The following is a 115,934-nucleotide window of genomic DNA, read 5'->3' on the forward strand; positions in this document are numbered from 1 at the left end:
TACAGTATATTTTATTTAAAATAATTGTAATATTTTCTGTCTCTCGTTATTCATTTTGTACCTAAATCAAAATAATTTCTACTTAAATCTTAAACAAAATAGATATGATATGTGGCTGCTCACTAGAAATAGCACACAATTAATATTAAAACACAAATATTAACTATATGTTTCTAAATTTTTATCCCTTAGTATATATCAAACAACTATTCCATAAAAATATAGTGGTAGGCAAAAATATTATTTATAAAAATTTTATAAAATTATATTTAATTGTACATGGGTAACTTCAGTATTATTTATTTATTTTCTATAATTAAAGAAGTGTCTAAATTGATATTAAAACACAAATGTTAATTTTAATGTTTCTAAATTTTTGCTCCTTACTGTATATCAGGAAAAGGAGTATACACATAGGTACTGTAGTGGCCAAAAAAATGTCACACATTATTATTTATTGTTAATTAGGAAATTAAATACACTCATTCCATAAAAATATGATGGTAAGCAAATGTATTATTTATAAAAAAATTATAAAATTATATTTAATTTACATGCGTAACTTCAGTATATTTATTTATTTTTTATAATTAAAGGAATTTCTGAATTAATATTAAAACTCAAATATTAACTTTAATGTTTCTAAATTTTTGTCCCTTATTGTATATCAAGAAAAGGAGTATACGCATAGGTACAGTGGTGGCCAAAAAATAACACACATTACTATTTATTGTTAATTAGGAAATTAAATACAGTCATTCCATAAAAATATGGTGGTAAGCAAAAGTATTATTTATAAAAATTTTATAAAATTATATTCAATTACACACGTTTAACTTCAGTATATTTATTTATTTTATATAATTAAAGGAGTTTCTGAATTAGTATTAAATCACAAATATTAACTTTAACCTTTCTAAATTCTTGCCCCTTATTGTATGTATATCCACAAACGAGGATACACATGGGTATAGTCGTGGCCAAAAAAATAGCACACATTACTATTTATTGTTAATTAGGAAATTAAATGCAATCAAAATATTTTTTATTTTATTTAAAATAATTACATTTGTTGGGTTTTAATCGAGATTACATAACGTTCCACAAGTTTTCAATTGTATTTAGATCCGGACCTTACGCTGGCTAATCAAGAATCTCTATCTTTTAACCAACTTTGAACAACTTTAGGTGTATGCTTCGTATTATTATCATGTATAAAAATCCATATAATTGGTAAACTATCGTTGACAAATGGTTCCATTACATTCACTTCAAAGTACCCTTCGCCAAAATTCTGGAGAATAATTAATAGATTTATGTTCAAACTTTTAGTCTTGTTCGAATATTCATTTTTGATACCAATGGTTTCTTTACTGAAATATATCCTTGCAAGTTTTGTTCATTCAGTCGACGTCTGATTGTTCTACAAGTACCATTGATATTGTCATTAAAAGGAGTTGTTTCTTTGTTAGAACATTTTCTTTATGTATTTTCAATTGAGTGTGTTGTTTCATATTTGTTATTAAGCACTGTAAACCATTTTTCGAAAGCATCAACATTTTTTAACGATGTCAGCAATATTTAGACCTTTACGTTTCATATTAATTATGATTTTCCTCTTCTGTGGAGAGCCGTGTTCCCTTCTTCTCACTGAAACTGAATATATTTAATAAAATGGTATAAATCCTCTTAAGAATAAATTCTGACAATTAAGAGTATTGTTAAATACATACAAAAAACTTAAATACATTTAAAGGTGTTGTTTCTTTGACCAACTAAATCAGACAAATATATCTATATATAGTATATAAAATGTGTAAAAAATAGCAAAAAAATTATAGAATATTGAAATATATTTTTTATACCTACTGCACAAAATTTGAATCAAATCCTTTTTTGAAATATCTTACAAAATGTTTGATTTTAAATTTATAATAATGATAAATTAATTAAGAGACTTAATTAGAAAAAACAATTTTGTAGTTAAATGAATGTGCTTATGATATTAATGAATTAACACTGTAATAAATGTGAAATGCGACGTTATACTATCGTGGCTAATAAAATGATGATTAGTAATTAGTTGGATGATTGATGTAATTTGGCATGTGGCGAAATGCCTGACGATCACAGGATAATAAACCTGGCAATAGTGTTTATAGTGATATGTAAAAATGATATTTACTATAAAATGATTTGTTTGTGATACAAAGATGAGTGTTTGTTGAAACATTTTGGTTTCGTTTAGTAAACATAAAGATCCTAAATGACACTTTTCAAAATAAGCACTAAACATCTCTGCGTGTCTTGTTTGTTTTGAGACGCGAACAAGTTCTATTTAACTCTTAACTCATAATCCCATTCAATATTGGCGTATAAAAATATATATATTTCACTTTCGTTAATCACACAGAACATTAATGACATATTATGTTGACATGTTTATATAGTCTATTAAATTTTATTAGAACTTGAGCTGAGGCCAACGAATGCTCGTTGTTTATTTTTATATGTTACAAAGTGCTATTTCTTGTATTATTTCTATTTAAATTGGACCGATAGTTCACACTCTTCCTCTCTATCTATTGCAGGTGACATTTTTAAACAGTTGGAATCGATTTAAAAATAGGACACTATGTCCATTAAATTTTTGAGCCCACGTTCCAAATTGTCGATAATAACCATACTAAATTCACGAAATATTCACACTTTATTGGTGGACAGATGTGTGCAATTTCTGCTCACGTTAAAACTTAATCGCACGTCAAAAACGAAAAATCCACTAAAATACTAATATTTATTTTATTCATAACATTTTTCAATCGAGTCACCAACATTAAATACACGAATAATATTTATCCTTGTGACGAGGAATTTCGAAAAACTGCGCTTTTAAAAATATTTAGCGGTTATTTACGCGGCTTAATCCGAATAATCAGGCTTTGGCTGTGGGTGTATTTTTGAAACACGCCATTAAAAAAAATAAGCGAGGCGATTAGTTCGCGTAAGTTATGGACGGACGATTTTTTTTTATTCTTGAGTGCAACAACTCAGGACGTTCAGAAGCGTCGACAGAATTTTTGGGGGATAACGTGTTAATTTATTTTGTGATGTTAAAACAGGTAAAAGATGTACATTAATTATGGATTAATCTAAGAAATTTACTTTTATCAAGTCTCTTTGTTGGTCATAATTTTATATAAACTTTTTGTGATAAATATATATGTTTTTAAGCAAATTTTACTAAATTTAGACAAGTATAGTATAGTAACAGTATGTTTTTTTAATATTGACAACAATAAAATTATTATTTAGTTTATTTAGTTACTTTGTTAGTGTTATAACTTCTCAATTAACTAATTTTAATTTTGATGAAATGAATAAAGTCTCTGTGCATTTAAAAAAGCATTAAAATAATATTTTATTTATATTTTTTAAACATTTTTATACTAATCTAAGATTAGACATTTTTTATTCAATTAATTCTGTTTGTATCTCTATTTTATGTGGATTTAAAAAAGCTTTAAAGCAATATTTTACATCTTTTTTAAACACATTTTTTATACTGTATTATAAAAAATAAAATAAAGTAGAATATTTATATTTTTATCTAAGAATCTTCTTTTATCAAATTAATTCTGTTTGAACCATTCTTATAAAGGTGTATCATATTAAATAAATTTAATTTTGATGAAATGAAGCCTGTGTGGATTTAAAAAAGCATTCAAAAAATATTTTATTTATATTTTTTAAATTTGTTTTTTCTGTTTATCTAAGAATCCTTTTTTATCCAATTCATTCTGTTTGAATCATTCTTATAAAGATGTTTCATATTAACTAAATTTCGATGAAATGAAGCATGTGTGGATTTAAAAAGGCTTTAAAGCAATATTTTACATCTTTTTTGAATATATTTTTTATATTGTATTATAAAAAAGTGAATAAAGTAGAATATTTATATTTTTATCTAAGAATCTTCTTTTATCAAATTAATTCTGTTTGAACCATTCTTATAAAGATGTATCATATTATATAAAATTAATTTTGATGAAATGAAGCCTGTGTGGATTTAAAAAAGCATTCAAAAAATATTTTATTTATATTTTTTAAAGTTGTTTTTTTCTGTTTATCTAAAAATCCTTTTTTATCCAATTCATTCTGTTAGAATCATTTTTATAAAGATGATTCATATTAATTAAATTTTAATGAAATGAAGCATGAGTGGATTTGAAAAAAACTTTAAAGCAATATTTTACATCTTTTTTGAACATATTTTTTATATTGTATTATAAAAAAGTAAATAAAGTAGAATATTTATATTTTTATCTAAGAATCTTCTTTTATCAAATTAATTCTGTTTGAACCATTCTTATAAAGGTGTATCATATTAACTAAATTTAATTTTGATGAAATGAACCCTGTGTGGATTTAAAAAAGCATTCAAAAAATATTTTATTTATATTTCTTAAATTTGTTTTTTCTGTTTATCTAAGAATCCTTTTTTATCCAATTCATTCTGTTTGAATCATTCTTATAAACTAAATTTTGATGAAATAAAGCATGTGTGGATTTAAAAAGGCTTTAAAGCAATATTTTACATCTTTTTTGAATATATTTTTTATATTGTATTATAAAAAAGTAAATAAAGTAGAATATTTATATTTTTATCTAAGAATTTTTTTTATCCAATTAATTCAGTTTGACCCATTCTTATAAAGATGTATCATATTAACTAAATTTAATTTTGATGAAATGAAGCCTGTGTGGATTTAAAAAAGCATTCAAATAATATTTTATTTATATTTTTTAGAGGCGTTTTTTCAGCTGATCTAAGAATCCATTTTTATCCAATTAATTCTGTTTGAATCATTTTTATAAAGATGTTTGATATTAACTAAATTTTGATGAAATGAAGCATGTGTGGATTTAAAATGGCTTTAAAGCAATATTTTACATCTTTTTTGAATATATTTTTTATATTGTATTATAAAAAAGTAAATAAAGTAGAATATTTATATTTTTAACTAAGAATCTTCTTTTATTAAATTAATTCTGTTTGAACCATTCTTATAAAGATGTATCATATTATCTAAATTTCATTTTGATGAAATGAAGCCTGTGTGGATTTAAAAAAGCATTCAAAAAATATTTTATTTATATTTTTTAAATTTGTTTTTTCTGTTTATCTAAGAATCCTTTTTTATCCAATTCATTCTGTTTGAATCATTCTTATAAAGATATTTCATATTAACTAAATTTCGATGAAATGAAGCATGTGTGGATTTAAAAAGGCTTTAAAGCAATATTTTACATCTTTTTTGAATATATTTTTTATATTGTATTATAAAAAAGTGAATAAAGTAGAATATTTATATTTTTATCTAAGAATCTTCTTTTATCAAATTAATTCTGTTTGAACCATTCTTATAAAAATGTATCATATTATATAAAATTAATTTTGATGAAATGAAGCCTGTGTGGATTTAAAAAAGCATTAAAAAAATATTTTATTTATATTTTTAAAGTTGTTTTTTTCTGTTTATCTAAAAATCCTTTTTTATCCAATTCATTCTGTTAGAATCATTTTTATAAAGATGATTCATATTAATTAAATTTTAATGAAATGAAGCATGAGTGGATTTGAAAAAAACTTTAAAGCAATATTTTACATCTTTTTTGAACATATTTTTTATATTGTATTATAAAAAAGTAAATAAAGTAGAATATTTATATTTTTATCTAAGAATCTTCTTTTATCTAATTAATTCTGTTTTAACCATTCTTATAAAGATGTATCATATTAACTAAATTTAATTTTGATGAAATGAACCCTGTGTGGATTTAAACAAGCATTTAAATAATATTTTTTTCTAGAGTCCTTTTTTATCTAATTAATTCTGTTTGAATCATTCTTATAAAGATGTTTCATATTATCTAAATTTTAATTTTAAGAATTCTTTTTTATTCAATTAATTGTCTTATAAAGATGATTTATTTTATTGAACTTAATTTTATTGAAATGGATCATGCACAGATGGAAAAAAAAATAAAGCAATATTTTACTTATCTTTCCTAGTTATATTTTTTATATGTTATGATAAAATGAGTAAAGAAACTATTTGTATTTTAATCTGATTCGTTTTATAATAAATAAATTTAGTTTTTTAAGAAATCAGATTGGATTTTGAAAGGCATGAAATATATTTTCTGTAATTTTGATTATATAAATAAAACAGTAATACAGTTAAATCAAATATATTTTCGCTTTAAGTTACATACATAAATACATATAAACAAGGACCTTTTAAGGCCTAAATAAAAGGACGGAATAGAAACTAATATATTAAATTGTCAATCGTTCTATTAATCCGTGCTTTAAAAAATAAAAGTAGCCTTGTAAGTTTGTAACACAATAAAATAATCGCACCGTCAATAGAACAATCAATCAAAATCTGATCAAAGCTAGAACATGATTTGAACACATTTTGTATAGAACTAAAGAACAAGTTTCCGGACAGAGAAACAAACAATTGTTTATACAGATTTACTTTTTAATAAAATACTATGTGCTACTAAAAATTGACGAGAAAAGTACGAGAGAAACATCAAGGATTAACACGCCCTGAATCGATCGTCCGAGTCCTTACAACACTTTAAAAACAATCATCTCACAGCGACCACGGCAGCATCAGTTGCTGATCGGCGGGCGGCGAACTGTGCGAACTGGGCGGATACTCGGCGTCCGGATGCCAGTAGGGCGAGTACCGGGCGGTCGCCTCCTGTCTTATGTTGCAGGGACTGAACGCCGCCGGCGTCGAGTAGGCCTGCTGCTGGTACGGTGGCGCCGAATTGCAACTGGAGTAGGTGGTCAGCTGCGGCTGGCTGAGCCACGGGGCCGCCTCGTAGCGCGAGTAATGCGGTGGGTAAGACGGGGTGAATATGTTCCTGGGCAGGGAGAGACCGTGCTGTCCCAGGGCGTCGCCGAAGAACGGCTTCGGGTAGGGCTGGGGCGATCTGTAGGGGCGCTTCATTCGTCGTCGCCGTCTGTAGTTGCCGTTCTCGAACATGTCGTTGAACGCCGAGTCGAGCGTCCAGTAGTTGCCCTTGCGTTCGCCGCCACCCTCTCTCGCCACCTTCTGGAAGCACTCGTTGAGGCTCAGGTTGTGCCTGATGGAGTTCTGCCACCCTTTCTTGTTCCGCTCGAAGTACGGGAACTTGGAGGTGATGTACGAGTAGATTTCGGACAGGGTCGCCTTCTTCGCCGGCGAGGAGTTGATGGCCATGGCGATGAGGGCGACGTACGAGTACGGCGGTTTGCTTTGGCTGTTGCTGGTGCTGTTGGAGGTCGACGAGGCGGTCGAGGAGGTCGGCTGCGGTTGGGGCGATTGGCAGGAGCTGGTGCTGGCCGCCCTGTCCTGCTCCTCCGACTCGATCGACGTGTGCGACGCGTTGCTGCTGCCGTTTCCCAGCAGCGTGCTGGTGGAGCCGCCGCTCAGACTGTTGAAGCTCGACACCGGAGAAATCGCTGCAACAATAACAAAAAGCAATGAGTAACGCGCAAAAACGTGCGGAATATGTTCGCAATTAATGTGAGGGGGACAGTGTTGGTTCGTGCGGTTTTAGCATCGCTTTGTTTCCACACGGTTACGTCAAAAGATTTCGATATTAAATTACGCTTGGTAAGTGCGAGCTGGGCAACGTTCTAACGTGCATTTGTAAATTGCCAAAGTTCGGCTATAAATCTAGAAATATAGCTCGGGGTGGCCTCAGTTCTACTTGCTCGCGAGCACGTTCCGATACCAAGACGGCTGTCGTTATTTAAAAATTAACGACACCCGCCCAACCTACACTGCTCGAACAGGAAACAGAAACATTTATTTGCCAAGGCGTTGTTTGATATATTCTGCCGCACGTTTCGGAATTAATCGTTCATTGTTGGTGGTTTGTAAATTTTGCCTTTGCATGTTGGTAAACATAGTTTTCATCTGGTTTTTAATTGGTTTGCCAGTGTTTTTTTGATAGGAATTTCTTCTTACATCCATTCATTATTCATTCTCATTAAGCAGGAAAAAATTGAGATGTCATAGATGTTTTCTAAAGTCTTTCTTTTTGAGAATATTTTTGTTTTCTTAACAACTAAAAAGAAATGGAGATTTTTTCAAATATAGAGAACAATTGCAAAAGTATTCTATAACAGAAACAAGAAGTGTTTTATCATGTTTTTCCTATTTTTACGAATATTTTCTAATACATGTTTTTATATAACTAATATTCATTTTATCGTTATATAATAACTAAAAAAAATGAAGAAATGATAAAAATAAAAATTCAATTATTAATAAAGAGGAGATAAAAAGAAAAGGATGCCAAGTAAATGAGAGGACATAATTGTAATTTTTAATAAATCTTTTATATATATTTTTCTTTTTTTATAATAACCAAAAAAAGAAATGGGGAAATACATTTTTAAAATAAAAAGAACAATTTTAAAAGTATTCCAACTGAAAGAGAGGAGATACTAAGTATGTCTTCATCATTCTTCTTTTACTCGTAACAAAATGACCAGAAAGATATAGAGAAATGATAAACCCAAAATACAATTTAAAAATAGAGGAGATAAATTCAAAAGTATTCCCAAGTAAATGAAAGAAAACAAAAGAATATTATAATTTTCTTTTATATTTATATATATTTTCTAATGCATCCTTCCTTTTATATTTATTTTTCTTGTTTTCTTCATAATAACCAGAAAAAATAGAGAAGAGATAAATCCAAACTACATTTTTAGTATAAAAAGGACAATTTCAAAAGTATTGCAAACTGAATGAGGGAAGGCATAAAGTATTGTCTCCATCTATTCTTCTTTCTCTCGAATCAAAATGACCAGAAAGAAATGGAGAAATAATAAAGCCGAAATACATTTTAAAAATAAAGGAAATAAATTTAAAATTATTCCAAGTAAATGAGAGAAAATAAAAGAATATTATATTTTCCTTTAATATTTATATATTTTTTCAAATACATCTTTCCTTTTATATTTATTTTTCTTTTTTTCTTCATAATAACCAGAAAAAATAGAGAAGAATACATTTTTAGAATAAAAAGGACAATTTTAAAGTATTCCAAACTTAATGAGGAAAGACACAAAGTATTGTCTCCATTTATTTTTTTTTCTCGTATCAGAATAACCAGAAAAAATGGAGAAATAATAAAGCCGAAATACATTTTAAAAATAAAAGAGATAAATTCAAAATTATTCTAAGTAAATGAAAGAAAATAAAAGAATATTATATTTTCATTTAATATTAATATATTTTTTCAAATGTATTCTTCTTTTTATATTTATTTTTCTTATTTTCATCATAATAACCAGTAAAAATAGAGAAGAGGTAAATCCAAAATACATTTTCAGAATAATAAGGACAATTTCAGAGTATTCAAAACTGAATGAGGAAAGACACAAAGTATTGTCTCCATTTATTTTTCTTTTTCTCGTATCAGAATAACCAGAAAAAATGGAAAAATGATAAAGCCGAAATACATTTTAAAAATAATGGAGATAAATTCAAAATTATTCCAAGTAAATGAGAGAAAATAAAAGAATATTATATTTTCATTTAATATTAATATATTTTTTTCAAATGTATCCTTCCTTTTATATTTATTTTTCTTGTTTTCTTCATAATAACCAGAATAAATAGAGAGGAGGTAAATCCAAAATACATTTTTAGAATAAAAAAGACAATTTCAAAAGTATTCCAAACTGAATGAGGAAAGACACAAATTATTGTCTCCATTTATTTTTCTTTTTCTCGTATCAGAATGACAAAAAAAAATGGAAAAATAATACAACCGAAATACATTTTAAAAATAAAGGAGATAAATTCAAAATTATTTTAAGTAAATGAGAGAAAATAAAAAAATATTATATTTTCTTTTAATATTAATATATTTTTTTCAAATGCATTCTTCCTTTTATATTTATTTTTCTTGTTTTCTTCATAATAACCAGAGTAAATAGAGAGGAGGTAAATTCAAAATACATTTTTAGAATAAAAAAGACAATTTCAAAAGTATTCCAAACTGAATGAGGAAAGACACAAATTATTGTCTCCATTTATTTTTCTTTTTCTCGTATCAGAATGACAAAAAAAATGGAAAAATAATAAAACCGAAATACATTTTAAAAATAAAGGAGATAAATTTAAAATTATTTTAAGTAAATGAGAGAAAATAAAAAAATATTATATTTTCTTTTAATATTAATATATTTTTTTCAAATGCATTCTTCCTTTTATATTTATTTTTCTTGTTTTCTTCATAATAACCAGAAAAAATAGAGAAGAGGTAAATCCAAAATACATTTTCAGAATAATAAGGACAATTTCAAATGTATTCCAAACTGAATGAGGAAAGACACAAAGTATTGTCTTCATTTATTTTTCTTTTTCTCGTATCAGAATGACCAGAAAAAATGGAGAAATAATAAAGCCGAAATACATTTTAAAAATAAAGGAAATAAATTCAATATTATTCCAAGTAAATGAGAGAAAATAAAAGAATATTATATTTTCCTTTAATATTTATATATTTTTTTCAAATGCATTCTTCCTTTTATATTTATTTTTCTTGTTTTCTTCATAATAACCAGAAAAAATAGAGAAGAAGTAAATCCAAAATACATTTTCAGAATAATAAGGACAATTTCAAAGTATTCCAAACTGAATGGGGAATCACACAAATTATTGTCTCCATTTATTTTTCTTTTTCTCGTATCAGAATGACCAGAAAAAATGGAGAAATAATAAAGCCGAAATACATTTTAAATATAAAGGAGATAAATTCAAAATTATTCCAAGTAAATGAGAGAAAATAGAAGAATATTATATTTTCCTTTAATATTTATATATTTTTTTCAAATGCATTCTTCCTTTTATATTTATTTTTTTTTGTTTTCTTCATAATAACCAGTAAAAATAGAGAAGAGGTAAATCCAAAATACATTTTCAGAATAATAAGGACAATTTCAAAGTATTCCAAACTGAATGAGGAATCACACAAATTATTGTCTCCATTTCTTTTTCTTTTTCTCGTATCACAATGACCAGAAAAAATGGAGAAATAATAAAGCCGAAATACATTTTAAAAATAAAGGAGATAAATTCAAAATTATTCCAAGTAAATAAGAGAAAATAAAAGAATATTATATTTTCCTTTAATATTAATATATTTTTTTTCAAATGCATTCTTTCTTTTATATTTATTTTTCTTGTTTTCTTCATAATATCCAGAAAAAATAATGAAGAGGTAAATCCAAAACACATACATTTTTAGAATAATAAGGACAATTTCAAAGTATTCCAAACTAAATGAGGAAAGACACAAAGTATTGTCTCCATCCATTGTTCTTTTTATCATATCTAAATGACCAGAGACAAATGGAGAAATAATAAAGCCGAAATACGTTTTAAAAATAGGGAAGATAAATTCAAAAGTATTCCAAGGAAATGAAAGGGAACAAAAGAATATTATATTTTCCTTTAATATTTATATATTTTTCTTAATGAATCTTTCTTTTTATATCTATTTTTCTTTTTTTCATAATACCCATAAAAAATGGAGAGGAGGTAAATTCAAAATACATTTTTAGAATAAAAAAGGATAATTTCAAAAGTATTTCAAACTGGATGAGAGAAGACACGAAGTATTGTCTCCGTCTTTTGTTGTTTTTCTCGTATCAAAATGACCAGAAAGAAATGAAGAAATGATAAAGCCAATGTTAGACCAATATGTGATTGTATGTTCTCCAAATGGAATAATTATTATTCTTTTATTTTTTGGTTTATTTACTCATAATCTTACCATAATTATTAAGTTGCATAACAGTTAAAAATGTTTTCTTAAGCTAAACCAGAATAAATTCAAATGGAAAGTACTATTTTTACAAATCTGTTCACAAAAGTGGTACCACCCAAAAAGTACATTAACATTTTCTAAGTCCACAGAAAATTTTACTATGAAAAAGTTTAATTTTCACTTGATAATTTCATCCTTGTAAACTGTGTGATTAATTGAACCTGAGGGCAGTACAGAACTGCCGTTGCGTCTAATAATAGGTAACAATATGTCTTGTGACAGAGTACACCCAATAAACGAAATATGCGGAATGGCATGGTGTGTGCGTGCATAAATCAACCGACCGAACAAACAATTTGTCCGGTGAGTGAGATCATTCGCGGGGCAATTTGTCGCCGCCCGCCACGCTAATTATCCGAGAACGCGATGGAAGCGATCCCGCTCCGAAGGAGTGTAATGGCCCGACGCGCCGCAGCTGTGCGTGGGAGTCACGTTCTTTCGCCACTTAGCCGGGTACACTGCTCCAAAACGCCGCCGCCGCAATCTTTGTCCTGGAACGGACCCGAAGAACGAACGAACGAAATTCTTAAGGCGCACGATTAAAAATACGCACTGTTCGAAAATAGCCGGGCAAAAGACCAATCTAAAGGAAATTAAGGACGCTTGCGATAAATAAGGGGCAAATGAAATAAATGATGAAGTGGTAATACCGACGCGGACGGCTAAGTGCAGTTACGTCCGTGTAAATCATCCGCGTCGGGTCCGTTCTCCAAAGAGCGAGACGATGCGGTTTTATAAATACGTGCCGAACATCAAACGATCTGTGTCCACACTATTTGCAAATAATCCTTCAAAACCGTGAATTAATGCAGTCAAACACGGTGCCGTGCGCTCCGGATGGACTTTTTGTTCACGTTGATTTAATTGGATTGTTTCGGGATTAAGTGTTAACGTGTTTTTTCTTGGGTGATTCATTTCTTATTTTTGGAAGTGTGCATTCTCAAAATTCTTATGTATCATTATCAATTTTTTTTTCTTCAATTCCTCTTCACTCGTGCCATTTAATTCTTCTCTTTACTCAAAATAAGTATTATAAATTAATCATTAATCACAAGTTCTCTTTGTTTTGTTTCATTCATTAAACTCAAGTAGTTTTAAAACTTAATTTTGGCTTTATTTTGTAAAAAAAGAAAACATGAAATTCTTCGATTTTTTTCTTTAATTGGACAACAACGGTACTTCTTATGTGAATTTAAAATGGTTTGGAGTCAATTGTAGAGCAAACATTTTAAACTATTATGCGGCTCAATATCTACAGTTCCATAATTATGAGTAATTTAATGTAAGGAAAGTAATATTTATATCAGTTAGACAACATAGAGACACATATTGGTCTATAAAATCGGGACTTCTTACGGGAATTTAAAACGATTTTGTGTCAATTGTAGACCAATGACTGACAAACATTTTAAACTATTATGTGACTCAATATCTGTGGTAGTTCTCTAATTATGAGATAATGTAAAGAAAATCATATTTATTCCAGTTAGGGAACATAGAGACTCATATTGGTTTATGAAATTGGTACTTCTTATGGGAAATTAAAATGATTTTGTGTCAGTTGTAGAGCAATGATTGACAAACATTTTAAACTATTATGTGACTCAATATCTGTGGTAGTTCTCTAATTATGAGATAATGTAAAGAAAATCATATTTATTCCAGTTAGGGAACATAGAGACACATATTGGTCTATAAAATCGGTACTTCTTACGGGAATTTAAAATGATTTTGTGTAAATTGTAGAGCAATGATTGACAAACATTTTAAACTATTATGTGACTCAACATCTGTGGTAGTTCTCTAATTATGAGATAATATAAAGAAAATCATATTTATTCCAGTTAGGGAACATAGAGACACATATTGGTTTATAAAATCGGTACTTCTTATGGGAAATTAAAATGGTTTTGTGTCAATTGTAGAGCAAAGTTTGCCAAACATTTTAAGCTTATATACGTCTCAATATCTGTGCTAGTTCTGTAATTAAGAGTAATTTAATGTAAAAAAACTAATATTTATTCTAGTTAGAGAACACAGGGACACATATTGGTCTATAAAATCGGTACTTTTTCTGAGAATTTAAAATGGTTTGGAGTCAATTGTAGAGCAAAGATAGACAAACATTTTAAACTATTAAGCAGTTCAATATCTACGACAGTTCCATAATTATGAGTTATTCAATGTAAGGAAAGTAATATTTATTCCAGTTAGACAACATAGAGACACATATTGGTCTATAAAATCGGTACTTCTTACGGGAATTTAAAATGATTTGGTGTCAATTGTACAACAATGATTGAGAAACATTTTAAACTATTATGTGACTCAATATTTATGGTAGTTCTCTAATTATGAGATAATGTAAAGAAAATCATATTTATTCCAGTTAGGGAACATAGAGACACATATTGGTTTATAAAATCGGTACTTCTTATGGGAAACTAAAATGGTTTTGTGTCAATTGTAGAGCAAAGTTTGCCAAACATTTTAAGCTTATATACGTCTCAATATCAGTGCTAGTTCTGTAATTAAGAGTAATTTAAAGTAAAAAAACTAATATTTATTTCAGTTAGAGAACACAGAGACACATATTGGTCTATAAAATCGGTACTTTTTCTGAGAATTTAAAATGGTTTGGAGTCAATTGTAGAGCAAAGATAGACAAACATTTTAAACTATTAAGCAGCTCAATATCTACGACAGTTCCATAATTATGAGTTATTCACTGTAAGGAAAGTAATATTTATTCCAGTTAGACAACATAGAGACACATATTGGTCTACAAAATCGGTACTTCTTACGGGAATTTAAAATGATTTTGTGTCAATTGTAGAGCAATGATTGACAAACATTTTAAACTATTATGTGACTCAACATCTGTGGTAGTTCTCTAATTATGAGATAATATAAAGAAAATCATATTTATTCCAGTTAGGGAACATAGAGACACATATTGGTTTATAAAATCGGTACTTCTTATGGGAAATTAAAATGGTTTTGTGTCAATTGTAGAGCAAAGTTTGCCAAACATTTTAAGTTTATATACGTCTCACTATCTGTGCTAGTTCTGTAATTAAGAGTAATTTAATGTAAAAAAACTAATATTTATTCCAGTTAGAGAACACAGAGACATATATTGGTCTATAAAATCGGTACTTTTTCTGAGAATTTAAAATGGTTTGGAGTCAATTGTAGAGCAAAGATAGACAAACATTTTAAACTATTAAGCAGCTCAATATCTACGACAGTTCCATAATTATGAGTTATTCAATGTAAGGAAAGTAATATTTATTCCAGTTGCATAACATAGAGACACATATTAGTCTATAAAATCGGTACTTCTTATGAGAATGTAAAATGGTTTGGAGTCAATTGTATAGCAAAGATAAACGAACATTTTAAACTATTATGCGGCTCAATATCTATGACAGTTTCATAATTATGAGTAATTTAATGTAAGGAAAGTAATATTTATTCCAGTTAGACAACATGAAGACACATATTGGTCTATAAAATCGGTACTCCTTATGAGAATTTAAAATAGTTTAAAGTCAATTGTAGAGCAAAGATAAACAAACATTTTAAACTATTATGCGGCTCAATATCTACGAAGATTCCATAATTATGAGTTATTTAATGTAAGGAAAGTAATATTTATTCCAGTTGGATAACATAGAGACACATTTGGTGTATAAAATCGGTACTATGGTTTTGTGTCAATTGTAGAGCAAAGTTTGCCAAACATTTTAAGCTTATATACGTCTCAATATCTGTGCTAGTTCTGTAAGTAAGAGTAATTTAATGTAAAAATAATATTTATTCCAGTTAGAGAACACAGAGACACATATTGGTCTATAAAATAGGTACTTCTTATGGGAATTTTAAATGGTTTGGAGTCAATTGTAGAGCAAAGATAGACAAATATTTTAAACTATTAAGCGGCTCAATATCTACGACAGTTCCATAATTATGAGTAATTTAATGTAAGGAAAGTAATATTTATTCCAGTTAGACAACATAGAGACACATATTGGTCTATAAAATCTGTATTTCTTACGGGAATTTAAAATGATTTTGTTTCAATTGTAGTGCAAAGGTAGACAAACATTTTAAACTATTTTGCGGCTCAATATCTGTGACAGATCCATAAATATGAGATGAGATATATTCCAGTTAGATTGGTTTATAAAAACGATTCTTTTTATGTAAATTTAACTTATCTTTGATTAAATTGTAGACCACAAATGGAAAACATTTTAAAATATAATAAAATTATTTTAGAAATATTTAAACTAGTTTTATATATTTTCTGAACAACCTAATATTTAAAATTGGAAACGAAAATTTTTAAGCTATTATTTTACAAATACAATGATATTCAAATTGGATATGAAACACAAAAAATAATAGAGAATTTATTTAATCCGATTCAGCATTCAAACGATATCGAATGTACCGATGTAAACAGATGTAAACAGCACAGCAAATGTTCGAATAACGTTAAAATTAAATTTTAAAAAGCAAAACCTCCATTAGTCCATTGAATTTTGCATTTAAAATATTTGATTTCAGCTGCGTTAAATACAATAATAATCCAGGTAGCCGGTTATTTGGGGCGGTGGGGAAATTTCGTTAATGCATTTACCTAAAATGTGTCCGCGTAATGGATGTGCTGTTTACGAATTGGACCGTACATACCGGACTCATTGTCGGAATTGTTTCAGCGAAGGAGTTTTATTTTTAAGTGGATGCACGATTTAATGGAGCAGAATGGAAGGGAAAAAGCAAATCGACGCTGGAAATCAGCACGGAAATCACGTGGGAGAGTTTATAAACCTGTTTTTTAGGTTTACAACAAAATTCATTCATTTAAGAACGGAAATAATTTCATTTAGTTATTTTTGTTTATAAAGTTAGAAAAGAAAAATATTAAACCATTTGTAGGTAACCGAACTTGTTGAAATATTTATCTACAAATATTACCCAATTAGTTTTGGTTAATTATCAATTGATCGTTACTCAACTTTACGAACCCATTTATCAAATTATCAATACAAACTTCAAACAGTTATTTTTGTTTTGACGTTTATGAGCTATTAAAAATGATAAAAATTAAAAAACACCACGTATTTAAATTTTAAACAAAATAATCATGTAAAAAACCTGTTTTACCTATTTTATATTGATGTTCTTTGATAGATGGCAGTGTGAGCTCACATTAAGTCTATGCGATTCCAGCAGTGAGTGGTGTACACTGGGTTGCCTGCGCTCATAAAATAGTAAATTTTCTGTTTTACAGAGAAGAAACGATCCTGTTACAGCAACATTTCAGCTTCCCGATTAAATATTTACCCCTGCCAGTCACCGTCGCGCAAACGATCGAAGGTTTCGCACGCCCCCGCCTAAAACGAACCGAAGGATCACCAGGGTTATTTAGCCCAGAGGTGCGAGCGCTGTTTGTAAACACCCGTCTCGTGTTTTAGGCCGGGGGTACGAAATAACGAGCGAAGTCCCTCTCTCTCCCACAGGCGCCCGTAACTTTATACCGGTTCATCGGGGTTAATTCGCTAATTACGGGAGGGGGGCCAATTAACCGACCTTTTTATCGGGCGTGCTGCTGATGTTGGGGGTTGTTATAATTTTATTTCTGTTATTGAATGATTATGTTTGTAACGGATACGTAGTAGGTGGGTGAACTTTGTCGAGGCTCGTGTGGGGTTGTTAGCCCTGTGAGTAAAATAAAATAAACTAGTCACATAATACTTTTAATGTTCTTTATCTTTTTAATATCTGCAGAGAACTAAAATAATTGAGATTTATCATAAAATGCATCAGAATAGACTCATTTAATTCGGGAATAATATTGTTTATCTGTCGCCTTTAATGTGCTGTGTCATGAACAACGATGCTTTTGAAGACCTATTGTACAAAGAAGACATATCAATCGAGATGAAGTTGATAGGGCCTTTGCACTTCTGCAAGAAGGTCGATCGCAGAGGAACGTGGCAAACTTGTTCCAAACAAGTCAGCCGGTTATTCACAGATTGTGGAATCGGTGCGGAGAAATTGGTATCAGTCATAGGAGACCATATAGTGCTCGTCAGAGACTGACTCCTCCTCGAGAAGATCGACATTTGGTTCAGATGTCGCTTCAAGAGTGAACAAGAACAGTTTGCCAATTAGGAAACATTCACTTTATGGCCACAGGGACATATTTATCTACTCAAACCGTACGTAACAGACTTCATGAAGCCAATTTACATTCAAGACGTGCAGCTGTTGCTCCTGAATTAACTAGAGCACACAGGAGAATGAGAAGAAGCTTCGCTAATGAACACATTAACTTGAACATGAACCAATGGAGTCAGGTACTCTTTAGAGATGAATCCAGGTTTTGTTTAAGATCAAATGATGCTCAACAAAGAGTCTATAGATGCCAAGGAGAAGAATATTTGAATAAAACTGTGGCTGGGAGAAAAGCTTTTGGAAGAGGATCTGTAATGGTATGGGGAGGTATAACTTCAAACCGACGTACAGTCCTTCACTTCTTAGCTAATGGTTCCCTGTCGACCAGGCAATACATTGACGATATTCTAGAACCTATCGTGTTACCTTTCATGTTTCAGTATGGACCAGATTTCACTTTACAACAAGATAATGCCAAAACACACTGCCAAAGTTGTTCAAAATTTCTTTGAAGAGCATAATTTGGGGGTTATGGAGTGTCCAAAGTATAGTCCCGATATGAATCCGATAGAACATCCTTGGGACATTCTAGGGCGACGCAGAAGAAATCTGGAACCCGCAAGTAACCTTCAAGAATTAGCCCAACAGCTTCAGAGAGAATGGAACAGTGTACCCCAAGACTTGATCCGTCGGTTGCTGAACTGAACTGAAATATTCCTAACGGGGGGTTGATATTATTATTATTATTGACTGATCCTTGTTTGAAGCAGATAATATCTAGTAAACACTGTCGAAATTTGTTGTGTTGTGAATTCCTGCGTCCAAAATAAAATAAAATAAAATAAAAAACCAAAACTGTTTACGTTTTGGGATTGAGATGATTTTTTTCTAGGACACAGCGAAAATGTAAATACATGATTATAAATAACTGCATATCGTGGTGGACGAGGGGTCAATTTTGGGTCATCGATTTGTTACGTCACATCAATAATGTAATATTAATAAACGAGAGAAAAAAAACCGGGCTATCATCGCCGCTAATTGGTTATGTAAACTCGAAATTTTATATCTTCGTGACTTTGATCGCGTCGAAAAAAGTGCTCTTGTATTGTTTCGTAGAGTGTTATATTGTCACCAGTTGTGTCGAAAAATGGATTTCTAAATGAATGTGGATTATACGGTTGGATTATTGATGGGCTGGACCGGGTCCAAGAATGATTTTTCTTTCGTGCCGCAATTATTCGGAATGCGATCACTTTGTTTTGAACGCGTTGTAAATTGCGGCTTATTTCTGAATTACTTATTGTTCAAAATACGTATTCATCATCTTGGCGTATTGGGAAATTCGGAGAAAAATTACCTAAATTCAAACGGTTATATTGCTCTAGAAGTTTTTCAAAATAATTTATCAAAAATTCAGTTGGTTTATTATTAAAATTTTTCATTTTTAAATTACCAAATAGTCTTTTTAAGCGTTATGAAAACTGTGTTATACGACTATTAATTTCAAAAAATGTTCATAATATATTAATAATAAATTAAAGTACTTAACCTGAAATTCTTTTAATTTCCTTCATTTTAAAGTCTCCAATCTCTGACAAATGTTAAAAAATCTTATAGTATTAAAAAAAAACAAATTAATTAGTAAAACAATTATATAACTGATATAAAAATTGTCTAAAAATTCATAATTAAGACTTATGTGACTTGATGGAATTATTTCTTATTAAAAATAAATAACCTTAATCTTTAAATTTCCAAAATTATATTATGGTATATTATAAGAGTAAAAAAATAGTTCTTATGAAATTTCTTCTATTTTAAACTGTATTATTATATATACCATTTATAAAAAATATTCAAAAAATTCAATTAATTGATGAGAATTACATAAGTTATACAAAGAACTGTTAAAATAGTTTTTTTTTTAATTACAAATATAAAATATTTTTCGTTTTGTCTAAAATATTTTAAATTAAAAGTTAATTAAATAATTGTTGTATTCACAATTATCAGAAAAAATTTCATTTTTTCACAGAATTATTAAAAATTTTCTTCCTATTAAGTTTATTTAAAAAAAAAACTTCTAAAATATTCCTAATTAAAACTTCATTGAATGATTTTTAAATCGACCATTATCAAATAAATTCTTAGTTTTTAGAATTGTAAAACATTATTAAAAATTTTTTGCCTTAATAAGTTGACATATTTATTTAAGATATTTGACAAATGTTGAAAAATCCTGAACAATCTAAAAAAGCTTCTAAAAAACATAAATTGGAAAAAATTACATAAATTATACAAAGAACTGTTAAAATATTGTTTTTTAACAATGAATATGAAATATGTGGTTTTGTCTAAAATATTTTCAATTAAAACTTAATCGAATGAATTTTGAATCCAATATTATCACAAAAAATTCTTAATTTTTTGTAGAATTGTAAAACATTATTAAAAATGTTCTCCCTTTATAAATTGACTCATTTATTTAAGATATTTGACAAATGTTGATAGATCCTTTACCATTTAAAAAAAAAGCTTCCAAAAAACATATAAGTGGGAAAAATTTAAATAAATTATACAAAGAACTGTTAAAATATTGTTTTTTAACTATGAATATAAAATATTTGTAGTTTTGACTAAAATATTTTTAATTAAAACTTAATTGAATGAAGTTTGAATCCACCACATCAGATAAATTCTTAGTTTTTTGAAGAATTGTAAGACATTATTAAAAATTTTCTCCCTTATTAAGTTTAGTCATTTATTTAAGATATTTGGCAAATGTTGAAAAATCCTGTGTACCATCTAAAAAAAAGCTTCCAAAAAATATAAATTGGAAAAAATTACATAAATTATACAAAGAACTGTTAAAATATTGTTTTTTAACAATGAATATGAAATATTTGTAGTTTTGTCTAAAATATCTTTAATTAACACTTAATCGAATGAATTTTGAATCCACCACATCAGATAAATTCTTAGTTTTTTGAAGAATTGTAAGACATTATTAAAAATTTTCTCCCTTATTAAGTTTAGTCATTTATTTAAGATATTTGGCAAATGTTGAAAAATCCTGTGTACCATCTAAAATAAAGCTTCCAAAAAATATAAATTGGAAAAAATTACATAAATTATACAAAGAACTGTTAAAATATTGTTTTTTAACAATGAATATGAAATATTTGTAGTTTTGTCTAAACTGTTATCAGAAAAAATTCTTAATTTTCTGTAGAATTGTAAGACATTATTAAAAATTTTCTCCCTAATTAAGTTGACCCATTATTTGATTAATATATTTGACAAATGTTGATAAATCCTGTACAATTTAAAAAAAAGCATCCACATAACATATAAATTGGAAAAAATTAAATAAATCATACAAAGAACTGTTAAAATATTGTTTTTTAACTATAAATATGAAATATTTGTGGTTTTGTCTAAAATATTTTTAATTAAAACTTAATCGAATGAATTTTGAATCCACCCTTATCAGCTAAATTCTTAGTTTTTTATAGAATTGGAAGACATTATTAAACATTTTCTCCCTTATTAAGTTGACTCATTTATTTAAGATGTTTGATAAATGTTGAAAAATCCTGTACCATCTAAAACAACAACAACATAAATTGGAAAAAATTAAATAAATCATACAAAGAACTGTTAAAATATTGTTTTTTAATTATAAATATGAAATATTTGTGGTTTTGTCTAAAATATTTTTAATTAAAACTTAATCGAATGAATTTTGAATCCACCCTTATCAGCTAAATTCTTAGTTTTTTATAGAATTGGAAGACATTATTAAACATTTTCTCCCTTATTAAGTTGACTCATTTATTTAAGATGTTTGATAAATGTTGAAAAATCCTGTACCATCTAAAACAAGCTTCCAAAAAACAAATAAATTGGAAAAAAAATACATAAATCATACAAATATCTGTTAAAATAGTTTTTTTAACTATGAATATTTTCGGTTTTGTCTAAAATATTCCTAATTAAAACTTAATTGATGATTTTTGAATCCACCGTTATGAGATAAATTCTTAGTTTTTTGTAGAATTGTAAAACATTATTAAAAATTTTCTGTCTTATTAGGAATTAGTCAGAAAAGTGCTGTGTCATTAAGAAAAGCTTCCAAATAAAAATTAATTAGAATTAATTTATTTAAGATATTTTCATATGTAATTTTATTATTTTTATATAAAATTTGGAGAAACCTTTGAATCTGATTTAGATTAAAACATAATATTTAATATTGTTGTATAATTCTTCTTAATCTTCATGTTTTTATTTTAGATACTTAGTTGTTTTGAAAACTTGGACTTTAAAACATTTTTGGTTTTATCTAACAACAATTAAAATATATAATTAATTCCATTTAATAACATTATAGATTAAAATAATACTCGATTGATTTATAAGAATGGGTAATAAATTTATTCTTTTTTAAAATCTTTAACATTTTAGATACATTTTAATAGAACTATCTGTTATAAATGGAATTCAGAAATTGTTAAATTAAGGTAATTGTAATTATTTGAACTAGTTTGTCTATCTGATTTAAATATTAAAATTTATTGTAAATAAACTGCTTGAAATTGGATTAAAAATAGATTTAATGATGAAAAAAATGGGATAAATAAAATATAAATAATCTATTGAATAATCTACGAATTGACGCATTTAAATTCGGCTTTTGGAATCTTTTGCGTTTGACAGTGACTTTCACAAATGAGATTTTTGCAAAATCGGCTTCGAACCAAAACTCCCGGCGCTTGTTTACAAAATAAATCAAACAATTCAACCTCATTCGCTTCGATAACCTTTCGGCAAGGGTGCGTTATCGCCGAATGTACGATGCGAACGCATATTAAGGCCCCACATTCTCGGCGATAACACCCAAACGCGATTCGCTAATTAATTGTGACCAGATGATAAAAAATGGGAGATAATTACGTAAAAACCGCCGAAAATAAATTGAACCCTGATGAACTGGCGGAAAATGGAATTTTTAATGCAACACTTTCTTGTGCAATCGGTGTCAATAAATGGTGCTTTTGCCTATTGATTTATCAGTAAACAAACACGAATTCCTTTTTTTTCTTCTTCTCAAACGTCCAGACGTCAAAATAATATTATTTAGTTGTTGGTTGTTGACGCACCAACACGATGAGTCTAATTCCGAAGTTATTTATTAATAGCTCACATCTATTTACAAATAATAAAGTCGATGAAAAATCAATCGATTTTGACTAACGAACTCGTATGATTCGTGCGTTTTTTTTTTCTTCTAAATTCAACACACTGTGGCTTCGGTTGCCTCGTTTAACCCACTAAACTTTGACCTTTGGTACGATAAGGCTGAGCGTATCTATCTGTTACGGGAAAAATCTGATCGAATGTAAAGTCATGTCTTGTATTTGAACTGTTTAAACGGGTCACGTATGAAAAGTTTCTCAATTTTCTGCAAAATAAATGGAAACTTCTGCTCGGAAATTTTAAATTAATATTATAAAATTATAAAAAATATTTTATTTTGTGGAAAATGAATTTTTTTTAAACAAAATTACTTTTTTATATCACATTATTTATTAAAAACTTATTAATAAATTCATGACATCATGATATTAACAACAAAAATAAATGTAATTTGGTATTTATTTTTTGAAGGACAATATTCAAATCCTCAATTACTTTAAACAAATATTTTTTATTTTATAATATTATTAAATGATTATTTATATATTTAAATAAAAGAAAATAAAAATTAATCTGTTTTCATTCATTTTCATCATTATTATTATTAAATATTTAAAAAAATATTAATAAATTTTTATAAAGTAAAATACATTTATTTTATCATTATTAAGTTTTGAAAAACAATTTTCAGATAAAAAATTTCTAATATTTAAAATAATTATTATTCACAAATTATTATAAACTAACAAAAATGATATGATTAAGTTTTGAAAAACAAATTTTCACAGCAAAATTATTAATTATTATTAAGTTCCTTAAATAATTTAAAAAACATAAAAAATATTAATAAATGATTTTAAATTAAAACAAGTTATATTATATTAAAAAATAATTTTCGAATAGAAATTTTCTTAAATATTTGAAATCATTAATTATTATTAATTTAAATTATTTAAAAAACATTATATAATACATAAAAATTATTAATAAATTATTATAAAGTAGAATAAATGACATAAGTAGATTTTGAAACATAATTTTGAGATAAAAAAATACTAAAAATAACTTAAATTATTAATTATTATTAATACATTATTATTATTCAAAATATATTATATGTTAGAGTTTGAAATATAATTTTGAGATAAAAAATACCAAATATATTTATTTGACAATATCAATTATTATTAACAAAATATTATAAAGAAAAATAAATGATATAATTAGATTTTGAAAAATAATTTTTCAGATCCAATATTACTAAAAATATTTGAAATTATTAATTTTTCTTAACTTAGTTTATTAAATTATATAAAAAACATTATTAAATATATAAAACTTATAATTAAATTATTATAAAGTAGAATAAATGATAATATTAAGTTTTAAAATATAATTTTGATATTAAAAATTAGTAAAATTATCTGAAATTATTAATTATAATTAATAAATTATTATAAATCAAAATAAATAATATGATTATGTTTTGAAAAATTAATTTTCAGATACTATATTACTAAAAATATTTGAAATTATTAATTATTATTAACAAAAAATGTAAAAAACATTATTTAATATATAATTAATTTAATATTATTTAATATATAAAAATTATTATTAAATTATAATAAAGTAAAATAAATGATATGATTATGTTTTGAAATCTAATTTTGAGATAAAAAAAATTACTGAATATATTTGAAAATATCAGTTATTGTTAATAAATTATTATAAAGTGAAATAAATTAACTTTTGAAAAATAAATATAAAGATAAAAAATTACTAAAATATTTGAAATTATTAATTATTATTAACTTATTTCATTAAATTATTGAAAAAACTTTATTTAATATATAAAAAATATTATTAAATTATTATAAAGTAGAATAAATGATATGATTAGGTTTTGAAATATAATTTTGAGATAAAAAAATAGTAAAATTATCTGAAATTATTAATTATTATTAATAAATTATAATAAAGTAATAATTGATTAGGTTTTGAAAAATAATATCAAGATAAAAAATGGCTAAAATATTTTAAATTATTAATTATTAGTTTTTAAAAAAACATACTATTTAATACAAAATTGAAAAAAATATAAAGTAAAATAAATAAATTTAGGCTTTGGAAATTAATCTTCAGATCCAATATTTCTAAAATATTTGGAAATTATTACTAATTTAATTTAAAAAAAGATATATTTGATACGCAAAAAATTTTCAATACATTATTAGGAATTTTTTTTATATGACATTAAAAATTAAATTATCTAATTTATTTTTCGAAGGATCTTTCATTATTAAAAATATTCAAAATTATTAATTATTATTAACTGACTTCCTAAAAAATATATTATTTAATATATAAAAAAATATTAATAAATATTATGAATTAAAATAATTTTCAAACACAAATTGCTAAAAATATTTGAATTTGTAATTATTAACTGGATTTTCTGAATTCTTAAATTAATAATAAATTATTATTGTTAAAAATAAATATATTTCGTATATTATTATATCTTAAATATACAAAAAATTATTAAACATTAAATGAGTTCCAAAAAATATAATTTGACACATTTATTATTAATTGTCAAAAATGGTATCTTAGTATATAAATATTTAACACATTATAGTAAACTATTACAAATTTCAATAATATGATATGAACAAGAATAATAATTATAATTAGTTTTATTTCTTGTTGTGTAATTTAAAGAAACAAAATTACTAAAAAATTCAATTAATTAAGTGCTAATGATTTTCTAGAAAAAAACTCTATTAAAAACAAATAATTATTATCATAATTAAAATAAATATTAATTAATGACTTTCACTTTCAAATAACATAAATATTATTGGTTTGTTTTCCGTAAAAACAATTTGTTGTTATATTTTTGCGTTTATTTTAAATCTATGTAATTGTGTGTGTAAAATTATGAAAATATATAATTATTTCTATCAATATTTACAAATACTTAGATGCTTAATTTACAAACCGTATCAATGTTTATAAATAAATATGTAATACTGTAAATACATCACAATTACACCATTTTAATTATAAACGAGAAAACGTTAATCATTAGAACTCATTGTTTAAGCCATCCAGATAAAAAAAAATCAGTTTTACACTTTGGAATCGTGTTTAAAGCTGCATCGACACAAAACGCAATTGCACTTTTATCAGTTAATTAGTTAATATTCAGTTACAAAACGTTTCTGTGTAGAAGAAGATGATAAATTTATCAAATAAGGCGGCGAATTCACGTCAACACAATATCAAATTACCCCCAGGCCATTTGATAACCCGAATATGATACACGAACACTAATTACAGGTGGTAATTAGATAAAATACAATGCGAAACGAATCCAGTTACGCGTAACATAGATAAAAAATAAACAATGAACAATCAACAATTTGATACAAACAATCAAGGATTGTGTTGTTTTTAATGGCAAACCAAAAACCAATTTCTTTTTTAATTTAATATTAATTCGTCGAAGATAACGTGAGTCAAATTTGGTTGTTTAATAAGTTATAGCCATAACAGTCGACTCATTTGACACATTAGGGCTTTGTGTGACAGAATTTTCGATAATTTCTGTTAATATTTATTAACATCTGTATCTGAATCACCCAATTCGACAAGATCTGTCTTAATTCGCCATGAGCAACCAAGATAAAACTCAAAAAAAAAAAAAACATCGGGGACAGTCCCCGGCTTTTAATATTAATAACTGATAACTCCGGATTAACTCACCATGTCCGTGCAGAGACAAAGCAGACAAAGAAGGAAGGGAGTAAGCCAAGTCCGGTTCGATCTTGACTTTGTGGAGATCCGAAGACAACAAGTCCTGAAACAACACGAAAGGTTTTTTCTTTTAATAAAATAAAGTCATACGGTGTATGTGGGTCAGATTGGAAAAGTACTTGTGCAAGATCAGCAATTTCACCAGTCCGTGTCAGCGTTACGTCGGTTTCTTAATAAAACAAACAGTTCCAATCACGTATTCGAAAAAATGTCTCGTCCGATTTTAGGACACTTAATCCACGCCTAATCGATGGATGTTTTTTTTTATTATTTAGTTCGTTTGTTTGCCCTTTGACGTTTCGGCAACACTGACAAGAAACCGTCATCATCACTTTTATTATGTTTTTCTGAACGGAGATTATGTTCCCTTGTCCGTAACACGATAGATTTCCATCTTCGAGCGGATTTATTTCCCGGAATGCTAAATCCGAACGGCGGTGACATCGGATTGCAAAACTATCAGAATTTCTTGCATCTGGCCTGCTGACTATTTCATACAGATGCCGGAAAGAACAATGAACCTCCGTGTCCAGGAATAATTCGTTCGCGTTTAATGGAATTTTTGTTTAAACAATCGATCATTAAAATGCGTCATTGTGAATTACATTTTGGCGGTTTTCAAATTAAAGTTATGATTATCGAGGTTTGATATATTGGCAGCCATAATTTTGCTTATTTAAACAGATATTACTGTTTAAAGGAGGTATATTTAAATAATAATAATAATTCTTCGTTACTACTTATAATCAGGCTCATAAATTCACATAAAAAAAATAAATAATAAAGTAATAATTAATATATTATTTATATATTTAAAATGTATTGGAAATTTATTGATTAAAATACAAATTTTATTATTTTTAAACAGAAATTAATGAAATTTGATGTGCTGGACATTCTCAAGGATAAAAATTATTAGAAAATAAAATAATATCCTTGACAAATATTGAAATTTTGTAATAAATATAAATATTAAAATAAAAAATCATTAAATTTAAATTATTTCGTAAATTTTGTTTATTATAGACGTAAAATATATCAGATGATTGTGAATTAAATATTCTTTAAAGAATAAAATTTAAAAGATAAACTTAGGAACAGATTTTCTAATAAGAAATGAATTTTGAACGATGATAAAATATGCAGAATAATTGCAAAATGATTTTATCACATGATTGACATTTTATTTTATATATATTATCATATTAAAAATATACAAATTATTTTATAGGGATATTTATAGATTAATATGGAGATTTTACCAGTTTAAAGCAGAAATCATGAAATTTGATGTAATTTGACATTCTCAAGGATAAAAATCTTTAAAAAATAAATAAGTATTCTTTGACAAATATTAAAATTCTATAAAATACGTAAAAATTCAAATAAAAAAATCATTAAATTTAAATTATTTCAAAAATTTTGTAAAATTTATTAAGGACATAAAATACAGAATACATCAAATAATTATGAATGATATTTTTTTAAAAGGATAAAATTTAAAAGAATAGATTTTGTAATAAAATATGAATTTTGAAGGGTGCTAAATGAGCAGAATAATGGCAAAATAATTTTATCACATGATTGACTTTGTATATTATATGTAATATCATATTAAAAAATATTAAATTATTTATACATTTACTTTATATTATTATTTTTGAGATTTTAACATTTTAAAGCAGAAATTCATTAAATTTGATGTAATTTTCCATTCTTAAGTATCAAAATTATTAGAAAATAAATAAATATCCTTTGGCAAATATTGAAATTCTATAAAAAATAGAAAAATTAAAATAAAGATCATTAAATTTAAATTATTTTGAAAAATTTGAAGAATTTGTTAAGAATATAAAATACAGAATACATAAAATGATGAATGGGTAAAAAGATAAACTTAGGAACGAATTTTCCTATAAAAATGAATTTTAAATAGTGCCAAAATATGCAGAATAATGGGAAAATGTAAAAATCATTAGACATTTAAATATTATCCTTGACAAATTGTGAAATTCTACAAAAGATATAAAAATTCAAATAAAATTTAAATTGTATCGATTTTTTTTTTTAATAAAATAGGAAAGATAATTTTAAAATGTTTAGAAACAGATTTTCTAACAAGAAACAACTTTTGATTTTTGCTAAAATATAGAGAATAAATTTACTTTTAAATGAAATATTATTAAATTATATGAATCAATTTGAAAATATATAAAATTTGCGATTTGAAATAATCGAAATTTTAATATCCTGTAAAGATTAATTAAATTTAATACTTTTATTCGAAAAATAATTTATAGAGAATAATAACAAAGGATAAACTTAGGATATAAATGTTTGAATTTTATTAAAATATATTATCAACTTATCATGATTAGTATGAGTTACTTTTTTTTTGAAATTTGTAACTTATATAATCATACAATTTTGTGTTATTTTGTGAATTAATAAAATTTGAATATATTTTATATTTTTAATAATCAATAAAACACAAAAAAAAAATTCTAAAAATTTTTAAAATCTAAAAAAATAACAAAATTTATCACGAAAAATTGTTTAATGAGAATTTATTTTTATTTTATGTGGTTTAATTCAGAATCTATTATTTAACAAATGAGTTATGCCTTGAAATAATTTAATCTGGTTACTAAATATTCAAAATTAGCAAAATAAGTATAGATTTTTTTTAAATTTATGTTATTTTGTGATGTGGTAATTAATAAAATTTGAATATATTTAATATTTTTAAGAATAATAACCTATAAAATACAAAATTTTTAAAATCCAAAAAAATTAAATTGCAATTTAAAAATTTTGATCACCATTATGGATTAAAAATTACAAAATTTATAAAGAAAAATTGTTGAGTGAGATGAGAGTTTATTTTTATTTTATGTGATTTAATTTAATATCTTTTATTTAACAAATGAATTGTGCCTTGAAAGATGGATATTACGTATTTTATCATGGTTAATATAATCTCGTTACTAAATATTCAAAATTATGCAAAAATATTAGATTTTTTTTTTGAAATTATATAATTATTCAATTTTGTGTTATTTTATAAAGTAACAATTAATAAAATTTGAATATATTTTATATTTTTAAGAGTAATAATCAATAAAACAACAAAAATCTCAAAATTTTTAAAATCTAAAAAAATTAAATTACAATTTAAAAATTATTATTATTAACCATCATGGTTAAAAATTACAAAATTTATCAAGAAAAATTGTTTAATGAGAGTTTATTTTTATTTTATGTGATTTAATTTAGTATCTTTTATTTAACAAATGAGTTGTGCCTTAAAAGATGGATATTATATATGTTGTTATTTTATCGTGGTTGATATAATCTTGTTACTAAATATTCAAAATTATGCAAAATAAATTTAGATATTTGTTTGAAATTTGTAAATTACATAATTTTACAATTTTGTGTTATTTTGTGAAGTGGTAATTAATAAAACTTGAATATATTTTATATTTTTAAGTATAATAAACAATAAAACAGAAAAAAATTCTCAAAATTTTTAAAATCTAAAAAATTTAAATTACAATTTAAAAATTATGATCACCATCATGGTTAAAAATTTATCAAGAAAAATTGTTTAATGAGAGTTTATTTTTATTTTATGTTATTTAATTTAGTATCTTTTGTTTAACTAATGAATTGTGCCTTGAAAGATGGATATCATCTTTTGATACTCTTGGAAGAATGTTGTAACCAATTTTGTAAATATAAAAAACCATTAAAAACATACAAATAAACTTAAGAGTGTAAAAGAAACGTTTCCAAAAAGTAACTGTTGTTAAACACAAAAACCAAATATTGATAGAATTAAAGAACCAAACGATTCAACAATTTAAAATTCAATTCTTAATAATCCATAAAACGTTCGATAACACATATAACAAAAATAATCATTTTTCAAGCGTGATTTGACCTTAACATGTTCAAGTTCTATTTTGAAATAATGCTCCGTTAGGTTTCTATCACAAAAACAAAACAGATAACAGAAGTCACCATGTTAATTTTTATTAACTGAATTCGTTTTTATCTTTCGGCTCTTACGAAACAACAATAATATTTATTAGTGTAAATTGAATGAACGTTTTAAAATTTATGGACGCATAAATCAGTTTTAGTTTCTGATCACCTGAACGAGTCAACCAATAACAATCGGTGTGATAATTATTGGTTACTTCACCGTTGATTACCGTTCTTATTGGTTCGGAAACTATTAAACAGTAACAAGTTTTCATTGTCCTAGTTCGTGTGGATTAAACTGTCACAAATTTTATGTTAGAAATTAATCAAATGTTTAATATATTAAGAATGTTGATAGATTAATAATTTCTGCCATTTATTATCAGTATTTTATAGTAAACAGCTTTGACGTAAACCACGTTTCTAATAATAGATTCTTTATAATTTTATTGCATTTAATTAGATTACACAAACAATTTCGGTTTATCATGTGCAATAAATAAAAAATTAGACGTTTCAAAAATCGTTCCATCAACATAATCAACAGTTAATTAATTTGAATGTGTCTTGAGATGAGTTGAAAAATTAGTTACATACCCGGAGCAACTTTTGCTGATAAAGGTTCTGCACTTGTTCATAATATTGATCGTTTTGATCGGACATATCGATCGGCGACGAGCTGCGTGCATGCGAGTGCCACAATTGCTAACACGGGTCTAGGCAAAAAGCGAATTTTTTTCTTTGTTTCTGTTTCGTCGCACTGGCGACGCAGTTATCTGATACCCGAGCGCCGAACAGAAATCCCATTATTCGATTTGTTTGTTTTTATTGATTTCTGCATGTCTTAGCGTTAATGTTTCATGGCCGTTTCCAGCCGGGCTTTAATTTCAAGAGATGAGACAACAGAATATTTTTTGTGTGACTGCACAAATTATCCAATCCAAAAATTATATTCCAAGATTAAAATTGATTAAGAAAATTACAAAAACTTAAAATTCTGTACAAATTTAAATTTTAATTAATACTTTTAAATAATTTTTTAAGAATAACGACAAATATTATATTTCAAGAAAATTAAAAGCCCAAAAATTACTTAAATTTGAATTAGTTTGAATTTTTGTAAATTTTATACATTCTTGAGACTAAAATTTATAAAATTTAAAATCTGTAAGAAAAGTGGAGTCTTGTAAAAATTAAATGTGTTTAAAGCAAAATAATAAAAATTTGATATTTCTGAGAAAAATTTCAAGCAAATTAAGATTTTAAAACTCAATTATTCTAATTGAAAATCATCTACTGAAGTTTTAATTTCTGTAAGAAAATTTAAAATTTGAAAAATTTTATAATTTCTAACAAAAAATCTCTAAAAATTTGGTAAATATGTAATATGCTAAAAGAAAATTAATAAAAATTGAGAATTTTTTTTTATTATTATTTATTATTTTAAGAAAAAAAATTATTATCTAAAAGTTTGAATTAAATTCAAAATTTTATATTTTCTAGTCAAAAATCATTTAAATTTGAATTATTTTGAATTTTTGAGAATTTTATACATTTTTCAAGACTGATTTTATTAAAAAAATCTACTAAAATTTATAACTGTATAAGAAAAGTTGAGTTTTGTAAAAATTTAATACGTTTAAAGCAAAAAATAATATAAAATTGATGTTTTATAAAATTCATCATACTTTAAAGTTCGGAATTGTGTAAGAAAAGAGAGTGTAAGATTTCAAAATATTTATAATTTTCAGCCGAAAATCACTGAAAATTGAATTATTTTGAATATTTGAAAAATTTATACGTTTTTAACGAGTATTTAGAAAATAAATAAAAAGATAAAAAATGTCTTTAGGGATGAAAAATAATGATAACTTTTATATTTTTGAGAAAAATTACAGGAATATTAACATCATTATTGAAGTCTGAAATTCTGTAAGATTTATAATTTCAAAAATTTTATAATTTCCAATCAAAAATCTTTAAAAATTTTATATTTTTGAAAAAAATTACCAAAAAATTAATATTTTAAGGCAGAATTTTTAAAAATTATCATCTAAAAGATTAAAATAAATTTATTTAATATTTTATATTTTTTACACAAAAATTATTTAAATTTGAAATATTTTAAATTTTTGGGAATTATATACTGTATTATATATATATATATATAAAATATATATAAAATATAAAAAATATTAAAAATTGATAATTATGAGGAAAAAATTAACATTTTAAGTCAAAATTAATCAATAATATTCAAAATTAAGTTTGAAATTCTGTAAGAAAATTTAAAATTTCCAGTCAAAAATCTCTGAAATTTGAATTATATTGAATATTTAGAAAATTTATACATTTTTAAGATTGAAATTTATTATTAAAAAAAGTAATAAAAATTTGATTTCCGAGAAAATTGGCATATTAAGAAAAAATTCACTTAAAATGATTTAGTAAAGTTTGGAATTCTGTAACAAAATTTCGTTAAAATTTATCAAGTTCTGTAGCAAATTCAGAATTTAAAATGTTTTATAATTTGCAGACAAAAATCACTAAAATTTGAATAGAATAATAGAAAATTAATGAAATTTTAAAATTCTGTAAGAAAAATTGAATTCTTTAAAAATATTTAAAGCAAAGATAATAAAAGTTATACCATATATATTTTTTAGAAATAATTAATTAAAACTCGCCCATTGAAATTCTGTAAGCAAATTTATCAAACAGAAAGGAATCAAAGCAAAATTAAATTTCTTTAGAAAGATTGAGTTTTGTTAAAATGTTGTTCAAAACAAAAATAATAAAAAAATTATATTTCTGAGGAAAATTCTAAAATTTATAAAAATATCCATTTAAGTTTGAAATTATGTAAGAAAAAATCAAGAATATTACAATTTCCAGCTAAAATTCAATACAATTTGAATTATTTTAAATTTAACAAAAAAATACTATGAAAATTCAAAATTCTATAAGCTAATCACTAACTTGAAATTATTTTTGAAGAACTATGAAATTTTTAATTTTTGTAAGAAATTTTAATTTTATTAAAATTTAACCTGTTTGAAGCTAGAATAATGAATATTTAATATTTTATTAGAAAATAACCTTTTAAAACAAATTAAGAATTTCAATAATTTTACATCTTCAAGCTAAAAGTTACTAACAATAATAATAATATAAAAATTTGCATAAATATGCCAATCTGAAAGCATAAAGTAAAACAGAAATCATCCTTTAAAATTTGAGACATAAAAAACTGATTATTTGGAATAATGATAACATATTTGTTATTGTTTATTTACAATAACATTCAATACAGAAATTCTAAACAAAATAATTAATAAAATAAAAATGTAAAATGCAACGCCATTTTATTAATATCTAAAAGAAACCCATTGTTTATTTGAACCTGATCATTCGATGGTGATCATTTTTCGTTATCACGAAACCGACGATGGCGCCTAACCGGCCGGATCGCATAAATGGAATCACGCTTCGAAAACCGGTGGCCCCGGCTATCTTGACTTTGCGAAACGTGACTGCGACGTAAAAAAAAAATCGGATCGATTGGAAATTATCGCGGTTTCATTATTTATGGCGGTTCGGTTATTATTTTTATCGTGGATCCCGAGCCCGTCCAAAGCTAATCGCGTTTCTCGTGTTACTTTTCCACGTAAGGACTTTGCGGACAAGTGTTAACGAGTACTTAGTATGTCGTGTCAATGTTCTTGCGGTTTTGGATTACCAGATTGCGATTTGTGTTTTACTATTTCATTTAGATAACACCTGCTATTCAATTAATATGCCATAAATGATAGACGAAACATTTTTTGATGTGTCTTGCACATAATAGCATTGTATAAACTACTGCGAAACAAATTTTATAAGGTAAAATTTTCAGTAGAATAAGGAAATATACAAAGAAAGTAATAGTTAGAGAACATAGAGACACATATTGGCCTATAAATTGGGTACTTGTTATGAGAATTTAAAATGGTTTTGTGTCAATTGTAGAGCAAAGATAGGCAAACATTTTAAACTATTATGGGACTCAATATCTTTGGTAGTTCTGTAATTATCAGCAATTTAATATAAAGAAAGTCATATTTATTCCAGCTACAGAACGTCTCTATGTTGGTCTACAAAATCGGTACTTCTTATGGAAATTTAAAGTGGTTTTGTGTCAATTGTAGAGCAAAGATAGACAAACATTTTAAACTATTATGGGACTCAATATCTTTGGTAGTTCTGTAATTATCAGCAATTTAATATAAAGAGAGTCATATTTATTCCAACTAGAGAACAGAGAGACACATATTGGTCCATAAAATCGGTATTTCTTACGGAAATTTAAAATAGTTTTGTGTCAATTATAGAGCAAAGACAGACAAACATTTTAAACTATTATGCGACTCAATATCTTTGGTAGTTCTGTAATTATCAGCAATTTAATATAAAGAAAGCTATATTTATTCCAGCTAGAGAACATAGAGACACATATTGGTCTATAAAATCGGTACTTCTTATGGAAATTTAAAATGGTTTTGTGACAATTGTAGAGCAAAGGTAGACAATCATTTTAAACTATTATGCGACTCAATATCTTTGGTAGTTCTGTAATTATCAGCAATTTAATATAAAAAAAGTTATATTTATTTCAACTAGAAAATATAGAGACACATATTGGTCTACAAAATCGGTACTTCTTATGGAAATTCAAAATAGTTTTATGTCCATTGTAAAGCAAAGATAGACAAACATTTTAAACTATTATGCGACTTAATATCTTTGGTAGTTCTATAATTATCAGCAATTTAATATAAAGAAAGTCATATTTATTCCAACTAGAGAACAGAGACATATATTGGTCTATAAAATCGGTACTTCTTATGGAAATTTAAAATAGTTTGGTGTCAGTTATAGAGCAAAGATAGACAAACATTTTAAACTATTATGCGACTCAATATCTTTGGTAGTTCTGTAATTATCATCAATTTAATATAAAAAAAGTTATATTTATTTCAACTAGAAAACATAGAGACACATATTGGTCTACAAAATCGGTACTTCTTATGGAAATTCAAAATAGTTTTATGTCAATTGTAAAGCAAAGATAGACAAACATTTTAAACTATTATGCGACTCAATATCTTTGGTAGTTCTGTAATTATCAGCAGTTTAATATAAAAAAATTACATTTATTTCAACTAGAAAACATAGAGACACATATTGGTCTTCAAAATCGGTACTTCTTATGGAAATTCAAAATAGTTTTATGTCAATTGTAAAGCAAAGATAGACAAACATTTTAAACTATTATGCGACTTAATATCTTTGGTAGTTCTGTAATTATCAGCAATTTAATATAAAGAAAGCTATATTTATTCCAGCTAGAGAACATAGAGACACATATTGGTCTATAAAATCGGTACTTCTTATGGAAATTTAAAATGATTTTGTGACAATTGTAGAGCAAAGATAGGCAAACATTTTAAACTATTATGGGACTCAATATCTTTGGTAGTTCTGTAATTATCAGCAATTTAATATAAAAAAAGTTATATTTATTTCAACTAGAAAACATAGAGACACATATTGGTCTACAAAATCGGAAATGGAAATTCAAAATAGTTTTATGTCAATTGTAAAGCAACGATAGACAAACATTTTAAACTATTATGCGACTCAATATCTTTGGTAGTTCTGTAATTATCAGCAATTTAATATAAAGAAAGTCATATTTATTCTAGCTAGAGAACCTAGAGAACATATATTGGTCTACAAAATCGGAACTTTTATGGGAATTTAAAATGGTTTTGTGTCAATTGTAGAGCAAATATAGACAAACATTTTAAACTATTATGCGACTCAATATCTTTGTTAGTTCTGTAATTATCAGCAATTTAATATAAAGAGAGTCATATTTATTCCAGCTAGAGAACATAGAGACACATATAAGTCTATAAAATCGGTACCTCTTATGGAAATTTGAAATGGTTTTATGTCAATTGTAGAGCAAAGATAGATAAACATTTTAAACTATTATGCGACTCAATATCTTTGGTAGTTCTGTAATTATCAGCAGTTTAATATAAAAATATATTTATTCCATCTAGAGAACATAGAGACACATATTGGTCTATAAAATCGGTACTTCTTATGGAAATTCAAAATAGGTTTATGTCAATTGTAAAGCAAAGATAGACAAACATTTTAAACTATTATGCGACTTAATATCTTTGGTAGTTCTGTAATTATCAGCAATTTAATATAAAGAGAGTCATATTTATTCCAGCTAGAGAACATAGAGACACATATAAGTCTATAAAATCGGTACCTCTTATGGAAATTTGAAATGGTTTTATGTCAATTGTAGAGCAAAGATAGATAAACATTTTAAACTATTATGCGACTCAATATCTTTGGTAGTTCTGTAATTATCAGCAGTTTAATATAAAAATATATTTATTCCAGCTAGAGAACATAGAGACACATATTGGTCTATAAAATCGGTACTTCTTATGGAAATTCAAAATAGGTTTATGTCAATTGTAAAGCAAAGATAGACAAACATTTTAAACTATTATGCGACTCAATATCTTTGTTAGTTTTGTAATTATCAGCAATTTAATATAAAGAGAGTCATATTTATTCCAGCTAGAGAACATAGAGACACATATAAGTCTATAAAATCGGTACCTCTTATGGAAATTTGAAATGGTTTTATGTCAATTGTAGAGCAAAGATAGATAAACATTTTAAACTATTATGCGACTCAATATCTTTGGTAGTTCTGTAATTATCAGCAGTTTAATATAAAAATATATTTATTCCAGCTAGAGAACATAGAGACACATATTGGTCTATAAAATCAGTACTTCTTATGGAAATTCAAAATAGGTTTATGTCAATTGTAAAGCAAAGATAGACAAACATTTTAAACTATTATGCGACTCAATATCTTTGTTAGTTCTGTAATTAATAGTAATTTAATGCAAAGAAAGTCATATTTATTCCAACTAGAGAACAAAGAGACACATATTGGTCTATAAAATCGGTACTTGTTATGGAAATTTGGAAAAGGTTTAGTTTCAATTGCGAGATACAGATATACAGTGGTAGAAAAAAGTATGGAATATTTGGTAGGCATTACGGTTTGGGGATGCATTTCTCTATCCTAAGGTGGACCCTTGATTCAAGTAAAGGGTAAAATGGATCATTTTCAATACAGGGACAAAGTATAGAATATTTATTAAATATTCCATAGTTTTTTCCAGACCAAATTGATTTTTTATTAAAAAAAAAGTAAAAACCTGTGAACATAAAGATCAATGTAATTAATGAATTGATTTTGCAGTAAATTAGATTTGTTCAAAGTTGCAACAGATTAGGGAAAACATTAAGTAACATTTATAATAAGTAAATAAATAAATATGGGTTCAAAAAAAAACCCACAATACAATAAAGTACTGAAAATATTGACTGTTTTTCTGGTTTCAGCAATTGTTAATGCCTGAAAGTAAAACAATATTAAAAAAAAAAATGCCACAATGGAAAAGTGATGCATTTTTTGTGACAACAACAAGAAATCGTGGCGAAAAAAAGTCGGAGATGAATAACGACTTATAATTAGCGGGGCATCTATAAATAAAGCGTTCGTTTTACATGTGTGTAGCAAAAAACCGTTTATTTACACATTAAAAAGGCGAAACGTCAGCGGTAACGTAATCCGCGTAATAACACGAAACGAAGGACGGTGGACGGTGGACGGTGGACGGTGGACGGTGGCCGGTGGCCGGAGGACGAAGGATTTATTCGTACGTGCATTCAATTTTAATAACGCAATCGTAAATCCTGACGATCGGGCCGCCGATAATACAATGGGATCGTAAAACCACGGCGTTTACCACCTTAATCGGTTTTTTCCTCCACCCCGAATGAATATGTCGATTGTTTCGGGATCGATATGCGATACTTATTGACTCGTTCGATTCGTGACGCTCGTTGTGTCAGCACTTAAATACGAGATGTGTTTTAGTTGAAAATCCGACACCCGCAACTTTTGTTCTACTTGTTACTGATTTATTGGTCATTAGCGTCACACGAATTGCCCCACGTTTTTCCATGGTTTTATGTTCATAACTTCATCACAACTACACTTTACTTACGCTTTACTTTTTGTGCGACGGAAATATCTGCACTAAAATTTACTAACTAATCGATTTTAACTAATCTAGTTTATTTGTATAATTTAATATTCTTAATTTAATCATTCAAAAACACAACCTTGTTTGTCAATATAATTATATATTTATAAAAACAAACTTTAATTGTTTACTATAAATGTTTTATAATATTAAAAATACGCAATACGTTTAATTTATTTATTTATTTACCAAAAATATGTTTATAATAAAAAATTAAATGACCTTTTTCAGATAAAAATCAATATAAATTTCTATAGTTCATATTGTAAATATTTATTCATCTTTTTTACTTTTAATATGAATATATAAACAATTTTTTTATTAATTAATTAATTAATTTCGAAAATTTAAATTATTTATTAACTAATACGAATATTATAAAACGTAAAAACATAAGTTGCCTTATATTTTATATTTAATTTTAAAAATTTTTAAATATCGATTTATATTTTATTAAAAAAACATCTAAAAATTATTATAAATACTTTTAAATCTACATTATTATTTTAAATTATTAAATTACTTTTAACTAATGCAAATATTATAAAACATATAAATATAATAAAAGGATAAACAAGTATTTTATATTTTATTGATATAATTTGTATTAATTATTGATTTTTTTATTAAAATATTATCTAAAAATTATCTTAATTTTTTTCATATTAATAAAATATTATAAAACATTAGTATTCTTACAATTTTTTCTCTAATTGTTAAGACATTTAATAACAATAATCGTTTTGGTTGAATACTGATTATTGTTTGATTTTTTTATTTTCTCATTTAATCCATTAATTTTTTTATATTAATTCACCTTTACAATTTGACTCGAAAACTAAAAAACGATTTATTTCTATAAATTAATGTTTTAAAATGAATGAATCTATTTTTTTAAAATAATCAATAGTAATTGTTAAAAATTATAAATACTTTTAAATCTAAAAATATTAAATTACTTAATTACTTTTAACTAATACGAATATTATAAACGATATGAATGCAATAAAAGGATAAATTTATATTTTATTAATTTAAATTTTTTCCATTATTGATTTTTTTATTAAAAATGTATCTAAAAATTATTTCATTATTAAAATATATATAATACTCTATATACTATATAAATCTTTACATTTTTTTTCTCTAATTCTTAAGATATTTAATAACAATAATATTTTAGTTAGAATACTGATTATTTTTTGTTTTTTTTTATTATTTTATTTAATTATTATTTTTTTTTGTCTACTTTAAACATTTCTAAATTAATTCACCTTCAAATTTAACAATTTGATATGTAAATTGAAAATATATATTTTATTTCTATAAATTTTTGAATTTTATAATTATATTAAATTAATTTCATCATTTTTCAATTTAAATATAAAATGAATCTATTATAAATATTTATAAATCTTATTAATTTTTATTAATTTAAAATTTTTTTAATTATTGATTTTTTTATTAAAAAGTCATCTAAAAATTAACCTTTTAAAATTTATAAATATATTAAATTATTTTGAAATAATAATAAAAATATTTTCTTTTTTCAGTTTTAATATGAATGAATCTATAATTATTTATTTTTATTATAAATAATCAAAAGTTATTGTTAAAAATTATTATAAATACTTTTAGTCTTATTAATTTAAAATTTTTTAATGAATGATTTTTTTATTAAAAAGTTATTCCAAAAATTATTTTAATTTTTTTCATATTACCAAAATATTATAAAATATTGCGTTACAATTTTTTTCTCTAATTATTATTTAATTTAAAATTAATAACAATAATTTCTTTGTTTGAATACTGATTGTTGCTGGTTTTATATATTTTTTCATTTAATTATTATTTTTTTGTTCAACATTTTTGTATTATTTCAACTTAACAACAATTTGACATGAAAATTAAAAATATATATTTTATTTCTATAAATTAACGTTTTAATATTTTTTTATAATTATATTAAATTAATATGAAATAATAATAGTAAAATTATGTTTTTTCATTTTTAATGTGAATGAATTTACAATTATTTTTTTTTATTTCAAATATAAATCGAATTTATTAATTAATTAATTTATTATTATAAATATTTTTAAATCTCATTCATTTAAAATTTTTTTATTAAAAAGTGATCTAAAAATTATTTTAAATTTTTTCATATTATTAAAATATTATAAAACTTCAATTATTAAAAACTTTAATAACTGTAATTTCTTTGTTAGAATACTGATTATTGTTTGTTTTTTTTTTTTTTATTTTCTTATTTAATTATTATTTTTTGTTCACTTTAAACATTTTTATATTATTCATCTTCAAACAATTTGATACAATAATTAAAAAGATTTTAAAATGAATAGTTGAATTAAATTAATTTGAAACAATAATAGCAATATTTTCTTTTTTCAGTTTTTAATTAAGATAAATTTTATTAATTTAAAAGTTTTTTAATTATTGTGTATTGTATCTTAAACTTATTTAAATATTTGTATATAATAGTTATCATTAAAATGTTATATAAACATTGGTTTCTTTACAATTTTTTTTCTAATTAAAAAATTTAATAATAATTATCTTTTTTCTAGAATATTAATTATAGTTTGTTTGTTTTTTTAAATGTCATATTTGATAATTTTGTTATTTTTTGTTCACTTATAATGTTTCGCCTTCAAACAATTTGATATTAAAAGTTTAATTTAATTAATTTCTATAAATTAAAGTCTTAAAATTTATTTTATGAATTAGATTAATATGAAATAATAATATTAAAATTGTCTTTAATTATTGTCTACTGTTTCTTTGAAACAAATCAAATTTGAATATATATTACTATTTCTTTTTATTTTAAATATTTTTGTAGATTGGATTTATCAATTTTATACCAAAAATTCTATATTTTTAAAAGTTTTATAAAATATTTAAATAAGTGTTGTTTTAAAGAATAAACTAAAATTAAATTAATTAAGTAAAATAAATAAAATATTTCTTACATCCTGAAACTTGTTTTTAAACTTATAATTATAAAATTTATGAGCCTGATTTTGTTCATTTCAATATTTTAAGAATATGCTTTCTCATTTTAAATTTAAGTTTTGATATTTACATACATATTATTCTATTTTAACATTTTAATTTTATTAATTCCAGATATTTGTAGTTTAATCTGCCACATTTTAATAATGATTCTTGAGAAATACGTTTATATCTTTTTGCAATCTCAATAAAATTTTAAATTGTTTTTAAAACATGAGTTTTTTTTTCTACATTATTTTAAAATTTACAAATTTTCTATATACTTCTAATTGGACGGACATTCAGAGATCATTTTAATACAATTTTCATACAGATTTTTAATTTTATAATTAATTAATAAAAATAAAACACATTTTTGTTAATTTAATAGACAGACTGATACAAAATATTGGTAGACAAACTATTTGACTAATAAAACTGTAGTAAGCAAGTTAATATAAATAATAACCGATTGAAAAGTCCGGTTTTATCTAGTTTCAATTACTGCTGATAAGCTATTTCAGTTTTAGTGAAATCCGTTTTTTATTTTAACTGTCCAGTGGGATATCAAAATTCCTCCAATAACATTTAACAAAATCAAAATATTTTGGTTGGATTCGGGGTAAGATGAAAAATAGGCAAACTTACTTGAGACAAGACGTGTTCGTTGTGCATTGTCGGCCTTCCGGCGAAATTCAGTGCTTCCGGCAACTCGTTCATGTCTCCACTCAGTAATCCCATAAAAATCAACAACAATCCACCACCACTTAATTAATATAGTTTATACGTCCAATAGTCAAGTGAAAACCGAGAGCACAAAACACCCGCGACAATAAACCTAAGCAACCCCTAAACGCGAACCAACGGACGGTCACCAATGTCCATGACTCCTTCGCCAAATCGTATTGTTCGAATTGATCGTGTCGGTCGGCTTATCTCGATGGACCGACGGCATTGACGTGCGGCTGTGTGCGGAGACGATGCCGAGCGGGAAATAATCGTGTGCGCGATTCCCGCACGAGTGGTGGGAGTGGCGGGTGGATTCGGCCGTTCTCCCACCAAGCGGGACAGGCGCCGCCCCCGGAGCGTGTGCCTCTCCGCGATCGAGATTTGCGAGGGGAACGCGAAATTGTTCCGATAAATGGATAGATCGAATATTTACACATTTAATAAGAGGAAATTAATTAATATAAAAAATCCTGATGAATTAATTGGTTTTTATTGAAATTAATCAGCATTAAATTATTGTATATAAATTGATTAAATATGTTGTAAATTATTGATTTTTTTAGGATTATAATTAAATGTTTCAGTACAATGAATGATAATGAACAATAATAACAAAAAAATTAGATTACACTTACATAATGTGTTATATTATTTATATAAAAAAATACATTATTTATGTTTTTATTCTTTGAAATATAATATAACTTAATATTTAAACAAAAGTAGAAGATTAATATTTTGTAAAACAAGCAATAACAGTTTTATATTAAATTTCAGTGAATATTTTGTGCGCAAGATATCTAGAGGCACTTTTAAATGTGCCTCTTCGCGCCAATTCGTTTCGTAATTAAACTCAAAATTTTTTACTAAATTGAAGTTTCAAGTTTTATATTATAAAAAATCAAAAAATCAATATTTTTTCATATATTTGTTTAAATATTCGATGTTGGCGTGATGAAAAACTTCGTCAACGTCAATAGAAAAAAATCAAAATTTTATAGAAAAAAATTAATTTTAAATTTGAACAATACTGATTTTTCAGGTTTTTTCTTGAAATTTTTTATATTTTATGCTTATTTTTTCATAAAGTTCAAAATTAGAATATTTTCAAAAAAAAAGAAAGAAATAGAAGTCTAACCTAATAATTTTTTTTTTTCAGATAGTTAATCATAAATAAAGAATATTTTCAAAAATAAAAATTGTCAATAACGAAATCTTTCAATTTTATTTTGAATTTTTGAAAATTTTGTAATTTTTATTAAATTTAATAAAAAAATATTTATATTTTTTTCATGATTTCTAATTTTTTTTAATATTCCATTTTTAAAATAATTTGGTATTAAATTATAATCATTTACGAAAAATTTTGATTGAAAAAAAAACGTTTTTAGTATTCCTTTTTAAACAATTCCTATTTTACCATCAAAAGATAAAGTTTACAAGATATCCATTGGCCCTAGTTGTTTTTTCTTTTAAATCACATATTTTTGGATTTTTTTCTTCTTTAAAATATTCAATTTTTAATAAAAAATAGGTTAGGTTAGGTTAGATTAGGGTCAATTTCTTTTTTATTTAATATTCTATTTTTGATGAACTTTCTGAAAAAAAAATAGCCCCTAGATTGGGTTAGGTTAGGTTAGGTTAGTTTGGGTTAGGTTATGTTAGGTTAGGTTTCTATTTCTGTTGTTTCTTTTTAAATACTCTATTTTTGATGAACTTATATATGGAAAAATATCGTTTTTTTAATTTTTATAATGTAAAAATTGTCAAATTTTCAAAAACCGCAAAAATCAGCATTTCTTTAAATTTAAAATTAATTATATATAAAAAAATGTTTTTTTCGATTTTTTATAGCCAAAAATAGGTGGAATTCTAAACAATTACCAAATTAACTAAGTGACTTTATTTATTTATGTTTGTAAATGAAATTATTATTAGAATAATTTGTATACATTTTGTTTTATTGATAAATAATTTGTTCCATGTTTAGTAAATTGTTGAAAACACAGTAAACTAATATTTTTATTTAATATTTTGACAAAATAAAAAAAATGTAGTTTTTATTTATTTTATTTACTTCAAAATTATATTCAATTAGAATTAAATATATTATTTACAAAAATGTTATTTGAAAATAATTGATCATAAAATATTTATATTAACTAATTAATTGACTATATTTATTTATGCCTGTGAATGAAATTATTATTAGAATAATTGTATATATTTTGTTTTACTGATAAATAATTTGTTCCACGTTTAGCAAATTGTTAAAAACAAAATAAACTAATTATTTTTAGAATTATAATTACTTAATTATTATTATTATTGTATTAAACTATTTAATTTAATACAATAATAACAAAAATACATTACACTTACATAATGTGTGATTATTTATAGGTTAGGTTAATAAATTTATTAAATTAAACAATTAATAGCTCTTGAAAATCATGTGCATGAAGATAAAATAATAATAAATTAAAACCTTAACATTTATTTTGCAAAACTATATTTTTATTTAATATTTATATTGACAAATATAAAAAAATATAAAAACTAACCTTAAAAATTGCATCCAATTAAAATAAAATATTTTATCTATATAATGTTTTTATATCAACAAATTAACTAAGTGACTATTTACGTTTATGAATGAAATTATTATTAGAATAATTGTATATATTTTGTTTTATTGATAAATAAATTGTTCCACATTTAGTAAATTGTTGAAAACATTGTAAACTAATTTTTTTACAATTATAATTAAATGATTTTATACAATAATAAACAATAATAACAAAAAATACATTACATTTATCTAATTAATTAATTATTTATAGGTTAGGTTAATAAATTAATTTAATTAATTACCGAAAATAAATTAAAACCTTAACATTTACTTTGTAAAACTTGTTTATATTTAATATCTTATATTGACATATTAAAAAATATATAAAAACTAACCTCAAAAATTACTTTATCTATAAAATGTTATTAGAAAATATTTTATCATAAAATATTTATGTTAACAAATTAACTAAGTGAATTTATTTATTTATATTTGTGAATGAAATTATGATTAGAATAATTATTAATAAATAATTGTATACATTTTGGTTTATTGATAAATAATTTGTTCCGTGTTTAGTAAATTGTTGGAAAAATAGTAAACTAACTCATTCTAAATGCCAGTTTAAATAACAAATATAACAACAAACAACAAAATCATATTTATGTGTTATGTTTTATTATAATTCCATAAATAGCCAACAATAAATTGAGTCGTGACATTTTAAAATGAGTCTTGCTTCGAATTAAATTACAAATTGTACCTGTATTAATTTAAATTAAATTTAATTCAATTTTTTTTTTTAAATCAGTCAAGTTTTATCAGTTTGAAATAGTGAAATATGTCTGTATTATTTGAAAATAGGTTTTTTATGTTGTTTTTTTAGTGGGACAGTAAAATTATGACATAAAAAAATCGTACGTGAAAAAATATGAGTGAAATAATGCTTATTAAAGTGAGCGACAGTTGATTTCTGGCGAATCGCTGATTCAGCAACCTACTGGCCTACACATTTAATTGCGCTCAGCACAATTACCCAATCGACACACATTTGTTTTTATTATACACTTTAAATTTGATTTCCACTTGACACAACAACAACTGTTATTATTAATTCTAGTCACAAATCGCACGTTTTCTGTTATGGAAAAATTATTGGTTTATTTAACAAAAATTTACAATAATGTAAATGTATATCATAAGAAACTAATTATTAATTATTTATGAAATAATTAATAAACATTATTTAATGTAGTCAAATGTTTTGTATAATTGTTAATCATTTGAATTTTGAATTATCTATCCCATTTAGTTGTTCATTCCCGACCAATCAATCGGATCAAACGTTACGAAATCGTATCGAATCTGGTTGATAACGGAACTGGAAAGATCGTATCAGATTCGAATGAACACGGGATTGGTGGGCGAGTCCAGTGGGACATTAAACCACGCCCGCCGACACCATTGGACAATGCGGACGAGATCAAGTACGGTGCGTTTAAATCGTTGCCTGGCAACAGGTCGGGGTTGTTATGGGGGTGGGAAGGTAATAATTGGGGACTTATTTGCTCCGGAAAATAATTTCGGGGATATTTTTATGTCGTTTTATTTTTAATTTGATTTATCGGAGATAATTTTATGCTACCAATTTTAATTATATGTTTAATTAAAATTTTATCTTTGTGTTGAGTTTAGTAATAGATGTGTAAAATCTTTAAACAATGAAATGTATAATTATTTGACTATTTATAAAGTTTTATACTATTTTATAATGACCACATATTAATGTAACATAATAATTAAATTGATTTCAAGCAAAAATAAATTATATAAATTTCTTCAATATTACTTTCAATGCACAATTGTATATAATTAATATTAGATATAGAGTAATTTTAGCAAACTGAGTTCTCTAAAAGTTTAATATATCATAAGAACATTAAAAATGTTTAATTTAAATCTTGAGATAAAATTTAAAAATTTAAATTTAAAAAACAAGCATGCCAACTTATACTATTAACCACTTTTACCAACTGTTAACAATAAAACATTTATTTATTTATAACTGAATATTTTAATTTTCTAGTACTAAAATGTCCTTCATTTAATATTAATTAACTTAATAATAATGAATCTTGATTCAAATGTACAACATAATCCTCCCAGTAGTTCCAATGCACACCTAACCTCCAAATCAAAACACCCCATAAATTTAAAATGCTGGGGAACTGTCGCCTAAACGGCTTAATGAGGCATTTAAGCCGTGTAAAAAAACGTTACTACAGATCCCACTCAACAAATCAACGCGGCATTATACTGGGTATTGAAACTTCGTGCGACGACACCGGTTGCGCAATTGTGGACACCGACGGCCACATCTTGGGTGAATCTCTACGCTCCCAACATCTAGTACACCTCAAGTAAGTACTGTGAATATCTTGCACCATTAAGGGATATATTAAGTGTGTGGCAGCAATGGTGGAATCATCCCCCCGATAGCTCAGGACTTGCACAGGCAAAACATTGAAGATGTTGTCAATGAAGCTGTGACGCAGGCGGGAATCTCGTTTAAGGATATTGATGCAATTGCCACGACTGTTAAACCAGGTACTATTAATTTAGTAAATTGTGGCTTAGTGAAAACATTTAATTTAGGTTTACCATTGTCGCTCTTGATTGGCATGAAATATGGCAAACATTTGTGTAGAATTCACAAGAAACCGTTCATGCCTATCCACCACATGGAAGCACACGCTTTGACGGCACGAATGCACGACAAATCTGTACAATTTCCTTTCGTCGTTTTACTTATAAGTGGTGGACATTGTTTGGTGGCAATTGCTAGGAAAGTTGACGACTTTTTGTTGCTGGGCGAAAGCATTGATGATGCTCCAGGGGAAGCTTATGATAAGGTACCTATACCTCTGAAATAAAATGGTAAATTTTGTTCATTGGTTAGGTTTATAGATGGCAAGAAGAATGAAGCTGAAAAACGTGCCAGAATACTCAAAACTATCAGGTGGACAAGCTGTAGAATTAGCTGCTGCTAAGGCGGATGATCCGCTTCAATTTAAATTTACAACACCAATGTTGGCTTATAAAGATTGTAATTTTAGTTTGGCTGGCATTAAAAATCAAGTTTTCAGACACATTGTACAACAAGAGAAAGAACACAGTACTTAGTCCGTATCTCAATCAATAAATAACAAGTTAAAATTTTAAATTTTAGATGTTGCAGCAGATGGTTTGATACCAGACATCAACAACTTATGTGCTGGCTTCCAATTGGTGATAACAAGACATTTGTGTCACAGATTACAAAGAGGTATCGAATATGCGGAGAAAAACGGTTATATTTTACCCGAAAATAGAACTCTGGTAGTCTCTGGAGGCGCAGCTTGTAATAATTTTATTGCTGAAGGCGTAAAAATGGTTTGTGATGAGTTGGGGTACAAATTTGTTAGGCCACCTCCTAAATTATGCACTGACAATGGTGTCATGATTGCATGGAATGGTGTTGAAAGGTTGTAAATGTTTAATATTTTACGTTGTATGTTTGTAAAAAAGATTATTACTTTAGGTGGAAAGCAAATATTGGAATTTATGAGGATTTTGAACATATTGAGATAGAAAAATCTTGTCCTTTGGGTACAAGATTGATTGAAGACGTTGCTGAGCAAAACTTAAGTTGTAAATGGGTGAAATTAACAAGGCTAAACAAACCTCAACATAGTTGGAAAACAGAGACAGACTTAAATGTAGTTTGTAATTAAATAAAACTAGTCTAAATAACGTTATTTTTATTTATTTTATTCTTAATTATATCACACTAAAACCGGCGTTTTTTCTTTTAAAGCGTTCTTGATATCGGGATATGTATTATCCTCATTTTCATTCTCTAAATCCGCCATAACGTCAAGGAGATTTCTTAATCTCTGTTTGACTTTTAAAATATCAGAGCTGCTTTCTTTCGCAGAAATGGGCATTATATCGCAAAACTTTATGGGTATTTTTGGTTTCATATCTACATCTGAGTAATTTTTTATAAAATCTAAAAAGGAATAGATAAGAAAGTGTCATTTTATAATGTGGGTTTTACCTCTGAAATTAACTATGTTATCTTTTATTTCATTGTACTTTTCTTGTGCATTCTCTGAATCCATTTTGTTTATTAAAATCATTGATGGCTTCAGTAGTAAATCTTCATTGTACAATTCAAGTTCCTATTACAAAAATTACAAATAAAATCACATAAAAACAAGATTTAAAATTTAAATACATACTTTGTTGAGGAGCATTATTGTTTCCAAACAACTTCTGTGAGGATATTGTGGGCTGAGTTGGAAGCCATTTATGTCAACTACCAAAAGTAATAATTTTGTTCTTTCTACATGTTTTAGGAAACTGTGACCCATTCCTTTGTTGGCATATGCTCCTTCAATCAAACCAGGTAAGTCTGCCATTGAAATTTGTCTTAAATCTTTATATTCGATTATTCCTAAGTTAGGTTTAATTGTTGTGACTGAAAAAAAATATTAATGAATAGAGAATTATTTTAAAATATAATATAAACTTACATGGATAGCTGGCAATTCTGGGTTTAGCCTGAGAAATTGCTCTTAAAAGTGTACTTTTCCCAGCATTAGGAAATCCAACCAGACCAATGTCAGCAATTAATTTCAAGTCCAAGTGTACATTATGACTGACCCCTGGCAAACCTTTAAATCCATTTTTCTTGTGACCACCTATTCCACCTCTTGCCAACAATAATTCTTCCCCATCTTTATTCAACTCTCCTAAAGTATTATTATGTTTATCATTTAGTTATGGATGTATTATAATTTACCTAGTTTTTTGCCAGTTTCATCAATAATTGTAACACCAGTGGGGATCTCAAATTTGAGGTCTTCCCCTGCAATTCCCAAAATGAAATTGTGCGAGCTGTGCCGGCCGTTTTGTGCGACGTATCTCTTGGTTTTGTTCCTTTTAAAGACGTCTTCAAGCGTCAAGTTTTCGTTGGCAATTACGGAGACATCTCCGCCCTTTCCACCCACACCACCAAACCTTAAATAAATAATTTTATTTAACATTTTATTGATGGGGAATGATTAATCTTACTTTGGTAGGCCGTTTCCGCCACTTCCACCCGCCACAAATACCCTCAAGGAGTCTCGAAAGCCTGATTTTTGGTATTTTCTAGTGATTTTCCGCAATTTTGCGAATAATGACGGTGTTAATATAACCATTTTTGTAAAATTTAACACATGTTATTGTTTATACTGGTCTATTGAGGTTAGGTTTATTGATGGAAAATAAAGAGTGGAGGTAGAACTACTAGTTATTTGTGATTAGTGACCTACTAATAGTAGATCTAAACATAAAAATTAGGAAAGTATAAATAGTCTTTAAAAATTACAAATTTCAATTCAAAATATTTATGTAAATTATGTAGATTCAGATGTAAATTTTAAAATGATAATTTGGGCAATATTTAATTACAAATTAAAATACCCAAGTTCACAAGGAAATATCCGTAAATCTAATAAAATAACAAATTATGTTAATTAAATTTGAATATACTGTTTTATTTTATGTGGTTATTAATTTACAAAATGTAAATAATAATTACACCAGTTTTTAGTGTAAAAAAATATGTTATGATTTGGCAACACCACAGGGTAATGAGGTCAATTTTTACGTATTTTTAATTATCTCCCGTTGGTGAGTCGCCTTGGGTGTTCTATGCCTTGGGCTTTCTCGTATTCTGAGTCGGTGACCCAAATTCCATTCCAAAATCACTAAAATGTAAATAATGAAAGTATACACACATTACATAATCTTCTAGAATCTCTTTTATGTAAGTATGTTGCATTATGCTTGTAAGAAATTAGCATTCCATACCACATTAACCGCAACAAAACAAAGCTTGTTCAGTGACAGTTTTAGGATGTTTGTCTAACATTATTTTGTTTAGGTAAATAATGCATTATTTAAAACAAGTTTTACTAATTTAATTGGTTGTTTACATGTGAAAATGTACGTTTTAGAGCGACATGGTGTTTACGAACTTCCTAACCGATTTTAAATTGCCCAACGACTGGTTGTACAGAGGCGAAGGAAATGCCCACTTGGTCCTGGCGTTACCAAAGACCAAACAAATATTACGCATCCGCAAAACTCGACCAACACTCAGATTTTATTTGGCATGGCTTTTCAATTGGATCAGCGACTTAATTTACTGGTACTTTGGCTCAGGATATAGGAACGAGAAGACTGACATTAAGTTCTACATGAAAATTATGCGACCCTTGTTTGGGGTTAGTTACGTAAGTGAGGCACAACAGGTGGTTCTAGCACAAGACCAAATCCGTCAACTAGAAAAAAAATTAGATAAGTTTAGGCCAGAATTTAGGAAAGACAAGATTTTGGATTATTCTAGGGCCACTTTGTTTGATGATTTCACATGTTTTACAGACGATTTTTTACCCTTCCAATTGTCAAACGACTCTTTTTCATTTGAATTCAAGCCTAAGCAAGACTGGGAACCAGTTGTGACAAGACTGTCAGACTGTACTTTTTGCATGCATCAGTATTACAAGTTAGAAACAAAGAAAGTTAGACAACATAGCAAATATTGTCCTAGGGATTTATTTTGTGGTTTAAAACCAACAGTTTCGAAAGCTTTAAAAAACCTAATTGATACACCACAAAATAATTTTAGAGTATTTAAAAACGGCGAACTGATTTATGACGATAAACAAAACGTGGAGTTTACGAAAGTGCTCAATGATTTGTTTGACGCAACAGATAAAAATTTAGAAGGAAGTTTCTTTGATCTCATGCACAGTTGTCTAACAAAAAACCTGGTGGGTCCAAAAACTCCGACTCGGTGCGATAAAAAATGGCTGTGCGAATGGAATAGACAACTAAATGCTTCCACACAAAACTATCACTTGGAGAAAGATTCAGTTTTGGAACGGATATTATCAGTACAAATGTTAAACATGGATGGAACAAGTTATTACAACAAACTATTAAAGAACAAAGAAGTAAAAGACTGGAGATACGTTAAAAAAGGACTGAAGGAGATAAATAAGTACCCTGAAACTTGTTTAAAATGCGTTATGATGCTGTTGGCTGAGAAAGACAAGGATTTTTTGTTCATGCCATATTTAATGGCTGCTGTTGCGAATGACTGTTCATTTATGATCACTGTTAAAAAGGTGCTTGAGCCTGTTGATGATGACATGGGAATAAGAAATATAGTTCATACGGAATTAGGTAGTTTTGTTGTAAGAATAGGAATATTTGATCTTTATCCCAAACCAGTTTCAACAATTGTTAAGCACGAAAATCGAAATAAAAAAATTTTACAAGCGTATCGTCGGCATAATCCAAATAAAATAGATTAGTTTTAATTGTAATTGAATATATTGTGATACGGAGTTTAGTTTAATATTTTTAATAAATATCTGGACTTTTTATAATTTATGTCCTTTATCTTAAATTAATTATTAACACAACATTGATATAAAATTATTTTTAGATCTCTTGTGAAATCGATCTCTAAAAACTGTTTGTGTATTTTTTTAAAGTTTGGCTATACATAGTTTAATGAAATTATGATAAATTATTGTAAATATTGTTATCAGTGCAACGTAAATTAAAGTATTTTATAAATAAAATGCGTCATTTGTTCAGTACCTACTTTACCATTATTAATTTTATAAATAAATCTAATTTTCCTTTTAAATATTTAATAAATAAAATGGCCAAAAAATTACAAAGGATAGGAAATAAAAGTTAAAAAAATTAGTATGCAGATTCTGAATGATTTATTGTTGCATTCTACATTTACTGGAATAAATAAATATTTTATATACATTTTTAACCAGACCCAAGGTAAATTACATACCGTTTATACACTGTGATACCTATAAATCTATATTGGCTTGCCACAAAAAGGGCTTGCACCAAGGCTTCTAAATCGTTAGTCTAGAAACTTTGGACTTGCATTGTTTTATTTTACTTAGAAGCTAACTCTTGAAAATTGGAATAGAGTACAGTACAGCAAATCTAAATAAAAATGTAACACGACTACAAAACAAACATATAAATGGGTTTTGCGGAACTATTTAAGTACAATTGCTTGAAATCTATTGATCATATTGATGGCAAGACAATTTATGGCTCAACAAACAAACATAACAAAAAATAACTCATCAATAAAACATCTATAACAAATAAATAAATGAAAATCTGCACTGTTGAGAATAAAAAATTAAACCAGGTTCGTCGTCTAAAAAACTATCTACAATATGTACAATGATCAGTAGATTCCAATAGACAGTTTTTTTGGGTTTTTTGAGGCGTACAGAAAATACCAGTCTATTTCAGTCCATTATTGATATTTGGGCGAAGCCGATCAAAGCTTTTTCGTCCGGTGTTTCTTGTGTACTCACTCCGGAGTTCTGGAAACAAGTAAATAATTAGTCCACTAAACATTAATGAACCAAATAAGGCTTACCAAAGAAAAGGTGACTACTTTGTTACTATCCCTCGTGTCGATGAGTTTTTGTAGGTTCGCAGTGATCACGTTTATGTCCCTGCCGTCGACTAAACCGGCGCCGACCAGTTCTGAGGCAATGCCGTCTGCCGAATCTTTGCCCACGGCAAATTCGAATCTGATGTCGTTCAATTCTCGTTTCGCATTTCTAAACAACAAGGCACACAAATATATAATGACTTCTAATTCTCGGCTAGTTTTTAAAGTAACAAATTTAGTCACTGTTAAGCAGTTTTACAGTTCAATAATTAAATTATATGATTAACTTTACGGATATAAATGAAAAAAATATAATTTTTCATAGCTTGAAGTGTAAAATCAACATACAACTGAAGGTCAAATGATGGCAAGAAAAATTGCGTACTGTAAAACAGTCTTTAATAAATATTCAGAGCTAATAATAGAATGAAAAGCATTTTCAAGTCATCAACTAATATGTTTTAAGTTATGTTAAATAACAAAAATAATTTAAATTTATAATTATATCCGAGAATAGATAATTAAGTAGTTTTAGACATTCTAAAAATAAATTTTTAACGTTGTGTTAATTGAATTCCCATTTTTATTCTCACTGATCAGTGTCTATAATGTTTAATAAATGATTCACGTAAATTATTGTTTATTATTCATCACTATCTTATTATTTGTAAATTAGATTTTTAGAATTATATGAATTAAATTGTTTATAAATGGGTTTTTTCGAATTTAATAAGCGTAAATGCCACAAATAAAACTAAAAAACTAATTTTACTTTAAACTAACAGTTATACCATATTGTTACTTTAAAACACAAAAGGACAAAGAGGGATTGGGTCAAACCTGGTGGTGGGGAACTGAGGAACAAGCTCTCTATACAGGAAAAACAGGATTACGTAACGACAAAATCAAATCAGGAATTCCTTTACCTCATTCTCAAGACAAGATTGACGGGCGGTGCGTCACCTTCACTGCTCTCGTGGTCCGAACCGGATGAACCAGCCGAAATCAGCGTGTTCATCGGTTTCGAGTCGGTGTCGCTTTCGGAGGAGGCGCCGTCGTCGCCCTCGTCTTCGCTGGACCAGACCCATTCACCGGTTTCTTTCCTGTGCAAACGGCCCGACGCTCCCGGCTGCCTCTTTGATGCCTACACAACAAATAATTATATACACTCAACTCATTACTACTGCCGTTAGATGTGGATACCTTTTGCACTCTTGTTTCTAAGCTGGGCCCAATAGCCACCAAGGTTTGTTGCAGGTACTTCTTGTCCTTGGCTTTCCTGAAGAAGGGATGTTTCAACAGCTCCGATGCGGTCGGTCTTTTCGAAGCCTCTTTTTGCAAGCAGTCCGTGATCATTTTCCTGAACGTCTTTCCATACGCCTATAACATACAAATAAATAAACAATCCCGGGTTTAATCATCCACAACTTACTTTGTACTGGTCCTTTTCTTCGGCGCCCGTATCCAAGTTGGGAGGATCGTTTTGTAGGGTGAGCATAAGTACCTTCATGGGCGGGTATTTGTGATACGGGGCTGTACCGGTGGCCATTTCGATGGCGGTGATGCCGAACGACCAAATATCCGCCTTGAAATCATAGCCGTGATCCTGCAAGAATCAATCATTAACTTTCTAGTTAGGGGGTCAAGTAGTACAATTAATTCACGACCCGAAGCAATAAAATTGATCAATCCTAATCGGTTTGATTGATGCAAACTGATGCATCCGTAAACAGATGGTGATTACTTAAAACAACGCCCTAAATGCGGGTCGTTGAATCAAATATTGTACGTCTAATTTTTTTGAACATATGCATGATTTATTACTGAGCATGACGCAAATTCAACGTTAAATTTTTATTAATTGTAAACCGCATGTTGATAAAGCGGTTTCGAGTGACAATCACTAAAAGGCTTCGAGTTTTTTATCTAGCGTATAAAACGATTAAAAACAACATTGAAATCGATTGTTAATTGCGATAAGATTGCGCCATTATATTAAACGTAAAATAAATAAACGTTCAGCCAAGATAATCCTAATTAGCATTAATTCAATTAAGGACAAACACGTTTTTTTCGTTTGCACAAGCAATTGACACCATTACAAAACAAACGGACCTGCTCCATGACTTCAGGGGCCATCCAACAGGGCGTACCGACGAAAGTGTGCCTGACTTTCTGTCTGGAGAGGTCGCGACCTGTAGCCAGCCAGGCGGACACGCCGAAATCGGCTATCTGCACCGTACCGTCCTCGCCGAGCAGTATATTTCCCGCCTTGATGTCCCTGTGTATTTGGCCGTTGCTGTGGAAATACTCGAGCCCTTTGAGGACCTCACGTAACACTGTGGCGATCGTGGACTCGTCGAAGACGCCGTGCTTGCAGTTCGAGGCGCGCATTTTGTGTTTGATTATGTCCAGAAGACTTCCGCCTGGGAACAATAGTGAAAGTCTCTTTTAGAAACTGTTGTCTTATTAATCTTTATATTAGGTTGGGGAATAAGGAATCCGTTAGTTTTACATGAATTCAAGGCTTTAATTAACATGTTTCAGATTATCCAATTTGAGTCTAATATGCACCGTTTTGTTCTATCTATTATTTGTTGCCATTTTGAAGGTAGCTTCATAAATTGTCACTTCTCTCACCCAGTCAAGCTCCCAGAGTTCCTGATGAATCACTATAGACCTGTGGGGCTTCACTTTGTCCTGTTGGGACGTCAGTTGGACAATTTCCTCTGTTTTAAACGCTCCAGTTGTTAACAGGAGAGATCCGAATTTAGTGTTTAGCTATATGGAAACAACTTGTAGTAAATTATTCCATCCCAATTCCATTAAATGCACAGCAGAACCTTCCTGAGCGTTAGTCCTATTTTGACTACCATTTGAGCACGATTTTTTTCACAAAATGTTGTCATGAGACCCATTTCTTATCTGTTTGACTAAGGTTTCGTAGATGGAAATTCGATCCGTCTTATCTTTGGTGTAGCTCCCAAACATCAAGCTTCTTTTTGAATTCAGTTTTGCTATCATTTTATCGACATTTTCGACGACAGGTCTGTCTGTGCGAGGTGCATCTTTAACATTAAAAATACTTGAACAAAATCAATAAAACCAAAGGTGCATGTAATTAGCTGTAACAGTATTGGAATCACAACCACCACTGATGATTTCAGCCGCCTGGCTGAAAGAAAACTGTAAAATCTACCGAATTTCCTCTTCATGGACTGGACCATTTTTAACACTCCATAACTCGCAACTGACTGGACCAAGCAAAAAACAGTAGAAAAAGATTTTTTTAGTGTGAAATATCACCTCTATCAAAAAAATAATGGATATCTTTTTCCCCAACCTAATATTATTTTTTCAAAGAGAATTACTACAAAAGTCTGGCACCTTTTCACACTTATTTACACACTAAAACCATGATAATTAAATCACGAATAACAAACAAACAAATATTGAACAAAAATAATGTGTTATCAAGTGTGAAACAAGACTTTAGATACATAAAAATATGCAGTATGTATTAGTAAACCCTTTGTGAGCTTTTACTGAATTTTTCGACTGTATTTTACCTTCGAGGAGCCTGAGAACGAGCCACAGCTCCTCCCTGACGACGAAACTGGTGTAATACGTGACGACGTTCTCGTGGTTGCAGCTGGACATGGCCTGGATCTCCTTCAACAGTTCGTCCATCGAGGTGTTCCATTTTTCCAAGTTGATCTTTTTTATGGCGCACTTCTCGTTGCGCGGCTTGCAAAATGCACCGTGGACAACTGCGGTCGCTCCCACGCCTAGAAAAATTTATATAAAGTTATTTTTTCCAATGTGATAAATATTTATAAATAAACACTTCATATTGTAAATATTAATGAACTCATCATGAAAACGCCGTTGTTTTCTTTAAAAATAAAAGTTGCGGAGATGCAAAATTTGGAACCCGACACGAACAACAACAAACCGCCTCTTGTTTAAATAAATGACATTGATAGTTTTTAGATAAACTGTCAGTTTGTGCGAAGTCAATGAACTTGTGCGATCAGAATGCGATCTCCCAACAATTATTGACGATCAATTAAACCGATAAACCAGCGGGTCAATTCAATTTGTCACGCCGAGATTATTAATACGCAATGTAAACATTTAAATTAACATTAAATCCGATACGAGTCAGGAAAATCCGAATGCATGACTGAAACGCGCCGACGATTGGTACGTTTCGGGCGTCCGCGTGTCGTATTAATAGTAACGGAGCGTCGGGGACGCCGAAAACGGTATAAAACGTAAAAAAGTCGAACCGGAATAGAAACACCAAAAAAGCACATAACCTCCAAAACGAACCTATCGCACCGATTTACGCACACAAAACGCACTGTTGGCCGATTCCGGGGCCCGGTAACTAAAGCACTGGCGGCGGCACACGGTAAACGTTTGCGTGCTGGATGAAATTCGCTGTACTGGAATACTGACCGATAACTTTGCCCAGTTCGTAATCGTCTTTGGTGTTCGGCCATGGAATCGACGGTTGTGATGTTGACGCCGCCATCTTTCTGGACAGAATGTTGCCGATATTACCGAAGGAATGCTTGGCCGCGCGTGCGCACCCGCTCAGTGTCAAGTGGTGTTCGAATGGTGACGGCCGCTGCCGAAAGATGCCGGCCGAGCCTGGCGGCAAAAGTTCCTCCGATATTTTCCTGGAAATTTACTTAATCAACCACTGTAAATATCCGATAAGCCATGATTTGTTTTAATTTTCCTTGTTTATCGATTCCATCAAATTTTGATTGGTAACTATCAAGTAATATTAACGTCAATGCGGTTTACAGATGTCTGTTTTAATAAAATTATGAGCCGCATCTTGACTCCAGTTTATATTTTTATTTAATTGTCAGTAAAATGAGAAGAATATTTTAATTTTTACTACACTCAATTATATTATTATTGAATCTGTCATTATTATTTCTTGTTAACAATAAAATAATAATATATACAGTGTGGCCCATTTGAATATACAGTGTGGCCCATTTGAAAGTAGGGGACTCACCTAAAATTTGTATTTTTCTTCTGATTTTAAAAAACTTTTTTTCAATTATAAAGCATTAAAATGTGTATTTCACTTTTTTGGGGCAAAACTGAATTTTTTATGTCGAATCAAACAGTACTACTGTTTAAAATTCATATTCTTATGTATTTATCTTTCTAATCAAGTTAGGCTACGGAATAAACAATATCACAAATTGTCTTATTTTTCTTATATTGAAATATTGTACTAATTCTATACTTATATTAAAACTCGTATTACTAAAATATGATTTGTTTCCACCAATCCACTGTTTATTTGAATATATCATATATTTCCTTAAATTCGTGGTTACTTTTCTCAATGTTCTTATTCTTTGGTGGTAATTTTCTCTCATGATTCATTAATTCTACCACAAATTTATAAAAAATTTATATTAAATGCATTGAATTGAACGATGGATTAATAGAAGCAGATAAAATTAGTATAAGTTTAGTATAATTATTGTAATATTATTTTTATAATATTTCAATTTTGTTGAAAAGTAAGATATAAACCTATTTCAGGGGGTGTTTAATCCAGTGGTCTAGTTAGGTTTGTTATACAAATTTACTAGAATCATTTCTTCAATTTTCATGCCTAAAAAATCACTCAGTAGTTTTTGGTTATTTTCGAAAAAAATTAGAATAATATAAATATATATTTTCATGCTTTGCAATTGAAAACAGTTTGTTGAAATCAAATCCAAAATATAAAATATAATAATACATAACATTTCAAAAATAAAAAGATGACGTTAATTTAATAATCCATTATGTTGTTAAGATAAAATGTACAACGCAAAAAATAAATCTACTTTGTGTCAGTTATAATCAGATTAATGCTCACTTTTTAAAACGCAGAAGTTGTGCAAAATTGATAATTACTAATCATAATTAATCAAGCATATAATTACTTAATATCTCGATGTTGTTTATTTCCTTGTTCCATAACAGGATGTAAATCACAATTAGAAAGTCGAGGAAAATTAAAACTAAAAGCAAATTTCAAAAAATTATTAAATATTTAATATTAAATTATTAATTTCATTAATTAGAATTTATTAGAATCAAATTGTTTTATTTCATTGAACTCTTATTAATGAATATTCATCCAGTTGGACATTTTGAAAAATTTTACTTTTTATTTTTACAATTAATGATGCCTTTTTGTACAGTTTTCATATACAAGGAGTTTCTAAAATGAGTGTCTAAAATTTGAGAGTGAAACACGTCCAATAATTTACTTTATTACATTGAATTGTAGATATATATTTTAGGAAAATACCAAGTTTAAATAAGATTGAACCAAAGATTACTAATATATGTAAAGGAACAATTTTTGAAATTTAAATTTAAGAGGCTCTATTTTTTTCAGATGAAATTTTATAAAAAAAAATAATTTAGATTTCTGTCATTATTATACCTGTTAGAACCATTTTTGAAACACCTCGTATAATATATACAGTAGTGCTCATTATTATAGTAACTTTTTAAAATATTAAATATTTCAGCCATAACTCTTTTATTTAATGTGAACTGTTAAAATAATATTAATTTCTTATTGTTGTTTTATTCCGTATTATAAAAACTATTATATTTTTATTCTATAAAATATTACTTATATTTTTCTGAATTGAGCTGGATATAAATATAACAGCTTTAATTTGGAAAGGGACTTTTACTGTGTTATTTAATTTAATATTAACACTATATATAATATTATTTTTGTTTTATAATTTTGGCCCATTTGGTTTTGACTCGACCAATTTCCAAATATAAATCTATATTCCTTCAAGCTTCTTGAATACCTTTGATGAGTTCTTTTAAAGGTGTAACATTTTTATATAGCAGTTGGTTATAAAAGTGAACCCCCATGTTTTATAAAGGGTTGATATCTGGAACATAGGATGGCAAGTCGAAACATGTATACTTTGGTCTTTTAATCAAAGCATTACAATTTTGGATTTGTATTTGGGATTGTTTGAAACACATTTGTTAAGAGCATCACTTCTTCAACATTTGAAAGTAAATTGTTATTTAATATATCCCTGTACAAAAATAATATTAAGAGAGTCTATATCAGAAGAATTGAAGCTTCTCCACATCAAAAATGAACCATGTTTCACTGTGGTTATAACACAGATTTTGTGTAGTTTTGTCTCTGTAGAATGTTAATTTTAGACTCGTCACTAAAAACTGCTCAACCCCACTATTCTGTGGTCCAGTGAATGTGATCCTAAACAAGTCAAAACTGGATTTTCACATTTTTAGTAGATACCAATGTTATAAATCTGGGGTCAAATGAACCCTACTAACCATTTTCTCACAGTCCTTGAACTATTTTAGCAAGTCCCAGTTCCTCCAGGCTTGTTTTTTGACATTAGGATTATTCAGTTATTGGTTTCTTTTAAGTTTTTCAAACTCAAGTAAATTTTTTCGTAACTACCATTTTGCTCTAAATTTGATTGACTTATTTAACCTCAGACTCTTCGCCGACTCTTCTTGTTTCTCTCAGTCTTGGTAACACTGAATGCTGATTATTCTTACAGTTTCACTTCCAACCAATAATTAAATATTTACAATAAACAGGAGATCACTAGTAAATAATCGATTTAAATTCAAAGACCATAAAGTAAAAAGGTGCTAATTTTTAAAGAATAAAATTAGATTGATCATTTGCATAGCAGACACAACAATAACAGAAATAACATTAAACATTATAGGTATTGACATAAAGTTCAAGTACTACAGTTCATATTGTTAATACATTTTAATAAGTTGTTATAATTATGGCACTACTGTATATAATATTTTAAAATTTTTTCTTTTCTTAAATTCATGAATGAATATTGGATCAAAGTGAGTAATTTTATTTTTCTAAAGTACCAATTGGTTTGGTTTTATTTTTACTTATGTAGATTCAATAACTCTTAAATCTTATGTATAGAGGGTTTGTTTAAATCACACAAAAACTTCCAAAATATACCTTTTTCCAATAGCCAAGGTGCTAAGAAACCTGTTGTTTTCGAAAACAACCTCGTCGTTGGTCTCCATTTTATAAACCCCAGTTTTCCTCCTCCTGGTGCTAAAAACAACAATAAAAATTAAACAAAAACCAACAACATTGTAAGAAAACAATAGGTGTTAAATCGTAGCGTCTCGAAGATCGTTTTCTCCTTAAACAAAGTTGGTAAATAGAGCGTAATTTATTCATACGTCACTGAGCTAAACAAGTTGACACGTTTGCATTCTAAAAATAACACCATAAAAGGGCCAAGTGACAAATAAAATAACGAATAAATTGCACCAACATCTAAATATAGAACCTTATGTCTTGTGTATCCTAAGGTCAAATTCATTTTGACTCTTCGCAAAATGATGGCTTATTTTTTGAAATTAAGAGTCCTGTTTTTTTGTTGCGTAATATTTATTGGTTTCCAGTCGTGTTATTGTTTACAGGTGAATTGAGTTGATTAATGGCAAAAGTGGGTGTTGGCAATTAATCAGTTTACTTGGATTTTTGTACTTAATTTTTATGTGTAATTTTACATTACATTAAATTTTTTCTAACATCTATTTACTGACCCATTAGATTTTTAATATTTATTAAATTACATATCAAGATTGTCCGTATGATCAAATATAAATGATAATTATGTAATAAAACTGATTTAAAATGTTGTTTAAGACACAAATTATCTTGTGTTAATGTTCAATAAACTTAGATTCAAGCTGGATCAAGCTACTAATTTTCGGTTTTATTACACTTCTAAGTAAGTTGCCGAAGGCAAATTAAAGTTGTCATATTTTAATAGAATTGTCTATGTTAGTGATAGAAAATTAGGACGCTCGTTCCGAAGGGTGACTGCAGAACCACCCCAAGAAAGGGACATGCGATTAGTCAGGTACGCTACCTATAGTATAGATTGCTGAGTAGTATAAAAAGGGTACTAAGTAATTAATTTACGTCGATTTTATATAGTTTACCCCTAAATACAACCCTTTACATAACCATACATAAAATAAATGATAGTTTTGATAAAATATTTAAAGACAGTAAGACAAACAATAAAATATTTTTAAGGAATTTTGTGTTTATGTTAATAAAAAACATTAGAATAACAATTATATTTAAACAAACCAAAATAAATAAAGTAGTACTCACTTCTTTTGGTCTCTTAAGTTGTCCTCTGACTGCAACATGGTCATTTCACCAGCAAACGGTCGTAAAAACTGAACAATACTGTCCGACAATCAACCCCAAAACAGATAAGATTGTTTGCTCCCCCGTCGCTTTAAAGAACCCAACAACAACGATAATCTAATGTCCGTCGGCTGTCCCAAAATCCACGCTATTCGATAACATGTTCGAAACCTTTATGGCCAAATTGTAAGAAGTACTGATAAAGATGTTGGTCGTGCACAAGACCGTTCTGTTTTGGTACGCGATGAAGCAGTTTCGAAATTGCAATCATTTTCAACTAATACGACTTGCGTTCAGCCGTTGGTCTTTAAGTAAACTGTCGTTAAGGTCCATTCTAGGAAAACTCTCTAATTTATCTATTAAAGTCAATTAGCTACTTCGAACGTAGGTGATACGATTGTTCAGCGGTTTATACGATGGCCGAAAAAATGCTGGTACCACCATTTTTCTTTTAGTACACCCAACTGAATCAAAATTTTCTACTTCCAGCAAAATTTTATGCACCAATTGAAGTTAAATAAGTACTTCATTATAAAAAAAAGTCGTTTCGTTTTAAATAATTAAAGCATTTAACTCAGTTTCGAAGTGTGCGATTGTAGTTGTTGTAAGAAGTGGAATAGTTCTCCCATGTTTTAAAAATGTTGATGGTATATTAATTATTTCTGATTTAATAATCGCTGTTTACGTTTCATTGAGGTCTATTTAAGAAGCAATTATGGTGGTGCTAATGGGTTTTCGGGGAATTCGGAGTACTTTTTCACATACAAAATTGAATTTAAGTTCACATCTTGTTTATAATTTTGCTAATGCAACAGCTAATCAAATTAACTCTAATATTATAAGTTTTAGCTTAAGCAAGGTAAATTTTATTTTATATAACAATGATCCAAATTTACAAACGTTTAATATAGAAAAGTTTATTTATGCAAAATTAAATATAGATAAACCAGGAAATAAAGATAATATTTGCAATGAAAATAAGGCTAATCCAAACCATATGCAATGGTCAAACTAATATTTTTAATAAAAACATCATTAAACTTTATTTTTTAAAGTCCCACTGAAGATGTGACGTAATTAGTTTATTAATTGGAATTATATTTGTTGCCTGATTCGTCTCAAAAACATTTTTTACATTTGATACATGGTTAAATAGAGCCAAAGCACGGATTAGCTGTTCAATTAATAAAATAACGACAGACAAAATCAAATTAAATGTTTTATCACACATAGTTTAATATAAAAGTATGTATTGGAGCTCCAAAGTTTTATTAATGTTCAACATGTCTTTTTGTAAGGTAAGTCCAACTTTATTTGTATCACTTTTATAAATTATAAGTTTACGTTAGATTTTAGCTTTTATAATACTTGCTTCGCAACAAGTAAATTCCCAACATGCCGATAGAGATAAATTAAAGCAACTAATGAAGCTGAACGAAAAACAGTTCAACCAAAACGGAATCGAAGCGTTTCTTCTTGATGATTCAATAAATATGGATGTCGATTACGATTACGAGAATGAATATGACCAAAGAGTGGAGCCTTTTCCGTTTTTTAATTCAAAACGAGGAGTAATTTTACAAAAAATAATTAATTAAGGATATTAATTAAACTATTATTGTTTCAGAGCTCTAATTCGGAGGCTTGTGTAGAAGAACTGGTGCCTTTTACCAGTAATTTTACATATTCCCAGATAGCCTGTGTTCCCAGACGCAGTGTACGTATCTCAGTTTTATCTATTAATTATAAATATTACATATTATATAATTGTAGGGCAGAATTATGCACAGAAAAAAGTGCAAACCCTTCATAGCTAAAATGGTGTTGTTAAATAAAGTAAATTGTCACAAAGAAGTCATAAAAATGATGGCTGGATGTGATCGTTCCAATGAATTCCGTTAGATTAACATGTATTTTGTTGAGTTTCTTCATTTACTATATAATAATTGAATACAATTTTACGAGGAAACAAATTGTTTTATTTGTTACAAGTAATAAACCCACAACATTTTATCCTGCTGTACTTCTGTTAAAATAAAATTACAATTGTATTTCAATAAAATATTTCTGTAACTGTTGGACGGATAAAGAATTGCGATAACAGTAATTAAAATAACAACCACCTGTTATTGAAATGTATTGGATAAATAGAAAAGTTTAATTATAATTATCTTACATATGTATGTATATTGTTTAAGTAAGAATTATGCACAAATCTATCTGTAACTATAAATACCACTATTTCTGTGATTTATTTTACATTGTACATCATGTTTCTGTTTAAGGTAAGTCACAATTTAATTCTTGATTTATTTTTAACATTTTTTTGCTTTTAGGTTTTTTTATGCGGGGCAATTTTAACACCTTTATGTATGGGCCAAATAGACAGATCACTATTTGATAACTACCTGGAAAATTCCCTATCTGATGAAGAAATATTGATGAAGATAAATGAGAAACTGTTTGACATGAACGGATATCAACTGGTCGACTTCAGTGGAGAAGATTATCCCGAAGATTACCATCAGGAAATAGAGAAACAGAGGAGATACATAAATCAAGTGATATCAAAACGGGTAAATCCCCTTCTTATACAGTACGAAAAGGGTTTGGTCCATTTGAATCCTGAAAGAGACATCATGTACAACAGAGATGTATGTCCCCCACTATAGAATAGACTTCTACTATCTCCGACCTGCATAACGTCTCTCTCTAAATTTAGACGGGTCAAACGCTTTTCCTAGTGTATAAATTAAAGTTATTAGTTTATTACAATAACATTTTAGGAATTCAAAAGATGCAAGCAGACGGTTGTGGAAACAAATACCATGGGGCAAACTTATTTCGAAATAATATGTCATGAGATGGATAGAGCCGGAACAAACGTAGGTTAAGTACAATTTAATAATTAAGTACGATAATTTTCTTTTTTTGCAGCATGGCTATATAATTAATGAACATTGCCATAATGTAACGAAGAATTTTAAATTTAAAGTGTCCCGTGGAGGTTGCGAGATGAAACCAATATCTATCAAAATGGGCTGTGCTACTGTATAATTTTTATTATTCAAGGATTTCTTGTTTTTACAAAATAAATTAATATTCATTTTGTGTGATTTTGTACTTTTATAATTTGAAATATTTTAAGGTGGCGCCATCTATGTATAATATAAATAATTAAATAAAAGTAATATGGGTTGCATACAAATAGATGAATTAACTTTATTGGCTAGTATAGTACAAAAAAACCCATAAAATAACAAAATAAAGTTTTTAAATTTACATATAGTGGTACCATTTTAATAAACAAATATTAAATATGGCATATACAAACTGGTGTAGCAGATAATTATAATTTTAAAAGGCATGACGGGCAAATATTGTTGTTATAAAGAATACAACTTCTGCAAAGCGTTTAAAATAATTAATAGATTACAAATATTAAATATAAAACAAAGTGACTGAACGGTGAATAATTGTTAAGTTATTTAAAAATTGCACATTTAATAGCACCACCTGTCGTAAACACGTGGAACCGCGTCAAACGCAGTTTTGAGTCGAACCGTGCAACAAAATTTCGTGCTCGTGCGCCTCAAAATCGTGAAATGTGCTCATATAAACAAACAAAACAGTGATTGAGTGAACGTTATTGATTTACGAGAAGCGAACCCGTTTAATAAAACTAAATGTGAGATATTATTAATTCCCATCAAATGACAAATCGATTAGGTTAGGTTATGGGTTAGAAAAGTCACATTAATTTTTTTCATAAATTACAACAATCAAAATAACTGGCATGCTTTGAATTTACACCGTTCGAGTTGTCGGCTAATTGAGTGTCATGTGGAACGCAATTGTTAACGAATCATTCAATTTGTTTATTGTGTTTAATTTTGTTACAAAAGGTTGAGAACCTAAACAATTATTGCAGCATCTCTTTGGATTAACCTTGATCCTATAGCCGGAGTTTATTGGATAAAAACGGCTTATTGTGTTTCTATTTTAGGTTCATTGAAATTACTCGTGTCAAATTTTACACAAGTTATTTCTAAGAAAACAAAAATAATAAATTTATTCAACAATTCAACAGTATATAATAATAAGACAGTTTTATTAACTGAACAAGTAAATTTAATTTAACTAGTTCAAACACGAAAGCAAGTAATTTTTAAACGATAACAACAATTTAATGCAAATCGTTATCTCTAAATCTAAATACAAGGAAAGTAACTTGATCGTGTTTAACGTATACATTCAATTAGCCGAATCATTACGTCATACTTGTAACGCATTTGTACGTGTAAACATTAAAATATACCGCGTCCATTCGAAACACGTCGCCAATTTTTCAAATCGAATTTTCATTCAGGGGTTAAGGAGGGTCAACAGATATAATTAGAGGAAAACAAACCGAATCATCATGTGCGATATCTCTAAACTGAGTTATTTTAGTTGACTCGCATCATACTGTTTGGATTTGTATTAAATGATGCATTGTTTCATGTGGGAACTACAACATTATAAAAAAATATTTTAATTTTTAGTTGATAACAAAGTAACAGGTTTCTTGTTAGTTCCTGTTAGTTCTTGTTAATAATTTAACTTATACAATTTGTGTAGATACTGTATTGTTTCATACATGAATTGCAACTAAAAGTCGCCCAAATGTACAAAAATATGGATATTGTTTATTTACTTTTAATTTGTACAATTTAAATTGTCAATTTTGTTATCTGTATAAATATTATAAAAAAATATTTATTTAAATTTATAGTTGATAACAAAGTAACATGTTTCTCGTTAGTTCTTATTAATATGTTAATTAATTAGTCAGATTTCTGTGTTTCGTTATCTGGTATTTCCTTTGATAAAAAGCAATTTTCCTTAAAAATATTAAATCCAGAAAAATCAATTAGACAACTACTGATAATTTAACTCATTATACAATTTGTATAAATACTACATTGTTTCAAACATGAATCGCAACTAAAAGTCGCCCAAATTTACAAAAAATTACTTATTTTTTATTTGTTGATTGTGATGAAATAATTTATTAATAAAATAAATAAGATACAACTTGTTATAATATTTTGTTATCTGTATATATCCGCTGAGAAGACATTTTATCAAAAAGATTAAAATCTAATCAATAAGACTACGAAAGTCTATTAAATTTGTTAAGAATGTCAATCTTGTACGTGTTGATGATTCAGTTATTGCTAATTTAATTGATAAGATAAAAAAAATAAAGTTTGTTTTATTATGTACCATTTTAAAGCAGAACGTTATGCAATTTGTTGTAATTTGACATTCCCAAGGATAAAAATTATTAAAAAATAAATAGAATTTTAAAATTTTATAAAAAAACATAAGAATTCAAATAAAAAATTATTAAATTTACATTATTTCGAAATAAAAAAGTGAATACATCAAATATTTATGACTGAAGTTGTTTTTTAAAGGATATAATTTAAATTAATTAATATTAAATTATTTGTACATTCTAATTAATTTGGAAATTTACAGATTTAATACAGATTTTACCATTTTAAAGCAGAAATTCATGAAATTCTCAATAAAAATTATTAGAAAATAAGTAAATATCCTTTGACAAATAATGAAATTCTATAAAAAATATAAAAATTCAAATAAAAAATCATTAAATTAAAATTATTTCGAACAATTTATAAAATTTATTATGGACATATGAACCTATTTACAGAATACATCAAATGATTATAAATAAGTTTTTAATAGAAAATTAATTTTGAACAGAGAGACATTTTATGTTATATATTAAATTATTTATGAAAGTTAATTATTTTGAAAATTTATAGATTAATTTAGAGATTTTACCATTATAAAGAAGAAATTAATAAAATTTGATGTAATTTGACACTCTCAAGGATAAAAATTATTAGAAAAGAAATAAAATTAATAAATATCTTTTAAAAATATTGAAATTCTATAAAAATGTAATAATTAAAATAAAAAATCACTAAATTTAAATTATTTCGAAAAGTTTCTAAAATTTATAATGGACATAAAATGCAGAATACATCAAATAATTATGAATGAAATTATCTAGACAATAAAATTTAATAAATAAAAGAAACGGATTATTTTAATAGAAAATTAATTTTAAACGATGCTAAACTATACAGAATAAAGGCAAAATGATTTTATCTCATTTTATTAAATTATTTATACATCCTAATTATTTAGAAAATTTATAGATTGATTTAGAGATTTTACCATTTTAAAACAGAAATTCATGAAATTTTACGTAATTTGACATTTTCAAAATCATTAAATTTAAATTACTTTAAAAAATTTGAAAATATATTATGGACATAAAATACAGATTCTTCAAAATTTGTCTAATAATTTTTTTTCTAATAGAAAATTAATTTTGAATGGTGCTAAATATGCAGAATAAAGGCAAATAATAACAAAACATTAAATTAATTGTACATTCAAATTATTATGGTAATTTATAAATTATTTTTTTTTTGGCATTTTAAAGGATAATTTCATAAAATTAAATGTAATTTGACATTCACAGGATAAAAATTATTATAAAATAAAAAAATATTCTAGAAAAATATTGAAATTCATGAAATTTTATGTAACTTGACATTCTTAAAAAATTGTTAGAAAATAAAAAAATATCCTTGACAATTATTGGAATTCTATGAAAAATATAAACATTTATTAAGGAAATAGAATAGTATATATAAAAAATTATTAAGTAAAATTTTATATATTTAAATAAATTTTATTTATTACTAAAATATGTTATTTAATCAAGTGTATCACGTATTTATTTTAAATTATAAATGTAGTTATTGTATAATAGTATAGTATATTAAAAATATTTTGAAAATTTTAAATTATTTCGAGAATTATTATTATTATTAATCATTAAGAGAATAAAATAAACAAATCTAATAATAATAAATATAATTGAGAACAAAGTTATATTTGATTTATATTACAAATGTAGAAATTTTAATGAGTATTCTTTTATTTTTTTATATTTTTATTTCATCCTCGAGTTTAGGTTTAATTTCTTTAAGTATCGAAATTTAAATAATTGGTATAATAAAAAATAAAAAAAAGTTACCATTTTAAAGCAGGAATTCATGAAATTTGATGTAATTTGACCTTCTCAAGAATAAAAATTATTACAAAATAAATAAATATTCTTTGGCAAATATTGAAATTGTATAAAAAATATAAAAAATCATTAAAGTTAGATTATTTCGAAATATCTTTTAAAGGATAAAATTTGAAAGATAAACTTAAATGCACAAAAATTATTTATTTTATTTTATTTTTAATAATAAAGAGTTTTAAGTTGAAATAATTAATTAATAAAATAAATAAGATTCAGTTTCAATATTTCGTTATCTGGTATTTCTTGTGACAAGCACATTTCATCAAAAAGATTAGAACCAAATCAATAAGATAACTTTCCATCATTTAAATTATGTGTAAAATATGCTGATTTTGTATGTGTTGGTGATGGAGTTATTGTTAATTCCAAATTTAATTAACAAGATAAAAAAATAAATAAACAAAATTTTTAATTTGTTGTTTATTGTGATAAGAGGAATTTTTAATTAGAATAACCAATAAAATAAGTTTAAATCTCTGTGACAAGAAAAGTATTAGTTTTTGTACAAATTAAAGCCATGAAAAGTGAACGTATATCATTCAGTTTGCCTTTCTTTGTTCCAGGTGTTGAATAACCATCAAATAAAATAGAACAAACAGATGGATAGGATGAGGAGGTTGTGCGAAAGATTGAGGGACGTCGGCACGTAGACCTGATGTCCGGTTACGAGGAGCCTCGGAATCGGGGGGTCATCGCTTCCTTTTACTACGGTCTCGGATTGTTCTGCAGCTCCTATCCGATATCGGTGATCGTTTCCGTTGCCGTGATCGTCATCGTCACATGGTAATGACATTAATTATTAATTTTATTTATTTATTTACGTCATATTTAGGCTGCAATAAATGTTTTATTCAAAAATTCATTGATGAACACCAAAAAAGTAATACAATCAATTTCTTATAATTTAGTTAAGGCATTACATAACTGAAATATTCCACTGTTATTTTAACCCTGATTTTTTACAACCAACTGACTAAAACAAACAGCACAAAATTGCTATTTGTACAATTTTACAGTGGGTATTAATTGTAGCTTTACTCAGAAAATCAATTTTATTTACACCAAGCAAACAATTAATTGGAAATATACGTAACTCTGCGTATTCTGCATTCCCATAATCCTAGTCAAATAGATAAATTAATAATTTTATGTTATTTATGCCAGATGTGCAATCTGATAACATTTATACGAATCACCCCAAAATAAAATTGTAATCGCAATGTGAAACATTCGTGTAACTCGATCGTTTTATGTTAAGTCATTCTTCGAATAGTCTTATACAATTTACATAAATCGATTGGCGATAATAATTTATTTATTAACAACGATTATTTGCAATTGTAATACGGGTAATTGGTTCGAGTTTGAAGGTTGACGGAGAAAGCGAAACATGTTTGAAAACAAATGATTCTTCTTATGTAATTTACAATGTCATTGTCAAAGTGGTTTTTTAAACTAAACGTGTATGTACAAGTGCTTCAAAAATGATAAGGATCGTTTTGTTTAGTCTGCTGTTAATTCAATAATTCGAGTCATTTTAATTTTTTATGTCTGGGCTGATTAATTAACGGCGATAAAGGAAATTACAACGTAATTTATAATAATTTAATTATATTTATTGTTTTATGTTTTATTCATTTATAACTTATTTTCATTCATTATTCCAGTTTTTATTATTATTAAAAATTAATATTAATTTTTAGTAATAATTAATTATTATAATATTAATTTTTTAATTAATTATTTTGGAAACTTGTATATTAATCTAGAAGAGTTCCTTGATAAATTTTGAATTTTTATAAAAAATAAAATTTCTAATAAAAAATCATTAAATTTAAATTATTTTGAATGTTTTGTAAACTTTAATTAATATAGATAGTTTATTATTTTAATACAGAAATTCATGAAATTTGATGTTCTCGAGAATATAGATTATTAGAAAATAAATAAATATCCTTTGACAAATATTGAAATACTATAAAATATGTAAAAATTCAAATAAAAAATCAATAAATTGAGTTGAAATTCTTTAAAAAACATAAATATTTAAATAAAAAATTATTAAATTATTTCGAAAAATTTGTAAAATACATAAATTTGTAGAATACATAAAATACAGAGGTTTTACTCTTTTAAAGTAGGAATTCATGAAATTTAAGGTAATTTGACATTTTCAAGGATAAAAATTATAAAATAAAAAATATCCTTGAAAAATATTGAATTCTATAAAAATTTAGATAAAAAATCATTAAATTTAAATTAGTCAAGAAAAAAATTAATGGAAAATAAAAAAAATATACTTGACAAATATTGAAATTCTTTAAAAAATATAAAAATTGAAATAAAAATTCATTAAATTTATAATCTTTCGAAAATTTTGTAAAATTTATTAAAGACATAAAATACAGAATATAATGATTAAGAATGAACCTTCTTAAAATAAATGAATATCCTGGAAAAATATTGAAATTCTACAAAAAATGTAAAACTTGAAATAAAAAATTATTAAACTTAAATAATTTCTAAGATTTTCTAAAATTTATTAAGGGAATAAAATATTGAATACATCAAAAAAATTTGAATGAAGTTTTCTTTAAAGGATACAATTTAAAAGATTAACTTAGGAACGAACGAATAATAAAAAATGAATTTTAAACGGTGCTAAAATATGCAGAATTATGGGGTAATGATTTTATCATATCATTTACATTTTACATTATTTATATTATCATTTTAAAAAATATAAAATTATTTTTACATTCAAATTATATAGAAATTACTCTTACAACAGAAATTCATGAAATTTGATGTAATTTGTCATGTCTCAAGAATAAAAATGATTAGAAAATAAATAAATATTCTTTGACAAATATTGAAATTCTATAAAAATATAAAATTTCAAATAAAAAATCATTGAATTTAGATTTTTGTAAAATTTATTAAGTGTATATAATTCAGAATACATCATTTTATTTTATCACATGATTCACATTCAAATTATTTTGGAAATTTATAGATATAAAGATTTTACCATTTTAAAGCATGAGAAATTAGAAAATAAATAAATATCCTTTGATAAATATTGAAATTCTATAAAAAATATAAAAATTCAAATAAAAAATCATTTAATGTAAATTATTAAAAAAATAGAAATTCATAAAATTGTATGTAATTTAAAATTCTCAAAGATAAAAATACCACCCAAATGTGCAAAAAATTACTTAATTTATTTTTAATAATAAAAAGAGATTTTGTTAATCTTTAAGTTGATGAAATTTTTAATTAATAAAATAAATAGATCAGTATAAAGATTTAACCATTTTAAAGTAGAAATTCCTGAAATTTGATGTAATTTGATATTCTCAAGGATAAAAATTATTAGAAAATAAATGAATATCCTTGAAAAATATTGAAATTATTTCTAAGATATAAATAATAAATTTTACTATTTTATTCATGGAATAAAAATTGTTAGAAAATAAAAAATTATCCTTGTCAAATATTGAAATTCCATGAAAAATATGAAAATTAATAAATTTAAATTATTTCGAAAAATTTGTAAAATTTATTAAAGAAATAAAATAGTACATACAAAAAAATATTAAGTAAAATTTTGTATATTTAAATAAATTTTGTTATAAGTATATTTACTATATTTAAAATATTGATTTGTATCAAATTATTTCGAAAATTTTATTAAGAAAATAAAATAGACAACATATAATTGAAAACAAAGTTATAATCTGATTATTAATTAAAAATGTGGAAATTTTAATGGGTTCTCTTTTATTTGATATATTACCACTTCATCCTTGAGTTTAGTTTTTATTTCTTTAACTCTATGAGACTTTGTATTTTTTATTATTAAAACGAAATTTAAACAATTTGTGGTATAATAAAAAATGAATAAAAAGTTACTTATTATGTCGTAAATTGATAAATTTGGTAATTCCAAACACAATTACATTATAATTTGTACGTACATACTTCATTCTAGAAATTACTTTCTAATCTAATAAATATGTATAATTGTTAGTAATTTAGAATTTAATTAAATATGTGAGTTGATAAAAAATATAACAACAGATAATGTGTTTGTTATATTGTAAATTATTAAATTAAGCAAGCTGAACATTTCAAGGATTTGACATCAAAATTTAAGTTTATTTTCTGAGTAACGTTTTTTTAAATAATTATGGAAGTTAAATCGACTGTTACCAATTGACGTACGTATTATTTACAAGGCCACCAAAATTAATTAACATTATTTTATTCCACCAGGAGTGGACACAACAATTTACCCATCATTTACTTTACATTAATTATTTAGTTCCCTTTAATGTAAAATCGATTAACTGGATAATTTTTGTTTTTGATCCAGTTTGCCACTATTGAATTTACCCATCCACACGTCGCCGCAGCTGGTGTGGACGTCGCAGGACAACGCGACCGGAGTGGAGAACGGCCCCTTTTGTTACGTGCAACAGGTGGTGATCCGGGCCGCCGTTCTACCATGGGAACCGGACCTGACGCTCGGCGACGCCTTCCGGGCACCCCTCTACGAGGCATTCAAGCTGCTGGACGCCGTGCGAAACTACGAAGACCCCAAAAGGTAAAAACCTCCTTAAAAAATTCTAATTGATTGAGGTGCAATTTTTGTTTAGTTCAAAGACCTTGGGCCACCTGTGTCTGCACATCGAATCCACCAAGAACCGTTTGCACGACTACAGCAACATTCTACCCCAGTACAGCTGTTTGGTCTTGTCGCCGGCCAATTTGTGGCATCAGGATGTGCAGAAGTTCGCCATGGATAGCTCGTTGCTTACTACAATCTTCAATCATCACGTAATTCAATTTTTGTTACATAACTCGTACAAATAAACTTTGGAGTACAATTTTAAATATTATTTGAAGATAAATATGTGTTTGTTTACTGATTTTATTGTTTATTTTTGGATGTTTTTATTGCCATAGACAAAATATTGTTATTTAAAACATGAGCTGATTACCTTATCATTTCAGAGCTTTCAAAAGGGCAAAACTTCTATATCGGAAATGTTGTTTGGAATGCACATGATCGATACAGGAATAAAACGATATCCGTTCAGAAATAGGCAACGTGTAATTCAATACGCTGTCACGTTGTTCTTTAAAGAATATGATCCTGAGTAAGTCACACCCACTAATTACAAACTTAATTTTAAAATGTATTGTTGTAGATTCATCAATGGCCTAAGAGAAAAACTGATAAAGCTATATCCGCTGCATCAAAATGAGACTGTAGCCCTGGAAAAGCCCAACATCTTAAATGACACTTTGTTCATCCACTACCCGAGGGAAACTTGCCTTTTCGAACTGATCCCCTTTTTATTAGCCCTCGGGTTGTTGTTCGTGTACTACTACTTTTCCATCCGCAAAATCGAAATGATCAAATCCAAGTTGGGCATGGCGTTCACCGCCACAGTAACCGTGACCTGTTGCATCCTAATGACCGGGGGTATTTGCTTCTTCTTCGGCCTAACTCCCGCCTTGCACGGGGGCAAGGCTTTGTTCGCCTACCTGGCCATTCTGGTGGGTCTGGAGAACAATTTGGTGTTGACCAAAAGCGTGGTCAGCACCCCCAATCACCTGGACGTTAAAATACGCAAAGCTCAGGGTTTGAGTAAAGAAGGTTGGGCCATTACCAAAAACATTTTGCTGGAAATCACCGTATTCACCTTCGGCTTGTTCACGTTCGTGCCCCCCATACAAGAGTTTTGCATTTTCGCCATCGTGGGGTTGGTTACTGATTTTTTCCTGCAGTTGTTTTTCTTCTCGACGGTTTTGGGTATTGACGTGAGTAGGTCGGAGAATTCGGTGGACAAGGCCAGTCAAAGTTTCCGCAACAACATGTACCACAATCAGGTGTTTCAGGACAAGATGTTGTTCAAAGCTAAGGGCATGAATCGCTCCAAGTCCCACCCTAAGCTGTCCACCTTTCCGGCCAACATCGTAGCCGGACAAGCCCAAAACGCACAGGAGAAAAAAATCCCCAAGCGGTGGAAAGTTGTTAACGTCTGGGCCAGGACTCGGTTCTTTCAAAAGTCCATCACCATCCTAATGGTGATTTGGATCTCAGTTATCGCCTACAGTAGTGACGTCCTCAATCAGTTAGTTAACACCTTGGTGAATCTCCAGAACGAAGACAACAATTCCAGCGTCCTCCCTACTTACTCAAGCATCCAAATGTACCCGCTAAAAAACACGAACAATTCCTACAACCCCGTCAACTACGTAACATACAACCCACTCGACATCGACTACAAGCAGAACCAGACGCAGGACCTCAACAAGTTGAAGCACGCCGAGTACGCTCCCTGGCTGAAGCTGTCGCATCGACATTGGTCGTCGATACTGAGGAAGTACAACATGAGTTTGGGCGGGGAAGCCGTAGCAGTCTTGCCAAACATCAAGTTGTCGCATGTCATCACCCCTGAGCAGGCTAAGCTAATGAGGAACCACGAGGAGAAGTATGGGGACACATTTCAGTGGCAGGCTTTGGCAGCCGCACTAGATCCCATCGATTTCAACGGTGAGTTTCAATTCTAGACCACGGTTTGTCTTAAAACAGGAAAAGGTCATTAGTACCCTTTTATGATGGCTGGAATAGTATTTTTTAAGAAAAATTATTTAATTATTAGGACCTTGAATAAGTTGTCGCTGTTTACAAAATGAAGACTTCATTTAAAATATAAGGAACAAATATACAGGAGATTAACGCACCATACCAATAATAATTGATTATTATCAATATTTTCTGAAAACGGGAAAAATAAACGTATACACTCTTTGTATATTTAAAAAAAAATTTTAAAAATTTTGTTTTTCTAAAAAAATTAAGAATTAACAAAAATTGATGTTTATAAAATATAAAAATTTGAACTTAATATGGGGTATTTCCACCTCTACTACGAATGACATTTTCCATCTTCTGTACATACTTAATATCTGAGTTCGAATTTCATTTTGGTCCAAATTCTTCCAAATTTCGAGTAGAAGGGCACTCCACAGTCTCCAAGTTACTTGGATGGTCCCTTAAACATCTCTCAAGAATGTCCCAGATATGGGTTAAAGTCTGGACTGCTAGCTGGCCAGGCCATAGCATTAATTCCAACGTCAGCAAGATAATTTCGAACAACATGGGCTGTATGTGGTCGTGCATTATCCTGCATTAGTAGAAAATTTGGACTCCTAAAAGGGCCATATGGCAGGACATGTTCTTCTAGAATGTCTAAAATGTAACGCTCAGCACCACCAAATCGGCACGTGCTGTTAAAGAAATGCCTCCCCACATCATATTTGTGTAACCACCAAATAAGTTGGTATGTACGAAGTTACATTGAGCATATCTTTCATTTGGCCATCGAAACATGCATCTATCGCATGTGCTCAGGCAAAATCTGTAAACAGAACTGGTTCTCAATCCGGTTCTACTCAATTGACTTACTCTCTGACTGGACTCTAAGATGAACTAGGGTTAAGGTAGGGTCTCGAGCAGGAACAGGTTGAAAATTGTCTTCCCTAAGTCGTTATCGAATAGTTTCAGTACTTCTACGTTTTCTTGTTCTGTAAACTTCTTATAGTCACAAACCGTTGTCTTAAAGTTAAAAGTCTCAAAGAATGATCTTGAGGAGAAGTTGTAGCACGATTTCTACCCTGTCCTATGGTCACCAGTATCCATAAACCATTGGAACATCCGGAGAATTGATGTATGAGATACACCAAACCTTTCGGCTATTCTGCGGTAACTCCAACTTTCTTCCACTAAAATAAGAGCTGCTCATCCAGGTCATGAGTCGTCAAACGGATTAGATGAAAATCAGAAGGGGTTTATGTTAAGTGAATACAGTGGGTGGGGTAGAACTTCCCATTGAAGCGTTTTCAACTTGGTTTTCACTGGTTTTGCAACATGAGACCGAACATTATCATGTAACAAAATGACTCTGTTAAAACTGCCGTTTCCTTTTAGGGCTTGAATCAAATGCATCAACTAAAATCGACAGCGTCATTCGGTTTGAGCAGTACATTCGAAATTCCATGCATTGAGTACTGCTACAACCATTTTTGAAGAAACAGCGAGAACTTATTCAAGGTCCTAATATATTAATTTCTGAGATTTAGTACTTTAGTTAAATTTTTCTATTTGTTTTTTCTTCTAATATATATTTAATAGGACAAGTTTTAGTCATTGTCTTGGTTATTTTCCAAAACTTTAAAATGAAAAATTTTTTGTTGGATAAAAATAAGTTTTAAAATTACTTCGTTTGGTACTAAACATTTCGGTGTTGTTTATGATTACGTGTTAATTGATTGATAATACAATTTAACGTTTTACATCATCATTAGTAATTACCACAAGTATTCCGAACTGTTATCAAACACATTCTGCAATTTTTCACCACCGCATATAAACATAAACAACGTCAGTGCAAAATTCTGACGTCAAAATTGTCGAATTTGTTTTCAGATGTGGAAAACACAGGAAACAGAATCCCTCAGCCGGATCAACCGTTCTATCCGACCTCACCGATGGAAATAGCCCTCACCCTGATCCTGTGCGTTATCAGCATCCTGTTCCTGACCTATTTGTTCGTGGTGTTGTACAGGTGTATATGTTCGAGGAATTATGCTGAGTGGCGAGCGTCTTGGTCGTCCTGGTACAACGAGAGGAAGGAGGAGAGTTCCGACGAACAGGTGTTGTTGGAGGCCGTGCCGGTGGTGTTGGAAGGCCACAAGCAGGACATCGAGTGCATCGCCACCGACGGCGTCAGTTTGGTCAGTGCGTGTCTGAACGGCCAGTTGAAGGTTTGGGACAACAACACGGGCGAGTTAATTTCGCATATCGACAGGAAGCAGTACTTCTGCGGCGACAAGTACGACGACCAGTCGTTGGAGGATGACCTTTCGGACTACGAGTCGGGTTCGCCTCCGTCACGGGACGACACGTTGCCGAGGATCAAGCGCAGGATTAACACCGACTTTTCCTTGGCCAAGCACAGCCCCAATTCCAGTCTGGATTCTAAGTCGGACTTCATGCGTTCCTACAGACATTTTTATGTGGAGGACAAGGTGCGCAACCGCAAGAGTTTCGGTGAGGTTTCCAGGAATTGGAACAGCGAAAACAGTGAAGGTAGCTTGAAGAACGATAAGCTGACGCGAGAGTTGAGCGACAGCGGTTGTAACATTGGGGGGAAGTTGTCGCCGGTTTGGTGCATCGATTACGTGGACAATTTAGTTGTGATAGGGTGCGCAGACGGAAGGTTGGAGTTCTGGGAGGGAACCACCGGGAAACTCAAGGTACTTTCAATAACTCCTACTATATTTATCACTCATCATTTTGTTTGTTACAGTGTGTGTTTGAGGATGGAACCGAATCAGGAATCAGTCATTTGAAGATCGTCGGCTCAAAAATAGTGGCGGCGAGATTGTGCGGAAACCTGGATTTGTTCCAGCTACAAACTTACAATCAGGGTCGACCGATCGACTGGAATTTCACGTGTGCGTACAGGAGGACGCACGTGCGAACCGGATCTATGGGTTCCATAACTGACAGGGAACTCAAAAAAGAGGTAACTGAGCAGCAGTATCAATTCTTATGTGTCTTCCATCTTAAATTGGTGTTTAACACTCATGTAAATTGTTTCAGACTGATTTGGACGAAGATTTTCGTTGCCTGAAACTCATCACAATAAAAAGCCACCAGCAACCCATCACCTGTTTGGATTGCGAGGGTGGTAGGATTTTGAGTGGCAGCCAGGACCATATGCTCAAAGTCCATAAACTAGAAGACGGAAGTCCGCTTTACAGCCTTCACGGCCATTACGGCCCTATAACATGTCTTTTTATAGACAGGGTGAATCCCACAATGTCCGGCAGTGGATCCCAAGACGGGATGTTGTGCGTTTGGGACCTACAAACAGGTAAACAACAACAAAACAAACCCAATAATGCATATAAATTGTTTATTATACTTCCAGGCACTTGCATGTACAACATACAAGCCCACAACGGCGCAATAACATCGATGACCTACTCGTCCAGCTACGTAATTTCCTTGGGCACGGACGACAGACTGTGCGTCTGGGAACGTTTCCAGGGACACTTACTGAACACCATCAACGTGCCGCACGCGTTCTCGAACCACGTGCTCATGTTGGCGCCCCACCTGGTGGTCACCGGACGCAACGGTGGGCTGGTGATTTGGGACGTGCGCAGTGGCGAGTGTGTGCGCACCATCGCATTGGGACGGTCGCCGTTCGTGTTCATCAATCAGTTGATCATGCTACGGGACGCGGTGGTTTGTGATTACGGGACGCAGCTGAGGATCGTGCGGTTCCCTCTGATCACACACAAGTTCGAATAGGTGATGAGGAAATGAGCTCTGTCGTTTTCAATGCCATTTGCAATTAATTAAATACCGAGAGTCAGATTAATGCACCGAATCATGCTAACAAGTTCAAAATATAATGTATATAAGTTTAATAAGTTGCATTGTAAAAATATTTTGAATTATTTGTACCTTGTATGAGATAAGAGTATTTTAGATTTAAATGCACTTTATTATTTTTCTGTTTTATCAGACAAAAACTAATTGCACATAAAATCGTTTTTGTATGCTATTTACTGTTTTTATTTTTTAAACACTCAAAGAGAGGCTTGCGTTGTTGATGATTTTTATTATTTTGTTCAATAACATGTATAATTAGTGTACACGGTTAATAATTTATTTAAAATGTTGTTTTTTGTACCTTTATTTAGGCGAAATTGTACAGAATATATTTTTTAATATTTATTTTCAATAGAACAAGATAAATAGGGCTATTTCCAATGATAATTATTTCATTATTTTGTTCGATTACATTTATAATTAGTGTACACAGTTATTAATTTATTTAAAACATTGTTTTTGTACCTTTATTTTAAGCAAAATTGTATAGATTGTATTTTTAAAATATTTATTGTCAATAGAATGAGATACATAGGACTATTTCCTAATTTGAATAGTGCCTTTCTAAGAAAGATTATACATTACGAATTTTTCTAAAATCGTTATTTTAAAAAACTGACTATTTATTGTATTATTTAATACCAAAACAATGTTTATTTTATGTTCAGATGACTTTGTTAATGTTTATAAAATATTTTTATAAGAGCAAATAAAACATTTTATTGTTGTTTTTTTTCTTCCTTATTTATAATAATTATATTATTATAAATAAATCATAAAATATTAAACATTAAAAAGTTTTGTACATTGTAATCCTGAAATTTTGTAAAAGGATAGCAGAAACAGTTGCAAAAATTTGTCTCACATTTCTATTATATTGTTATCATATAAACTCAATTTGTTGCTAATAAAAACTGCTAGTTTAAAATTATATTTTCCTGGTCAATCGTATATGTTTTAAATGTGACGTCATCTACAGCACATTCGTTAAACTATTATGAAATACAGTATAGGTTTCTATTATTCTTTATATCTGAGTTCAATAGATTAATTATAGAGGGCATTTAGCACGTACTTGGTGATATATGAATAATTCACATTTAACCATCAGTTCAAAAATGTAATAAAGAAAAATCTTACACATCATACATACTGGCCTCAATTTGTCAAAATATTAAATGATCGTTTAAATAAATTAAATTATTGTGCGACATGATAGTGACACCTGACGCATGTGTAAAGAACTATTATAATATGCAATACAGATATCGTTTGTAACTCGAGCTGGTATGCTAATAGTTTTGTCTCTTACCCATAGAGGGCGAAAGTAATTGTTTCTGCTATCCAGATACAAAAATTCAAGACAAAGCTTAAATAATTATTTAGTATTGAAAGTATACATAGCCTTAACATAATTGTTAAGTACTGTTATTAAATACTGTGTAATGTGTATACAAAATAAAGAAATATAAAATTAATTTAGTGTTTTATTTAATACATAAACTTAAGTTGTTAAATAAGGTAAGTAGCTCAAATATTAAAAAAACAGATTAAAAAATTTTGAGAAATTGTAAATATTAATACAAAAAAGGCGGGAAAGATGTGTTGCTTCTAATACAAAAAAGGCGGGAACATTCAAATTTTTGAAAAAAGGCGGGAAAGCTCCTGATACATTTTTGGCGGGAAAATACCTCCTCGAGTTTCTGTGATCCGGATACAAAACCGAAAAATCGTAAAACTTTGCGTGAGAAAACTGAAATTTTTAACTTTGTAACAGGATAACAGAAATGCGAGGAGGTGTGTTGCTCCTAATACAAAAATGGCGGGAAAATTCAAATTTTTGAAAAAAGGCGGGAAAACTCCTGATACATTTTTGGCGGGAAAATACCTCCTCGCGTTTCTGTGATCCGGATACAAAACCGCAAAATCGTAAAAATTTGTGTGAGAAAACTGAAATTTTTAACTTTGTAACAGGATAACAGAAATGCGAGGAGGTGTGTTGCTCCTAATACAAAAATGGCGGGAAAATTCAAATTTTTGAAAAAAGGCGGGAAAACTCCTGATACATTTTTGGCGGGAAAATACCTCCTCGCGTTTCTGTGATCCGGATACAAAATCGCAAAATCGTAAAAATTTGTGTGAGAAAACTGAAATTTTTAACTTTGTAACAGGATAACAGAAATGCGAGGAGGTGTGTTGCTCCTAATACAAAAATGGCGGGAAAATTCAAATTTTTGAAAAAAGGCGGGAAAACTCCTGATACATTTTTGGCGGGAAAATACCTCCTCGCGTTTCTGTGATCCGGATACAAAATCGCAAAATCGTAAAAATTTGTGTGAGAAAACTGAAATTTTTAACTTTGTAACAGAATAACAGAAATGCGAGGAGGTGTGTTGCTCCTAATACTAAAATGGCGGGAAAATTCAAATTTTTGAAAAAAAGCGGGAAACTCCTGATTATTTTTTGGCGGGAAAATACCTCCTCAAGTTTCAGTGATCCGGATACAAAATCGCATAATTTGATGAATTTTAAAGTAAAATTTTCGAATATTTTTTGTGTTTTGCAACACTAGTGTCATCTATTCCAAATACATTGAACCATTACATTCTGTAATTTTCATATTACAGGTTTTTGTTAAAGATAACGTACGCTAGTGACATCTATTGCACGTATGCAGAACTATTAAGATACACATTACAGATTTCTTTTTCTATGCGTTAAGGTGCATTTCCACTCCAACGTTGACATTACAGATTTCTTTTTTAATACGTTAAGGCTGCTTTCCACTTCAACGTTCAATAATAAATTTTCTAATGTGAATTTTTTTGAATTTGTTTATGAAATCTATTTAAATTAGATATAAATGATTGGGAAAATAAAACAACAATTATCAAATACATATTTTTATTTAATACTGCCTCTACAGATTACAATTCAAAACATTAAATAAATGTAATTGGCGTTTTTGTGAAATATTTGATACATTTGTTTATTTAATAAAATATAAAACATATTTATTATTTATTTATTTGTTTTATTAATTTTTAACAATTCTAGATATAAAATAATTAGTGTTAATAGAATGAACAGCAAACAGAATCGAAATAAATAAAGAATATTTATAAAATAGAAACAAAATAACATTGTGTATTAAAATAGTCTTTGCCGTACCGTAGAGGATCTTCGTACCTCGGATCATGTTGGAAAAGGTGAAATCAGCGTCTGGAACAAGAAAATCAGTAAACTGGGGGTTTCAAGGTGGTGTTGGGGGACTTACTAATGATTTTTAATGAAGTGATGTTGAGTCAGACCTCCCAATCACAACATAGTCATAATTATCACGTCGTTCCTTGTTGTAGGGGTGTGTAGACAAGTCCATCAATCTAAAAATACCATTAAATTAGTGTGTTTAAATAACTTTAGTTTTGATATTACCGTTTGTCGTAGAATTCATCACAATTCGTCATGTCTGGTTGTAAAGTAAATGGTTTGGAAATTACATTGGCACCTCCTTTTCTTCTTAGGTCTGAATTCCCATGCTCAGAACATTCTTCTAACTTTCCTCTTGTTCAACCTTCTAACGCAATAAAAACGTTTCATCTGTCTAATATTTAGAGAAGCGACTTTGGGGACAGTTAGGAGGAGATCGATAACAATCTCCGTACCATAGGGGATCTTCATTCCTTGGATCACGTTGGAGAAGGTGAAATCAGCGTCTGGAACAAAAAAATCAGTAAACTGGGAGTTTGAAGGTGGAATTGGGGAACTTACTGATGTTTTTTAATGAAGTGGTGTTGAGTCAGACCTTCCAGTCACAACATAGTGTTAATTATCATGTCGTTCCTTGTTGTAGGGGTGTGTAGACAAGTCCATCAATCTAAAAATACCATTAAATTAGTGTGTTTAAATAACTTTAGTTTTGATATTACCGTTTGTCGTAGAATTCATCACAATTCGTCATGTCTGGTTGTGAAGTAAATGGTTTGGAAATATCCACTTCGTATCAATAACTACTGGCAAGTTTGTTCCCATTTCTCGGTATAATTATCGTTCACGCGTTCTTTTTTGTACAGTTGAATTTCTTTATAATTTCTATACAAACCTAAAAAACAATCAATGTTATTTATTTCTACTACTGATGAGAGTTTTTGTTGTTACATTACATTGGGACCTATTTTTCTTCTTAGGTCTGAATTCCCATGCTCATAACATTCTTCTAACTTTCCTCTTGTTCAGCCTTCTGACGCAATAAAAACGTTTCGTCTGTCTAATATATAGAGAAGCGACTTTAGAGACAGTCATGAGGAGATCTATAACAATCTCTATACCATAGGGGATCTTCATACCTTGGAGCTTGTTGGAGAAGGTGAAATCAGTGTCTGGAGTTAGACCTTCCAATCCAGAACATTCTTCTAACTTTCCTCTTGTTCAACCTTCTAACGCAATAAAAACGTTTCGTCTGCCTAATATATAAAGAAGTGACTTTGAGGACAGTCAGGAGAAGATCTATAGCAATCTCCATACCATAGGGGATCTTCACACCTTGGATTGGGTTGGAGAAGGTGAAATCAGTGTCTGGGACAAGAAAATCAGTAAACTGGGGGTTTATGGTGGTGTTGGGGGTTACTGATGATTTTCAATGAAGTGATGTTGAAACAGACCTTCCAAACACGACATAGTGGTAATCATCAGGTTGTCCCTTGTTGTAGGGGGGTGTAGACAAGTTCATCAATCTAAAAATACCATTAAATTAGTTTGTTTAAATAACTTTAGTTTTAGTTCTACCGTTTGTCGTAGAATTCATCACAATTTGTGATACCTGGTTGTAAAGTAAATGGTTTGGAAATATCCATCTTATAGCAATAAATACTGTCAAGTTTGTTCTCAATTCACTCGTGTCTTTTTGTACAGTTGAATCTAGTGGTAATCATCAGGTTGTCCCTTGTTGTAGGGGGGTGTAGACAAGTTCATCAATCTAAAAATACCATTAAATTAGTTTGTTTAAATAACTTTAGTTTTAGTTCTACCGTTTGTCGTAGAATTCATCACAATTTGTGATATCTGGTTGTAAAGTAAATGGTTTGGAAATATCCATCTTATAGCAATAAATACTGTCAAGTTTGTTCTCAATTCACTCGTGTCTTTTTGTACAGTTGAATCTCTTTACAATTTCTATAAATACCTACAAAACAATCAATGTTATTTATTTCTACTACTGATGAGAGTTTTTGTTGTTACATTACATTGGGACCTATTTTTCTTCTTAGGTGTGAATTCCCATGCTCATAACATTCTTCTAACTTTCCTCTTGTTCAGCCTTCTGACGCAATAAAAACGTTTCGTCTGTCTAATATATAGAGAAGCGATTTTAGGGACAGTCAAGAGGGGGTCTATAACAATCTCCATACCATAGGGGATCTTCATACCTTGGATCACGTTGGAGAAGGTGAAATCAGTGCCTGGAACAAGAAAATAAGTAAACTGGGGGTTTGATGGTGGTGTTGGGTGACTTACTGATGATTTTCAACGAAGAGATGTTGAGTTAGACCTTCCAATCACAACATAGTGATAATTATCATGTCGTTCCTTGTTGTAGGGGCGTCTCAGCAAGTCCACCAATCTAAAAATACCATTAAATTAGTTTGTTTAAATAACTTTGGTTTTGGTAGTACCGTTTGTCGTAGAACTCATCACAATTCGTGATGCCTGGTTGTAAAGTAAATAGTTTGGAAATATCCTTCTTATAGTAATAAATACTGGCAACTTTGTTCCCAATTCTCACGGTATTAATCATCGTTCACCCGTGCTTTTTTGTATAGTTAGATCTCTTTACAATTTCCATACAAACCTACAAAACAATCAATGTTATTTATTTCTATCACTGATGAGAGTTTTTGTAGTTACATTACATTGGCACCTCCTTTTCTTCTTAGGTTTGAATTTTTATGCTCAGAACGTTCTTCTAACTTTCCTCTTGTTCAACCTTCTAATGCAATAAAAACGTTTCGTCTGTCTAATATAAGGAGAAGCGACTTTGAGGACAGTCTGGAGGAGATCTATAACAATCTCCATACCATAGAGGATCTTAATACCTTGGATCTTGTTGAAGAAGGTGAAATCAGTGCCTGGAACAAGAAAATCAGTAAATTGGTGATTTATGGTGGTGTTGGGGGACTTACTGATGATTTTCAATAAAGTGATGTTAAGTCAGACGTATCACATTTCTGTTATGATAAAAACGTTAAATTTTTGGTGAGGTGAAGAACTGTAACAATCTCCAGAGGTACCGTAGGGGATCTTCCTACCTTTGATCATGTTGGAGAAGACGAAATCAGTGTCTGGAAGAAGAAAATCAATAAACTGCATGTTTGATTATGGTGTTGCGGGACTTACTGATGATTTTCAGTGAAGTGATGTTGACTCAGACTACTGAACTCTTTTGGTTTGAAAGTATCCACCTTATAGCAATAAATATTGGCAAGTTTAGTTAAGAGTTAACGTCGCATCTATTCGAATACCAAAATTTCATTTCAATGTATCAAAATCTTTGGGTTCCTTAAAAGAAAAATATACCTTTGAACAAAGGCCAGTCATCCAATAGAACCTGTTTCCCAAATTGCACTCAGCCATGGCTACAGATGTGTTGTACAAGTTACAGAAATCACTGTTCATTGTTTCTTTGTTCAAGGGGCTCAGGATTAAAATCTCTACACAACCAGTCAAAAACAGGCTTACAAGAGAGGACACAATGAAGGCAAAAAACAAAGCAGCGAATTTTACATTTATTTATATAATTTTGTTTATCTAAATAATAAAAAGGAATAATCAGTTGCCAATAGACACAACAATAGAAGAAAAAACAATAGACATTAATACAATAAAGTTCATATTTTTTTAAATATTTTAATAAGTTACTAAATGACCTCATTCATTTAATAATAATTAATTAACAAAATATTCGATTTATTTAATTTTAGAATTTTTAAAATACCTAAAATTTTGCATGTTCGAAAAATCCAATTAGTTTTTGAAATATTGGAATTTGAGACTTCACAGAGAAAATAATGTTTAGATAATGTGAAAATAGATATTTATATCAAGCTTATCTTTTAAATTTATTAATTTAAAAAGGTGTAAATTGATAAAACACTCTATAATTGAAAAAAGTCAATCAACAGATAAAAGTACCATCGAATGTTGCTGGTTTTTGACGTCCATTCTCCAACCATTAAAATCCTCCGTACCACCATGGACCTTAATAACCTATTCCCGACTTAATTCCTATAAAAAATAACCACCATTATAAGATTAAAATAAATCAGGTAAAAAAATGTTTAAAATAGCCGCGCACCTGACCTCACATTTGCAGATGCCTTCCTAACCGGGCCGTCTATTTTTGATCCGTTGTCTATTTGACTGGTTCGCCGTTTCATCAAAACACAAGTTCACATTGAGTCGTTGTTTACGGTTTAAGGGCAAACGATAACACAACATGGGGGTGCCGAAGTTTTTCCGTTACATTTCCGAACGGTACCCTTGCTTAAGTGAAGTCGTTAAGGAGTACCAGGTGAAATACTTTCACATACAATTTTTTGTTGACTTTAACTTCAAATTTTCATTCAGATACCGGAGTTCGACAACTTGTACTTAGACATGAACGGCATCATCCACAATTGTTCCCATCCAGATGACAACAACCCCCATTTCAGAATAACCGAGGAGAAAATTTTCCAGGACATATTCCACTACATCGAGGTGCTGTTCAGAATGATCCACCCCCAAAAATTGTTTTTCATGGCGGTGGACGGGGTGGCACCGCGCGCCAAAATGAACCAGCAACGAGGTAGGCGCTTCAGGTCTGCCAAGGAGGCCCAAAAAATGGAGGCAAAGGCCCAACAGAAGGGGGAAACGCTGCCAGATGCTGCCAGATTCGATTCCAATTGCATCACACCAGGGACCGAGTTCATGTGCAAGTTGCAGGATCAGCTCAAGTATTTTGTTGTCGATAAGATCTCAAATGATCCATTGTGGAGGAAGTGCAAAGTGATATTGTCTGGACATGAAGTAAGAATGTTGTTTATTTTGTTTTTCAATTGGTGTGTGATTGTGCAGGTGAAATATTAACGTAAAATTCTGTGAATAAGGTTTTTAATTTCATATATGTGTCATTGGAATTTTATGTGTATTGTTTACATGGCATAAGGATAATTTTGGTCTGATTATTTATGTTGGACTTGTGGTGAAAATGATAAGAGAGATTATAGATATAATGTAGTGCAACAACTGCAAAATATCAATAAAAACATCTGACATATTGTTCAAACATTCAACAAACATTTAATCTCAGCTAGTCTAAATTGTTTATAAGATACAAATACCCAATTAAGCTTCTAAAAAAATGCATAAATTATTTTAAAAAATCATGGTTATCATTTCATACACTGTTAATATTATATTAAAATAAATTAAACTATTGTTATCAAAATCAGTGAATTCTAGTCAGAAATACGTAATTACAAAATTATTTTTTTTTTTTTTTTTTTTGAAATGCCTCATTTAACTGTGAAGTTAATAATCTACACTTCAAAAAATTATGTCATTCATTGAGCTCAATGTGTATTTATTCAGACTCCAGGAGAAGGTGAACACAAGATAATGGACTATATCAGATACATGAGATCTCAGCCGGACTATGATCCAAACACACGACATTGCCTTTACGGCTTGGATGCCGACTTAATCATGTTAGGATTATGTACACACGATCCTCATTTTAGTTTGTTGAGAGAGGAGGTAAAACATTCATTTACGTCCGTGTTCGTTGTCTAAGTAACAAAGTTTTTAGGTCAAATTCTCGAAAAAAACATCGTCGAAACGCCTCACAGCACCCGAAGACATTACATTTTATTTATTACATTTGTCTTTGATGAGGGAATATTTGGAACTAGAGTTTAAACCCTTGCAAGATAAGTTAGGTTTTAAATACGATTTCGAGAAGATAATTGACGACTGGGTGCTGATGGGTTTTTTAGTTGGGAACGATTTTATTCCGCACTTGCCCAACTTACATATTGCCAAAGGTGCCCTGCCCATTTTGTACAAGGCTTACAATGAAGTTTTACCAGAACTCGGAGGTAAGGCTCCATTTATATTGTGTTGTGAAAACTCTAACTGACGTTTTATTAAGGCTACATAAACGAGGGAGGCATCCTCAATTTGGGGCGCTTCGAAAAGTTCTTGGAGAAACTGGCCACAATCGACATGGAGCACTTCGAGGAGTTAATGGAGGACAATGCCTATTTCGAGTCGAAAACGGGCAGAAAAATGACGCAGTTCGGTGGCAGGGACGTGAGACAACGTGAACTTGACCAGTGGGAGGCTGACTTGGAGGATAATTTCGAGTGTGAACCTCTTGAGCCAGAAACCAGTCAGAAGACGCAGGACAGCGGATTGGCTGCTTTAATTAAAGCCACAGATGACATGGTACATTACTCTAAATCCATATAATGTATTTATAAATAATAATATTCATTATTTTAGGACGTCAGTTCGGACAATGAGTGTGAAATGTTCGAAAATTTCAAAAGAAACTATTACAGAAACAAAATGGAAATAGAAAACGTTACGTCGTAAGTTAAATTTACAGCAGGAAATTAATGAGTTACACCAATTTATAGATTTAGAGACTAACACACCATTTTTCTCTTTAAACGACTGGGGGTATCGTTGTTTAAATGAGAAACTCGTCGTGTCGTGTTGACTATATTTCATAGCTTGGGCGCTTATAAATTACTTAAAATATTAATAAAGATGTGACCTTCCCCTTCCTCCAGCATATACGTACATGCCTTTCATAATTAAATTTGGATTATCGTGTTGAGATTCTCTTTTTCCCATTGGTGTTAGATATGTCATATAATTATGACAATTATTGTGATTATAAATGGGAGCAAGCACAACGTGAAAATTGTGTTCTGCCCCCAATTGCCTGGACTAGAGAAAGGGTTGCGGCGGATGCAGTCTCCTCGTTGGAACAGGACGCAAACAGACAGAACGATCTTACTCACGGTAAGTGGAGTATTTTCGTGATGTTCGTATACCTCTCTATTCCATTTTCTAGATATTTTCTGTCGACTTCAATTTGTGCCGATGTTCATGGACTACGGAGAGAGACCAGTTGGGCTTGATACATTGATCCAGGCCACTAAATCGTGGTATGTTTGTGGTTTCCAGCTCTCTACTGGATCTAGGAAGGACTTCAGATTGATCTAGGTGGCTGGTAATACAAGTTGGAACGGGGTGTCGTTCCATTCTTCCAGACAAGATTAAAGTCTTGACATGATAACATCGTTTTCTAATTGTAGATCACAGTTTCATGGATGGTTGAATGGCTCCTGGTTATCCAATGCCACTGCATCCCTTATTCCCTGACTTCCTTGATGACCACAGCTATGGAAGGAAGGAGTATATGGAAATCTGTCTGGCTGACTTTAATGATGTTTCTAATTTCGTATTCCATTAGTCAATGTCTCTTGTTGTATTTGAATTTTTTGTTGTGCCACAATATGGTTTAATTTCTTGGCGAGTCAGTTGCCCTGGGAGTGGTAAGCCTTTAGAAATATAAGGTTGTGTTCCACGTTTGGTTCATGTTTTGACAGAATCCTTTTTTGTTTCAACATTCATTCGAAAGGGCTTGTACCTCCGCCTATCTGGTTACTCAATTTGTTGTAACAATTATCATTAGGCCCCTCTTCTGCAGTTAGTTATCCTTTTCTTGGCTTCCTTGTATCTGACAGCATCTAGTGAGAATGTCTACATCTACTTAGTCGGTTTTGGTTCGCTTTTATGCCACAAGTTACAATCTGAATAAAGACCATTAACATTGTCGAATTGACAGAAAGCGTTATTTACTGGCAATTTTCAGTGAAGTGATGAGAGATCAGGCGGAAGGATACGTCCGTGCTATCCAATGGAACCTGCACTACTATTATAACGGCTGCTGTTCGTGGTCATGGTACTACCCGCACCATTACGCGCCGTACATTTCCGACATCAAGGGCTTCACCGACTTGAAAATCGAATTCGAAATGGGCGAGCCGTTCAAGCCGTTCGAACAACTATTGGCCGTACTTCCGGCGGCAAGCAAAAACCTCCTGCCAGCGGTTTACCACGGTTTAATGACGGATGACCAGTCGATAATTAAGCAATATTATCCCGAAGACTTCAACATGGACCTGAACGGCAAACAACAGGACTGGGAAGCTGTTGTGCTGGTCCCGTTCATCGACGAGGTGAGTAACTCATTGAATCCTGAAGTCCGGACAATGAATCTCTTTGATTAATTCCAGAACTTGCTTCTGGAGGCGATGGCTCCGTGCAACGCACGACTGTCTGCGGAGGAGCAGCGTCGCAACCGCCACGGGCCGATGCTCATGTACACGTTCACGCAGAAGGATCTGGGACCGTACGAGGCGCCGCAGTACTTCAGGAGGGTGAACTCGAACCACGCGGCCCACCAGAAACTCACCATCGACGACATCAGGGTGCCGATCGAGAAGCTGGTCAAGGGGGCGTACCCGGGCATGAAACAGGGTGTCTACTATCCCGGTTTTCCCACCATGAAGCATCTCCAATACGAGGTAGATATTAATAAAAATAAATATCTTTATAATACATTTTTTTTCGAAATTCTTAGGGTCGTTTGGAGGCTGCTAAAATAAAAGTGTTCGACTCAATGCCCAGCAGAAATGAGAACATGATAATCAAAATAATTCCGGAGAAGGAACTGACCGACACCCTACCGGAAGACCTAGTTGGGAGGAACATTTTCGTCGGTTGGCCACATTTGGTGGAGGCAAAGTGCGTATAATCAAACCAGTCATAAACTGTAACGAATTGCTCGTTTTATTTTAGAGTTGTCGCTGTGTCCAACGCCACAACCAAATACGTAAGTGCTTCCGGAGGAACCGATTATAAAGTACAACAAAAAACCGGAAATGTAGACAAGAATTTCCAATTGGAATCCGAAGGAATCACAGATTAGTACGGTAATTTAGTATAAGCCAGCAAAATATCTAAGTTGTGAATTTTTTAGTTATAAAAGCAGGATGGGAATAGAATGTGGTGAAACTAAAGTTTTGGTGCACGTGAAACGTATGGTGGGAAGGCGGTATGCCTTTTCGCCGCACGGACGTATCAATTACGATAAACAGTTTGCAAAAGATGAAAGTGTATATCCTCTACAAACTGTTGTTTATAACATAGAGGCGTACGATTCTTGTAATACCGTGTTTAAGAGTATCACTAGTGTTTTTCCAGTTGGTTGTGAGGTTTATGTGTTGACAAATCCATATTATGGGTCCAAAGCAACTGTAAGATCTTCATCTAGTAAAGAAATAAACGAAATTAAAAGTAAATTCGTAGGTTTTAGACAGTACAGAATCGTGGAAGGATTTCCGTTTGAAAATCTGTTTGCAGTTGGAAGATGAACCTGATTTTACCTCAGTTTCTGATTATGAGAATGACCTGCAGTTTAAATATATGACCACTCATCATTGTGCTCAACAATTGGGTATGGTTTTTATTGAGCCTTTAATTAATATACTTTATGTGGTTTGCTTTCACAGGTATGAGCTCGTTTCTGTTTTCGAAAATCACCGGTTCCGTTTACATAGGCGTTTACAACAGTGAAGGTGGTATTAAAAATATTAATGGCGGCTTAGATTTAAAGTTCAATAAGAAAAATAAAGAAATTCCTGGTTATACTAAGAAAAAAGATAACACATGGTATTATTCAGCCAAAGCGGTTGAATTAGTTAGGGACTATGTAGATAAATTTCCAGAGGTAATAGTGTTTTTCTCTAGAAATCCCAAAGCTGATGGAATCTTTGCCAAAGATATTTTTGGAGATGAATGGTAAATTAATATTAATTATACTGCTCTCACAGTAATTTTAAATACTTCTTTTTAATTTCTGTCATAAAATTTCATTATTTTACTGAGATAACAAATATGATTGAAAATCGTATCAGTTGTAATTGTGTTGTTTTTCATTGGGTGGTGAATGCCTTATTCAATCACCTTCCCAATTCATCCCATTGGACTTATTGTATAATATATATTTTAGGGAAAGCATGAGTAAAGATCTAATCCAGTACATGAGAGAACTCCCGACGGCCTCAATAGAAAAACGGTCGTGCGGCAGCACCCTGTTTGAAAAAGAATTGGTGGATAAAATTGAGGAAATAGTAGCAAATCATTCTAAAAAATCCAACCCCAAACAACTCACCGTTCAAGTAAAACCCCAATTCTTATACAGAGTTAGTATAAACAACGCATCATCAAACCCAACATTAAGTTTCATTTTTACAGCCCGAAATCCAGAACGGCACGTTGATGCCGGACCCAAATATGACCGCCCAACTTCTGGACCGGGTGGTGAACGTCCGAGTCGGTTTTTCCGTGCCGTACGGACTGAAGGGAACGATAATCGGTATTCACAAACCGGCGGACGGAAACGAACGCGACACGATATACGACGTCCTGTTCGATGAGCCTTTCAGGGACGGTTTGAATTTAAATTGCTCCGATAATAGGGGTTACAAGTTACCTGGTACTGCCTTAATTAACTTGACTTACGGCAAAAGGTTGATGGATGAACGTACAGGAAAATCAGGCAAGTAATTTAGTAATTGGTTGATGAGTTTTGGTTTAATACTGTGGCGTTTAGGTGAGCTAAGAGAGAAGGCGAGACAGCATATTCAAGAGTTCGGTAAGGGACAACCGTTTTTCGGTCAGGGGCAGTCGGCTTTTGCTCAAGTGCAGCAAAATCATTGGTTCACTCAGCCAAGATTGGCGCAGCAACAACAAGGTTTTAAGGCAAGGCCGCCACCGGTTATTAATAGGGAGCCAGCCAAGGCAAACAATGTGAAGAATAATAAAGTAGCTGCCAATGGGCACTGCTACTTTATGCCTAACTTTGGTAAAAATGTAGATGTTAAACATAGCCCTCAGAAACAAGTACAAGATAGGCAACAAAATCAAACTGCGCCAATACAAGTAAATATTAATTTTTACAGTAAATGTGACTGTAATAATTAATGTATTATTAATTTGTTTAGATTGCTCAACGTCCAAATAACAGGCAAAATGTGCCGGATCAAATTCAACGCCAACAAAGAGTGAGTAATTTTACATATTTAACAAATCAATTAATCAAACATTTTTTTTTTGATCTTAGGAACAAGTTCAAGCTACCTCTTCAAGTGCTCCAGATAATCAAATTCAAAATGTAAGAAGTAGAATGAATGGTAATAACAATAAACTTTACATGCTTATTTTTAGGATTTATTGAAGAAAATGTTAAAAATCGGTACTCCAGACAAAACTACTTCAAATAATGTCGAAAATAAACTTAGTATTTCCGACATTTTCGCAGTAAGTTACTGAGTACAATTCCTGAGTGTCAATCTATTCAAATTATGCTTTTTAGAATGCCCCCAAAGCCCCAGCAACAGTACAACTAATGACGTACTTCCAGTCAAATCGCTTAGGCTTGCCAAGATATCAATACAGCCAGAACAAAGGCAATGTGGTGGCTCAACTAACGTTGCCGAACGGAAAACTAATTTGCGGCAAACCCCTTCCGGATCGAGTGTTGGCAAGTGAAAGCGTCGCGGAGGAGGCTCTTAAAGAACTCACCAAAAAGGTAAAATTAACTGAATTAGCTAAGTTTGTTGTTGATTGTTTACTTGTAGACCGTCAATGTAATCCAGTCGTCTAATACGATGCCGCCACCACCACAAACGTGGGTACAACCAAGTACGACAAAAAACGACCGTCAAAAAGTGGTAATTAATAATCGTTTGTTTCCCTTACTCGTACGTACTACAGCATGTATTTTTGTAGGATTCCGCTGTGTATACAAATTCGAATTTGCACCACAAAAGTCCACAGAAGAGGAACAGTTTTGGTAACAATTCGTTCATACCGACGCAGGCGATGATGAGGCAAGCGCAGAAGAACGCCAAATCGGACAACAGGGCTAAACCTCAAACGCATCATCCAAAAGCCAACACTTCCGCCGCCAGTCTTAAAGAAAACGAAAGAGTAAAATGACATTTTATTTAGTTGTAACGTAATTTAATGTGTTTTTTTCAGGCACACTCGTCAAATTCAACAAATAAGACTGAAAGACCTAAACGTGAAAGAAAAAGTCGTATTGCGGCTAACTTTCACAACAAATAGGTTGTACAAAGTTTTTTTAATATTTACACTTGTAATAAATTGATGAATTTTGAAATTGTGACTATTGTGTAAATATGAATTTTTAATTTGTACAAAACCTGAGATTAATTAAATAGTTCTTTTTACAAAGTTTGTTTGTTTATCTTGAACGCTATTGAATAAAACCTTGGAACTGTTAAAGAAATACTTTATTTGAAAACCTTAAAACTAGCATACGAAAAAAAAAACTTCAATTCTCAAGAAACGAAACAAAATCAGTCAGCTTGTACAGCTGATCTTCACTGCTGGGCTGACTGGGTTGTTCTTTGTTGACCCTAACAGGGTGTACCATCCTGGTGTCCGCCTCCACGTGCCATCCCTTTTCAACACAAGCTGAGGCACAAATGTCCAAAGGCAAACCCGTCATCGCCGAAACGTTTTCCAATGAGATTGATGAATAAGCTTGAGAAATCAGGTCTACTGCTCTACTTCTAACCACGTCTGATAAAATGCCTTAATTATTTAAAGGTGACTTGTAAAAACTAACCTTAAGTATTACCTTGAACCTGTTTCATGATCTCCGAAATGGGTTCTGACCAATTTACAGCATTTAAAGCTAGATAGATCGCTGGAAAGTCGCGTTTCCACATACTTTGGGCCACATCCCAGATGTTTGCTAGTTCAGGGGTGGCTGTCTTAACACTCGCAGGTATGCGTTTCCATAAATACTTTGCATTACATCTGGAAATGGTCGAGTTAATTATAAAATATGAGAATGGATCATTTCAATTGTCGATTCATACTCACAGATCATTTTGATATAAATATATAGCTAGTAATTGTTCGTATATTTGAGGTGGGACAACGCCGTTGGGGGCCTGGAAACGTCCGTGAATAATATTTTCAAATAAAAAAATAAAAAACTTAGGTTAGCTACCTCCAATTCCTGTTTCTCGAGGTCCTCGGCCAATTTGTTAATATCACTTACAACCATTTTACGTTATGTTTTATTTACAATTATCACAATATTATGGTTTTGCCTATGGGAACCTCAAAATCATTTTTTAAACCGGTGCTAAAACTCAACATATACGCATTTTCATCGAGTTTGACAGGTTCCACTGGACGAAACCAGGCTGGCCAACTTCATAACACCTCGTCCTGGAGGCGACCTTCGACGTGGAAAATTTAAAAAATTGAAGTTTACATGCATAATAACCATGTTTCGTATATTTGTAAACAAAATCAACACTCCTCAGCAATTTGCAGATTTATAACGTAATAAAATGTGTGTTATTAAATTTAACTTGTAAATAAATGTGAAGTTGGACATAAATTGTGAATAACAAAAAGTAAATACTCCATATATTTTTATAATCATTTAAGCTTACTAAGCGTTTAAGGAACAAACTAAGCATAATAAATTAATTTTAAATGTTTAAAAATTAAATTTACCTTATGAATATAAACAATCGTGAACTTAGCCGTGAACACTTGTTAATGTTATTTTTGTAGGTTAGATTTATCGATCCTCCAAAATGGTAAAGAATAATAATTTACAAATATTTCATTTAACGATAATAATTTTAGCACGGCAGACTTAAAGTAAAGACAACAGAAGAGCAACGGCTCGAAAAACACAAACAGCAACAAAAGAAACTGGCAGCGTACAGAGCTGGAATGCAACAAATATTCTCCAAGAGATCCCAAAATTCCTACGATCCCGAGACATTAATCATATCTGCGAATTTTCTAGCATCTAATCCCGATATATACACTTTGTGGAACATCAGAAAGGAGATCATTTTGATGAAAATTAAAGAGAGGTAACTAAAGTTAATTTTTAAACTTCGTTTAATGTGTTTTATTTAAGTAATGATGAGGAAGATGGTGAAGAAAAGTTGTGCGAATTCTTAGAGAAAGAAATTCAACTAACATTAACCTGTTTGAAGTCAAATCCAAAATCTTATGGGACATGGCACCATAGATATTGGGTTTTGTTACATCATCCCAAACCTAATTGGACCAATGAATTTAATTTGTGTTCAATGTATCTTTCTTATGATGATAGAAACTGTAATATCAATAATTTTTTGTGTTTTATGTTTATTTACTTATATATTTTGTAGTTCACGTTTGGGATTACCGAAGACTAATCCTACAAAAAAAGGGTGAACCAATAGAAAACGAAATTAACTTTTCCACAAAGTTACTCAATGAAAACTTTTCAAATTACTCTTCATGGCATTATAGAAGTACATTGAGAAAACTGGATGAGGAAAGTGCTGGTCAAGAATTGACTTTAGTACAAAATGCTGTGTTTACTGATCCAGCTGATTCAAGTGCCTGGTTTTACCTTAGATGGGTTCTAAGCAACCCCAATCTTCCAACAGAAAATAAACAGGAACTAATTGAAGCGTTTGAACAGTTACAAGAGCTAGAACCAGATTGCAAATGTAATAAATTCAAAATATTCATATATATTAGTTGCTAAATTATTTTATTTTATAGGGATTTTATTGGCAAAATGCTGGTTGACTGGAAGCTTGTGTTTAAACGATAAATATTATGCGGATAAACGTGTACAATACTACAAAAAACTCATACTTCTGGATCCACTTAGAAAAGGAGAGTATGAGGATTACTTAAAGGCTGTTGAAGATAAAGCATCTGGTGATAAATAACACTTAATTATTTATAATTTAAGTACTCAGTTTCCTTTTGTGTAATTCCATTTGTATCTTCTGTTGCACCTTTTCTTCATATATTTGAACATGTGAATAATTGTTATTTGTATATTTATATTATAAATAGACTTTTAAATAAACTTACTGAATCAGTTAAAAATATAAATTTGTTATTATTTTTCGCCTTTCCCAAAGAATCCAAATATATCTTCCTAAAGTAAAACTAAAGCCATAAAAATTCAATAATGTTAAGAAGTTTTGATATTTTACATCTTAGTCCGTACGTAATTACGTAATTGGATAAGAAATAGATAATATTGCAAGATACAATAATCCCACAAAAATAGGTGAATCAATAGAAGAAAAGCATATGCAGAAAAATAACATTTATTTATTTATAAATTAGGTACTTAGTTTCCTCTTCTGTAATTCCATTTGTATCTTCTGTTGCACCTTTTCTTCATCTATTTGAACCTATGAATAATTATTCCTTGTATATTTATAATATAAGTAGATTTTTAAATGAACTTACTGAATCAGTTAGGGATATAAATTTGTTATTATTTTCAGCCTTTCCCAAAGTATCCAGATATCTCTTCCTTAAGTACAATACTGTATCTATGTGCGTTTTGTGCTTAATAGCCAAATCTAAAGCCCTGAAAATTCAATAAATTTATGAAGTTTTAATATTTTGTATCTTACTTAGTCCAATTATGCAATTGAATGTTGCTGTAAATTGCTAAAAACACCATCCCATTATGCAAATAAATTGATTCCGCTTCTTGAAACTGTCCACCTAATTGAGCCATACTCGCTCTTTGTTGAGCTTTTGATGGTAACGTCTAAAATATACAACTAATGAATAAACCCATCAATTTAATAATTAAACAACATACTTTAATGTACTGTATGTAAAATACTTTGTCGAAAAAGTTAATATTCGAATACGCTTCTTCCGCAATATCCATAACATCAGCATTAGTTTGAGTAGACAAAACAGCCAAACAAGCCCATAAAGATGTATCGTTCGTAGTTCTGCACAAATTAAGCGCATCATTCCACCTATTGTCTTGAGTGTACCTTTAAAAACAAGTTATTTATAATTATAATAAATAATTATAATAAATTTTACTTGTGTAACAGACTAGGAAATGGCGAAATGGGCACGTTGATTAAGGACCCATCCGCTCGCCGGATGGAGACCGTGTTACCAACGAAATCATTAATTCTGGGGCTCCTTCCCAGCTCCGGAGACTCGTAATGCATCGAGCACAGTTTCAGCAGTTTCTGATTAAACGAAGCTGTGGGACAATACCAGACAACCAGTTGGGCATCTTGAATAGCCGCAATTATGTTCTCTTCGCTGTTCCACTGGTACGACTCGATTTTTCTGCCCAATTTTGAAAAAGCTTTCGTGTTGGTTCGCACTGGAATGATGTAGAGGTCTCTTGATTTGTCTAGCAGAGCTAAATTCCTGGTTGTTATAGGTCCCCATTGGTCTAATTGTAACTGGAGAATTGGCATTGAGTGTTGGATGCTTGTGTTTGACTCACTGGATGTTCTACTGGCCAAGTCTAGGATGTGAACGACTGAAAAATGACTGGTTTATTTAAAACCGTTATTAATTGGGGTATTTTTATGTACCTTTATTGTCTCCAATGTCTCGCACCACCAAAGTGTCTGGTGAAAGTGACACATGGGAGTTTCGTAACAGTTCCAGTCTCATATTTGGCCATCTCGGTGAAGCCACAAGTCTTCCTTGAAAGTTATAAATACCACAGGAGTTTTTTTCAACCAATAATAGAAACCTAAAGACAATCAAGTATAATTTTTGACTAGAATATAAAGTCTTGAATTTACTTTTCACATAACATCATTAAAATAACAGATCCATCTTTGAGATCAAAGATTGCAGGTGTGTTCCAATTCGAGGTGTTATAAATGTAACACTGTGTAGGGGTGGTTACTACCAAATGATTGTATTTCATGGTCATTTGAATGACTCTCTCGGGTAACTCCAAATATTCAGTACTGTCGTCTACAACATTCTTAACAGTCACGACCTTCCTTTCACTCAATGATGCTGTGAAGTTCATATAGTGCACATTCCTTTCTACTACGTGGGCAAAGAGTACATGCCCGTTGGCACAGGCTGCAGCTAGTTGAGTACCATCACCAGACCAAGCCATTTTGTAAATGCAACCTGTGTTTGGCTTATCCAGTGACCTGGACCACTACAAACCACCTTGATTTAGTTTTGTTTCTGTGTTATATGGATTAAACTTACTCCAGAGTAGTCGCACAATCTGAGGGTGTTGTATGAACCTACGGCGAAAAGATCTCCGGCGGGAGCCCAAGAAATGCAGACAATGTGATTATCGTGGGGCCCGCTGGAGAACATTTGCCGCCCTGCACTGTCCCATACCCTATATTTACAATCTTCTCCTCCCGATACGAGTAAATCAGCTGCCGCGCTCCAAGCCAGACACAGCACCAACCCCTCGTGAGCCTTCCACTTAAAAAAAATCAACGCTGTTAATTAACTGAGCATAAAATGTAACAATAGTTTAGTGCTCGACAACAAAGGGATAAGAACGCTAGCAACCCTAGAGTAAGTGCAAATCGAAGTCCTGCGTGAACGGATCTCCTTTCTAATTGAAAGCGCCATCACGAATACATATTTGACGGTTCCCGGGAGGGTTTGAGTGTTGTCGGCGCGAAGGGCGAGGGAAACGGAACCGTGTTCCGCCACCCTCTCGCACACGCAGCGTGATACACACGTCGCTAGGTGGTGGCTCACCCGAAGAGGTTTGGTGTTGGGCGCCAGCTGTTTGACGACCACACATTTCCCTTGCGTGTAGGCGATGGTCTGGCTGTCGGGGGACCAGCACGCCCCGTACACTGAACTGTCGCCGGAGACGACGGTCGATCGCAGCATCCCGCTCCTCGACCAGATCTTGATGAATCCATCCTCTCCAGCTATTTGTAAAAATAAATAATGTCTTATGGTTAGTGCTATGACACATTTAAATAGACTTAATTATTAATTAAGAGATGGAATGAATCAAATTGATGTGTCCTTTTTGGTTTCATCGTCAAACATGATTACAATATTCTAAATTTATTTACTCTATTTATTTAAGACGTAATCGATAACTTATCTCTTATCACTATTTGAATAAACTATGTGTGTGATGATATATAGGTAAAATATACGAACAGTGAAACTAAAGAATGCAGTGGTTTTATATAATATTGTCGGCCGTTGTGACCTTCCTAGTATTTCTTGCTCTTTTTGGAATTTGTATTTGGATATGGAGATGTCGCAAGGACAAACAAATGTACCAACACGAATTAGAGTTAAAAAGAAAAGAGAACGTGTTTCAACAAAAACTTAAGATGGTACATGCTGATTCAGATCACGATATATCTGGTAAGTTTAATGAATGAGCAGTAATTGTTGTTGAAAATTATTTAACATAATTTTAATGTATTAGGTTCCGCAGTAACAATGTCGCAGGAACCAAGTAAGAAAATACTAAAAATTAATATTCATGGTAACTAAAATATATTCTTTGTAGATATGGGATTTGATACACCAGATTTTTCGACTGCTGAGATTCCTAAACATTCTGGAATTTATCAATGTAAATTTAAAGTTCTTTTAATTATTTATAATAATTTAGTATTCTTTTAGACTATGCTCCATTATCTTACACACCAACAGATTATGATGATAGGCCAGTGAGAGATTTTAACAGTAATAGTAAGTATTTGGTTTTTATGTCAATTTAATAACAGAGGTTTTTAGAGGATTTCCCCACATACAAAGACAATATAACAATTGAAAATAAACGTAAGTATAGTTATTTTCATGAACTAGTTTTTCTGGATATTAATGTATTACTTTTATTTATTTGTTTGTAACGTTGTTTTATAGATTATAACGAAACTGCTCTTAAATCATCTCGAAGGGATAACGTAAATTTACATCAAGGTAAATATAAAATCACATTTTTATTCTATTACAAGTTAATATCTTTGTTTATTTTAGAATCAGTGAATGGTAATGTTGATGAACGGTACAGTTATTATGAATTTGTATCAACGTCAGGTGACGTTGATCACACAGAGGGTAAGCTTGATTTTAAATTGAAAATATCAATACCACAATCAATAAAAAATGTTTCGAAACAAATACTTAATATTGAATGTTCAAAATTTGTTTTAGATAATACGAAAGTTTATGCACAATCTTATTCGGAAATTGAACGATATAAATATGTAGCTCCGCAAAATAGAATTATAAATATAAGTGAAGGTAAGGACTTAATATGTTTAAGTAAAAATTTACTTTCAAATTAATATTTCAGATGCTCCCCCTATCCCCACTAGGAGATATCAACAGTCTAAGAAGAGTCCACCACAAAATAATTATCATCAATTACCATGTAATTATAAATGGATTTTATAAAATTAAGTACATTAATTTATATCTAATTATTTAGGGTTGGCCAATCCTGTTACGAATGATGGAGGAGCTTTCAGATAGTGTTACATCAATCCTTTTCAATTATTTTACAGCCAAAACTGTAAAAATTATCTCAATATTTCAACATGTAGTTGAAATTAGTTAACAATTTTTCAAAGATAAAATTAAAAGAAGAATTAATTTTATTCTGGTGAAATTAATTATAAATTAATATATTAATAAAGCCCTAAAATAAAAATAATTTCATTTAGCTGATAAGTTCAGTACCATCATTACCCAATTGTCCAACTGTGATAGCTCCCTTGTGGGCTTCAACAGTCCTTTTAATTCTCCCAACCCTGTTCATAATCAGTACAAGTGATCAAAATCAAATTACCAGGTTTGCCTAATTTTCTAGAGTTTTACTTGGTATTCATTGGTCTTTTCGAAATTGGTATTTGAAAGTGGAGATGTCCCAAAGAAAGACAAATATATAAAGTCGAATTAGAGTTAAAATGAAAAAAGAACGTGTTTCAACAAAATAACAAAAACTTAAGATAGTAAACACTGATTCAGATAACTATAAAAGTTTAATTATGATTACATCAATCCTTTGCGATTATTTTACAGCAAAAATTGTAGACATGATCACAATGAACATGTGGTTGAAGTTGGTTAACAATTTTTCAAAGATAAAATTGAAGGAAGACTTAATTTAATTCTAATGAAATGACAGTAAATAAATAAAACTGTAGATTTAGTTCTAAATTAATAAATTCATATAGTCACAAACAAAAATAACTCCATTTACCTGTTAAAAGTCCAGTACCATCATTACCCCATTGTCCAACTGTAATAGCACCCTTGTGGGCTTCAACAGTCCTTTCAATTCTCCCCGCCCTGTTCATAATATGAAATCTACCGTCAGCACAAGTGATCAAAATCAAGTCACCATGTTTGCCCAGAGTTCCAGAAACCCTGGGCAAAAACTGCATATCCGTGGCAAAAACTTCTTTGTCCAGTTGTGCCACCTTAGTCGCCTGGTTCGTGGACACCGACCAGGACAACACCTGGTTGTCATCACTATAAACAAGTGCGATTAGAATTACCCAACAATTTTCAAACCGAAAACTCACCCGACCGAATAAACCTCCTCGGTGTTGCTCCATCCTACGCAAGTTACGGGTGCAACGTGCGACGGGACGGACGCCACGGATATCTTGAATCGCATAATCCGCAACAATCCCCAATCTGAGATGGAAAACGAGAAGAAAACCGACTCGAAAACTACGCCAGATGCTCCGACGTTGATCCGCACAATGTGTGTTTGTGTTTTGTTGTCATAGAGACACGAATCCGGTCGACGGTTGAGCGTTCGAACGCCAATTTGAACACGATGGTATGGACTTGATCAAATAATATTGTTTGGTGTGTGCGTTTCCATCATAACAACCCTTGGATGCTTCTCTGTTGTGTAAAACATATTTTTACTTCTGTTAACAGTAGCTTCTCACAATGTGAGTGGGCGCAACACATTTCCTGTATTCTTTTAACACAATGTCAGCTCCCCCTTGACAAGTGCTTTCGGTATAATTTCAGATTCAATATGGTTTGAAATATGAGCCCCCTTAAGTGCGGATGGTGTGAAGTATTAGTATAATATTTTCGGACGTTGCAATTTCGATGGGGAAACTCAATTGACTACCCCAAAAAATCCACCCTCGAAGTCGGACAAAATACTTGCGGCATCTTTATGGAATGACGAAACAATTTTCCATATAAAACATCTCCTTTGATGTCGCAGGGAAGCTCCACAAAATACTAAAACCTGCCAGTAATTGATATACGGAAAAACAACATAAATCCGTGAGATAACAAAAAGGCGACATTAATTTTTAAAATGCATGAGAACCGTCACACGGGGCGACGGAACTGAAGGGGCGGTTAAGACTTAATCCCAAAAAGAGCCACGCACTTTTACCGGATGACAATCTTGGATCTCCCCCCGACCAAAGTAACTGCACCGGATCTCTGTGAATGGAGAGCGGAATTGTGTCTTTGCGAAAGCAGATTTTCGATTTATTGAAGTGAATTGAGGGGGCATTGTGCACATAAAGTGTTGCATTCTTTTTACACTTTGTCACACTTTGACTTTCTTATCAATGTGAAATAAACCGACAGAAAATTTTTAAATAAATGTTGATAACATTATTGACGTTGTCAAAATTGATAAATATTATACAGTTAAGAAAATATTAAAACTATCAATGAGAAAATAATGGATACCGTTACTTTGGTCTTTGTGATTTTGTTAATTCTTCTACTGGTTGCCTGTGCTTTTGGACTTGGCACATTCTTAATTGAACGTCGTGTTAAAAAAGAACTGATGGAGTTAGGATTTGACCTTGAAAAAGTAAATAGTGATCAAGAAGAAATTAAAATGAGGAAACTCCGACCTAAGAAAACAAGTTGGATATTTTTTAATTTCCATTTATATTTACTATATTCTAAATTTCGTATATTTTAGAAGAATCATTTGATAATAATGATGATCAACGTGGTAGTTATTATAGTTTATATGAAAAGGTAGCATCACCAACTTCTAGTAAGTGAATAAATTATTTATTATTCAAAGGTATAATTTTTATTGGTGCTACAAATAATACCCACATATTTCAGAACTACCTAAAAATCAACATTCAGAAGGTGATTATGTTGACCCACTTAGTTTTTCACATATTTATGAAGGTAAAATGAAAATAGTCATTATTAATAAATGATTTTTAGGAGTTTGAAATACACTATACTACCACTGTATTATTTCAGATACCACTTCTTTAGAGGCCCCTCGTCAAGGATTACAACGGAATATTAAAAAGAAAAAATGAAATATATAGAATAATGTAATTTTAAACATGTAAATAAATAAATGGTTCCTCTGCATCTTCTGAAGAAATTGTAAATCAAGTATTCCGAAAGAAATATATACTATCCTATTACTTGATAGACTACGTGTATATTAAATATCTATGCCCCTTTCTAACAGTTTTTGTAAATTTGTGTGCCATCCTTCACAACAATGAATTTTTGGCTGCTGAATTATTCTGAAAGAATTATTTACTACTGCCTATGTCTTTGATATTCTTGAATTAAATGTAATTATTTACTTAATTTCCTTCAATTTTATGGTATATATCCTTTTCTTACATTTTTGTAGATAATAGATATGTTTCTGGTGTAAATACCATCCTTCACAACAATGAATTTACTTCTGACTGAACTTTAAAGTATTTAGTAAATGTCCTTCAGCTGATGAAGTATTCTGAAAGAATTATTTATTACTCCCTATGTCTTTGATATTCTGGAATTAAATATATTATTTACTTAATTTCCTTCAATTTTATGATATATACTCCTTTCTAACGTTTTTGTAGATAGTAAATTTGTTTCTGGTGTAAATACCATCCTCCGCAACAATGAATTTATAGTTACTTCTGACTGAACTTTAAAGTATTTAGTAATATTCTTCAGCTAATGAATTATTCTGAAAGAATTATTTAGTACTCTCTATGTCTTTGATATTCTGGAATTAAACGTATTATTTATTTAAATTTCTTCAATTTCATGGTATATACCCCTTTCTAACATTTTTGTAGATAGTAGATAAGTTTCTGGTGTAAATGTCATCCTTCACATCAATGAATTTATAGTTACTTGCGACTGAACTTTACAGTATTTTGTAAATATCCTTCAGCTGATGTAGTATTCTGAAAGAATTATTTACTCTTCCCCATGTCTTTGATATTTTGCAATTAAATATCTTATTTTCTTAATTTAATTCAATTATATGGTATATACTCCTTTCTAACATTTTTGTAGATAGTAAATTTGTTTCTAGTGTAAATACCATCCTCCACAACAATGAATTTATAGTTACTTCTGACTGAACTTTAAAGTATTTAGTAAATATCCTTAAGCTAATGAATTATTCTGAAAGAATTATTTACTACTCTCTATGTCTTTGATATTCTGCAATTAAATGTATTATTTATTTAATTTCCCTCAATTTCATGGTATATACCACTTTCTAACATTTTTGTAGATAGTAGATATGTTTCTGCTGTAAATGCCATCCTCCACATCAATGAATTTATAGTTACTTTTGGTTAAACTTTAAAGTATTTTGTAAATATCCTTCAGCTGATGAAATATTCCGAAAGAATTATTTACTCTTCTCCATGTCCTTGATATTCTGCAATTACATATCTTATTTCCTTAATTTCCTTCAATTATATGGTATATACTCCTTTCTAACATTTTTTTAGATAGTAAATTTGTTTCTAGTGTAAATACCATCCTCCACAACAATGAATCTATAGTTAGTTCTGACTGAACTTTAAAGTATTTAGTAAATATCCTTAAGCTAATGAATTATTCTGAAAAAATTATTTACTACTCCCTATGTCTTTGATATTCTTGAATTAAATGTGTTATTTATTTAATTTTCTTCAATTTTATTATTTTATTTATTTTATTGCTGTAATTTTTTTATGGTATAATACCCCTTTGTAACATTTTTAGATAGTAGATTTGATTTTTTGCAGTGTTCTTCTTCTAAAGGCACCCAACTTCTCCTTTATTCTACCCCAAGCTTCTCAATTTATTTCCCAAGAAAGTGTCATGTTTCTGTCACTCTGTGCGTCCAATATTTTCTTTTATGTTTTTTGCTTAGTACATTTATTTAATTCGTGTAGCATAGCGTGTTGCTAGTGTGAATGGTCACTCAAATTGACGTCGGAAAGTTTAGCGTGGCATGCTCACAGTAAATTTCCAACTGTTTGCAGTCGTTAACAAAATGTTTTCATATTATAAAGTAATATAGAAATGTATAAAGGGATGTAATACAATATTTTAACATTTAAATTGTGTTTATTACTATTCCTTTTAATCCACTTTCCTAAAGCCATCGAAAAGTTGTGGTTGGGGTGGTTAAAATTTATGTTCAGCACAATTACAAATGGACAGTTCAAACGAACCCCAACAACACTTGAAACATGGTTCGAGTATGTTAAATCGCTCGCGAATCGACAATAAATCATTGCTAATGATTCTTCCAACTTTAATTAAGCGGAAATCTCCGCGAAAGCGTCGTAATGGCTGCCAGAACTACTTGAAAACTTCCCGATTTGACTGACAACGGGGGCCCGCCAACATCGCATATGTCAGATTGTTCTGTTGAATGCTTTCTCTGCGATTTTCGCGATTTCAATGGGTTTTCCTTAAGAACGGAAGCCGGTCTTTAAGCATAATTTGATGTTTTGCCTTTTCCTTCCCATTACGTCTCTGAGTCTCCAATTTTTGTGACAATCCAAGTCTGGTTTTGCTGTTGAACTATTGATTTATAAAATCCGTTTTGTCAATAAATAAAATTAGCTTACACCAAGCTTACCACGTTAAGTGGACTTCCAACAATACCCCTCTTATTATTCCGTGCCAGTAACCACCCCACAACTTTAATAAAAAGCTGGAAACCGTGGCGAAAAAAGTGGCGACCCCCCGTAGAAGATTCGCACGGCACCCCCCGAAAAAAAAAGAAAAAAGAAAATAGCCCCAGGCCACGTCGCAAGTGACGACACGCTTCCGGAACGGATCTGAAAATTTAATCCGAGCAAACACTGAGGAGGGAATGCGCGTGCGAGCGGAAGCATTATTAAATTGACGCAGTGGGGTTTTTATGCACTTTATCCCGCCCTTGTGTAGTTACTTGGACCGAGCACCCTCCGAGCCATTGTTCCCCGCGACTAATGAATTGTCTCGCATTGTTAGTCTACCTCGCCGACATTTGTGTCACTGTAACAATCGCGGACAATACCGGAAATGTGACCCGTTCATAATTTATCTAATGATTTAGAAGTGCACGTTTTACAACCGGTCCCTCCGCCCCGTACAAGAGGAATCGGATTCATTTATAAGACAATGACACCGGTTCCAACTGGATCCGTGTTAATGGATTGTTGCTGGTGAATTCTTGATGGGTACAATGGACATTTGATGAATTAAACGCAACATTGTTTGTTGCCACGTTGAGTACACAAGGAAGATGTAAAGTTTGATGGGCAAACATTAAATGTCGGTAGAAAAATGGCGGACCTTTATGTTCCTGACAAGTTTATGAAAAATTTAACACAGTTCGACAACCACAACCCATCTAATAAATCCCTGGCCACTTTAAATGCAACTGAACAATTCGGATGCTGATACGGTTATTCAGGTCCATACCCGAACTATATTACCAAAAATATCCAAGGGCTATTTAAGGGGGGTGACTTTTATTGAGAACTGGGGTGGTTGCCTTTACGACTTGCCATTCACAATATTTCAAACTTATTTTATACAATATTAGAGTGCAGCAATCCAGAAAATGGCAAGTACGTATTTTTGCATAAAACCGCAGTAAATTGGACGATTTATCAAAATGCAAGGGATTAATACATATTCGTGGGGGAATGAGTGAGTAACAGTTAGTACGATTTTGATTTATCGGCATCTGCGGGGCTGTTTAATGACTGTTTTACATTTCGAACACTTAAATTACAATGTAAGGCTTATGCAGTCGGTATGGCATGGCTTTAATTTAATTAGTCACTAAAACATGGAAAATCTCCCATAAATTTGTCCTGATGCGCCATAATTTGTAGTTACAATAACAATCCTGCATCATATTTCCGACCGGGGCCGGTTTATTACCTTGTTTCATGCACCTAATTATTGCCAACAGTGGTGACAAATTTTTTACTTTTGAAAATAAGATTAACATTGTTGAAACATTGTTTATTCTATTTTGGGGCACTGAATTTTAATCACCAGGTGCACATTAGTTAAGTCAAAGACAAACTCACACATTTTATCATGTGCTAAATTTTAATTAATGTGTAATTAACGGGGTAACCCACATTTTTCAGAAAAAAATAATGCTTTTAATGGGAATAGCTGCAGTAGTTGTACTAACAAAATATCCTTGTGGAAGAAATACACACTCAACAAATAATAATTATTATATAGTATAATAAAAATAGTTGGATTTTGACCTGACCAATCTAGAACTTGAACTTTGGACGCCTGCTTAGGATCATTATCATGCATAAAAATCTATGTAACCAGTAAATTATAACAAGTAAACAGTCCCATTATATCTCTCATGATATCTCTATGCATGATACCATCTATTTTACCAATAATTTTCTGTAATTATCTTATACCATGTAAAGGAATGGAACAGTTCCTCCTGTTTCAAAGTTTTTGTGATATATCACAGATATATCTAAAACCCAAACTTTTATTTGGAGTATAAGTGACCATGTGTTCATATTCTACTGAACTTAAATTCATCAGTACAAACAATTTTTGACTAATTAATATATTTTTGTCGAATATTCTTTTTTGATACAACATCTATGGAATGCTTCTACATGCTAAAGAGATTTGGGGGAAAGAACAAATTTCCCTCAAATCTCTTTAACCTGATTTGTATAATTGATTAACTATTTTTATTACACTATATAATAATTATTATTTGTTGAGTGTGTATTTCTTCCACAAGGACATTTTGTTATTCCTATTAAAAGTATTATTTTTTCCTGAAAAATGTGGGTTACCCCGTTAATTACACATTAATTAAAATTTAGCACATGATAAAATGTGTGAGTTTGTCTTTGACTTAACTAATGTGCACCTGGTGATTAAAATTCAGTGCTTCAAAATAGAATAAACAATGTCCCAACAATGTTAATCTTATTTTCAAAAGTAAAAAATTTGTCACCACTGTATATGATAGTGTGTAATTCTTCCACTTATTTTAATTAAAAATATCATTGCAATATTTTTTAGCATTTCTGCACATTTAGAAAACTGGGCTTTTTAGTAGAATATTGGTTCTATGTCTTGGTATGGTGAGAGAAACGCTGCTTCTTGAATTAAGTCTTGGCACGTTAATATATATTGACAAGAAACTTTGGTCACGTTTTTTTCTTCTAACTAGCAGTGAGTCCATAGAATGTTCTTGCACCAATAGATTGTTACGAGGGTATACATTGTTCTTACAAAAGCTCAAGTACTTAAGGTATCGTCGTTGAATAGATTCCAGGATAATTTGATGGCAAGTGTAAATGAGATTCCAGACAATACTGTAATACTCCAATTTGCTTCGTACTAGTGTAGAAAACAGAGTCTGTATTGCAATTTGAGAATTTATCTATTTAGAGTTTCGTAAGACAAATCCCAAGAACTTGGAAGCTGATGTAGAAAGTTCCATTATTTGTGGCACAAAGGATAATTCGTTGTCAAATAAAACGCCTAAATCTTTACAGCAATCCTTCCTCATCAGCACTCATCCATTTATGTTGTATGAAAACTTGTCTGGCAATTTACGTTTGGTGTAACTTACAATGAAGTATTTCTTTACATTTAACTGGAGGTTGTTACTCTGACACCATGTCACCAAAGTGTCAACACCACTTTGTAGAGTAAGGGCCTATACAATACTGTCGACATGATAATATAGTTTCAGATCATTAGCATAGTCTAGACTACAGCATAAAAACAAACTCAACAAGTCATTGATGAATAAAACGAATGATTGGGGTCCCAAGTTAGACCCATGCGGTACTCTAGAGGATGCAGTGTAAGTGTGAGATCTAAATCCGTTGTAGTTGACATAACAAGTTGTTTCCCACATAACTCTCAATTAAATTAATAAGACTAACACCAAGACCAAAAGTATCAAGTTTGTTCAACAGTATATGATCAATGGTATCGAATGCACGTGAAAAGTCTGTATAAACGACGTCCATCTGACTTTTACCATCTATTGATGAACTTATATCATACATATCAAATTAGTGGTGGTGGACCTGCCTAACATAAAACTGGGCTGATTAAGAGAACATTTTGATAAATGACAGAATATAACACCTGTTCAAATATATTAGAGAAATTACTTAATATGGAGATAAGTTTGTAATTATTAAAATTAAACTTATCACCTTTTTTGAATACTGGGGTAATTTTGGCAGTTTCCCTTATAGATGGGTTTTCAGAGACAAACTGTAAATAATTTTTTATGGTTTCAAAAATGTAAATTTGCTATCCTTAATCAAAAATGCTGGTATCTGATAATGCACCACAGTTTTTTGTTGGCCAACTTGTCGACACTATTAAGTATGTCAGACTCATTCACTTCATCAAGTTGAACACATTGATGATTAGAAAATTGAAGAACAAATTGATCCACGATATCTAAACAATAAAGTGTAGTGTATGGCCACTTCTGGACATCTTAGGATCAAATTGTTAATAAATCTACCACAAAGTCAAAAGTACAGTTTTATAAAAAAGTAAGTCAGAGGACTTAGTCCTGATTCATCATAATTTCCAGTGATATTAATAGTCTTGTATCATTTTGTCAGCACTTCGGTTTATTACCTTGTTTAACTCTCCACATTAACAAACAGTGATAAGAATTTTTAAATTCCACAAATAAGATTAACATTGTTTAATCCGTTTTACTGTACCCACTCAGAACAACCATCTGGGCATTAGTTAAGCCCAAGACAAATTCACAGTGTACATTTCGTCATGTGCTAAATTTTGATTAATGTGGAATTAACGGGGCAACTCAAATAATGCACACTGATCCTTTATCTAAACAGTCCTGCAAGGGCAAGGATTCGTGCGGTTTTGCGGCCACGGTCATATAAATAAGGATGGAGCAGATGGGGACTGCGGTCCCGATATGCCGAATTCACAAACGTATAAACGGGCTATTCCAGACAGATTTTCAACGCACATTACCCCCAATCAAATTATTAACATACGTGAAAACAAAAAAGTGGGCATTAATTTTACATAAAACTTACAACACGTATTTGTCGGCTGTGAAACCCCCCGATTACGGGCATCAAATTAATTAATTAATAAGGGTGGTTAACGTGGAAAGACCCGGAGGAAGAGTGTTAAACAGGATTAAAGCGAACCGTTGGACCGTGGCGTCAGAATCTGCTGTTGGACTTACGAGTCCGTTTTAACCGTCGAAATATTTTCAAGGATCGGGAGGGGCCAAACGTAGGAATTATCCCCTGCGACCCTAATGGATTGTTTAGTAATTGGATTGACTGTATTCGCAGAGATTGAAAACCGCCGACACGAGCCGAAAGTAACTTTTGGTTTTCCTCCATACATATATATATATATATATATATATATATATATATATATATATATATATATACAGGAGGAGATTTATCGTTACGACTTTATGCTGCGGCTTTCGCAGCTTCTGTACACCAACTTATCTCAGATGTCCGATTGTTTTGGAATAGCACCCGGTTCTAATGCGATATTGGTTAAATAACAGAATTAGCCCGTCTATAAATAACCGTTTGTTTCGTTAATTTCGGCCCCGGCAATCCGGGCCAACATTACGGAAAGGGTTAGGGGATTTACCGGGCCCCAACGGGTCGTTGCTTTAATTTGTAACTACGCGGTCTCCGGCCCACTGTTATAAAACAATTTTATGCCTGACGTAACTCAAAAAAAAACTCAATCAGTCACCAATCTTATCGCCCAACTATTCAAGGAGTCAAGGAGATTTTTTATTTCGCTCACGTACCCGGACAATACAGCCGATCTTATCACGCCCCCCAGTAATTCACACTCGGCAAACAAATTAAAAAAAAATCGAATTACCGCAAAAGATAAAATAGCTGAATTGCTCCCTCACCCATAAACACGGCGGTAGGTGTTGTGAATACGTGAACACCACTCGTCCTGGGGACGGATCGTGTTTATTATTGCGGAGGCGGCCGCGTCTTAAGTCTCCCCTTATCTGACTGATTTAATTACCGGGGAATCACACGATTAATACAACATACATGTTGTCGGTACGGGGGCAAATTGGTTTAGGGTGCCGAAACGTCCAGATTATCGCTTCCGTAATAATCGTTCCGGCAAGCTCCGGAATAAAACCCGGATTTAATATAGAGAAAGGTAAAGTTACAAGCTGGCGTTTTCAACGGGAAAACACTTACGTACGCCGTTTCTCAAGAATTTCATTACGTTCAGGTACCAACAAATGAACAAATGAATTCTGTGATTTTGAATCTGTTTTATGCTACCGCAAATAAATTTTTGCGCTCGTTGCCGGGGCTGAAATAAAAAGATTCCCGACGTTCGAAGCGGCTCGGATTCGATAAATCTGGAAAGCCACTATTTAAAGTCTCATTGTATCTGAAATAAAATGAATCGGAAATGTATTGCAATTGCAATCTTGAGAGTGCTAATAAAAATGCTTTCGCGGCACAAAACTCTTATTTTACATTTGGAGATGGGCCGAAATCAGCGAAATAAGTTATTTAATTTTTAATTTTCCAAAGTGGTTTCATAGTAAGGTGTTTTCGCTACGTGCATCCTAAACTAGCAACTGTTTTATTTATCGCCGATGCTTTTGTGTATGTGTGAGCATCAGTTTAAATGATTTACTTTATTTTTGCTCTTTGGCTGCTGCTTTAAATATTTACTTATTTACTCAATTCGGATAAATGTACAATTGTTTCTCTTTCTTATTTATAGTTTTAAAATACAATTGTCTTACATGGTCATTGTATAATTAATAATATGATCAATTATTAAATTATTATTATTAAATCATATCAATTAATATGAAACCCTGTATTTCCTACATATACGGTTATTGTAAGATAGATGGCAGAACAAAAGCATTATTAAAATATGCAATTCATACGTTAGTGAATGAAAACTTGGTTGCCTACATACTTTATTACTTATTTAATACGAAAATAAAATTTAATTCAATAAAACTGTTTCATGAAACAAAAAGTGTATTTGATATATATCTTTATTATGTATATTTGATATATATTTTTATTATGACCATTTTAATACAGAAAAGCTGAATTTTAAAATTATTAGTGTGTATGGCTGTTGTCAGATATATGGCTGCACCAATGTATCTTTAAAATATAAAATTCGATCATTAGAGAATACAAAGTTGGTTGTCGACACCACTTATTTAATAACAAAAATAAAATTTTACGTACTAAAAATGTTTCATGAAACGAAAAACATAATATGCATTTGATAAATATATTTATTTCGACCTTTTTCAACTTTTTAATTATTCTCTGGACAATAATAATATCTATAATTGTTGTTTATAAGATTCCACCAAGATTTAATAATTATAAGCAATTATTATTTACTTGTTATATTATTAATTATGTATAATATATATATATATATATATATATATATATATATATATATATATATTACTTTAAATATTTACTTATTTATTGAACTAAACTACAATTCAACTAAATTACAATTTTATTTATTTAATGTTTCTATTTCTTATTTATAGTTTTTAAAA

General features: G+C 29.8%; 15 protein-coding genes and 2 long non-coding RNA genes across 24 annotated transcripts; 10 read left to right on the forward strand and 7 right to left on the reverse strand.

The window, feature by feature from the left end:
• Positions 1-6,239: 6,239 nt before the first annotated feature.
• LOC109601307 (forkhead box protein L2) lies at positions 6,240-43,303 on the reverse strand. Of its 2 annotated transcripts, none has more exons than XM_049966594.1 (3): positions 42,984-43,303; positions 27,079-27,172; positions 6,240-7,525 (listed from the first exon to the last, which is right to left on the reverse strand). In XM_049966594.1, exons 1-3 carry the CDS (start codon positions 43,074-43,076, stop codon positions 6,669-6,671), a joined length of 1,044 nt encoding a protein of 347 aa, XP_049822551.1. In that variant the 5' UTR covers positions 43,077-43,303; the 3' UTR covers positions 6,240-6,668. The 2 variants fall into 2 exon arrangements, with proteins under 2 accessions (XP_049822551.1, XP_019873095.1); XM_020017536.2 differs by lacking the exon at positions 42,984-43,303 and adding an exon at positions 31,717-31,807.
• Positions 43,304-47,824: 4,521 nt separating this feature from the next.
• On the forward strand, positions 47,825-49,433 carry LOC109601319 (tRNA N6-adenosine threonylcarbamoyltransferase, mitochondrial). Of its 2 annotated transcripts, none has more exons than XM_049966207.1 (6): positions 47,825-48,056; positions 48,100-48,243; positions 48,292-48,548; positions 48,604-48,811; positions 48,866-49,160; positions 49,217-49,433. In XM_049966207.1, coding segments are annotated over exons 1-6 (1,098 nt in total). In that variant the 5' UTR covers positions 47,825-48,055; the 3' UTR covers positions 49,410-49,433. The 2 variants fall into 2 exon arrangements, with proteins under 2 accessions (XP_049822164.1, XP_019873107.2); XM_020017548.2 differs by having other exon boundaries at positions 48,110-48,243.
• LOC109601320 (GTP-binding protein 10 homolog) lies at positions 49,420-50,953 on the reverse strand. Its single transcript, XM_020017550.2, has 6 exons — positions 50,755-50,953; positions 50,483-50,700; positions 50,214-50,432; positions 49,920-50,158; positions 49,736-49,859; positions 49,420-49,687 (listed from the first exon to the last, which is right to left on the reverse strand). Exons 1-6 carry the CDS (start codon positions 50,880-50,882, stop codon positions 49,461-49,463), a joined length of 1,155 nt encoding a protein of 384 aa, XP_019873109.1. The 5' UTR covers positions 50,883-50,953; the 3' UTR covers positions 49,420-49,460.
• LOC109601318 (inositol-pentakisphosphate 2-kinase) lies at positions 50,035-53,315 on the forward strand. 3 transcript variants are annotated; one of them, XM_020017545.2, is made up of 2 exons: positions 50,035-50,086; positions 51,684-53,315. In XM_020017545.2, exons 1-2 carry the CDS (start codon positions 50,066-50,068, stop codon positions 53,046-53,048), a joined length of 1,386 nt encoding a protein of 461 aa, XP_019873104.1. In that variant the 5' UTR covers positions 50,035-50,065; the 3' UTR covers positions 53,049-53,315. The 3 variants fall into 3 exon arrangements, with proteins under 3 accessions (XP_019873104.1, XP_019873105.1, XP_019873106.1); XM_020017546.2 differs by lacking the exon at positions 50,035-50,086 and adding an exon at positions 51,301-51,610; XM_020017547.2 differs by lacking the exon at positions 50,035-50,086 and adding an exon at positions 51,302-51,493.
• A 139-nt stretch (positions 53,316-53,454) lies between these two features.
• Positions 53,455-63,606, reverse strand: LOC109601321 (serine/threonine-protein kinase OSR1). 2 transcript variants are annotated; one of them, XM_020017551.2, is made up of 11 exons: positions 63,402-63,606; positions 62,223-62,321; positions 58,646-58,869; positions 57,751-57,969; positions 56,297-56,607; positions 55,614-55,787; positions 55,385-55,561; positions 55,108-55,325; positions 55,022-55,051; positions 54,164-54,350; positions 53,455-54,107 (listed from the first exon to the last, which is right to left on the reverse strand). In XM_020017551.2, the coding sequence occupies exons 1-11, from the start codon at positions 63,443-63,445 to the stop codon at positions 54,030-54,032; spliced, it is 1,761 nt and encodes a 586-aa protein (XP_019873110.1). In that variant the 5' UTR covers positions 63,446-63,606; the 3' UTR covers positions 53,455-54,029. The 2 variants fall into 2 exon arrangements, with proteins under 2 accessions (XP_019873110.1, XP_019873111.1); XM_020017552.2 differs by lacking the exon at positions 55,022-55,051 and having other exon boundaries at positions 63,402-63,602.
• Positions 63,607-63,761: 155 nt separating this feature from the next.
• Positions 63,762-65,378, forward strand: LOC126265279 (uncharacterized). The gene is made up of 4 exons (XM_049966206.1): positions 63,762-64,738; positions 64,790-65,011; positions 65,068-65,157; positions 65,214-65,378. Exons 1-4 carry the CDS (start codon positions 64,688-64,690, stop codon positions 65,340-65,342), a joined length of 492 nt encoding a protein of 163 aa, XP_049822163.1. The 5' UTR covers positions 63,762-64,687; the 3' UTR covers positions 65,343-65,378.
• A 317-nt stretch (positions 65,379-65,695) lies between these two features.
• Positions 65,696-66,722, forward strand: LOC109601313 (uncharacterized). The gene is made up of 4 exons (XM_049966424.1): positions 65,696-65,725; positions 65,777-66,016; positions 66,227-66,325; positions 66,378-66,722. Exons 1-4 carry the CDS (start codon positions 65,711-65,713, stop codon positions 66,495-66,497), a joined length of 474 nt encoding a protein of 157 aa, XP_049822381.1. The 5' UTR covers positions 65,696-65,710; the 3' UTR covers positions 66,498-66,722.
• Positions 66,723-66,989: 267 nt separating this feature from the next.
• On the forward strand, positions 66,990-81,833 carry LOC109601316 (sterol regulatory element-binding protein cleavage-activating protein). Its single transcript, XM_020017544.2, has 10 exons — positions 66,990-67,128; positions 71,184-71,403; positions 75,002-75,232; positions 75,285-75,465; positions 75,643-75,788; positions 75,840-77,191; positions 79,127-79,956; positions 80,010-80,228; positions 80,306-80,579; positions 80,637-81,833. Exons 2-10 carry the CDS (start codon positions 71,276-71,278, stop codon positions 81,020-81,022), a joined length of 3,747 nt encoding a protein of 1,248 aa, XP_019873103.2. The 5' UTR covers positions 66,990-67,128; positions 71,184-71,275; the 3' UTR covers positions 81,023-81,833.
• Positions 81,834-84,143: 2,310 nt separating this feature from the next.
• LOC109606300 (uncharacterized) lies at positions 84,144-85,821 on the reverse strand. The gene is made up of 6 exons (XR_007547834.1): positions 85,270-85,821; positions 85,036-85,208; positions 84,878-84,983; positions 84,542-84,822; positions 84,384-84,489; positions 84,144-84,328 (listed from the first exon to the last, which is right to left on the reverse strand). It is a non-coding gene; the product is annotated as an uncharacterized LOC109606300 (long non-coding RNA).
• A 670-nt stretch (positions 85,822-86,491) lies between these two features.
• On the reverse strand, positions 86,492-86,816 carry LOC109606301 (uncharacterized). The gene is made up of 3 exons (XR_002192062.1): positions 86,779-86,816; positions 86,621-86,726; positions 86,492-86,565 (listed from the first exon to the last, which is right to left on the reverse strand). It is a non-coding gene; the product is annotated as an uncharacterized LOC109606301 (long non-coding RNA).
• A 1,716-nt stretch (positions 86,817-88,532) lies between these two features.
• Positions 88,533-96,482, forward strand: LOC109606295 (5'-3' exoribonuclease 1). The gene is made up of 23 exons (XM_049966900.1): positions 88,533-88,673; positions 88,730-89,170; positions 89,735-89,899; positions 89,952-90,240; positions 90,294-90,589; positions 90,647-90,735; positions 92,031-92,397; positions 92,455-92,745; positions 92,802-92,965; positions 93,020-93,148; positions 93,201-93,477; positions 93,530-93,677; positions 93,733-94,021; positions 94,233-94,425; positions 94,478-94,781; positions 94,836-95,164; positions 95,227-95,286; positions 95,346-95,396; positions 95,450-95,542; positions 95,598-95,813; positions 95,863-95,955; positions 96,014-96,214; positions 96,266-96,482. The coding sequence occupies exons 1-23, from the start codon at positions 88,599-88,601 to the stop codon at positions 96,350-96,352; spliced, it is 4,647 nt and encodes a 1,548-aa protein (XP_049822857.1). The 5' UTR covers positions 88,533-88,598; the 3' UTR covers positions 96,353-96,482.
• Positions 90,748-92,006, forward strand: LOC109601327 (uncharacterized). Its single transcript, XM_020017559.2, has 2 exons — positions 90,748-91,174; positions 91,227-92,006. Exons 1-2 carry the CDS (start codon positions 91,015-91,017, stop codon positions 91,376-91,378), a joined length of 312 nt encoding a protein of 103 aa, XP_019873118.1. The 5' UTR covers positions 90,748-91,014; the 3' UTR covers positions 91,379-92,006.
• Positions 96,483-96,525: 43 nt separating the features above from the next.
• On the reverse strand, positions 96,526-97,462 carry LOC109606303 (COP9 signalosome complex subunit 8). Of its 2 annotated transcripts, none has more exons than XM_049966903.1 (4): positions 97,269-97,462; positions 97,139-97,209; positions 96,891-97,072; positions 96,526-96,844 (listed from the first exon to the last, which is right to left on the reverse strand). In XM_049966903.1, the coding sequence occupies exons 1-4, from the start codon at positions 97,323-97,325 to the stop codon at positions 96,582-96,584; spliced, it is 573 nt and encodes a 190-aa protein (XP_049822860.1). In that variant the 5' UTR covers positions 97,326-97,462; the 3' UTR covers positions 96,526-96,581. The 2 variants fall into 2 exon arrangements, with proteins under 2 accessions (XP_049822860.1, XP_019878427.1); XM_020022868.2 differs by having other exon boundaries at positions 96,526-96,832; positions 97,269-97,456.
• A 138-nt stretch (positions 97,463-97,600) lies between these two features.
• On the forward strand, positions 97,601-99,177 carry LOC109606302 (geranylgeranyl transferase type-2 subunit alpha). 2 transcript variants are annotated; one of them, XM_049966902.1, is made up of 6 exons: positions 97,601-97,619; positions 97,847-97,872; positions 97,922-98,157; positions 98,205-98,407; positions 98,461-98,787; positions 98,843-99,177. In XM_049966902.1, the coding sequence occupies exons 2-6, from the start codon at positions 97,870-97,872 to the stop codon at positions 99,013-99,015; spliced, it is 942 nt and encodes a 313-aa protein (XP_049822859.1). In that variant the 5' UTR covers positions 97,601-97,619; positions 97,847-97,869; the 3' UTR covers positions 99,016-99,177. The 2 variants fall into 2 exon arrangements, with proteins under 2 accessions (XP_049822859.1, XP_049822858.1); XM_049966901.1 differs by lacking the exon at positions 97,601-97,619 and adding an exon at positions 97,641-97,683.
• Positions 99,178-99,393: 216 nt separating this feature from the next.
• Positions 99,394-104,963, reverse strand: LOC109606296 (intraflagellar transport protein 80 homolog). Its single transcript, XM_020022863.2, has 11 exons — positions 104,626-104,963; positions 104,301-104,572; positions 101,819-101,997; positions 101,306-101,533; positions 100,879-101,252; positions 100,663-100,826; positions 100,151-100,607; positions 99,915-100,098; positions 99,721-99,860; positions 99,551-99,674; positions 99,394-99,492 (listed from the first exon to the last, which is right to left on the reverse strand). The coding sequence occupies exons 1-11, from the start codon at positions 104,718-104,720 to the stop codon at positions 99,421-99,423; spliced, it is 2,289 nt and encodes a 762-aa protein (XP_019878422.2). The 5' UTR covers positions 104,721-104,963; the 3' UTR covers positions 99,394-99,420.
• On the forward strand, positions 102,197-103,731 carry LOC109606297 (uncharacterized). Its single transcript, XM_020022864.2, has 10 exons — positions 102,197-102,451; positions 102,516-102,545; positions 102,600-102,665; positions 102,716-102,778; positions 102,830-102,874; positions 102,959-103,015; positions 103,073-103,153; positions 103,250-103,339; positions 103,392-103,469; positions 103,527-103,731. Exons 1-10 carry the CDS (start codon positions 102,253-102,255, stop codon positions 103,568-103,570), a joined length of 753 nt encoding a protein of 250 aa, XP_019878423.1. The 5' UTR covers positions 102,197-102,252; the 3' UTR covers positions 103,571-103,731.
• Positions 104,964-105,058: 95 nt separating the features above from the next.
• On the forward strand, positions 105,059-106,391 carry LOC109606299 (uncharacterized). The gene is made up of 4 exons (XM_020022865.2): positions 105,059-105,957; positions 106,017-106,094; positions 106,169-106,237; positions 106,316-106,391. The coding sequence occupies exons 1-4, from the start codon at positions 105,768-105,770 to the stop codon at positions 106,375-106,377; spliced, it is 399 nt and encodes a 132-aa protein (XP_019878424.2). The 5' UTR covers positions 105,059-105,767; the 3' UTR covers positions 106,378-106,391.
• Positions 106,392-115,934: the final 9,543 nt, after the last annotated feature.

This window comes from Aethina tumida, chromosome 4 (genome assembly GCF_024364675.1).
Source record: "Aethina tumida isolate Nest 87 chromosome 4, icAetTumi1.1, whole genome shotgun sequence".
In the NCBI taxonomy this organism is placed as follows: Eukaryota; Metazoa; Arthropoda; class Insecta; order Coleoptera; family Nitidulidae; genus Aethina; species Aethina tumida.

Bases quoted from the DNA above. Each gene is read 5' to 3' on its own strand.
- LOC109606299 (XM_020022865.2), top strand. From the start codon at position 105,768: ATGGATACCGTTACTTTGGTCTTTGTGATTTTGTTAATTCTTCTACTG. The intron at 105,958-106,016 runs GTTGGATATTTT...CGTATATTTTAG, and splicing joins ACTCCGACCTAAGAAAACAA to AAGAATCATTTGATAATAAT. The intron at 106,238-106,315 runs GTAAAATGAAAA...GTATTATTTCAG, and splicing joins TTTTTCACATATTTATGAAG to ATACCACTTCTTTAGAGGCC.
- LOC109601327 (XM_020017559.2), top strand. From the start codon at position 91,015: ATGTCATATAATTATGACAATTATTGTGATTATAAATGGGAGCAAGCA. The intron at 91,175-91,226 runs GTAAGTGGAGTA...TCCATTTTCTAG, and splicing joins ACAGAACGATCTTACTCACG to ATATTTTCTGTCGACTTCAA.
- LOC109606296 (XM_020022863.2), bottom strand. From the start codon at position 104,720: ATGCGATTCAAGATATCCGTGGCGTCCGTCCCGTCGCACGTTGCACCC. The intron at 101,998-104,300 runs GTAAATGGAGTT...TTTTACAAATAG, and splicing joins TGGTACTGGACTTTTAACAG to CTGGAGAGGATGGATTCATC. The intron at 101,534-101,818 runs GTGAGCCACCAC...ATTTTTTTTAAG, and splicing joins CCAACACCAAACCTCTTCGG to TGGAAGGCTCACGAGGGGTT.
- LOC109601318 (XM_020017545.2), top strand. From the start codon at position 50,066: ATGCTCCTTCAATCAAACCAG. The intron at 50,087-51,683 runs GTAAGTCTGCCA...TGTACGTTTTAG, and splicing joins TGCTCCTTCAATCAAACCAG to AGCGACATGGTGTTTACGAA.
- LOC109601319 (XM_020017548.2), top strand. From the start codon at position 47,854: ATGCTGGGGAACTGTCGCCTAAACGGCTTAATGAGGCATTTAAGCCGT. The intron at 48,244-48,291 runs GTACTATTAATT...CATTTAATTTAG, and splicing joins TGCCACGACTGTTAAACCAG to GTTTACCATTGTCGCTCTTG. The intron at 49,161-49,216 runs GTTGTAAATGTT...TTATTACTTTAG, and splicing joins GCATGGAATGGTGTTGAAAG to GTGGAAAGCAAATATTGGAA.
- LOC109601316 (XM_020017544.2), top strand. From the start codon at position 71,276: ATGTCCGGTTACGAGGAGCCTCGGAATCGGGGGGTCATCGCTTCCTTT. The intron at 75,233-75,284 runs GTAAAAACCTCC...ATTTTTGTTTAG, and splicing joins AACTACGAAGACCCCAAAAG to TTCAAAGACCTTGGGCCACC. The intron at 80,229-80,305 runs GTAACTGAGCAG...AAATTGTTTCAG, and splicing joins ACAGGGAACTCAAAAAAGAG to ACTGATTTGGACGAAGATTT.
- LOC109606297 (XM_020022864.2), top strand. From the start codon at position 102,253: ATGCAGTGGTTTTATATAATATTGTCGGCCGTTGTGACCTTCCTAGTA. The intron at 102,666-102,715 runs GTAAATTTAAAG...GTATTCTTTTAG, and splicing joins ACATTCTGGAATTTATCAAT to ACTATGCTCCATTATCTTAC. The intron at 102,779-102,829 runs GTAATAGTAAGT...AGAGGTTTTTAG, and splicing joins GCCAGTGAGAGATTTTAACA to AGGATTTCCCCACATACAAA.
- LOC126265279 (XM_049966206.1), top strand. From the start codon at position 64,688: ATGTATTGGAGCTCCAAAGTTTTATTAATGTTCAACATGTCTTTTTGT. The intron at 65,012-65,067 runs GTAATTTTACAA...TTATTGTTTCAG, and splicing joins TTTTTAATTCAAAACGAGGA to AGCTCTAATTCGGAGGCTTG. The intron at 65,158-65,213 runs GTACGTATCTCA...ATATAATTGTAG, and splicing joins CCTGTGTTCCCAGACGCAGT to GGCAGAATTATGCACAGAAA.
- LOC109606302 (XM_049966902.1), top strand. The intron at 98,408-98,460 runs GTAATATCAATA...TATATTTTGTAG, and splicing joins TTCTTATGATGATAGAAACT to TTCACGTTTGGGATTACCGA. The intron at 98,788-98,842 runs GTAATAAATTCA...TTTATTTTATAG, and splicing joins GCTAGAACCAGATTGCAAAT to GGATTTTATTGGCAAAATGC.
- LOC109601320 (XM_020017550.2), bottom strand. From the start codon at position 50,882: ATGGTTATATTAACACCGTCATTATTCGCAAAATTGCGGAAAATCACT. The intron at 50,159-50,213 runs GTAAGTTTATAT...ATTTTTTTTCAG, and splicing joins CAGAATTGCCAGCTATCCAT to TCACAACAATTAAACCTAAC. The intron at 49,860-49,919 runs GTATGTATTTAA...TTTTTGTAATAG, and splicing joins CAATAATGCTCCTCAACAAA to GAACTTGAATTGTACAATGA.
- LOC109601321 (XM_020017551.2), bottom strand. From the start codon at position 63,445: ATGACCATGTTGCAGTCAGAGGACAACTTAAGAGACCAAAAGAA. The intron at 58,870-62,222 runs GTATATTTTGGA...GTAAATTTCCAG, and splicing joins ACCTTGGCTATTGGAAAAAG to GAAAATATCGGAGGAACTTT. The intron at 55,052-55,107 runs GTAAAGGAATTC...TTTCCTGTATAG, and splicing joins AATCTTGTCTTGAGAATGAG to AGAGCTTGTTCCTCAGTTCC.
- LOC109601313 (XM_049966424.1), top strand. The intron at 66,017-66,226 runs GTAAATCCCCTT...ATAACATTTTAG, and splicing joins ATCAAGTGATATCAAAACGG to GAATTCAAAAGATGCAAGCA. The intron at 66,326-66,377 runs GTAGGTTAAGTA...CTTTTTTTGCAG, and splicing joins TGGATAGAGCCGGAACAAAC to CATGGCTATATAATTAATGA.
- LOC109606303 (XM_049966903.1), bottom strand. From the start codon at position 97,325: ATGGTTGTAAGTGATATTAACAAATTGGCCGAGGACCTCGAGAAACAG. The intron at 97,210-97,268 runs GTAGCTAACCTA...GGACGTTTCCAG, and splicing joins TCGAGAAACAGGAATTGGAG to GCCCCCAACGGCGTTGTCCC. The intron at 96,845-96,890 runs GTAATACTTAAG...TAAATAATTAAG, and splicing joins GATCATGAAACAGGTTCAAG to GCATTTTATCAGACGTGGTT.
- LOC109606295 (XM_049966900.1), top strand. From the start codon at position 88,599: ATGGGGGTGCCGAAGTTTTTCCGTTACATTTCCGAACGGTACCCTTGC. The intron at 92,966-93,019 runs GTGCGTATAATC...GTTTTATTTTAG, and splicing joins CCACATTTGGTGGAGGCAAA to AGTTGTCGCTGTGTCCAACG. The intron at 95,397-95,449 runs GTAAGAAGTAGA...GCTTATTTTTAG, and splicing joins CAGATAATCAAATTCAAAAT to GATTTATTGAAGAAAATGTT.
- LOC109601307 (XM_049966594.1), bottom strand. From the start codon at position 43,076: ATGGGATTACTGAGTGGAGACATGAACGAGTTGCCGGAAGCACTGAAT. The intron at 27,173-42,983 runs GTAAGTTTGCCT...GTGTTGTTTCAG, and splicing joins ACGAACACGTCTTGTCTCAA to GACTTGTTGTCTTCGGATCT. The intron at 7,526-27,078 runs GTGAGTTAATCC...TTATTGTTGCAG, and splicing joins TTTGTCTCTGCACGGACATG to CGATTTCTCCGGTGTCGAGC.